Consider the following 144,179-nt stretch of genomic DNA (forward strand, 5'->3'; position numbering starts at 1 on the left):
CCACAGCAAGTGTGCTATCATGAATGCCCTGTCCTCAAGATTACCTCCTCACAAGTTACCATCACATGCAGCAATGGCCGTGACCCTCAGGTGCTTCCCTGACAAGTTTTCTACGCTCGAGTTTTGGTTTTGCACATGCAGGCCCGGCCTACTGTTCCTGAAAGGTCTGTATTTACCAAAGATTTTTTTGATAACTTTTATTTCTACTTAAAGGAACCAAAATTTGCCTGGCATTTGAAACTAAAACTCTGACTGAGCTATAACCAATGAAATGAATCTACCTTCACCATAAACAATGGGAATGCAGAAGCCATTGCCTTGGTTTCCCTCACCCTTTTCTCCCATGGTAGGCTCAGAAACTATCAGTCAGAACTCCTTTGGGTGCAAGTGACAGAAGCCCAAATCTAGTCTGAACCAGGGAATACCTCTCAACATCTCAGTACCAGGATGTCTCACGTTACTGTTTGCTTTGGGAACTGCCAGGCTCAGAGATCTAATGATTTTTAGCTTCTTGCATTTACTTTCTTAGCTCTGATCTCCCTGACCTCTCGTTCTTTCTGTTACCTACATGAATATCCCAGATCTTTTATCACTTGGTGATCAAATTTGATAGTAGTAAAGATACTACCATATCATATCATTAGGCTGACACCATCATTCTCATGGCAATTTGGAAAAGAAGAAGAGAGGAAGAAAGGAAGGAAGGGAGGGGGGAGGGAGGAAACAAAGAAAATAACTACCACAAATCCCTATCACCCACCATTCCTACTGAGCTAAACCAAACATCACTGACAGGATACATTTGAGGGCCTGGATTAGTTCAGAATCAATCATGTGCCTAGATAAAGAGAAATCCATGTAGCAAGAGGCGTAAAGAGTGTACACCTGTAGTGCAGGAAGTAATGATAGCCAGGTGATATTCGTAGAATGTCACAATGCATTTGGGAGTGACAGTACACCCAAGAACATGATAAAGAATTGATTACCAAAAAAGGGGAGCCCCTCCTTGGCGATGTTTAATAAATACCATAATGAAAACTCTCACTAATATTATTAGCTCCTCTCCTTTCCTCTCCTTTCCCTTTTTTCTCTCCTGCTCCTCTCTATCTCCAACACCACCCTCCTGTCTCATACATACTCACACTCATTCCCATACCCAAGAAAGAGGTTTCAAATAGTCCCTGGGGCCCATACTTTGAATAATGGCCCAGAGCATTGATCCCAGGCATTCTGGGGGAAAGAGAAGAAGTCTCTTATTACAGAAAGAGGAAACAAACAATTAACTGAGGCGTAAACTTCCTAATTGTGAAAGGCATGACTAGAAGGCAGTGAAAATATCATTCTCAAACAAACCTTAAGCTTCAGGAAGCAGTCAGTAAACAATGCATTATACTCTCATGGACGAAGTGAAGGTGGAATAAGCAGTGCTGAGATGGTAAAGACTGAAAGAGGAAAATATAACTCTGCTTCTTTGTGCTTCACCCATCAGCCTGTGACTTCTCCCAGCTTAAACTGAAATTGACCTGCCCTAATGAGATAAGTATCCTACTGCAAAAGACTCTGCAGACATTCCAGCCATTTCAGCCTTATTGAATTATTATGCAGTGCAGCCTTGGAAATAAAGCTATGAAGAAGCAGGAAATACATTGATTTCATTATCCCTTTTAGCCTTTACTTCAGCCTCTTTGATGAGTGGACTTACAACTTCAAACATTACACTCTGTTTTCCAGCAGCAATCGACAGTACACTAGACTAACATTTGATTCCTGCCTCTCCTCAGAAAGCCTTTCTTTCTAGTTGAGTTGCCCAGATGTTGTACAGAGCTTGAAGATAAGAACATCTTTGTCCTTTTGTTTGACATTTCTTGGTCTTTCAGGCAGTAGCTGGCCTCTCTTGCTTTTTCACTTCCATTCCCCTCAACCAGACACAAAGGGAAAAGAAATCATTCCCGTAGTTGGCAACAAACATCTGGATGACGTGCGAAGAGCCTGGATGACCTTGGACACAAAACCTGGTCCACTGTGGAAAGGCTGCACGTGCAAAAATGTTGAATTGATGGCAGCAGTAATAAAGACAGAAACTATTTGGTCACAGCAAGCCTATTTGCATGCTTGGACGACAGAACAGAATTAGGATCAGAAACTCTGGAGCCAGATGGCATAGGTTCAAATTCAGGCCACGCACTTCCAGATGGACCATTCTGAGCCTGTTTCTTCTCCTAGCTTCCCTTCCATCAGCAATATTGCTGCCCATCTCCAAGATCTACTGAGAAGTGGGTTCAAAAGGGGAAAAAAAAATAAGTGTAGAGGTCGATTCCAAAGTGTCACTCAGAGACAATGAAGAAGGGACATTCACTTAAATGACCTTGCTGGGAGACAAATTTTTTAGAGTCTATTCTTACCTTCTTCCTGTGAGAACACCTTTTCTTTGTCTTCCTCTCCCATATCCTAAAAGGCGTGTGGTGTGCACCATTTTTATTACTCTCCATATTTGCAAGGATCCCACTGTATCTGATCACAGACATCATGGGCACAACGACCTCTTGCCCACAGATGACCTTGGCTTGCATTCCCAAACTATAGGACACACAGATTCATTTAGATTGTCAGCTGACTAACATTGGACTTGTTGATACTTGGTTTTTGTAGTTGTTGTTTGGGTGAAAGCCAGGTGCATTCCAACTGGTTCTGGCCCATGTTTGCCTGGTTGAGCATATGTACCATTGTTATGTGTGAGGATAAAAACCTCACCATCGGTGTAAGGATCTACTTGTCTTGCTGCCACCCGGGTGGGGAAAGGGAGAGGGACTTCTATCCATAATTTGATAGTCATTTGCACTTTGTAAAAATCTGGATTAATCCACCTTTCTCTCTGGTCTCTCAACACTCCTCTGCCTTTGGCAGCTACTTCTGTTCACAGGGTTTTTCTAAATCAACACGTCATCAATCTCTTCTGAAATGTTAATGACTGGATGGCTTATCTGACAATAGCTTATTACATGATTCCTCTCAGGAGTACTTAGATTTATTTTATAGAGAATGAGACCCTAATTTCCCTGCTAACTGCCCAGAATTTCCTCCAGGGTCCAGCAAGACATGCCTACAATGCCGCCCTCTGAGCCTGTTCTATGTGATCACATGTAATAGTAAGCAGAGAGGAAGAAAAGAAAAACAAAGGGCAACTTAATGACTAGAACATACTGGGTGTCATGGGAAGGGAAGGAGATGGGAGGGAAAAGGGAAAGGGAGGAGGGAAGGGAAAAAAAGAGGGGATATAAGGGGAGGGGAGAGAGGAGAAAAAAAAAGAAAAGAAAGAAAATTAAAAGGAGGGGAAAGAAAGCCCAGTGCCTGAGGATAAGGTGTGGGGGGGGGAGGGGGCTGAGCCTTATGGTTTTTGAAACACGATAACAGGCTCCCATAAATAATCTGATTGATTGGTAAGTGATAGAATTCATGAATGCACATGTCTTCATTCACTCACAAAGAAAAAAATAAGTAAATGAAAGCGAATCTGCAGGGAACCCTGAGAAGCAGCCAACTATCATGGCAAGCTCCCTGGCTAATCCTTTTGACACCAGAATTGCCAACAAGCGCAACAAATAATTTCTTTTGACTGCCTACTTTGCGGAACATGATCAAAAAGGAGGAATGGGATCTTGAAGACAGCGAAGAGCATGGGCTTTGAAGTCTGCCATGTCTGACTTTCTACGTGATGTGAAATGACAAAACAATTCCAGGTTTTTACCTACCCACCCGTTACGCACACTGCTGCTGGAAAAACAAATTTCATTGTAGGACAAAATATATCATATAACTGTTTTCAGATATTATGCAAAAGGTAAAAGAGGATCATGAAAAAAAAAATATATATATATATATATATACAGGATCATGAGACTGAGTAAAAGGGGCACTCAATTGCTCCAAGCAAGAGCCTAGTCAGAGAAGGCAGCAGAGAGTCTACAACACCTAGATTTGGAGACATTGAGTACTAGAGAAGACGGCAGAAAAGAAAAGACTTCAAAAATCCACATTAGAGGCATTTTGGGTCTTGGGGTTCATACTAATTTGCACATAAAGGAATTGGGACAAAGAAAAGTAACATGAAAAAGTCACCATTGTATCAAATTTCAAACAATCATGTCAAAAGAATACGAATTATCAACAAAGAGGACATATATAAGTACATTGATGAAATCAAACAGGAATAAAAACAAATAGTTGAAATACTCAAACAATGGAATGAAATAATATGAAGGGGAAAAGTCAGTAAAGATATCAAAATCCTGGGGAAAGAACAGATTGAAATACTAGGAATAAAAGGCTCAATAATCTAGGGGCTGGGAACTTGGCTTGGTGCTAGAGTGCTTGCTTAACATGCATGAAGCCCTGGGTTTGATTCCTCCATACCACATTCATAGAAAAAGCCAGAAATGGTGCTATGGCTCAAGTGGTTGAGCTCTAGCCTTTAAAAAGCCCAACAACAGTGCTTAGGCCCTGAGTTCAAGCCCCAGGACTGGCAAAAAAATAAAGTTCAATAAACTAAACTAAATTCCAGATACTCTTGCTAATAAAATGGAACACGTTGAACATAAAGTAATAAAGGAATCTGTCAGTCAGAGAAGGATATGAACATGGAACATGAAAGGACTCTAGGATACAAACAAAAGATCCAACTTACATATCATAAGTACAAAAGAAGGAGAAGAAATCAAAGCGAAAGACATAGAAAGCATGCTCAAAAATAATATCAGAAAACAAAAGAGCATCTGGATACAGGAGATTGACAGGAAAGCAAAATGGCAAGATCAGAAAAGAAACATCGCTAGATATAGTATAGTTAAGATACAAAATATATATAAAAGAGAAAAAATATTGAAGAAGCAACAAGTCAGATACATATATAGGTAAAGCAGAATAACAGCAAGCTGTCAAAGTCATAGATATTTTCTAAATCTCAAAAGAAAGTAACTGTTATTGTAGATTAGTATAGCCTTCATAACTGAAAGTTTACAAATTCTTTTGAATATACTAAAACTGAAGGAATTCATGACCTTTCACCCAGCAATACAGAAAAGACTTAAAGAAATACTACACAAAAAAGAGGCAGACGAAATGCACTTAGGGACATACAGAAGATAAATATGTACCTGAGAACTAGCAAATGAGAATTAGAAAAGAAGTAAATACTACCAATAAAAGACAGGAAGTAAATATACTCTTAAATATACTTGGAGATATTCTAATCATGACTTTGACTCTCCAAACAAAGAGTTTTCAAGAAGACAATACACAGGCAGATGAAATGGGATCTTTCAGGTTGATGCCTAAGCTGATTAATTAGAAATGTTTAGATGATTTTCAAGCACAATCTGAACATCACTATTTCAATGCAACCCCTCCCTTTACCCAGAAGGGGAAAGCACTGGATTAAGATCACAAACAACAGAACTAAGACTTCCTAGCTCCCGTTCATCATAAGTATCTGTAGTGGACCACACACCCTGACTTCCTTTAGCTTGAAAGAATGATTCTCAATCACTTACTAGGCATTGCGTCAGATAAAAGAAGTTGTACCTCCTTGATTGAGGATACAGACAGATCCAAGAGTCCTGTTCAAGGTAAACCAGACTTGAAGAAGGAGTGTGAGGCTATACACAAAGGCAAACTCAGAGTTCAAGGGTCCAGAGAAGGTAGCATCGGTTTGGCAGGTGATAGGAGAGAGAGAAGAAACCAGAGCAGGAAGCTGAGCACTTGGGCTTCAAGCAATAAAGCTGGCAGGGCATGCAACAAGTCTGGATCCTGAGAACCATGTCCCAGAATGGGCAGGGGCGAAGACAGGAAGACCCACAAGGCAAACACCAACCAAAGCACAGATGTGCAACCGCGCTGGATGCTCTGGAGATCACTCGCCTTTTCAACCTGTTCTTTCGCTTTGAAACCCTCTTCACCAGCAGTCTCCGCGTCACCTGGTGGCAACATGAAGCCACCATTCTGAATTTGAGAAGGAGCTGATGTGTGGTTCTAAACTTTGGGGTTTTTCTCTTGTTGTTGTTTTCTAAAAGGAAGGGCAATGTCTTTCCAGCCCTCCATGTCTCTTGACTTCATTATCATGGTACCTAGTGACACGTTCAGGGCTCACTTCCAGGGGCCAGCTGTCCTTCACAGGGGTTGAACCTATATACAACCAGGACCTCTTTGGAGCAGACTGGCAGGGTTAGTTCTGAGGTCTGCATCTGGCTTTCTGCATTTGCACATATGCTTTCTCTGGACTCGAATGCTGGATGGCTGAAGCTTCTAGAATGCCCAAACCTCTGCTGAATCAGATGTTTTTCAGCTTTCAGTTGATTTACAAATCCCATCTTGCAGACTGTTCTCAGGCTAGCTGTATTTTTGGAGCCTTTTTCTCAAATAGCTTCTAAAACGAACCCTAGACCCACTTTCACCCCCCAATGAAGTGTTCTGTGGAAGTATGGCTTGGCATGATACCTATGCTCAGAGCTGGAAAACTTGGTGCTGCTCTTGGTTTTGGTGCAATGGAATTTGCTGTTCTAAGTACCTGAGGACTGGTGAATTCGTGCCGCCCAGCCTGACTTTCAGGCTTGCACAGTGTGCTCCAGGAAAGCTGAGATGAGCCAAGTTCCCGAGGCTGCGTTCAGCACAGTAAAGAACACATAGGGTCGTTTGGTGCACGTGTGTACACAGCTTTAAAGACATGGGACCTAGCTTCAGATACTCTAATCAGGAAAAGAAAACCTCTTCCATCCCACTCGATTCTCAAGAACTTCAACTTGAATCATTCTACTAATTCCATCTCTCTAGATTGAATCTTCTAGATAATTCATTCATTGTCTGGGGCCAGTGTCTTCCTTCTTGATCTCTTTTCAGCCCCCTGCAAAGGAAAATGCTATTTACATGAACTGAGGTGATGACAAGTTTGGACTTATAATCAAGGAGTGTGAGTTGCTGACAAACCACGGCAGGTGGCTCACTGAAAAATCAACAGCTTGAGGGCTGAAGTGGGTAAGCCAGACCCCTTATTTAGATCCAGCTCCTTATGTAATCGTTGGTGACTTGAATAGTGACTCACTGACTGTTCCTTCATCTAACAAAATGTATATAAGCAAGCATGAGGAGCATGAGATGTCATATATAAAAGGTCGTCAGATTGCTATGCTGCTTAAAAACACCAGGCATTACTTTTTTTTAAACTTTTTGTTGGGAGAGTCTTATGGAGAGCAAAAACCAAAAAAAAAAAAAATTAACTGTAGCAGAAAACATTGCTAAATGTCCCAATGAAATCATCCGATTCCTTTTGTTTTTCTTGTTAAGCGTTATTAATGCAAAGACTATGTATGTGTCAAGTTAGGGTGGGCACAGGGCACTGAGCTCTGGCCTTAGGTTAATGGACACTACATCCAGATCTTTTCAGATTCTGATTTTGTGCTTTCTCACTCGTTTACATACCCAGGACTGAAAGCCCTTAAGGCCAGAACCAGAGGATGCAACAAGATCAAATCCCTTCGTGTCTACTTAAAATTGCATGAAAGGAGATCTGCCCAGCCAATAATGGACTTAGTGCAAGGAAGAAATAGTTTCTTATACTGTGTCATTGACATTTCAAGGTTCACTTGTTACTTCAGCATTACATAGCCTATCCTGTTCAAACGAACTACTCAAAACTAAACAAAGCTGACAGAGACGTTGGACCAAGGGGTCCAGCCTTCCCTGACCCAAGAGAAAGGTAGAGAGGAAATTTTTCATCAGGAAGAAAGTAATGATCACACTCTTGAAACCAACTTCTTCTGATTTCTCACACATTTTCCTATTGGAAAGAGGTCGTTGTGCTCATGTGGGAGAGGCCTGACACTAAAACCTTCCAATCTGCATACAGCATTGTTGCCTTTCCACTTCCATGCCCCACGCTTCACATGCATCTGTAGATTAAAAACATCCTTTCCATTTCAATAAATTGGCAGTGAATATCTGCAGCGGAAACATCTTTTCATTTAAAATCTCACATCACAGCACAGTCTCGTCTGGGGACCACCTGTGGAGGGAAGCTGCCATTTGCAATTAAGGGCACACAGAGTCATGATTCACCAGAGCCAGTTGGTGTCAGAGTGTGGCCACATGTTTCACAAAACACCACACTCCCTGTATCATGGCTGTCCCATGCCAACGGGCCAGAATCAACCCTGTAACGCTGTCTCCAAGATCCCAGAGTCTGCAGATACCATTCCCCCTGTCTGAATGCTTACTCTTCCCACAGCTAGCTCTTTTCTTCCAATCTATGACCAAAGGCCATTTCCTCTGGGACACTTTCTCTGATGACTCCTACAGGAAGTAGACCTCCAGGCTCCTCCCTCTGCACCCTATCGAGTTCTCCTATAACACATTAATGCTGCATGTAACTTGGAAAGGTTTTATATTTACTTATTGTTCAGTTATTACAATAGCTCTAAATAACTATGAAACCTGGCTCTACCTTTAGAATTCCAGGTGTTTGAGCTCACGAAGTATCTGCAATGTTTAAGCCAGCCTCAGCTGAATTTTCTGACATTATAGCTGATTTTACTGCTAAAATCTTCTGAACAAACATATCTCCTTTCTAAATACAATATTACTGTCTTCATTGAGACGATCTACATAAATTTAGAATCTTCTGTACACCAGGCACTGTTAGGTATTTTACTTCATGTACTGTTCACATTTGGATTTATGCTATTATATACTTAAAGCTAAAAAAAAAATGTAACTGAGGCAACTTTTTGTCTGTTCTGAATCCTTTCTGGTATCTATACTCCCACACTGTGTTGTGATTCTGAAGCAATTGTCATTCAAGGAAACCACAAGGGTAGTCACATGGTCCAGTCAGACCAATCAGAGAAGATCTCTACTTCCACTCTGATTGAACCAGATGGAGTTACAAGACTCATGCAAAGCCAATCACAGTCCTTTATGATTACCTACATTCTAGGACAGTGAGAAGCATCCCGACTCTAGGATGCTTCTAGATACACTAGAAGGAACTCCTAACTCTGCTGCTGCCAGGACTTACCTTGTCTGTGGAGATATTCTACCTAGGAAAGAAGCCCAAATTCAGTGAAAATAAGTGGACAGAAACAAAAACAATAAGCTTTCTCAGCTGTACCTGGAAATTCTCAGTTCCATGAAGCAGTGAATTTTTCTTACAATTTAAGATGGTGTGAAAAAGTTTCTGCCACTTGTCACCAATTAAGAATGCAATGAAAATCATGTAGAAACACAATAAGTGTCATTTCTTCCAACTCTGCTCCTTTAAGGTGAGCATAGTCTGTTAGATCCAGTAAAAGTTGTCAACATATCAATCGGATCTGGATGCCAAATTGTGTCTTTCCAAAGTATCTATGTCTTTTTACTTTAACCCTTCTGCAAATGATTTCCCATTTGTTAATGACAACAGAGACTTCAGCAAGAATTAAGAGCCTACAGGCAAGTGAATTGCCAACAAAGATTCTCTCTTAATAGTCAACAGACATTGCCTTGTCAAGGGAGGCCCAGTGTTTCCCATTATACTTGGGGTAACATCATAGAAATTCTCTTATTTCTCCTTCACAGGCTTGTTAAGACATGGGCCAGATAGCAATTAATAGCGACCTTACGTAGTTGAGCAAATCAAGTCCCAAAGAGTTTTAGCAACTGAACTCAGTAACAATCACTGAGTCCAAACTGGAATTGGGGTTTGTTCTACTACACCCCACTTGATAAGAATTAATTTGCTCTAACCTGGCAGACCTCAACATTAGCATACATTCTCAACCTTTATGACACCAGACACCTGGTCTATTCAGCCCTTAGAAGTGCCAGCAGATTAGGTTGCCAGATAAAATATAGGATTCCCTGCTGAATTTAATGGATGATCCAAACAGTGCATAGGATTGACTTACACTGCCTTAGAATCTAACTGAGCATCCTGTAGTTTTGTTTGCTAACCAGGACAATGCAGCTGGATGCCAGAGGCACACACCTGTAATCCTAGCTATTCAGGAGACTGAGATCTAAAGGTGGCAGTTCAAAGCCAGCCTGAAGAAGGAAAGTCCAAGACTCTTATCTCCAACTAACCACTAAGAAGACAGATGTGGAGCTGTGGCTCAAGTGATAGAGCACCAGATTTGAGCAAAAAGCTAAGAGCAGTGCCCAGGTCTTGAGTGTATACACACACACACACACACACACACACACACACACACCATGGTAATACCACAGCCAAGCTTCTTCCAGTAGATGAGGAAAGGAGTAACTGCAATTTCTTTGGAGAGTCAGGCTTTTCTCGCTTGGATCTACTACTAGGTGAACAGTAGGACTTTAAAACCTGGTAATAGGACAGCATTTGGTGTCATTTAATAGTGAAAAGGAAGAACGTGGTATACAAGAAGAAACAGAAAAGAGAGCACCTAGTCCTCTAGAACCTCATGTCTCCAGCCATCTGTCCCAGTGTATCCCAAGCTGTGTCCACTTGAGAACGCAGAGTAAATGTGCCCTAGGTGCTCATAGCATCTTGAGTAAGTTTCTGTCCCCTACACCCATCCTGTCCCGTATGTGACTAACTTACATAACCAAATAAAGAAGCAAGGTCCCAGTTTTGTTCAGTTCACTGCAGTTTATTTAATTTAAAAATAGAAATAAACAAAAAAAAATCGGTTTCCAATAACGAACAAACACTTTGGGTAGTCATCCAGCTTTTTCTCCCCCTCCCCTGCCCCATTTCTCAACCCAATCAAATGAATGAAAAATCTATTTTGACTGGAGCCATAAAGCATGTTGCACCAATTAAATTATACCAATATATTATTATACCTTTGAAATGCCTTTCAGACCAATAAATTAAAAAAGACAAATTCAAATTAAAAAGTCAACTTTTTATTACCAAAAAATAGAAATTAAATAAAAGTCACAACATGGATTTAAAAAAAAAAAAAGAAATGTGCAGTCAAGTTTCTCTCTCTCCTTTTTTTTCTTTTTTTCTTTTTTTTCTCCTAGGAATGATCCCATGCCAGTAAATTCCCTACAGAACATTTTCCAGTTTGGCAACAAGCAGTCAGTCCATCATTCACATTTGTACTCAAGACAGCAGGCCTGGGCAAAACTCACTTGAATTTCACCCTGCAAAGCGCTCTGTTCAGCTGAGCAAGGAAGAGCACCTGCTAACAGGGATGAAAATTCAGAGATACTTAGCACTTTTCATTTCGCCTGAGGTCTTGAAGCACTTCCTGAAAACTGATCTTGCCTTGAAATTTACCTGTTTTTGAAGAAGAAGAAGAAGAAGAAGAAGAAGAAGAAGAAGAAGAAGAAGAAGAAGAAGAAGAAGAAGAAAAAGAAGAAAGAAGGAAGAAGGAAGAAGAAGAAGAAGAAGAAGAAGAAGAAGAAGAAGAAGAAGAAGAAGAAGAAGAAAGAAAGAAAGAAAGAAGAAGAAGAAGGAGGAGGAGGAGAAGAAGAAGGAGAAGAAGAAGTATAATTCCACCCCTTTGGCAGATATGTAAACTAAGAGCTGGAAGGGCCCCAGAGGCAAGGAAAGGACCAGAACACCAAGTCCTCAAGTGTCTCTCAATTTGTAATTCCATAGAAATTGATCAAGCATAAATTCTTTGGCTGGAGTTTGGCTGGTAGAGATGAGAGGACTTTAAGAAGCAATGGAGAAGTGGCTGCGAAGAGATTTTTTTTCCCCCATTCTAAGTTTTTTTTTTTCCTTGAAAGCAAAGTTAACATCACATCTAGAACAGAGCAGAACCTGGGTGACAAACCCATTCACCCCTCAGCCCTTGATTAAAAAGAAAAAAATCATCCGCTCTCTCCCACAGTCCCTCAGGTATCTGAAACCATCAGATGTTACAGCTGGCAGAGCTCAGCTCCGAGTCCTCTGGCAAGAAGAGATTATTTACCACCATCTGTGGTGAGAGCATCCTGATGTTGGCAGGGAAGGAGAAGAGAAAAAACGGTTTTCCTGAATCACGTTTTTGCCTAAAGTTCAGGAGGATGGAAAATACATACCAGATGTAATCACTTGGAAAACAGGGGGAAAAAATCACATCAGCTACTAGGTGAATGTTATACCTAAGTCATATTGGAAAGCTACTGATGAGGCCAGCAGCCATGCTCAGAGGCCAGCGGGGAAGCAGCAGGGACAATTCACGAAAAGCTGCATACAAAGAGGCAAGGAGATGGGAAATTTTAGAGGTTATGGGTTCACCTCCATGCACCCCACATCCCCAATTAGTATCTAGAGACTTTTCTCCCTTGTAGCCTCTGTTGGAGTTCAGGAAAGAGGTGGAGTTGAATAAATAAGCAGCTTCCCACAATGCACCATTCAGCTCAACCTGAAGGAATGCCACCAGAGGTAGCGGATAGGGAAGAAATAGAACCATCTCCATAAAGAAGGGGCAATGTCATTCTAGTGGCTGCTCTCAGTGCTATAAGGTAAATTCTAGGTTCTCCAATGGTATCCTAAGACCCATCTTCCTATGTTTCTAAGGTGCTACCTTGTAAAAACATTTTGATTTGCCTAAGCCCAAGGAATCTGAAGTAATCCCAGAGAGACCACTTAATTTCAAGCTCATTGTGGGAACATCATCCTTTATAATCTGGAAATTCAGAAATTATAGAAGTAGCTAAAAAAAAAAAACAACATTTAAGAGTTCGGTCACGCTTCTTTTTGACTCCTCCAGAGCCATCTAGATGACCCCCTCAGGCAATCCTCTCCCCTAAGCTTGTTCCTGACCTACTTTCTCCTTTCTCAATACTTTGTTCCCCCAAACAGGCAGAACATGCTTTTTCCCCAAAGTCCAGGAGCTCATGTAAATGTTTAAGACCACAATACAGAATACTTAGATTAGGGGAATGATGTACTTTCAACCTGACTTTCCTTTCTCACTGAAATAGCCACCTATACACCAACTCTAGATGCAAATTCATCTACCTCTGAGGATTCCACACTTTGTAGATGTGCTGTATTAGTGACCTGGAGGTCAAGGGTTGGGCCTGGTGCTTCCATGGAGACTGGGAGTTATCATATCACATCTATTCAGGCAGGTAAGAGCCCATGAGACAACATTCCAGTTCATATTGAGACATTAAAGAAAAATGTCAGCTTGCTCTTTACAGGTTGGCTCACCTTCCATCCAACTGTGAAATACCACAAAAGGTCTTGTGCTCTAAGCACACCTAATAGTTTCAGACTCTGGTAGACTGCCATCTTTTCTCCCTGTCCATTTTCAAGAAGTTACACTGAAGAACAAGGTAGACCTCAGGAAAGAGGAAGCAGACATCAAGGAATCAAAAATTTGCCATGGACTGGTTCTGTGTCCCTAAGAGAGCTTGTGCGTGCTTGTGCGCGCTCGCGCTCTCTCTCGCGCTCTCCCTCTCTCTCTCTCTCTCTCTCTCTCTCTCTCTCTCTCTCTCTCTCTCTCTCTCTCTCTCTCTCTCTCTCTCCCTCTCCCTCTCCCTCTCCCTCTCCCTCTCCCTCTCTCCCTCTCTCTACCTCTACCTCTACCTCTACCTCTACCTCTATCTCTCTATCTCTCTCACCAAGGCCCTGTTTCCCATTTAAGGTTGAGTACCAAATGAACAAATGGCATAAAAGAGTAAATATAGACCTCATAGCATAAAATGATTTAACTTGATTTCCAGGGCTTAGACAGATCAAAATGACAACTACCTAGCCTGATTGCTACTTTCCCAGGGCAGCCATTACTAACAATCACAGCACTCTCTGATGTGCCTGGGCTACTCAAATCAGCACATCCTGTAGACATCAGTAACTGATCACCGATTCAAGCTCAAATTGCTGAAATCCTGCCAACCCCATGCAGTCAGACCAAGCTTGCTTATGTGAGAAGAAGAAAAAAAAAAATCAAGCAAGCTCTTTGGGTTCATCCAAAGTAGGTCCCAATCTTTCTTATTCCTCCTCCAAAAGCATCTAAAAGGACTCTGGGAAATGTGACCTACCCCCCCCTCCGTCCTTTTCCTACTAAGTGCTAGCCAGTTGCACCTTCCCTTCCTGGGACAGCTGGTCTTCCACGAGGTGTCATAGGCAAATGCCAATTAGGATGCTTATTCAGACTGGCAGTTGGCAGAATTGGCAGAGAGCTTGCTTCTCCCTTTGAGGTGCTGGCTCAAGACTGAAAACCTGGCCAAGCCAGACGGCGCCAGTCCTTTTTCAGTCTGTGGTTGTGGCCAGCAAAGAGGTAACTAACCAGCCTGTTAGTTCAAGTCCTGCTCCCTTCTCCCCCCTCACCCACCCGCCCCATCCTGGGTGCCCTGGAGGGCTTAGTTGAGCTTGCTACAGATCTCCAGCGCTTTCTTGTAGACCTGAGTCACATCATCCATGTCCGTGAGGAGGGAGAAGCTACTGTCCGCCAGCCGGTTCCGGTACCTTTTCAGGTACTGGGGCCTGGGCCGATTGTGAAGCGTCTCAAAGTCCTGGAGCTGGAGAAAGTTTTCAGCGGAGACGCAGCTTCGGATGCGCTGGCAGGCGGGGCGATTCTCCTGCATATCCAACAAATCGAAGGAATCGCTGGACAGCACACTGTCATCGCTGATGACGCTGGAAGGACGGCTGTAGCTTCGTGGTAGGCCCTCGGTGGGGACCCCAGATTCCAGTGTGGGCATTTCGGGACCGGCAAGGGTCAGGTCTGTGGTGGCTGCTGAATATTTGCTGCTGTGTTTCAAGATGCCCTTCCTGCGGCAGGACAGGCTGTGGGAGGTCACCCTGGCTGGGTCTGGGAGGCTGGGGGAAGGAAGGCCGCTGCCCATTACGTCATTACTGTCCAGCAGCTCTGAGGATTCACTGCGTTCTGGTGATGAATAGTAACCTGATTCTCTCTGCTGGGTCTTTTTCAAGATTCCTTTCTTGGGCATGGTGGCAGACTGCTTGGGGCTCAGTTTCCCCTGCATGTCTGCCTCGGGAGAGGGAGGCAGGGGCATGCCAGTCCTACACAAATCCTGCTCCATCTTAAAAGGGGATGGTAAGGCAGGACTCACCACGCCCTCAATGAAGCCCGTGCTGTGAGACCGATGTTCACTGTTGCTTCGCTTCTTCAGGATGCCCTTGGGCCTCTTGGAGTTCAGTTTGGATGGACTTTCAGGTACCGAGTCCTGGACAGACTGGGCAAAGTCATTCTCCTTCTTGGACTTCTTGAGCGATCGCTGCCGCTCCAGCATGACCTCAGACGCCCCAGGCTTGGTCAGGCCCTTCATTTTGGCTTCAGCCTCAGCCTGCAGCCCCGTGGAACGATGGTGCCAGTCGATGATCCGGGCCAGAAGCGGGGACTCAGAGTCACACAGGGCATCACAGTCACAGACACTGCTCTTGTAGCCCCAGTTCACCCACCAGTGGTTGGCAATGTCCTCAATGGTGGCCCGGCGATCAGGGTTCACCATCAGCATCCACCGGATGAGTCCTCGAGCGTCTAGGGGAGGAGAGACAGAAAGATTCAGAAAGAGGCATGGGACCCTCAGGCTCTGGGGCAGAAGCACTTTAGGAAAAGGCCATGGGTCTAGACCTGTCTCACTATGGAGCAAGAAGCCAGACCCTTCCTTCAGACTGGACATCAAATGTATGAGGAAGGCAGCTACCCACCGGGCCAAGAAACTAGCACATCCTGCTTTTCCATGACAGGAAAAAAGAAAACAAACAAAAAAAATCATCCAGGAACTACCCACCTTGCTACCACCCCAGGCCTTCAGAAAGCACAGAAGGCCAGATCTAGTTAGGAGAGAATTCAGGCTCAACCTCACTATTTCTTCAGTGGTTATCACTTTCCCCACCCAGACAGCAGGTGGCCGAGCACCCTGGCGCCTCTTAACACTCAATGCTTCTAATCCCTGGAGAAGATCCCGGAGGCAGAGAGCAGAAAGGAGTTCAACAGTGCCAGGTGTGGTGCTTACTGACACACCTGGGCAAGGAAAGCAGCTGTCCCCATAGTTAGCCTCACCCCAAAGTCTTGGTCACGTTGTAAGAGCCACACCCAGTGAGCTTACCTCTTTCCCTTGAATACACCGGTATTCATTAAAATGTCATATTAGAGAATTGATCTGCATCTGCTACCTATCCTTCTGTCCACAGCCTGTCTCAAAAACATTCTCCTTGTACATCTCTTTGGCCAGAAAGCAAGATGATCAAGGATATTCCTAGCCAACAAAAGGAGCATTAGGTCACAGTATGCTCCTATACTTAGGGCTAAATTATATGTTGGGAAGCTGCCATTTTCCCCGGCCACCTAAGAAGGCTGCTGAGCAGCTGGCAAAAGTTTGGCAATGGGGACCAGGGAGTTGCACCCCTGAAAAGCAACAGGATGGCCCTCAGTCATTCAGTAAGCATTTCCTGAACTCCCACAATGTGCCAGGAGTTCTATCAGCACCAGCTAGCTTGTGAAACAAATAAGACCACCAAAGAAGTTATTCCAAAAATTTCCTAAAAGAACAGCTTAGCTTATTGAGGGGGAAAATAAATATATATATAGCTAGATATATGATACATGTACTTCTTCCTCCCCTCTGTCTCTGGAACTCTCCCTGTCTCATCTCAATATGTTTCTATACATATACACATACATATGTATGCATATAGATACACAAACACACATATAAGTGTACATATGTGCAAGTGTTACATGTATATACTATACAGACATTTATTTATTTATTTATTTTGGCCAGTCCTGGGCTTGAGCTCAAGGCCTGAGCACTGTCCTTGGACTTTCTCAAGGCTAGAGCTCTACCACTTGAGCCTCAGCACCACTTCCGGCTTTTTTTTCTATGTATGTGGTACCGAGGAATCGAACCCGGGTCTTCATGCATGCTAGGCAAGCACTTTAACCACTAGGCCAAACTCCCGGCCATATACAGACATTTATAAATGCATATCCAAGTCAGTCCTCATGATCCATGAATTCCGCACTTACAAATTCCCTTGCTGAAGGATGAGGCTAAATGAAAGGACCTCCAAGATATAGAAACAAGAGCCATATAATGTGTGACTGTTGTTCTTAATGTACTATGTTATTTCTCATCTCTTTTGTTGTCCCTTGGTTATCTCATATTATTACAGTATCTCACCTTGTTATCTGATATTATATATATATATATATTTGTTTATTTGAAATAAGATAGGAAAGGGGGAAAAACAAGTCCTGGGCTTGAGCTCAGGGCCTGAGCACGGTCCTTGGATTTTTCTCAAGGCTAGAGCTCTACCCCTTGAGCCTCAGCACCACTTCCAGCTTTTTTTCTATGTATGTGGTACCAAGGAATCAAACCCAGGTCTCCATGCATGCTAGGCAAGCACTCTACCACTAGGCCAAAGCTCCCAGCCCGGCTCCCAGCTCTTGTAGGCACTTCTGCACACTCAGATAGTAGTGAAATGTTTGAGTGGCCCCAAAGCCTATGTGTGCTGGCAGCTGGTTTCAGCTCTCAGCCAGGACACCAAGCATCCTTTTGTCAGTCCCCTTAAGGAAGTGTATTTTATATATGGGGACTTTCTGCTGTGATTCTGCTACTTAAGATGGCCCAAAGCAGAGTGCAGAAGTGATGCTTAACATCCCTAAGCACAGAAAGACCATGATGTGCCTTATAGAGACAATGTGCAGTAGACAAGCTTCAGGCCTGAGTTACACTGCTACTAATCACTGCTTTCAAGGTTACTTTGTCAATAACAGGTTTCTTTTCCTTTTTTTTTTGGCCAATCCTGAGGTTTGAACTCATGGGCTAGGGGCTGTCCTTTAGTGGCTTTTGCCCAAAGCTGTGGCTCTACCACTTGAGCCATAGTGGCACTTCTGGCTTTTTCTGAGTAGTTTATTGGAAATAAAAATCTCATGGACTTTCCTGCCCTGCCTGGATTTGAACCTCGATCCTCAGATCCTAACTTCCTGAGTAGCTAGTATCACAGGCATGAGTTACTGGTGAATGGCTAATAACATATACACAAGCTGTGCTTAATTATAAACACACAAACATCATTGAGTATTGATTGATAAACAACCCATTACTCCCCCTAGAAACAACGGATCCATATCCACTAATTCAGAGCTTGAAGCGACATCACAAAGTAGAACTCCAGCTAGCAGGCTGGGCTCTATGTGCATATCTTGGTTGGTGTGCACCTATCTCTGCTGTAGATAAGTGAAATGCCTGGGTGAAGTCTTTTCCTGATAGTCATCTGTTACACTCTCCCTGTGTATGTACATCATGCTCTCCCTGAAGAGACTGCCTCGTTGCTTTAACCACTAGAACCCACCAGAGGCAACAGTACCCAGCTCCCAAGTCAATAAGGACATCTACCAGCTTCTTTCCTTCTTAAGAATCCTGAGCTGATACGTAAGCAGTTCAAGCTCCATCCTAGAAAGAGAGGCCATATGTAGAAGGGCCTTCAAAGAGGCAATATACAGGAAAAGTGCTGAAGCAGGCAACAGTCAGCCTCAGCACAGTGCCCCCTGCTGGCTACAACTAGAGAAGATCTCACCCCTTCCTCCCCCACTCCCACCCCCACCAAGCAAGGCCAGAAAGCTGCTCAAACTAGAAGATGGACAGAGAAGATTACATGGTGGTTGTTTAAACCACTGAGTTGGTTTGGGGGTCAGAAAGATCAGATCCCAGGAATCTAACTTCAAGCTAAGGTACAGGGGTGAAAGGACAGAACAGTACCATCTCCTGGCATGTCAGTGGTCAGTGGAGGTAAGTGGAGGTCATCTGTCTCTATAGAGAAACTCAAGCCAGTAAGATGGAGTTGCCCAGATGTGTACAGGACACAACCTGCCTCCCCTCCCCCACACCGTCCCAGCTGCCATACAGAATATTTGCTTTGAAATTTCCACCTGTGATAGTTTAGATAAAGCAGTCTCACAAGCTGGCTTTGTCTAGGGAGACTTTTCTGCAAAGACAAATGAGGAAAAACAGAAGACTCCTTACATATGTATAGACTTACACAGGAAGGCGCATTGGCTCCCATCTCACTCCCTGGCCTGCCAGAGGACCCGTACCTGAGGGTTGCGTGGGCTCCCGGTATTCTCCACTGCTGATCTGGCGAATGAGGTTTTTGTGATCAAAACCATCAAAGGGCATGGTTCCATAGACGAGAGTGTAAAGCAGCACGCCCAGGGCCCAGCTGTCCACCTGGAGCAAGGGGGTAGAAGACATAGGAGCTGAGAGGCTGACTCCTGATATATCCTTCACACTGTCAGCATCACAGTCTGTGAGCAGCCACCACCAACGCCCCAGAAGCTGGATTTAGCACCTGGCAGACGGAGTAGACAGCCTGACAAATGACATCGATCCATGCAGTCTGGGTTATAACAGGCCCTGCCTCTTTTTTTTTTTTTTTTGGCTAGTCCTGGGGCTTAAACTCAGGGCCTGAGCACAGCACTTGGGCTGTCTCAAGGCTAGAGCTCTACCACTGGTGCCACAGCACTATTTCCAGCTTTTTTCTATGTACGTGGTACCAAGGAATCGAATCCGGGTCTTTGTGCATGCTAAACAAGCACTCTACCACTAGGCCAGACTTGCAGCCCTCAGCTCTTTTTGATAGATTAGAATACCGAGGCACAAGGCCACAACATGAGTTTTCCAGAGGCTCTCTCAAAGTGATGGGAGGTAAAATTAGGATGGGGGGGCTTTTCATTTCCAATTCAAGATTCAAATGCACTATGGGTTTACAAACTAAAATTACATAGGAGCCAGGCAGATGAAAAAAAAAAAGAAAAAGAAAAAAGAAGACACATAATATGGAAGTTTAGGGACAAAAACGAACTGTACAGTATATTCATCCATCCCAGTCAGGCAGCCTCTCTTTGACTAATTGCTACTATGTAGAAATACAGGACCCACACTGCTGGAGCCTCTAGTTTTTATAGAGAAATCAAAACCCAGACTTTTCTATGAAGTCTCTCAGTTATTAAGTATTTGTTGGATTTTTCTTACAAATACAAGTGTGGTCAAATAAAGCATGCTTGCCTGGCTAGATCATAGAATGCCAACTTTGCACCTCAGACAAAGACCTGAGCAGCACACATTAGCTATGATAAATTTACAATGTCAAGTTTCAACCATTATGTCAACTGAATCCCATGCCTCTTCCCTTCTCTGGTAAAAGCTCTTGGCATCCTTCTCCTCACTCCAAGCCCTGCCCTCTACACACTCTCAAACACATAAATATTTGTAAGAAGACATTTCCACATACTGAGCAGCTGCTATTTAAAGGATACTGAGTGGATTTTTCTGTAAAGAGAAACACCTTCCTAATGCAAAGCAATATTTTCATGTGTCTGTTATCTGCAAGCTTTAGACATGAAATGCTTTTCCTCTGAAAGAAAGATGTAATTAAAAAATGTATCTCTGGCAGGGCACTAGTGGCTCATTCTGTAATCTTAGCTCCTCGGGAGGCTGGGATCTGAGAATCATGTTGCAAAGCCAGCCCAGGCAAGAACGTCTCCACGAGACCCATCTCCAATTAACCACTCAAAAACTGAAAGTGGTGTTGTGGTAGAGTGCTAGAGTGCTAGACTTGAGCACCAAGAGGCTCAGGCCCTGAGTTCAAGCCTCACAATCAACAAAAAAGAAAAATAAAGTCTCTTGAATTAAATACATGTGCTGTCAAAAGTATGTGCAAAGAGTCAAATCACTGAAGAATCAAAGGTTTTCATCTTTGCTTGTTCTATTTATTTGGATAGAATAGGAAAAAATTAAATGTTTAAATCCAGGATATTCTTGAATATTCATACAAAAGACGTTATGGCTAGACAATGGTGTCTCACCCCTATAATCATAGCTACTCAGGAAGCTAAGATCTGAAGATTGTAGTTCACAGGACAGTCCATGAAACACTTTATGGCTCAAGTGGTAGAATGCTATCTTTGAGCAAGAAATCTCAGGAACAACACCCAAGACCTGTGTTCAATCTCAAGGACTAACACCAATAAATAAATAAAATTATGTGATCATTATAAATCACATTGGCAAAGGGCAAAGAGACAAGTTATATGTGTCACAGGAAGGAGACCTTGCCTTTTAGTAATATGACCTCAATTATTTTTAGGTGATCTCAAATATTTTTGAGATCTCAATTATTTCTGAAATACAGAGCTCTATCTTGGAAAAGTCTAAAAGAAGATTCTAATATATATATATATATATATGTATGTATGTATGTATGTATATGGTTTCTTCTGGGTGAAGAGTTGCTGATAACTTTATTTCTCCCTTAGGTTTTTCTGAATTTTCTCTCAGGTATGTATATAAATATTGCTTTTACAGTCAATATTATGATTGCAATTAAATCACAAGCTTTCTTTGCTTGCTTTTTTTGTTTTGTTTTGCTTATTTGCTCCTCCCTCTCCCCCCACCTCCTCCCTTCCCCTCCTCCTCCTTCTCCTCCTCCTCCCTCTACCTGGGATAGACACCAGGCAGCCTGCTTACCTCTGGCCCACGGTAGGGCCGCCCATTGACGATTTCAGGGGATGCGTAGAGTGGGCTCCCACAAAAAGTTTGCAAGAACTTGTCCTTCTGGTACAAGTTGGAAAGTCCAAAGTCTGCAATCTACAAAGAGAAGCGAGACACAAGAAGACTTGTTAAATTACTAGTGTCAGTAAACGATCAGATCTTCCGCACACAGAGCTGAAGTCTGGATGGGCCTCTTCTCGCCTATTCTGAGTCTCCCTCAAAGGATCAGCTGTCAGAGCTGGGACAGGCACTGACTCCCCACTGCAGGCCATCACATCTGTTTCCAGTTCTGCCCTATCTGTGGACTGCAGGCACTGTTACTCAAAATCACTATTCCCGTGAACCCGAGTCGAAACTTACAGAGAAATCATTCCTACAAAATCACTCAACTTAGCCAGGCACTGATGTCTCACTCTTACATTCCTAACAGCTCAGGAGCTGAGACCTGAGAGTCACAGGCAGATGGATCCATGAGATTCTTACCTCCAATTAACCAACAGAAAGTCAGGACTGGAGGCATGGTCATATGGTATAACTCCGGCCATGAGCAAAAAAGCCCAGCAAGAGCACAAGCTTGAAGTCAAAACCCCAGTACTGGTACACCACATGTGTGCAGTGCATGCGTGCACGCACACACACACACACACACACACACACACTCAACTCACTCTACATTCATCTACATGATGGTCTACGAAACACAAAAAGGTACAGAAACCTTTTTCATAGATGTGTTCCAAGACCCCCCATAAATGTGCTGCCTCCAATTTTGGAGTGCAATAGTGATGTGAAAGAAGAACTCACGCTGAGCACGGGTGACTCACACCTGTAATCCTAGCTACTCGGAGGGCTGAGATCTGAGGATCATGGTTCAAAGCTAGCTCAGGCAAAAAAGCTTCATCATTAACCAGTAGAAAATTGGAAGTGAAGCTGTGGCTCAAAGTGGAAGAGTACTATTGGTCAAAATTGCACAGGGACGGCACTTAGACCCTGTGTTCAAGATTCATGACTGACCAAAAAATTCTTATTTGGTCAACATAGAAATTGCTGTAGATACCTAAGTCCTACACACCCTATGGTTTTTAGGGGTTTTTTTCTTTTTCATATACATCCTATGTTTTTATATCTACATTCCTGATAAAGTTTAACTTATAAATTAAGTACAGCAAGAGATTGACAGTATCTAATCATTTAAAATAACAATTTAAATAATTTAAAATAAACAGTTTAACAATTTAAGCAATTTAAAATAACATCCTGTAATAAAAGTAACTGCCAATATAACCAGGCTTGCACTTTGGTGTCATAATTATGTGAACACAAGTACTGCATGACTTGCAAGCTTGAGACCAATGTCTCAAGCTGAACCTCGCTTCTGTGCTATTTCATACTCTTTGGCATAAATTTCCTCTTTGGTTACTTCAAGTATTCCTTTATTTCCTTGTATATGTGGATGTACCTTATGTCACATTTAAGCACAGACAGATCTGTACATTCTACACATATGCATGAATATTTATGCATATATATTTGTCTTCCCTCCCAGACTCTAAGTCTTGAGGCAGTTGGTAGAGTTGACATCTTCCCCATCACCATTTCTGTATCATTCCTTGCTGAGCCCACCCACAAACATTTGTCACAACAATAGCATTATCCATCCTGAAAAGCCCAAGACACCAACAGATAATGCAAAAGAATGGCAGTGGAACATAAACTTCATTACCAACTATTCAACAAAGTCCAATAAGCAGATACTGGTTGCATGCTTTACTCTCCTCCTATCAAAGACAATATGGATGTGATCATGTCAATAAACTTCATACCACTCAACTTTACCTATTTCCTGTCATGGATACTTGATCATGGTGTTTAAGAATGCATTACACTGATAAGGAAACAAGGGAGGGAAGGGAGACAAAGCTATTCCTGGATGGCATGTCACTAGTAAGCAATGACATAAATACCCAGAGCTCTAAGCCACAGAGCCCTAGACAATCTCTGCATTTCACTTCAGTGAAGCTAGCCCCACCCCTCACCTCCACAATCAACGCGGTCCCCCCCCCCCCCCCCCGCCGTGGATTCTGCCATACTCCAACCTGATTTCCATTTGCTGTTTATAAATAGGCTCAGAAGCCACAAGCCCAGCAAACAGCCCAGCCTGAATACCACCAGAGCCTCTGTTTTGAATGAAGCCCCTTGAAGCAGCCCATTCACTCAAAGTTATCCTTGAATGAGGAGAATGTCATTAGAAGCAGCTGGTGTACAACCGCCCTCAGAAAGCACATTCTCCGAGCTCAGATTGCACTTAATTGCCCTGAATTCCACGTTCTTATCAAGCGCCCTCCACCACCCTCGGTGCCCTCTATGCCCCTCCCCACACACACACACTGGCTTTCAGGAAGTTGGTTAGAAGCTTTACTACAAAGGAATGGAATGACTGCAGCTCTGAGGATCCCAGCCAGTCCCCAGGCTTAGAGGGCTCCAGCAGACTCAGCCATAGCTCAGCTCAGGAAAATCCATTCCCAGCAGTATGTGCGTTATCTGGGACACGCTGGAGCTTTCTTCACACACGTATGTGAGAGCCCCTGCTGTGTACACACGCCACCCGAGCTGGGCACCCTTGCTACACGAGGTGCCCAGCAGCCATTATGGAGAAGTGTGTTTATGTATGACCCTCTCCCATCCGCACAGACTGATATTTATCAGCCTCTCCCGTAAAGCTGTCATTGCTGAGGACCCAAGATTAATGGAAACCTAGATTAGCCTGTGTTCTTGGCACTTGAACAGAAAAGCAATATTAATCAAGACACACATAGAAAGAGAAAGAGAGAGACGGGGGTGGGGGGAGAGGAGAGAGAAAAGAGTGTGTATGTGCTGGGGTGGCAGGGGCAAGTTCTCAAATCCTAAACCTTTCAAACTTGGGCTTTGGGTCTTAGGATTTAATGCCAAAGAGAGCTTAGGTGTAACTGTTGGCTCTTTCTAGACCTCAGTTTACTCATCTGTAAAGTGGGGGGTGGTAGGAAGAGTCTCTACCCCCTACAGTGTTTTAGTGGCAAACAACAAAAGAAAAGATGCCTACAACAATAACAGACACACAGAAGGAGCTAAATCAATGTTTGCCTGCCACTTTTTCAATTCAGATAGATTTCCTGATAGCTGAGACAGATTTGATCTGAAGAACTAGAGAAGGCTGAGGTGCCAGTGAAAGAACCACACGGCTTTGAATCACAAAAGGAAGAACTCTTTTTTGTGTGACTTCTTTTTATAGTCCTTCCAAATAAACCCAGGAGGAATTCTTGGTTGGGTGGGGGAGGGGGATATGGAGGGGAGGAGTCTTTAGTATCTTTAGTATGTCAAAGAGAGAAGCTCTCCATCGAGCTAGAATTACAAAATTCCACTTGGTTCTACTTACTTTCTGTTATGTTTATTTTTGAGCTTATTTTGGGTTCACTACATTGGTTTTTAATTACAGGCAATTATTTAGAGTTTCTTTTCCTTAAAATTATTACTTTAGAAAAAAAAAGACTTGAAATAAATTGAAAATATTAAGCCAGCCTAGAAAAAGGCAAAATAATAACAATAATCCAGGATGAATGAAAGCTAAAGTGAAATTTGGGAGGTATTCAATTCAAACATAATAAGACAAAAATAATCACAATGTCAGAATTGATTTCCACATGAAAGAGACTTAAATAATGGTAATTCTGCCCTTTACTCTGGAAATGAAGCAGCTGAGGGGTCTGGGCATGAGAAGCTTTGCGGAAGGTTAGAGAAGAAGAGACTGAAGCCACAGGCCATTGGGTCTTACCCAGCTGTCCAGTTTCTTAGCAACAGAACATTGGCTGTATTCGGAGCTCATTCTTTTCCAGTGAAGAGGCCACCAGGCTTTGCTTTCAGAGTAGCACTTGGCTGCCACACCAGTAAGCTTTAGAGAAAGGAGCCTCACTGGTGTTGTGGCTGGTGCCAGGTTGTTCCCTGGCGCCATGTTTGTTCAGGTGCATGTTTGTTCTGTCTCTGCCCTGTACTGAGCAGCAGTTCAGCCTCTGCTTGTGCTCAGGTATGGAGATGGCGAGGCTCATTCCTTTATTTGGGGGGACGTGGGGAGTGGGGGACCTCTGATACCAGCAGTCCTTTATAGATATGTGCTCCGTTGAGCAGAAATCAGAATTCAAAAGATCAATGAGGAAGTTACCATTCACCTGTCAAAAGGATTAACCCTGCTATAACTCGAATGAACCTGGAAGACAGGGTGCGAAGTGAACAAATCCAGGCCCACTGTCTGATTCTATTTATGTGCAGTCCCTAGAATAGACCAATTCATAGAGACAGAAAGTAGAGCGGTGGCTTCATGGCGCTGAAGGTGGGAAAGCATGAACTGGAGCGCTTAATGGGAGTGGAGATGGGGGGGGGAAATGCCGGGAGAATGGGATATGCTGCGATGGTTGCAGAATAAGAGCATGTTTACTGTGCCTGTGCTGTGTGCAGCAATGCAGCCCACTGGATGCTACATTACACATATTAAAACATGTGTAATCATAAAAAAAAATCAGATTAAGCCTAGATCCCCGGAATAATGGGAAAGGAAGTATCAGCTTGTTGATACTAACACTAAAGGGGGAAGCTGATAAGAATCAACAGTAGTCTGGCATTCACTGGCAGTGTCTAAGAGGAAGTGGGAAGCACTAGACCCATCCAAGGTTCGCCTTGGTTTAAATCTCAACCTCCTCTCTTCCCAGCCTGAGGCATGTCAGTGCCATCCTATGCTAGAGTGGTCCATGGGCCAGCAGCGTCAACACCACTTGGGAAATCTTAGAGAGGAAACTGGGGTCTTTCCCCCCCTCCATCCAGTTCATAAACTGCATCTTAAAAAAAGACCTAAGGGCTCACATAAGATGTTAGCCTTGTGTTTCTTCATCTTCAAAGCAGAGCTGATGATGCCCAAGGAGCCCGGCGAGGCTACTATAAAACCAGGCAAACTGAACATGTAAACCGCTCGCACAAGAGGAAGCCTTCCATTAGTGTCGGCTATGACACAACACTGTTTGCTTCACTGTGAAGCTTTACAATAAGCAGGGCTATTGCTTTCTGGGGAAAGGTGACATCCAGGAAATGGGATTTCTGTGATTTGAGGAAGACCCAACCAGGAAAACATGCTTTATGGCTCTTTTCAGGCCTCAGAGTTGATCACTGTTGGCTTCATCTGACAGCCCCAGGCTTGGGCAGTGATGAAGAAAACACAGGGAGTAAAATGATGGGTAGAAGGGCTTTCCTCAAGAGATCAGAAAAGAGCAACACAGAGCAATCTGTGGAAGCTCTTAATGGAGGGGCATCCAAGGGCAGCCCTCCTGGGGATACAAAGGCCTGGCCATTGCTGGTTCGCTGCATATACCACGGTAGCCCCCTGCACGTCTGCTCTCACTGTGACCCACAGCAGTCTGGCTGTGGGCCACAGTCAGCGCTGGCAGATTCTCTCCCAGGGACAGTGTCTTCAAGCCTCCTGCACAAGAGATACGGCTGACAAAAGGGAGGACCAAAGAGGTCCTCAAATGATGTGCTCTGGAACCGAGGGCAACTTTGGGTTGTATGGTGGAGGGTAGAACCGAGAGTCAAATAACCACAGATTAGGAGCTATTAGCTAGCAGAGCCTCTTCATGCCTCAGACCCACCCTGATTAGAGACATCCTGAGGACCAAATGAGTGAGGCACATGGAAGATGTGACTGGGCTGGCCTCTGGCTCCTCGCAGTTCCCAGCCTTCTTCTTCACCCTTGATGGCAATCCTCCCTTTACTTGCTGTCCAATCCCTAACCTATCCTTCAAAATCTAAGTCTTTATACTTTGTGCCCAGACCCACAACAACTTTCTGGTTAGCATTTTCACACACATATGACATAGGCCATCTGCTCTTTCCCAAAGGATCAGAGAATGCTTCCTGGAAGAAGAGGCACTCGACAGAACCCCAAGGGAGGGGCCGGCCCAGGAGGAGTGAGACGGGCATTTCAGACAAAAGGAACCTGATATGCCCGAGAAAACATGGTGGATTAGCAGAGTTAAAATGCCAGGCAAGGGCCCGGCCCTGAGTACTCTGGCTCTCACAGCCTCACCTTGCTCTAGCTGGGCACTGTGCTTTTGTAGATAATTGTACCATGTAGTTCTCTCTGTATCGCTTCTATTCCTATCTAGAATTCCAAATCCATTAGAGAAGTGCCTTCTTCATGTATCTTCAGATCATATCTGTCATGTGGCTTATTATTGCTGCTAGATTCTGCATTCGCAATGACAAGACCCCTGGTCGTGTTATTCACTATCAAATCCCACAGTAACCAATACAGAAAAGAAACCTGGAAATCAATGTGGTCCATCACAGATGTTCAGTGGATGAATAAACAGTATCGATTATAAATGGAGGAAGAGATGAGTGGCAGCAGCATGCATGGGATAATACTAGAGTGACCTAAGAGACAGACACACATGCACACTCATACACACAATGGATAAATGAAGGAACACACGGAATTGATGAATGCCACAAATGCAGATACTCAAAGCCCAGAGGCCTGTGATTCCCAAGCCTGGGTCTTAGTAAAGCCCGGAGGTTTCTATCTCATCTTGTCCCTTGCCATTCAAAGCTTCTTTTCTTATCCCCAGCAGCTCCAATTCATTGTCACCAGGGGCAGCAGGCCATCTTCCTTCTGCCCCTCTACCCTGAGCCCTGGAAGCTCAGCAGATTCCCAGCACTCTTTGAGGGGGGGGTCAGCTGACCCTGGTAGCTGGCCCTCTGCTCCTGGGGAGGCGTTTGTTATAGGAGCTTTCTATGGGAATTGTCAGCATTCCATTCTCCCAGAGAGTGGGATGTGAAGCTGGCCCATTTTTTATTAATTGCGAATTAATGCTATGCTGGGTGCTATTTTCGTTCATGCTTCTACAGAGTACGCAATGCAACCCAGAGCAGCACATTGCTTTCATTCCTTCTGCTGACCGACTGCGCGAGTGCAAATATTTTTAGAAACCACACCCTCTCGCAGTGGCCAGATAAATAATTTCCAGCTGAGGGAGTAGCTCAGTCATAGAGTGATTGCCTAGCATGCACAAGGCCCTAGGTTCGATCCCAGCACAGCAGAATTATGAAACTAACAACAATAAGTTTCCATTGCCATATGTGCCTTTTTGTATAGCAACATCAAGCAGCGAAAAGTTACATAGCTCATACCAAAACTGAAGGGTTGGTCACAAGTTCAAACTAATAGCATATTTTTTCTTGTTTTGGTACCAGTCCTGGGGCTTGAACTCATGGCCTAGGCCCTGTCCCTAAGCTGGGGTGTTCAAGGCTAGTGCTCTACCACTTTTGAACCACAGGGCCATCTCTGGCTTTTTATTTTAAAGTAATTAACTGGAGATAAGAGTGTCATGGACTTTTCTGCCAGGGCTGGCTTTGAACCACAATCCTTAGATTTCAACCTCCTGGATTATTAGTGTGAACCACCAAAGCCTGGCCCAATAGTATTTTGTGTGTGTGTGCACTGATCCTTAGGCCTGAACTCAGGACCTCAAGCTCTCGCTTGGCTTTTTCTACTTGAGGGTGGCACCCTTCCCTTTGAGCCATACTTCCATTTTCAGCTTCTAGGCTGGTTATCTGGAGGTTAGAGTCCCATGAACTTTGATCCTCAGACCTCTGCCTCTTGAGGGGCTATAGTTATAGGTGTGAGTCACCAAGGCCCTGGTCTTCCACCCTTCAATGCAGAAGAGGGCACCACATTTGGGGTACTGCCTTGCTGCTTACATCCAACTGGAAGGCAGCTCATCTCTGCCCATGGACTGACTCTCAGCCCAGACAAAAATGGCCAGGGTTTTCTGTGCACAGAGAAGTCAGCTTGTGGCCATGTGTCTGCCTGCCTCTGTCAGCAAGTGCCTTTTCTAAATATGCTTCAGCAAAATGCTGAGTCAGGAAGAGCAGAGCCTATATGGCCGGAAGATAAATCAACACCAGCTGAAACACATTTTTTTTAAAACCCTGGAAGTCAGTTTTAGATGAAAAGACAACTTGCCCGGAAGTCAAACATGTGAGTTCTAATCCAGGCTCATCATCCCTTGGCTTCAAAATCAAATGGCTTTCAAGTGCCTACTGTGTGCCAGGCACTAGGTAACAAACTAGGGGAATCAGAGACAAGGACCTCAGACATTTCGCTTAGGACAAGCAAAACAAAGGGACTAAAAATCGTCGTCTAAGTTTCTCCGAGCTCTTTAGGATTCCTTGGATAGGTAGAGAAAGGAACACTAGATAATTGATAAAATTGGGAAGGTTTGATTTCTGTTTGGGGTGTGCGTGTGTGTGTGTGTGTGTGTGTGTGTGTGTGTGTGTGTGTGTGTGTGTATGTATGTGTGTCTATGTGTTTCCTACCTTGCCAGGGGCAGAGATTCTTAAGGAAAAAACAAAGAGAAATCTATGACCAAACTTTGCATTTATAATGCTATGTATATGTATGTGTATACGTTATTTGCCTGTATAATCTATAATAAGATCCCAGGCAGAAGGATCTGGTGACTGGGGAGCTGTGAGGCTGTAGCAAATGAACCATTCTTCCAGGCTCCGGCCCTATTGTCCCCTGCACAATTGCTTTCAGAATCCTCACCAGCCTCCTCCTCTATTGGGGAATTCTATGACTCTGCAGGAAGCTATGTGCCTTATCACTTCTGAAACAACATCATGGGACCAAGAGGTCACATTGTACCACAGAACCCAATCCCCGGGCCAGAGGCTCACATTCCAGGCCTTGTAAAGACTACATTTAGTTCTGAGGGTTCCAGGGGCAGGTGGCAGGCAGAATTGGGAGAGAAAGTCATCAAGGTCGATGACACAAACCTTTAGAAAGCCAGGACCCAATTTTCCAGTCAGGGCCTTCCTACCAAGCCTCAGAACCCCGCATCTTCACAGGGCAGTTGGCTTCTGGTTCAATTTTCTCTTCAGGGGGCCAGTGACTTGAACAGGCTCCTGGCATAGTAATAGCAATGTGCCATCTGCTTTGACTATAGTACTGTTGAAAGTCTGGCTACTCACAACCCAGGACTGGATATGAGGCACTGTCCACAGTCACTGCTCAGAAAATACTCACTGCTAATAGTAGTAGTAATAGTAATAGTAGTAACAAATCCTAGTACAGGAACTGGTACCCCTGGGAACTTGACATATGCAAAAACAAAGACTTGAGCCAGTTTATCCAAATCCTGCAATTAGTAAGAGACAGGATGGTAAAATAATCTCAGACTACCCAATTCAAGCAAAGTCATTACTCTTTCCCTTAAACAATCATTTGCCCACTGTGCTTACTGGCAGCTTGAAAAACCAAACATAAAGAAAACCTGATTTCACCCACAAAGCAAACCTTTTTCCAGTTGAGGAGAATGGGATCACATACCTTTCCCAATATCAAGTTAGCCACATGGCCCAGAGTTTTGGAACTCTATAACCAGTGCATCTTTCTAGAAAATTCTAGCCACTTTGCCAGAAAAGGAGAGACCCTACAACTTCACTTTTTGTTCCTCAGGAGAACTGCTTTGACCAACTATTTCCTCCTTACTTTATTATGGATGACACAGAAATATGTGACCAAGGTCAACTTCTCTGCATGAACAAGAGGTCATGGGGGTCACAGCTTCCACGGACCTTGCAAAGCATGATGGGGACAAACAGTGACTGCCTTGATCTACAAACATAATCCAAAGCCTAGAGTAACTGTATCCTTCCAAGAAAGAAAATAGTCCCATCACACACACACACACACACACACACACACACACACACACACACAGAGCAACAATATCACCAAAGGCGGGAGATGGTTCCCATGTTTTGTCCGGGGACCAGGGATAAGGCATTCACGTCACAAGTGTCCAATTGGAGAGTTCCTGCTGCTGCTATGAGTACTAAGGCCATTTCATAATGAAACCCATGCGGTGAGCTCCGTTTATTTTGAAACCATATTTGCTTATTTTGCAGACGTGATCAAAAGAACATCTAGAGTGCTTCCAGGGAGGCCCTTGAACCCTGATGTGCAGGAAAGCTTTCTCCAACTCCAGGAGCAGCTAGCAACAATAGTCCGTAAAAGTCAACTCTATCACTTGCCATTTCTCAATAGCAAGCATCACCACCAGCTCTTTGCAAGAGCTCTCACCAGTACCTCGGCTGGTTCAGAGGTGGGAGACTGGGAAGTAACCAACAAAGCAAAACAAAACAACAACAACAAAAATAAATAAATAAGAAACAGGAAAGGAACAATCCAGTAAACTTGAGTTTGTGAGTTGCAAATCTAAACTGTCCCTTTTACTTTACATTTGGTTACTGTGGATAGGTCCCTTGACTTTTCTGTGCCTCAGTTTCCATGTAAGTAAAATGATGTAAACAAACAGTGCCATCTCATACAGTGGTCCTCAAGACAGAATTGAAAAGAATAGTAAGCAAACAGGACACACAGAAAGTATTTGTAAGTTATATGCTATGGGAAAGATGGTTGCGTGTGAGCTTCCTGAGAACAGAAATCTTAATCACTTCTTTTTATCCCAGCAGGAAGAATAGAATCTGGCATGCCATCACAGATCAATTAATGCCAGTGGAATTTAACTTTGTGAACTGGACTGAGTGGAGTAAGCAGGAAGACTCTCCTGGAACCTGCTGTCAGCAGAGGAGGCCATTGCAACATTTCAGACTACAGCCTTGTAAGCGAAGCCCCCACTGGGCTGGAATACCCAGCCCCTGCCTATCAATCCATAAGGCTGGGGAGCTTTACCTTAATATTGCAGTTGTCATCAAGCAGTATATTTTCCAACTTCAAATCCCGATGGACCACGCCGTTCTGCAACAAGAAGACAGGAGAGCACTGAACTGGGAGCCACCAAAGGGATAACAGGAGAGAGGCGAGGAAGGAGGAAATGTCTGACAGATGAAAGAAATGCCCCAGCCCTGGTGGTCTTCACTTCCATCTTTCAGGGCTATGCTGGCTGTCAGGAAACTCCCCCGCCAGCGACCAGCGACAGGACAGCATTAGTCACTTGCTGTGTGGTTAAGGGAAAAATGACAGGAATCCTGGCTCCCCCAGAGCCTGTTTTGAGCAGCAGGGGGATGCTTTGTCGGGATGGGATTCTGCTGTGTAAAAGCAATTGCATCCCAGGCAGCCAGACCCTGTCTGTCTGAGAGACAGGATTCCCAGGCCAACAGCAGACTCCGGAGTGAGTAGCTCCCAGGCCTTGCTTGCTTCTGCCTGTCTGTTTTTCTGTCTGTACCTCCCATGCTGGGAAAGGGGGCCTGGACAAAATCTTCTCAGTCAAATGAAATGGACTCAAATCCATTCTGAGGGCAACCAAGGAACTTCCCCTTGAGCAGCTGGCGAGAAAGACTCTGAAAGTTCTTTTCTCACTCAGCATCAGGACTCAAGGCTGAGACTAAAACAGGTGACTGTGATACTATCGTGTGACCTTTACATTCAAACAAACCGTGGCAGGCTGAAGGCTAAACTGGTATCTTTTTCCACCTGTATTTCTACAACTCTCTTCCTCATCCACGTCCTTGTGATGAGCTTTGAATTCAGAAATGCACAGTCTTTCTAAAGGAGAGGTCTTAGCACAAGTAACCCAAGTTTAAACACGGGGTGCTGTTTGGTTCAGTTATGACACTCCTGAGTCTCTCTTTTGTGTGCTCATATGTACTAGGTTGGCACTTTGTCACTTAAGCACAGCTCCACTTCCAGTTTTTAGCTGGTTATTTGGAGCTGAGAGTCTCACAGACTTTTCTAAGCTCAGGCTGGCTTCAACCCATGATCCTAAGATCTCAACTTCCTGAGTAGCTAGAATGATCGATCTAAGACACCAGCACCTGGCTACATTCCTGGTTTTCATAATAAGGTACAATGAGTCTAAGAAAATATCATTCATCTGGAATCCACGTTTGCATGCTTTAAGTAATAAAAACACAGTCTGCAGCCCTTGATAATGACACCTGAGGATCAACTAGAACAAAGCGCGAGGTCTGAGTTATGGGGGTCCACAGAGAGGTCACATACTACTCACACGGGGTAAGCACTTGGGATTTGAACAATGGCGATTTTCTTCTTTGTAATTTATAAAAATCTCCACACATGCTACAAAGAACAGATTTCATTTTTCTGAAAGGAAAAGCATGGGTGTCCAGCAAACCAACTGTGGTGGGACCTGCAGACCGGGCACACGGTGGTACCTTGTGACAGTAATGCACGGCGGAGACGATCTGCCGGAAGAAGTGTCTGGTCTCCCTCTCGCTCAGGCGTCGCCGCTCACTGATGTAATCATACAGCTCCCCTTTGCTGGCATATTCCATGATGATCACGATCTTATCTTTGTTCTCAAACACTGGAGAGGTGGAGGGGGGGACAATCAACAAATACCCTGTTAGCCCAGCAAGTTCAACTTCGGATGGCAGGGTGCAGGGAAGATGATGGAGACGTCAAGAGTGGCCTAGGGGGTGGACAGCGTCACAGGTGGCTGTATTCCCCATCGTGACTTGGACACAGTCATCAGCAAGAAGGGCAATGTCAGCATCACTATGGTGACCGGAGGTCCCATTGAGGAAAATGTAGTTCTTTTCTGACTGCCTCTGCAACATCATTTCTCACCTCTGCCCATCAGTCCAACTCTCCTATGCATAAGATAGTGGGTAATAATCATATACGATGATCATTTATTGTCTATTTCCCCCACCTCTTTGGGGGGAAGGATTGAATTCAGAGCATCATGCTTCCTAGACAAGTGCTCTATCATGTGAACTACCACATCCCACCTCTGGTCCTTTTAGTTCAAGACAAGGTTGTCTGCTTTTGCTTGACTATGATCCTCCTACCTCTACCTCTTGAGTAGCTGGGATTACAAACATGAGCCATTAAGCCTAGCCATCTATGAAGCATCTGACTCAAAACTATCCAGACTTCCCCTCTCACTCAAAATAGAACCCATTGCTTATTAACATGGTCCGTCAAGTCCTGCACGCAATCCATGGGTCTCTCTTGGCCTGATTTCATTTCTATTCTGTGAATTCATTTACTGTGTCTCCCTGACTCAAATGTCAATTCGGGCTGGTCTATTACACCCACTGAATCATGCCCAGCATACAGAATTGTGTATGGCATACCGGAGGAGCTTAGTTAATATGAAATGAGGAAACTCAAACTCTACGAATTCCTATCAGACAATAATAAACCATCACATCGCACTTCTTATATACCAGGCTCCTCATACAAGGTGCAAACTCATCCAAATCTTACAGCAAACCACCAGGGAAGTATCTGTCATTGTACCACTTGAAAACAAAATGAGGAAACCAAGGCATGTGGAGATTCTGAGCTGCAGTGAAGCTCCAAAGTCCAAGTGCAAAACTACTGGCTGTGTCTTACAATCCCATACACACTCATGTGCACACTCATTCATACACACACACACACACACACACACACACACACACACACACACACAGAGAGCTATCTCTCACCTACCTGCTCTCCTCTCTCCTCTCATCTGCCTTCCCGTGACATGGAAACTCTAATTCACAGGTTGCACCTGACGACACTTCTATATCAACTGCCTGCTGCCTCTCACATACTAGTTAATACTTAAGTCACAAGGACTTCCTAATGGTGCCAACTTCTTTCCTGTATTATATGTCCACTCCCCCAGCCTGAACTGTGAACCGAGACAGGAAACCTTCATTTGTAAATCAAATATTCCTAACTAGGACTCCTAGCTCTGTCTCTTAATGGCTGTGTGATGTTGGTTTCCCTCTCTAAGCCTCAGTTTACACAACTATAAAAAGTGAATAGAGGGCCGGGAGTTTGGCCTAGTGGTTAAAGTGCTTGCCTAGCATGCGTAAAGACCCGGATTCGATTCCTTGGTCCCACATACATAGAAAAAAGCAAGAAGTGGAGCTGAGGCTCAAGTGGTAGAGTTCTAGCCTTGAGAAAGTCCAAGGACATTGCTCAGGCCCTGAGCTCAAGCCCAGGACTGGCGAAAAAAAAAAAAAGTGAACGGAATTCCTAGGTGCTTCTTAGAATGCCTGGGGGAATTATTGACAGCAGGAAAGGTAAGTGTTTACAGCGAAGCCAGACCATACTCAATAATGTTAACAATTACTGCTGCTGTCAGTATTATTGGACACACAATGGGATAGAAATAGGTACATGACACTCACTGGGATCTGGGACCTTCCCTAGGCCTGGGTCCCCTGGGTCCCAGACACTGTCACTAGCCACTAGAGCCTCAGCATCCACCCCACTCCCCGCCACACATATACGCACCCCTTCCTCCCCACTCCAGTTCCTTTTTGGCTCCTTCAAGTCCAGCCAAACCCTTCTGATAAAATGAAGGAGGGAAAGCAGGAAAGAGGAGGAGGAACTGCCAGATAAAATTGGCTGCCCCTGCGTCTGCTGCCCTGGATATACCCTGCCGCTCTGGCTCCCACCAGGATTTAGCCTGGTATGGACTTCGCATTAACAGCAAACTTTGGAAACTGGAAAGGCTGCCTCGGGAAGTGTGGCTCCTGCTCCAAACTTGATGGAGTGGTGCACTCTGGAGAAGCAGCAAGTTTTCTCATTTTAAATGAGGGTAGAACAAAGGCAGGGGTATAAACAAAGACCTCACACCCTCTGGTGTGAGGCTGCCCCATCCTTAAAAGGAACCCAGGCTGCTGACCTGTCAAGGGAGGTCTAGTCACTTGCCTGAGGTGGATACAAGGACTGTTCCAGTGATGGATTTTCCTCTTCTCAACTGGCTGACTTGGCACCATGGAGACAGGGCACGATTCAGTTCCATAATACCCAATACAACCAACAGTTCTCCATGCAGCTTCCATTAGGAAGGTCTAGTAGATTCTCCCTCTAAGGCACGTCCCAAGGCCATGCACTTGTGCCTCCCTCACAAGGCTGGCAAGTGGGTCTCCACCTTCCTCTCTCACCTCCATGCTCACTGTATAGTGTGAGGGCTCTGGACAGCACCCCAGGCTCATTCTCCAGAGTGTTCCCCACAAAACCATCCTGGGGAGAAAACATGCCATGACCAAGCACAGGTAGGATGCTTGGGAAATGCCCAGTTCTAAACATGTCTGCTCTTGTCCTTCACTCAGTTCTACAGGTAAACTGTGCCACATGCATATTCCTGTTGACACCAAGAACAGATCAGGACTCAGCCAGGGAAATCCTGGATGAATGAAAGGACATGTGAGTGACAAAATCACCTCTCCTTATCGTGGCTGAGCAGCCTGTCCAGTCAAGCCTGGCTCTGGGACACCATCTCTCACCCTCACAGGAAGCCACCAAGACTCATAACTATAGCCTTAAATACAACCTGACAGGAGCTACATGCGATTGCTCAGTTTTAGACCTGAAGCAAAATGACTCATCCTGGTGGCTATGTGGTGTTTAAAGTGTTTTTTAGCTGTCCCTCAACATCAGTAACATGTATTGTAGGCCTACTATGTGCCAGCACTGGGAGAAGAATCTGCCTGAGTGCAGCAAGTTCACAATACTTTCCATGGCCATAGAGGGAGAGGCCATGCCAGAACTGGGCTGACTGTAACTTCCAGCTCTCAGCTATTCTATTACCATTCCGTGTATAATAATCAACCCCTCACTTCATTCTCCTCCCCAGGCCAATGAGGCTGAAGCTTTCCACACACAGGGAGCACTCCATCCACACCATGCCTTGGCCAAGGTTCAATGCACAGAAGCTATTCCCCTTCCCATTCCTTCACCTGCCTCTGGGGCAAAACAAAATCCTTAAGAGTTCTTCTCCTTGCCAGCGAGTGTCCTTTAAAACATGCCACGCCTGTTGCGGAATCACAGCATTTTCAAGAAGGAAGTGATCACCTATTATTTTTTTTTTCCAGAATAACCAGACATGTTAGTGCATAAGAACAAAGCCTTGGGAGCCCACACTGAAGACTAACCAGTTTCTGCAACTTCAGCCCAGGGCCCCCCTGCCCATGGTTTAGGCCCACTGTTAGCCAGTGAGGTGGCAGGAACATTCTCAGCCATTCTTTTGGCAAAAAATGGGCCCCTTCCCCCGGGCACTTTTACAACTGGTTATTTATAAGCCCAGAAATCTTGTCTGTGTTTATGTTATTAGTCACTAAGCAAAACTTATTTTCCACCACTTGGGAAGGGTTTCCTTTCTGAAAAATGAAAGCTTGTGTCTCTTGGCCAGACGGTTTTACCCAGAAGGTCAGTGGCTCCAGAGTGGTAAGGAAAACTATGGCCCTTGACATGCCAGGCCTACCAGGAAACTGAATGCCATGAATAGAAACTTAGCTCAGCCTGGACTGCCTACAGCACTGGGCCAAGGCCATGTGGCCCAAATCCTTAAAAGCAACGAACTTTCATAAAGCACCTACTGTGTGGGTGCCATTGGGGATCATGAAAGAAGACTACCAGTGGGGAGAAGGAGAGAAGGAATAACAGAAGAACTTCCAGCCACTGCCAGAGGCCAAGGAATAAAAGAAGAACAAGAAGAGGACAATGAACGACACACCAAGGCCTTGAATTTCCCCCTAGGAGATACTGGACCATCAGACATGTGACCAAACATTCCCAAGAATAATCGAAAAGATAAAAAAGCAAGAGCCAGGGTGGTACCCAAGATCCTGTGCCTGTTCAGGGTTTGCATTTCCCCAAGAGACTTCCCATTTCCCCAAGAGACTTCCCATTTCCCCAAGAGACTTCCCAGATTGAATGTAAGCCTGTAACATTGTTGAATTTTGCCATTTCGGAAGTAAAAAAGAAACAGAACATACAGTATCTACTCTTGTGACTGGCTCTAACAGTCCAATGTAATGTTTGTGAGACTAATCCATCCAGCCATGCCTAGTTTAAGACGGCCCGTTATCACAGCTGTAGAGTATTCCATTGTGTGATGCTATCTCGATTTGTTCATCCATTGGACTGCTGATTTGATATTAGTGGTCTGCATTTGAAGTATCAGTATGAAGAGTATTGCCATGGGCAATACGCAGGCCTGCCCCTCCCTCCCCCCCCCCCCTCTCTCTCTCTCTCTGCTGTTGCTGGGGGTTTTAGTGTGGCATAGTCATCAATGTCTGTAATCCCAGCTACTCTGTTCTGAGGTCAGCGAGGTCAAAAAAAGAAAAAAAAAGCACTCACCAGCACCTGTTTTCCCTCCTTGCCCTGTCCTATGTAAAGGTTTTCCGTCTCTAAATGGAGACCCCTCATGGCCTTCTCTGAAAATGCCTTTGTACCAGCCTCTTTGAAGCTTTGAGCATTTTGCTAGGTGTCAAGCAAATACAAGGGCAGCAGAAGACACAGTTTTCTCTTTCAAGGAGTTCTTGGTTGGAAATGACTAGGAGTTATACATTAATCCAAGAGCTAACCTGTATAATCCAGACTTCCAGTACCTACATGAGACAAGCCTCCATGTCCTGGAAAAGATTCCTAGAGAAAGTGGACCATCCCAGATATCTTACATTTGGATTGAATAAGCTAAATTTACCATTATTTCTGCATATCCCAAACTGCCAAACTCTGACCCTTTTCCCTCTACCAAACTCTCAAGCTTTTTCTTCCTCATTCTTCCCAACTTGAATTATTTTTCTGGATTTGTTTGTTTTCCATTTCAAAGGGACAGTGGGGACTGGTTGCTATAGCAATGGCTACTTCTCCAAATTAATCCTGAATTTCATCAGATGTTTGCTCTGATGGTCTAGTTCTGCCTCTGATTGTCTGACTTTCCCAACCACACTAATTACCCATCTCCTAATAATTCCCTCCTGCTGTCCTCAAGGTTAACAGCACAACTTGTACAACATGACAGAATGTGCATTATAAAAACAAGGCTCTGGCCTGGGAGAAATGAGAGACCACTCTGCAGCCTAATTAAATAATTTAGCCAATACAGGATTTATTCTTCAAAAGTATCCTCTCCAGAACTAAACATCAAATACTTCAGGGGCTTCCAGCTTCTGTTTTCTGGAGTCTAGAAGCCCTGTGCAGTGAGGGTGAGAAAATTCAACCAGACTGGCAGTGAGGTGGTCAGAGATGAATCATTCTTTGTGTTTCCTGGTTTGGACAATACCAAATTTCTTAGTTCACCCATTGTCTTCATAAACCAAAACATTCTATTGGATGCTGGTTGGCATACCATGAAGAACCATAGCCAGCCTCGCCACCCACAACCAGCAGTGGGCTTCAAAAGTACAGAAGAAATGGAAAGTGTGAACACAACCTTTGGAAGTTGGGTGTCAAAGGCCCACTAAAAATTGCTCACTCAATTTCTAATACTAATGGAGGATTTAACGGATATTGAGTCCTAGGAAGGAAGTGGGCAAATCCAAGACAGAGGTGCAAGTCCTAGGAAGGCTGGAGAAGAAAAACAAAACAAAACAAAACAAAAAAAACCAGGACGGAGAGAGGAGCTATAAGAAAGAAGTTCAAGGACACTAAATTACAAGCCGTTGAACTCCATCCTGCTTCTACCATTACCACAATGTTTTCAGGGGACCCAGTCATAACTCTTAAGATGAAATGGGCGCCATGGAGCATCATGACATACTCACCATCTGTACCTTACAGTCTCCCTGGTCATCCCCCTCTACTTCCATCTCCATCTTCCTGTCTCATACATACATAAACCTGAACCTGAGTCTCAGTAACTGATCAGAACCTCTCACACCTACCTGCCCCCCACACACGGCTGCAGCAATGGTTCTTGAACTTGATGCAGGGAACTGAAAAAAAATGGATGTCAGAGATGTACAGCTCTTGTCTAGCAGGTACAAGGCCCAGATTTCTATCCTTAGCACTGCATGAAAAGATGAGTTAAAATTTTAAAAAAAAAAAAAATATATATATATATATGCTCTCCCAATTCCAAGAGCAGTAGCGTCGAAATCCTTGTAGGCACACAACTTGGTTTCTCTGAGAGCTCTGCTGTTAGCTCAGCCACCTGGCCAAGCTGGGAAGCCAGGCCTAGCAGTGACCACTGCCTGACCCATCAAGGATTGTTGACCCAATTCTGAAGACCAATTCTCACCTGCCTCATGGGGCATCAAAGAGCTCTTGGAGTCAGGCTCTCCTCAGGTGTAATCTAGGCTGTGCCACTTTGGCAAGAGAATTAGCCTTTCTGTGCCTAAGTGTCTTCACCTGCTAAAACAAAACCTCTACCTGTCTCCCACTATGCAACACATAGCAGCAATAAGAATGTGAAGAGGAGCTGGCTGTGACAACCCGGCAGCAGGTCTTAATGTAAGAAAGGGGTCAAGACTTGGGATCTGAATTCACAGAATCCACACCAGGACCAACACTTACCTCTTCAAGATATGTGTTATGCATGGTGGAAAGAGGTGGGAGAATGGTAAAGATGGTGAACTAACATGGGCCCTTGCATAGTCCAAGCAAGAGCCGAGCCAACAGCAACCTGGCTCCCTTTACCACGGTCTCCACTTCAGGTCAATCCCAAGGCCCCAGTGCATGGATCAACCAACTAGAGGAGCCTACTACTGACAGAGACTGTAGCATGAAGCAGCACAAATTCCCCGAGCAGATTCTGCAGGTTAAAGTGACAGCTCATCCAGGCCCCCTTCCATGTCTACATCTCTCTGTTGGACAAGATTATCAGAGAAACCCTCTTCCATATTCTCTGAGCCCTCCTAAACAGACACAATGACTGCCTTAATCAGGCAAGCCATCTCAGTCCCTTCTCAATAGGCCCTACATTAAATGCAGTACAGTTCTTTTTTTTTTCTCTTTAAAAAAAATTTGCTTCAAGTACAAGTGGTATTATTTAAGGCACTGAAAAATATTGAATTCCAGGAAACCCAAGAGGGTGAGGCAGGACAGCCAGGAGTAGCATTCATTTTTTTAGTTGTTTTATTTCTAATCTCTGGCCTCTAGAAGAAGAAGAAAGAAAAAACACGACTTGGGTGTAATCAAATAAAAACAATGAAAATTATACACATGAAGGTCAAATAGCTAACTTCATAGCAAACTCATTAGAAATGCGGCTGGACAAACTCACAGGCAAAGAGCTTGTTACTGTAATTAAAAGGGAAGAGAATTCTGGGCCTGGCTTATAAATGAGGTGAGTCCCCTTTCATTTAGGTCCAGTCTTGAGCGACTTTGTAGGGAACTTGTGAATCTAGCAGCAAGAAGTATCTGTTTAAAGGTTCTGCAATTTGCCCTGGGTTCAGCGGAGTAAACAGAAGGATAATATCCTTCATTGCCAAGTTCAACAAACAGGCCCTAGGTCTCTGGGGAGGGCATAAACCAAATGGCTAATGATGTCGACCCAAGGTGTCACCCACTGCCCCTCATGACTGCTGCCAGACACATATTCTGGAATCCACTGATAACAATCCGATCCAGACAAACCCCACAGCAAGGTTCTCACACTCTTAGTCCAAGAAGTATGAAAGTCAGTCCATGCTTCTTAGCCTGATCAACACATTAGAATTCTCAACGGTGACACTCCAGCATAACCATGCTTTAGAAATTCCTCATGAGAGTCCAGTGTGGACCTAGCATTTAAAACTCACAGATCTGAAAGCTAAGGCTCCAGTTATTTCTCCTATAACTTCCTGATAGAACTTTCTGCTCAAGAGCTGGATGCTGGTGGCTCATGCCTGTATAATCCTAACTATTCAGGCAGCTGCGACCTGAAGATTGTGGTTCAAAGCTAGCTCTGGTGGGAAAATCTGTGAAACTCTTTGTCTCCAATAAAACTGTGCAGAAAAAAATCCAGAAGTGGTGCTATGGCTCAAATGGAAAAGCACTAGCCTTGAGCAGAAACTCAGGGACAACACCCCAGCAGCCCTGAATTCAAGCTCCAAGACTGGCACAAAAAATAAATAAATAAATAATAAAAGTCTCTACTCCAGCCAGAAAAGACTGCTTTCTCATTCCTAAATATTACATCAAGAATAGTCAATATCAGCCAGGTGCTCAAGCCTGTAATCCTAGCTACTCAGGAGGCTGAGATCTGAGGATCGAAGTTCAAAGCCAGCCCCGGCACTAAAGAACCTCAAGAACTTCACAAAACAAAAAACAAAAAACAACAACAACAAAAAAAGAGCCTTACAATCTTTAGGGGCTTTAATTCAACATGCTAGGTTTATTTATTTTTTACTAGTCTTGGGCTTGAACTCGGCCTGAGTATTGCCCTTTGAGCCCCTTTGTGCTCAAGGCTAGCACTCTGCCACGTAAGCCACAGTACCACTTCCGGATTTTTCCATAATTAATTGAAGATAAGAGCGTCACAGACTTTCCTGCCCAGAATGGTTTCAAACCATGATCCTCAGATCTCTACCTCTTCAGTGGCTAGGATTATAAGCATGAGCCACCGATCCTCAGATCTCTACCTCTTCAGTGGCTAGGATTACAAGCATGAGCCACCAGAGCCGGTGCAGCATACTGTTTTTGATCAATGTCACCTCTTCTAATCATCCTCCTCTCCAAACCCCACCACTCCCCTCCAGGTACCTGGGTCCATTTTCACACATGTACATGGAATAATATGACTATATTTGCCCATCCTTCTTCTCTCCATGAGTCTTCCCCTCCGCTTGATCTCTCTCTCACACATACAACATATATAGTGTTCAATATATTTTTTTTTCCAAAACAACTGATAATGAATGAATGAACAAACAAGCAAATACTGAAAACTGTAGGTATTACTAATGAGCATGGATCTTGTTAGATGTCAGCTATTCTGATCATAGTAAATTTTGCTGATTGAGAACCCTGGATTAGCCCACTACAGGCAAAGAGATAGAAATGGCTGCCGCTATCTCTAAAAAATGTATGCAGGAAATGTGGTGCCACTTTGGTTTCTACCTTGCTACAGAAGAGTTTCTCTAACACCATGGTTCTCACGCTTGAGTGTACAGCCACTGGATCCCAACAATGCTGGTTCTGCTCATCCTGGGTCTCCCTTTGAGAACCCACTGCCCAGATGTATCATTCAGGAAGCTGGAAGTCTTGCCATTCTATTTCCCAAGGGCAGAGGGTGGAATAGTCAAACTCTGATTCCTAGATCCACTACTGGACTCTGCAGAAACATCTTCCACAGCCCACAGCTCTGGCCACAGTATGGAAGACAGGCTTTTCCACAGACACCCCTGACTTGATTTCTCCTCTGTTCTGGATTTTTAAAGACCCTGACTTGATGTCTCCTCTTTCACCTTCAGGTCTTGCCAGACTGGGGGTTGGGGGACAGGCTGAGGTTTTCCTAGCATGCTGTGTAACAAAAGTGGGTAGTCCTTGAATTTTGTTAGGTTGGAGCTCCTAAGCTTTCAAAGAGGGAAGGGGGGGTTGAGAAAATTTGCTTTTGATGTTTGAACTCAGCCTGAAATCAAAACCTCAGGCAAACCTTTTTATCTCTTCCATCCCAGGCAACCAAGTTGAAAGCTTCCAGCAGGCACTTCCTTCTCAGCGTATTCCTCCCCACCCCCCCCCCCATATTGCCAATTACCTCCCTGCTGAGTGAATGGAATTCTTTTGAGGGATCACACCTCTGAGATGCTGTGGGAGATTTCTGTCTGCTCTCCTGATTGGGTTACCCTAGAATTTCACACAACACAGCCTGTGTCTGGCCCCTTATTGACTTTGCCTTAGAAGTCAATGATGGCTTGCCTCTAACTTTGAGTTGACAAATTTGAGAGTAAATCACCTTCACCCCATGGGTCACTCAGACAGAGAACCCCGAGCTCTTGAATCCAGAAAGACACATTTGAAAGAAATTATATTTGAGATCTGGTAAGGATCAGAGGTGAAGTTACAATTTTATGGGCCCACTGGCATTGTGAATGATCTATAAATAACTTCTATTTTCACAGTGCTGTGTGCACTTTAGAAAACACTTGATCTGTGTGTGAGGTTGTGAGATATAAGGCCTCAAGATTTCTTCCTGGGATATGAACAGAAAGATTCCCTACAATCCTACAGAAATGGGCGAATTCACATTCCCAGACACGTAAGATGCCAGAATCTCTGAATTGTGGCATCTAGGAAAATACTTGCCTTTAGCAAGAACTGGATGCCAAAGACCCGGTCAGTGTGAGAACCTGAGCAAACCACTGCCGAAATTGCAAAGTCCAATTCACCACTTACTAATTGATATAACTTTAGAAAAGAAATTCTGTCTGTAAGTCAACTTTCTTTCCCCATATAACAGAAGTGTTAGTAGTTCAGATTCCATAAGGGTTTAAGTGAGGTAATACTGCATGCTTCCTAGTACTGAGGCAGCACCATGTAACTCCAAGCCATCATTAGTATTCTTACATACATTATAAATTATATAGAGGAATATATACATACTATATGCAAATGTAACTGCGTTTAAGTAGTAATCTAACAATACTACTTCCTCCTGAAAATCTCCCAGTAGCTCTCCATCATTCCTGATCTTGGATCCACATCCCTTCTTCTAGCTAGTGTGGTCCAGACCTGGCTCTTTCCGAAGTCCTGTCTCCTTACCTTTCATCAACTCTCCCTTTCTCTGTCATTCCTGCCAACATAAACTCTTCCTTCCTCTGACCATCTGTACATGCTGTTCCTTTTGCCTAGAAGGCCCAGCTTAGACATTGTTTCCTTCAGAACTTGCCTCAGTTAGTTGCTCAAGCCAGACACTCTAGTAAACCTAGCCATTCAGTAGGTAGAGGCAGAAAGAGTTCCGGGCCAGTCCAGGCAAAGTGAACAAGACTTGGTCACAGAAGCAAGCACGCAAACAAGGGAGCAAGGGAGGGAGGGCTAAAGGGAAGGAGGGGGAGCTGGAAGCTTGGAAGCATGACTAAGCAGTAGTAGAGAGGCTTTTCTGGGAGAAGTAGAAGAAAGCAATTGTTCAAAAATCACTCAGCTCGATTCACAATAGAACAAAATCTAGATACATAAGGCCATATAGAATGACGCTAAATGTAAGGACCTCCAGGATATAGAAACAAAAGCCATATAATGAGTGATTGTTGTCCTTAATGTACTGTGTTATCTCCCATCTCTTTTGCTGTCCCTTGGTTATTTCATATTGTTATAAAATTTCACTTTGTTATCTGATATATTTTATATATGCTTAATTGTTTATTTGAAATAGGATAGGGAAGGGGGGAAATTAAGATGAGTGGGGGGAGGGGGAGGGAAATGGGGACCATGACATGAGAAAGGGTATCAATATATGTGAAGTAATGCACCTTCTATCTGGTGAATGTAATGTAACCCTTCTATTAATTACAATAAAAAATATATGAAGAGAAAAAAAATCACACAGCTCACTAAGACCTCCCTGACCACCTCACATGCTTATATTGTTGACTTTCTTAAAGGTCAACCCCCAGAAAGATGGCACTGACTTTGTCCTTATATTTCTACCGCTTAAACAGGGCCTTGTACACTGTAGGTAGTAAGTTCATGTATTTAATACGTGAATTCTTTCTTTCCCAGACTAATATCCCCACTTAGCGTGGAAGCAGATGGTACCTACGCCTCATGAAGACCCCAGTTCCTAAGCCCGTGGGGTTAGAAAAGCCATTGCATTGTCATATTGCAGCTGCTGCTGCATGTATACCAATCATAAAGGCTCTTCCTGAAGAAGCAATTGCAATGTTCTTTAGGAGCTTCTATTCACCTGGCTAATAGCCAAATAGCCTCTTAGGTGCCCAGCATTAAGTTTCCAGTAAGCAAGCAAATGCATTTCCATACTCAGTGTTGGCAATATCACCACTGATCTGCTTCCAGAAAAACAGAATGGTTCCCTCCATTCTGTGAATGGCTGAAGACCAGCACAAACACCCACAGGCCCTGCCACTATTGCTCTACCACCCTTGCCCCTATGCTATGGCTACACACAGGCTGCAAGGTCAAGACAGAAAAGGTCACTCGAAGGTGGCAACAGAGCCAGCAAAGCAAGAGCCAAGGTCAGAAAGCAAAGTCAAGGAATGAGGGGCTGGGGAAGACAACGGGTGTAGGGGGTCACCAGCTAGATGTAACATCAAACGTGATGGATGGAATTATGTTCTCCTTCCTTACGACTCCTGTGGAAGTCTTCCCACCCACTACGCAAGAGGTGACTCTGAAGACAGCGTTTTCACAGATTATTGGTTACAATGAGTTCGTTAGCACAGACCCTAATCCAGTTTGACTTGTGGATTTTGTGGAAGGAGGACTAATACAAAGATGACATTGAGGACCCAGTGATGAGATGGTCTACAAGCCCAGGAGAAACACCAAGAATGGCTGCTTCCCTCCTTCCCTCCTGACCACTTGTATTCACCTTGTTCTCCAACTTCAGCCTCCAGAGCGGAGAGAAAATAAGCTCTTCATCTCCAGTGCTGTGTTCTGGCAGTTCCCAGCCAACTAGAATGGCAACTGTGAGCCTTCTAGACAGCCCAAATTTCCACAGCTGCAAAATGGAAATACCTAGCCTTACTACCTCCTAGGTTTGCTGCAGGGATCCAGTAAGTCTAGGTGTGGAAGACCTTTGGAAACCATTAAGAGTTCCAACAAAGACATTCCTAACTTCACTGGATCATGGGATGCTGGGCAATAAAGCACATAAAATCATGGAACCAGGAGGTTGTGGGGTGATGATCAGAGGTGAAAAAGCTGAACCAGAGTTGTGGCAAGCTCCTTCTTCTGACCCTCAAGAAAAGAAAGGAGCTGCCATCTTCCATAGTAATTTAGTGGATATGGGAGAAACAATGTATACGGAAGAAGGGAAAGAGAACAGAACAGAAGCCGGAGAACTGTAAGAAATTAAAAGCAAAAAAAAAATCAACCACATGCAAATCTCTAGAAGTTTTCTGGATAAAGATAATACCTTTTATGTGGATGATACTGGTAGACCCCGAACACTTCAAGGAAGTTATGTGCTTTGTCCCCACAGAGAAAAAATTTACACACAAATGACACATAAAACATTATATATCAACATTGCCCAAAAGAACATTCTACAATATTGAAAATATTCTAGATCTATCCTGTCCTGGTGGTTACGGATGAAGTATGATACTTAAAGTATCCTTATAACAATTACTTTCTGGAGTGGGTAGGTATCTAAAACCATTTAATTCTATTTATAGCCCTAGAAGAAAGGTAGCTACTCAGGAAGCTGAGAGCTGAGGATCACAGTTCAAAGCCAGCTCAGGAAGGAAAATCTGACTCTTATATCCAATTAATCACCAAAAATCCAGAGTAGAGCTGTGGCTCACGTTGCTGAGTGCTAGACAGAGAGAGAGAGAGAGAGAGAGAGAGAGAGAGAGAGAGAGAGAGAGAGAGAGAGAGAGAGAGAGAGAGAGAGAGAGACAGAGAGACACAGACAGAGAGAGACAGACAGAGAGAGACAGACAGACAGACAGACAGACAGACAGACAGACAGACAAAGAGAAAGACAGAGAGACAGACAGACAGGCAGAGACAGAGACAGAGACAGACAGACAGACAGAGACAGAGACAGAGAGACAGAGAGAGACAGAGACTTAGGACCAGTGCCCAGGCCTGCATTTAAATAAATAAAAAGGCTTGCACCAGAGCCAAGAAGCCCACAGACACAGCAGTACTCAGAGAGCACAGGACCCATGCTGGCCACACAGGGAGGGCCATCTGAATTGTTTTGTCAACACAGAATTCTACTTTTACCAAATCTTTCCTAAAATTCTCCTTCAAGGTTCAGCCAAGATATCAGACACCTACATAAAACTTTTAATACCCAAATCTCACAGTGCCAGAATATATTGCTCACATGTCTCCATAATACTTAAAAAAAAAAAATCAAACCCAGGGCCTTACATATGCTAAGCAATTGGTCTACCACCAAACTACCATGTGAACTTACACTCATTTCCCATACTGCCTTGTATTGTGCCAGAATTATGGGATGTATATCTGTTCATCTTTTTTTGTGTGTCTGTCTTGGGACTTGAACTCTTGTCCTGGGCACCATTCCTGAGCTCTTCAGCTCGAGGTGACCGCCCTATCCCTGGAGCCAGATCGCCATTTCCAAGTTTTCTACTGGTTAACTGGAGATAAGAGTCTCACAGACCTTAGTACCGCACGCAACTGGCTTTGAACCATGATCCTCAGATCTCAGCCTCCTGAGTCGCAAGGATTACAGACGTGAGCCACCATGCCTGGCTATCCCTGTTCATCTTTAGTTACTTCACCTAACAGAAAGCTCAACAAGAAATAAGACACTAAGAAGAACAATAGTGCTCAAGCTTGTTAAAGCAGACTGCCAGTACTATCTCCAGAATTTCCTGTTCATGGTCCCCAGAAAGGCCTGCAAGAATGCATTTCTATCATCCCGTGATGATGAACTACTGGCCCAAAGCCTGCAAAACTGAGAAACAATGGAAGATGTGTGTGGCGTGAACACATACTTGAATGAATGAATGAAAAATTCCCTTTAAAGTATCACCAAAAGTAAGCTTCAGAAAGATCAGGATCAATGATAGGACCAGCCTGCACTTCTAGATAAGAAGTAAAAATAGATACAGCCAAGAGAGGGGAAAAATGGATTAAAGATCAGGGAACAAGATGAAGGAAAACTAGAAGTAAAATATTTTAAGACCATGGTCTTGTTTCCTTTTGGACCTACCTGATAATTTATGATCAGGTCAGAAATTTAAAAGAGGTCCTTTTTACTGACTCAGCCACATCTTTAAAAAAATATTCTGGGCAAACACTTTGACTCAGTAAGTCCAAAACTAGGACATTTTCATAAGAAATTAATCAGAAATGAATGTCAAAAATGATGTACAAGAAGAGTCAATAAAATGTTTATAATAAGCAGAAATTTGGAACAACTTACATGTTTGGCAAAAAGGAATTAGATTCAATAAACTATGGTATGTCCATAAATGGAATATTATAACGTCTTTTAAAATGTCTTTACAGGGAATATTTATTGACATAGGAAGAGATACTTGATATAACAAAAAAATTTTTAAAGCAAGCTAAAAAGCAGCATAAATGTTATAATCTTATTCTGGATAAAAACCACATTGAGACACAGAGAAATAGATTGGAAATACAGATAACACAGATATTTAACAAACTGAGAGATGTCATGTCTTTCAATTGTTTCTATAATAAACACAAATTGCTTGTGTGATTCTTTACAGGATATTAAAAAAATTATAGGCTGTGGGAGGTTTATATAGTTTTTTTATTTCTTCCCATGATGGACCAGAATTGAACTGAAGCATAAGCATTTTTATAAGCCTTTCCACAGTCTGCGCTTTTATAAACACCAACTATAATCTGGACTTCAGCTAGAAGCATCTGCAGCACTAACCCTCTTTCAAGATTCTTTCTGGACCTGTTTCAAACTTCATTCCAAACTCAGAGAGCCTCACCTTCCTTCCTCCTACCAGCAAAGTGATCGGCTTCAGGGAATGGTACAAGCAATGTTTCTACTGCTGCTGGCCACCCAGCAAGCTGCCATTTTTCAGAGGTCAGTAGCCACCTCAACCACTGGCTGCTTTCAATAATGCATGCTGTTTAGTAACCAACAAGGAACTAGGGAGAGGGGAAAAAAGACAGTGGTTGTTTTACGACGCAAGTGAACTGTCCTATGTGTGTCTGGTTGCATTCAAGGTAACCAAAGAGATAACACCAGTCTATTTTTGCATCATGAGGCAAAACATTTGGCTCCTTCCCAGAAGAGCAATTACCTAAAAGTTTTGGCAGGGCCCTATGGTATGAAAAATGGTAACTAATACAAGAGTGGGGGGAAAAAAAAAACACTGACCTTCATAAATACTGATGATATGAGGATGGCTGAGGGATGACATGATCTCAATCTCTCGTCTGATGTGAACCATGTCTTGTTCATCCTTAATTTTGTCCTTACGGATGGATTTTATAGCAACCTATAAAGTCAGGAAATGAAATGTTACTTGGAGAACTAAACAGATGCAAATCAGCTATTGAAAGGGTTTGGAAAATAAATACAGATGTTACTTGTTGGCAGAATGGACAATCATCAAAACAAAGCTTCAAAATACCCTCCTTGTCATGTCTTTTATTTGTAGTAAAAACACCCTTCACTTGCAATGGAAGACATCAGGTTTTAACAGTCTTAGGGTTGGGCTCCTGGATTTTGTTTACTATTTTTCCTTTTCATAAAGTAGAGGCTGTTTAACTTAGCAAGATTCACTTACCCTAGGAATTCTTATCTTTTGGTGTGGGGGAGAGGGCGGGGGGGGGGGGCGAGAAAATAGTGAATTCCATTTATAGGATTGTTGATGACTAAATGTTGAAACATTGTCAGGTGCAATCTGGACCACTCAGTTCCACGATGCAGCCTGCTACAATGATGACTTAAAAAAAAAAAATCACACTGGATCTGAGCACTGGTGGCTCAGGCCTGTAATCCTACCTACTCAGGAGGCTGAGACCAGAAGACTCAGTTCAAAGCTGGCCCATGCAGAAAAGTTCATAAGACTCTTATCTACAATAAACCAGCAAAAACAAAAACAAAAAACAGAAGTGGGAGCATGACTCAAGTAATAGAGTACCATCATTGAGAGGAAAAAAAAAAAAAAAGCTAAGAGAGAATGAGAGGTCCTGAGTTCAAGCCCCAGTACTACCACAGACATCACCTTAGGCAACTTTACCAGCCTAGGATGTGTATATACAACTGCTCAGGAGCCAGACTGTCCCTCCCCTCCCAGGTACCTTCAACAGAACATGCCGTGACAAACAGGCTTTTCCAGAGACAAACCAGGATAAAACAAAAGGAATGCCAGCTCAGCTCCACTCTGCGCCTAGCCCAGTAGATTCCAAAAGCTCCCTGCCAATGGAGTCTGCAAATCTAAACGAGAGAACTGCTAGGCCAGCACAGTGATTACTCAAGAGCAACTCTATAAATAAAAGGGCATTAAGTGACAACAGGAATCTAACAAGGAAAGACACATTTGCCAATGGAGTCATCTTTGCTCATAAACAAGTTTAGTTGGTAATTTCATCTGCCTTGGCTCTACCAGGGGCAAAAAGTGCATGGGGGTGGGGAAGTCACCCAGAGGCAACAAGAAAATCAACCAAGCCATCTACTCACGCTCCCTCCCCACTCACGTGACTGCTGTGCTCACCTGTACCACTCCTCCTAGATGAAAGGCAGCTGGCTTCTGCTTCTGGATGGTACAATTCTGCACTGAACTTACCATCGGCTGAAAGCAAGTCCTTGATGTCAGCAGGCTCCAGCTACACCTTCACTAGCACTGGGCTTACTACAGCTAGCCATAGCAGAAAAGGATTCACCAGCCGCAACTTCTGACTAGCCGGGTAAACCATAAGCATTCCTCAAATACAGTCCTTCCATCCCGGATTCAACAGGACAGGGAAGGAGTGGTTCCTGATTTTGCTCCCAGAAAGCAGGTTAAATCCACCCCAGTTAGGTCCACTCTTGGATCTCTCCTGCTCACTCAGTCTTTTTTCCTAATCTATGGTTTCATCCAGACTCAGGGCTGTACCTGGCTCTATAATCTGTACTGAGGATCTTATTCACTGCTCTGGCTCCAGCTCTTACCCTCATGCTTGGCCCCTGGTCCATCTCAGCAAACATTCAGTTTAGGCAGGCAACAGATGGAGAGAAAGACCAAGAGAAGAAAGGGGGTGCAGAGGAGGGAGGGAGAGAGGGAAGCAAAAGGCAAATCTCAAAAGACAAGAAGGGGTGGGTAGTATGAGGATAATAGGAGCCCAAGACAAAGAAATAGTGTAGAAATTCAGGCAGAAGGGACCACCCAACTAAATAATACTGACAACAAAAAGTACACTAGCAAAACATGATCTTTCATTGTTCCAACATCTCCCAGACAGTCAAAAGATGGAGAAAGCAGATATGAGATATTTGGATACATAAAGATTGTGGACCCCAGAGAGGCATCAATCATCCATCCTCCCTCAGAGGGGAGGGAGGACCCAGGCTGGACCTGTGGCTGATTATGAGTCTTCCAGCTCAAAGGCCCCCATTCACCATGGTGCCAGGCTCCGAGTTGCCTAGACCCTCACCATAGTCCCATTGAATGGGCACCAAGAGAATTTTTCCTCTAGGCTGATGTCAGAAGTCAGCCACACTGTGAGTAGAAGACGTCACGCTGCCTGAGTCAGGCCTGTATCCTGGGAGTCTGTTTTGAGAGGAAGCAGACAGTGAACACACACACACAAGACATGGAAGATGTGGGTGGCTGTTGGACCTACTCCTACATTCCTCCATAAACTAAAGATGAACTACCCCCCCCTCCCTTTCATTTATGCAGCAAGCTGAACTTGGCCTTAAGAAGGCCCTATTGTCAACTTACTGTAGGAATACATTCTTTCACCATCCTGGGTCAGTGACATTCTAGCATTAAAAAAAAAAAAAAATGGGTCCACTGTCATCCATCACCCCCCAACAGTCAAACAACAGACTGATGGTCACAGCACAATTGCCAGGGCACTGCTTCTGGATCCCCGGAAAAGGGAAGTGCCCACATTCTTATCAGACTCCACTCAGTGCTCTGGAAACTCAAAAGAGCTTCACAAATGTTAATGACGAAGCTAGCTGTCCCTCCCCAAAAGCTGCCCTCTGCTTGCAATGAATCTTCCTCTGCAAATGCCAGAGGGCTCCTTGCGCTCCTGTTTCAAAGGGATGGTTGGAAAGCAAAAGCAGACAAATGCTAGATACCACTAAGACCCATGAGGGCACCTAGGCTAGGAAGACCAAGAAAACAATGGCAGTGATCCTAAAGCCATTGGTGTTTTATCCTTGTCAAGCTTCAACTCCAGGCCACTCCCTCCCAACCCCACCCAGACTCTTCCAATTGACAAAGCCACACTTTCTCTTACACCCTTCCCGATTATTTTAAGTCATCACTTCACACCAAGCTGTATTATCTTTCATTTTTGTGTGTGACTTGTTTCCTGCTCACTGGACCTGTTTTTGTAGGACCCAAAAGAGTTAGGAATTGTTGGGACATTTTGTTTGTTTGTTTTTGTATTTATTGTGCCAGTCCTAGGACTTGAACTTAGGGCATTGTCCTAAACTTTTTTTTTTCTCAAAATTAACACTCTACCACTTAAATCGCACCTCCACTTCCAGCTTTTTTTTTCTGGGGTGGGGTGGGGGGTAGCTAATTGTAGAAAAGAGTCTCATAGCCATTCCTGCCCAGGCTGGCTTCAAACCATGATCCTCAGATCTCAGCCTCCTGAGTAGCTAGGATTATAGGTGTGAGCCACTGACTTTCAGCATTAGTTGGAGAGTTTCTCAAAAAAGGAAATCTGTAAACATAGCTCTTACATGAGTACCTTGGGACCTGAAGCTGGACGATAAAATGAACTATCAGCATATTCTATCAGATAGAATTGCATAATTATTGGGCACATGGCTTTGAATCCTGGCTATAGCCATTCTCTAGCTGTGTAATCTAAGTTTCCTCATTTGGGTTGTGAATAACAGTACCTGCCTCACAGACTCTTGCAAAGATGACATGTCTGGTACTCAAGAACATGCCTGGGCATATAACTGCTCAGTAAACATCTGCCACTTTCTTCTTCCTCCTCTTCCTCTTCCTCCTCCTCTTCCGCCTCCTCCTCCTCCTCTTCTTCTTCTTCTGCTTCTGCTTCTTCTGCTTCTTCTTGTCAGTCCTGGGGCTTGAACTCAGGGCCTGAACACTGTCCGTGGGCTTTCTCAAGGCTAGTGCTCTACCACTTGAACCACAGCACCACTTTCAGCTTTTTCTATGTATGTGGTACCAAGGAATTGAAGCCAGGTCTTCATGCATTCTAGGCAAGCACCCTACCACTAGGCCAAACTCCCGGGCCCAGCATTTGCCCCTTTCACCCAGAGTAAGTAGCCAGTCAGTAAAATCCTTCCTTTCTTCCTCAGAGCAAGCTTAAATTCCTCTTGGTTCCTTAAGAGACAGGAAGTAAACATTCTGAGCATTGGAGCCACCTTTATTTCCAAAATGAATACAGGATAAGAAATTTCCATCCTGAGCATTTAAATGGTGAGCTCAATTGAATAAAAAAGAAGAAGAAGCCATGACATCTGTGTCCAAAACCAAGTAAGAAGGTAAACAGCCTCAAAAGCAACCCCAGAGTCACTCTGCCAGGTGCCAGTGGCTTCTACCTGTAATCCTAACTACTCAGGAAGCGGAAATGTGAAGACTGAAATGTAAAAGCCAGCCCGGGCAGGAATACCTGCAAGACTCTTATTTCCAATTAAATACCCAAAAGCAAGACGTAGAACTATGAGTCAAGTGGTAGCTTTGGGGAAAAACAAACAAACAAAGTCTCAAGCCCTAAGTTCAAGTGTGGAGGCCATCACAAAAGAAAGAGGAGGAGGAGGAGGGAAAGGAGGAATTAATAATAATAACAATAACAACACACTTCGTACTGTGGACCTATTCTTTTAAGCACCTGCCATGGACCAGTCCATACAGCAGCAGAGAGCATGATTCCAATTCAGCGTGGAAGTTGGAGGTGAACCAGTACGAAACATTACACCAATAATGAGAGAGTTCCTCCAATGTCCAGGGCTACCATTGTGTGCCACAACACAGAGAAGCTCTGTCTCCAGTCTTCCCTGACTCTCACATCTACACAGGAAAATGGAGGTAGGAAAAGGGGTCAGCAGGAAAAGATTACTCAATGTCTGCAATCACGCACTCTCCATCCCCCCAGAGGAGGTAAGAATTACTTCTCTCCTACACAGTCAGAAGGCAAGGCTGAGACAGAGTGCACAGGTGTCTGAGCCCAACTCAGAACAGCCACCGTCATAAATGTTTCCAAGTCTAGACAGCACTATGCGCCTTATAAAACAGCCAGCTCTTAAATCTGGCCACCCTATAGTTTAATGTTGAAACCTTATGCAGCAGCAGACTTGGCTGTGGCCCTCTCATCTAGTCCTGTGATGGCTGACAAGGTAAGAGGCCCACACAGCCCAATCAACCCCCTCTCTTGCTTAGTCTAACAGGCCTGGCTCCCTTCTTTTGGAGGGTAGGGCAATTTTCCCTCTCTTTGAATAATGACCTAAAGCCACCTGCTCTGAAGCCTTTGGGACAGACTCATCCCTAACAGCTGCTGGGAAGGCCGAGGGGCTGGTAACTGAGGCAATGAAGGAGGGAGGAGACAGGCCAACAGAATGTTTTGATTTTTTTTTCCTGGATGGGAGGCAGCCCTCAGTCTCCACATCTGTAAATGGGGTTACCAAGGGCTGCTTCCTGGGGCTGTGGTGAGAAGTGGGGATCATAGAAGTAAAGTACCGGCATCCTGTCGACATCCCCTCAAACTGCAATTACAAACGTAGCTTGTGCAAGGGACACTGAGATACAGGTCCCGGTCCACGCTTAAGGAACAAGAAGCCCATAGCACATCATATTCCAGGCCTCCCCACCCATAACCCCCACCTTCTCCCTCACCCTTCCTTGTACAGTGGCAAATGCAGATTAAAATGATAAGCCAGGGGCCGGGAGTTTGGCCTAATGGTTAAAGTGTTTGCCTAGCATGCATGAAGACCCGGGTTCGATTCCTCGGTACCACATACATAGAAAAAAAAGCCGGAAGTGGTGCTGAGGCTCAAGTGGTAGAGCTCTAGCCTTGAGAAAGTCCAAGGACAGTGCTCAGGCCCTGAGCTCAAGCCCAGGACTGGCAAAAAAAAAAAATGATAAGCCAATCACCCCCCAGAAGAGTGATTGGGAGGCCCTGTTGTAGCCAGGGAAGGGCAGACTGGGAGACTGGGCAGGCTATGTGCACACAAGGTTCTAATCGACACTCTCCGGGTCTTCTTCTACCCCCAGACGCCCTTGTGAACTCTCATTCATTGACACATGTCACCCTGCAGGGGGCGTCTCTTAAGCAGGAGTCACTGGACATTTTGTTCAAGTGCATGGTTCTGGATTGGGGCCTGGGATTGGAGATGTCTGCCATAGTCCTGATCCTGGGATGTCTCACAAACTCCCAGGTGGGCCTGGGGACTCGTCTGAGAATCCCACTGATCCCTGGACAGCTTTGTCTTCAGAGCTAACATTTGGCGGACATCTCAGATGCATTGACTAGACACAGGCAGATGACTATACTAAACGTCATTTTACAGATAGGATCAATATTGTCCCCAGTCAAAACAAACAGCTGGAACTCCATGGAGGCCAGATGCTCAGAGCACTCCTGAGGCTGTGAGCAGAGGAGGCAGAAGAGCCACCTAGCAGGTGACAGACAGACTCCCTAGGATGCCTAACATGCCTCCAGCCATGAAGGAAGGCAAGAGGGAGTGAGCAGAGTGGAGGAAGCAGCAGCGTTAGAATCACTTAGTGAGTACAAGCAAGCTCCTAATCCCGGGAGCAGGAGCTAGCACCCTCCTGGCCATTCACAAGGTGTGAGCTCACCCCTGCCACAGCCACTGAAAGGGCTGCAGGATGCTGAGTCAGAACACCTTTCCTTTCCTTGAGGTCTATGGCCATATCAAGTGGTACCAGTGTCCAGGGACAGCTTTGTGGGGACCACCCCAGGCTACAGGGTCTCCAGGGCCCCACCTGGCTTTTACTCAGAAAGCTTCTGTTTGAAATCACCTCAGTGGTGCCACCCAGAAGGCCATGTTGCAACCCAAGCCCCAAATTACATCATTGACCTTCAGCTATTTGTGGGGGAACCCAGCCAAAGCAGCAAGTTGCCAGGATATAACAGTCCCTCCCACCCACCCTGGGGAGGGGGGGAAGAGGCCAAGCCAGCTCCGCCTCAAGGCACACATCTCTTTCTCCCTTCCTCTTTGGCCTGTTCATTCATGCTATGTGAGGTTTACTTAGGCAGAAACAGGTAGAAGCCAAGAGCTGTATGGATTTGGCGTAGAGATGCCCCAAGGCCAGAAGGCAACTTATCCTTCTGAGAAGAACACCCCATTGTTGTAAGACAGCCTGAAAAATACCCTCTGGAACTTGCTTCTTAGTCCTCTATTTCCCAAAACTCTCATGAGAGATGAAGATACCTTAGATGATGGTGAGTTGTCTCTTGCTATGGAAAGATGAGTTCTATTTCCAGAATTTAACTAGCAAAGCCCATTTGTATTTGAACAAGCCAGGACCTGTGCAAGGACACAGACAGGGACACCTCCAGTCCTGTGAATTGTCACTGTTGGCTCTGTGTCCCTCTTCCACCTTGCCCCCTTCAAGGACTGTACCAGAAATGAAAGGAGCAATACCTGAGAACTCTCTGAACCAATTTCTACTCTCTGTATAGCCCTGGGGTTCATCAATACAAGATGAGATCATGGCTGACCAGGCAAGAGCCAAATGAGAGGAGAATGGAACTGGAAAGTTAACCATGAGTGACTGTGCCAACCACAAGCCAGTTTCTAGCCAAGAAGGACAGGCAGATTCTCTGAGCCAGTGTTCTACCCAAGGGTGAGTTGTGAGCAAATACAGCCCCCAGAGACCCCCTTCGTGGAAACCTGGAGTAGACCCAGCGTCACACAGAGCTTACGATAGCCCAGGTGATTTTACTACACTCTGTGAGGTTTGAAAACTACCATCCTGAACCAGACTCAGTGTGAACCTAGCTGGCTCAAATTATTCTAGAAACTTCAGTATGATGCAGTTATATTACGTACCAGATGACAGATGAATGTAATGAGCTGCCTGTGTATAAAAAGGTCAATTAAAAACAAGCTGCTTCTGGAGGAGGCTCTAGTGACCTGGATAATTTAGCCCTAGCAAATGGAAAGCTTGCTCCTAGCAAATATTTCCCTCATCTGAGTCTGAGGCAGGCTGGGAGTGAGGAAGACCTAAGGCAGGCCAGGGTTATCTCCCGGTCTGAACATAACCTGGAACACACAAAGGCCCTGGGGACACAAGAGAGGTTAACACAGACAATGCTGGACTCATGGAAAGATTCAAAATACAAGGCCTGGAAGTTGGGACTAGAATTGCTGCCAAACGGTCATTTATTTTTCACCTTGCCCATTTCCAAAGGCCAAAGCCATCACTAGAACAGAAAGCTGAAATCCAAACACTGTCTTTCCTCAAGGTTACAAACATCCTGAAGAGGAAGAGAAAAGAGACGAGCCGGAAGCTTGAGACTCTTCTGAGTTGGATAGCCTCCTCCAGTGACCTTTGACCCTGTGGATGCTGCTGTCCTTAGCACAGTTTAGGTAGGAAGCCCGAGACTGGGTAACTTTCCTTATAAAACCTAGCAGAGTGTCAGCCCCACTGCTGAGAACCCAGTATGCGCACATGGGTTTTCTCAGTATCCCCAGGACTCTCTTCTAGGGAGAGGTTCTCTGGGACATCAAGCCACGGGCTTAGTCTCTCCCTAGTTGCAAAGGAAGATGAAATCAGCATGGACCCCAAGGGATGATGGAGGGATCAGATTGAATTGCAGAAGGCCAAGATAGTCAAGTCACCACATTGCTGTCATCCATCAAGACCTTCCAGTGTTTCAAGCTACTCCCTCCCGCTTGGGACAGGTGAGCTACTGTTCAGACCCAAGTAGTTCACAAGGTGAACCTGCAAGAGGAAGAGTCCTGGCTGCCTTCTCCTCCAGGACAGCAAGCAGCAGGGCTAAACCTGCCACACAAAGGCTTATTAACATTCATCTCCCAGACAGGCTCCCCGGGCCCCAAGGCCCAGGCTGTTGCATTATTAATAACTTGAGATGGGGGAGTGACAGATACCTCTAAGTGTGCGAGCAAATTATAACTCGCTTCACAGCCTGGCACATGATTTCACCACCATCTAATGCCAGGGAAGGCTGTCTGCTCACGTGGCTGACGGAAAGACACTGCGTGCAGTCCCGTTCAGTCCAAACCTTGCTCTAATTGTTGGAGCCTGACTTCAGAATAAGCATGCACCCGAGGTTTACCTCCGTGACTTACTCCTTCATGCATGGCAAATATTGCTTTTAAATATTAACAGCAGGCCATTACTAGCCTTGGTAACAACAAGCACAGGATTCAAAAATCAACAAAAACAAAACAAAACAAAACAAAAAAACCCTAAGAGGTTCAATCAGGTTTCCAAAAAAAAAAAAAAGGAAATGAGTCCATTGCATTTAGCTGGTCTAGGGAGGCAGAACGAAGAAAACAACATTTCTGATTTCTTAAGATGGGAAACATTTGAACAGGCAACAAAACAAAGGCACAGGCCTTTACATTTTTATATTTTAACTGACGCTGATGTCACTAAGAAAGAATTACAGATTATTTTTATTCTAACCAAGGCCTCTGATTCATAATCATTCAGGTATGTGTAGGAAACTCAAGGTGGGGGGGTGTGAATGTCACCAGCTGCAGTCCGCTGGTCCCCTCAGCCCTCTAGAGAGGGCCCACGTGCCTCTAGGCTCATTTCTCACCTTTCCACAAGCAGCAGCATGTTTTGCTTGCTTCTTGCAAGAGGAACTTGAATAACTCATTATTCAGAGTTAATAGACTGGTCCACTCCATAGCCCCACTGCAGAATCTATCTGGATGTTTGTCAGCTCCACAAACCTGCCCCAGGGTTCGCATGGCAGCTCTACCCCTGACTATAACTGGGCAACCCCAAACAATAACAATTTTACCACCACCCCCAAATAATGTGTACTCTGGGGAAGCATTTCCTGCTGCACCCGAGGCACCAAGACTCATCCAGTTCTCAGTCCCTATTTGTGACTCTTGAGATGCAGGAAGGGATCTGCAGTCATCCGTGGAACCAAAGGAGTAACCTGAGTATGGGGTGTGAGCTGGGGCCCAGGACATTTGCACCTGGCATTTTCTCTGCCAAGATCCTTCCATACACTATGACCTGCAATGAACTCTGATAGCTGGCCAACCCCTCCACATCCTTCCCCCAAGACATAGACCACCCCTGTCACAGCTCCCACCATGCACAGCTTGGTCCACTCTTCCCAGTCTGTTCAACATTATCTGCAAACTCCATCTGCACCAAGACATCTCGACTTTATTCACTATAGCTGGTGCAGGGCATGCAGGCCCTAAGGCACTGTCTATAACAAAAGAAGCTATGGCTCTTAAAATGCACCCCAATAGTAGCAAGGACTGTTAAAAATTATAAAATTCTAGCCAGCCATCTTATTCCAGCCAGTCTACCCACCACGCTGCAGCTGAGTCTTCCTTCACTTGCTCATCTCTCAAGCACTGACTCCCCACTTGTTCCCCAAATCACTGAACATGAACTTCCTGTCTTTCAAGTGGACATCAAAATTAAGGCCATTGCAGGGGAATTGGAGAATGACTCACAATGATAGAAAACAGCAATACTAATCATTACCAGTTAGCAAGCGATACTATGTGCCAGGCACTGTGGGTACCATTTTTTTTTGTCATAGGTGTTTGGGGCTTTGGGATTTGGGGGGTTTTTGTCCTCTAAATCTCTCAACCTCTCCCTCATTAGGTCCCTTGCATAAACAGCATTATGGCTGCTGTGTCAGTGAATATAAATGACGTGTGAGGGAGATGAAGCAGCATGCCCTTCTGCACACAACTAATAAAGAGAAGAGCTGGGTCTCACTGAGGTCAGAGACCACACTGTGTTTGTCTTACATTTTGAATTAGCATACAAGGGTTTTTGTTTTTTTAAGTGCACAGACTCTCTGTGCCACACCAGCAGTGAGGTCAGCACACAGTGCCCAGCACACACTATCGTACTGATAAACATGAGATGAGCTGAATTGGGATTCATATACATGAAGACCCCATTCAAAGTCTCTTCACTTTAAACACCTACGTAAACACGCCCATCTTCACAGCATAGCCACTGGTGCCACACATGTTCTTTGCCATGCCCTCCAAGGCATAAGTGGTAAAGAACCAAACTAAATTTAAAAAAAAAAAAAAAACAAGCTAAGCAAGAGTGCAAAGCCCTGAGTTCAAGTCCCAGTACTGAATTGATTGAAAAAAGAAAAAAGAAATGATCCATTTTTATAAACCCACTCATCAAAACCAACTTGGCCAGCCCAGAAAGTCTAAGTTGCTGTAGGTCAGACAACCCTCCCAGATTCCCAGGAGATCCAGGCAGCTTCTGTACTCAAAGACAAGATTGAAAACTACACCGTATAAAAGACCTCATACTATGTAACACAATGCCACCCCTCTTGATTCTATGCCTCTATTATCCCACGAGACAGGCTTTTTACTCTTCAGGAAAGGAAAACTAAACCCCAAAGAAATCCTTGAAGTTCTAAAGTTCATAAAGGCAATGCCTTCATTTCAACCCATCTGTGATGAGCCCTGCTTTTCCACTGCACCAAACCTGTTCCTAAATTCTGTCAAATTTGTGGCACCACCTGGTGAAGAAGAAAATGTTTCCTTTTTCTGGAGACTTAGCCTTGGGGAAAACTAGCTTGGCTTATCAGACTGTTCAACTGTTGTGGAAGATCTGGTCAGGGAGCTAATCAGAACAATTTGAGCGTGCAGTTCAACAAAGACCCTCCGTCCTGGATCAAGTATAGCCCTGATGGCAATACTTTATAAGAACCGTTGCCTTACAACGAAACTGTCAAACCCAGCAACCACAGGCCAGAAACATCTCAGCAGAACCCCGCCAAGCTGCTTTCTGATGTACCGTACCAATATTCCCCAGATGTTCTCCATGTAAAACATTTGGTTTGAGACACAGCTCTTCTTTCCGCAAACTCTTACATTTGTTTAATGGACTCATATAGTTCAGCTAAAACATCCTGGAGCAGACATCTGAGGCCAGTCTGCCTCTATTGCGAACACCCCATCTGCAGAAAAGACGAAGAAGTAAATAAGACAGCCTTTCCCAAGATTTATGCTCCTTGCATCTTTAAGTAGATCATAAAATGTAAGCTATGTACAGATAATAATCCAAGATGCTTTCAAGTGTGTCTCTGAGTCCATCTCACTATTAATTTAAGACCGATGTTCCAACAGAAAACTGGGTTCTGGCATGCTTAAGAAGGGACTAAAATAAACTCTGCCTCTTATTCCATGGAAACTGAAGTTCAAAAATCTGCCATTTGAGCAACCTAGATGGATCAAGGTAAAAGACCAGATTTTTTTTTTCTGGTTTCAACTGTCTAATCACAGGTATAGCTTCTTTATTCCCAAACCACTTACCCTTTCAAAAATCTACAATCTAAAACACACACAACAGGTCACAATATGGGAAATGTACTTGACCTGGAGTCAGGGGACCAAATCACAACTATGTAGGAACAATGGGGGACTGGAGAAGGGGGAACTCCTCTCCCCTCCTACTTCCCTCCCCCTCCCCCGCCAGCCTAGGCCCCAAAAAGGCTGCCTATCTTCTTTACTCAAGAAAACAAAACTTATCTGGATTTATGCTAAGGGCTCATTCAGCCTTATAGAGTGCTCAAAGGAGGGAAATAACTGCTGGGAAGGCTAACCCTCTAAAATGCCAATGCATCCAGCTCACTGAGTCCCTGTATATGATCACTCACAGTTATGTCCTGCTAAAACCATTCCAGCAGCCTTAGTCACAGTAAATCTGTAGGGAAGCTGAAAAAAAAAATGGAACTGACCAAACCAGGACAAGACAACCAGTTTTCCTATACCCTTTAGCTTTTCTGTACTGTGAAGATTCAACATGGACCATTACATTTACTATAGGAAATGAAGAGAACTGTCTTCCAAAAAGATCATGAAGGGCCAGGAGTTTGGCCTAGTGGTAGAGTGCTTGCCTAGCATGCACAAAGACCAGGGTTCGATTCCTCAGTACCACATACAAAGAAAAAGCTGGAAGTAGTGCTGTGGCTCAAGTTGTATAGCTCTAGCCTTGAGAAAGTCCGAGGACAGTGCTCAGGCCCTGAGTTCAAGCTCCAGGAGTGGCCAAAAAAATCATGAAAAGAAATGATGCACAAACTATAAATAATTATGTATTCTTAATTTATACATAATAAGAGAATCCCAAATACCATATTAAGAAAAAATTAAAGTTATCTAATATCAAGGAAAGTCTTTAACCTATCTTCAAGGTATTTTGTATTAACTAGACAAAAAAAACCCAAAAACGTATACATTTACCTGAAGAAGATTTTCTAAAGAAATGTCTACAGGTTTGAAAGGGATATGGCTCATAAAATGAGTGAACTTAGATAACTAGAGGGAAAATCATATTTAGAATCCTCTCCCTTATATAACATCAGCATTTTTATTTACTCAAAGCTTCAAGTTAGTCAGGGTTCTCCACTGCCTTGTCTAACATGGAAGGGTAAACAGTACAGTTGCTGTTAGGCCTCTCTGCTTTTCTCACATCCTTCTACACAGACAGCAAACAACCCAATTTCAGCTCAGCCATGTCAAGTGTTTCCAATATGGCGTCCTCTCCCTATGTCACAGAACACTGCATTCTCCAACAAGGCTAAGAAATGGTGGCATCACCATAATTTCCACCCTTTCCCTTTGTATACAGAAAAATCTGGCTTTGAACTTATGTCAGCTGCTATCCTTTCAAGAGAAAGCAATGCAATAACATGTAGAGAATGCCTAATATGGCATCTAACCTGCAGCACCATGTGTGATCAACTGGCTAACTGTTCTCATCACAGTTATCCTAGTTGTTAACAAGCAGAGTTGTGTACAGACATGTGTGGAACAGCACAACCATGGAGCCTTCAAACTCTTAGGCAGGGAGGAGGACACTATCGGGGGTAGAGGAAGAAGGGGCTAGAGAAGGGAAGCAGCTGTTGCTTTTTTTTTTCTTTAGAGGCCATTTCAGGCCACTCCACAACAAGAAGTGCGTCTAAATGTACTTCTATAGCCCCTGGGGAATCAAGTTTGCAGGACGGAATTATTTCCTTGAAATAAACAAACACACAAAGGTCACCACAACTGGGGCCTAAAAAGAAAACAAGCCAGCTACCGATTTATAGGCAGCCTATGATGCAACAGAGCAGAAGGTCCCAGGCCCAGGCCCGATGGGATGTCTTAATGGATAATAAGGCCTCTGTGAAGAAAATGTACTGGGAGCAAAGATGGAAGAGGCAAGACCTCCAGTTTGACCAGGCCAGTATGTAGACATCAACAGGGGTACAGAATCTAGACCCCTACCATGGGTCTGCGGCAGCCAGTGGTATTCAATTCTAGCATTTGTATTCCAGTGAACTAGAACTCTATTCATAAACTGCTTTGGTAAATGGCAACTCCTTTGTATAACTACTTAGAGATAATAAGAAAAAGAAAAATTCAAGCAAATGCAATAGATAAAGACAGATAGATACATGCAAACATACATACATACATATATGTAGTCTATAATACCTATCCGAATCCCTTTCCTTCTCTTCATTGGCTCATGTGACTCATGAGTTCTGGAAAGTTTTTGAATCTAAGGAATTTCCTGCCTAAGTGGTTTAAAGAAAGGGGGTTGGGGAAGAGGAAAGAAGGTGATAGCTTTCTGGAGAAGCAAGCCTGAATAAGAGTGCTGACAAAATGAGTTGCCCAAGCTCTAGTAGGCAAGCAAGAGGTGCACGTGAACAAAAGAAACTCTGGTGAATGAAACATCCAAAACTACATTTTTAAAGAGATCATACTCAGCAAAATAAGGGGACAATTACTTTTTAGACTTGCTTGGCTTTCTCTGCGTAAAAAAGAAAGTCTGTTTTCAGTGAGATATTTGTGCAGAAAGTCTTTATCAAGACAGGCACAGTGTGAATGAATGGACAAGTGTACACCGTAAGTCCATGTGTATTCATCTCCTAAACAGAGCTTTCATGAATATTCTGAACCTTTGACTCCAAGGAACTGGCCCAAAAGACCCACGTGGCATTGGAGAATCAGCTAAGCCAAGTTCAGCGCTATGAATGGCAGGTATTGCCGAAGTCCAGAGTTTGGAGTAGTGTAAATGCAGACAAGGGATTTCATTTTCTGTGCCTTGGTTTATCCACCTGTCAAATGCTAGCACTAACTGTGTACACCTCACGGTTATCCGTGAGTATGGACTGAGGGTAGTGACTTCACATACTTGAACCCACTTACTGCTATGGACTCATCCGTATTATTATTATCCACGACAGGATAGCAAGGAAAGAGCTCAAGCTGCTAGCTCAGGATAAGAACCCAGAGTCTTAGAATCCTACAAAGGACTGAAGAGAGTGGCCTTCTATGTCCTAGCTAAATGCGGCTTCCAGTTTTCCACTCTCTTAGGGTTCTCAAGACCATGGTCATGTCCCCATCATTTACCTGAGGCACTTGGTAACCTGCAGAAGGTTCCAGGTATCCTGTGGTCGCACCACAGTCCTGCTGAATCAAACCAGGAGACACGATGCCAGTAAACAAGCACACCCAAAGATTCACTTGTACTGATACATGCAAAGACCAGAATCTGACTAGATCAGCTCATCCACTGAGAAATCTACATCTGTCTTTTACCACCAATCCCTTGAACTTTGCCTGACACATAGTACACACTCAGCAAATATCAAAAGAGTTACTTGGTGACCATTCTAAACATCTTCATTCATTTATTCATTCATTCTCTCACACATTCATTTAATAGGTGTGTTCTACTTCCCAAGTACATTCTACACTCTAGAGATACAACAAAAATTATGTGTGATGATGCCTAGAAATACTTACAGATAAGAACTAGGGTTACAGACTTGCTAACAGCAAGGTAAGGGGAGCTGCCTCTCCCAGCTCTCCTTAAACTCAAGTGTCTATAGAAGACTAGTTCCACATTATCTACTGGTAGCCCAGGGCTATGGGCAATATGGCTAGTACCACCAGGAAACAGAATTTTTCCCATTGTATTTAATTATGATCAATTTTAATAGCCACATGAGTCCCTTAGTAGACAGTGCAGGTCTAGGGGTAAAGGGAAAGATGGGAACTGATCACCAGAACCCAGGGTAGTATGTGCTATGAGCGTACAGAGTGCATGCGCCATCCGAACCCCATCACCCAGTGACCCAGATGCTCTAATGTTCTCTGGCTCTGGGAACTGGAAGGTCAAGGATAGGTATGAGGCATTGTGTTTGGGCTGGAATTTTTTAAGCCAATGATCAGTTGGAATTGGTATGCAGCAGGGGCCAAACCCCAGGGACTGTGAATCCAGAACATACCATTGTCCACAAAGCCTGGCCCCAGCTGCTAAAGAGCTCTCCTTTTCCCCATCATTCTGCTGATGGCCATTTTGTCCTTGGCTAGAACATCCCACTGGGATAGAGACACCGTACAGATTTTTATGGGCTTGCTTCGCTTCAAGCCTAAGTACAAACACAAGCCTCCTAAATTCCACCAGAAAATTGGTGGCTAATGCAAACATTTCATAAAATTAGAACTCATTGTGAACTAAAAGGAATTCAGATTATGCTGCCACCAGAGAAATGCTAAATATTTGTCATGATCTTTTCTTTTTTCCTTTCCCCTTCAAGAAGCAAGTGCTGTTTCTACTTGAAGCCAAGTGATGGGGGTAGGAAGAGTTGGTGTGGTTTGGTTCTGCTTGTGGTTTACAGAAAAGCATCACCAGGTAAAGAAGCAAGGAGCACTTCCTGACTCCAGTGTCCTGACACCTTCTTGTTCTCAGGGGCATCCTGACTTACACACTGATGTTTCCCCTGAAAGATGGGGCTTTCCCTCTTTCTTCTTCTTACTCCTCCTCTTCCTCTTCGTCTTCCTCCTCCTTCTGTCAGTTTTAGACTTAAACTCAGGGCTTGGGTGCTGTCCCTGAGCTCTTTTGCTCAAGGCTAGCAGTCTACCACTTTGAGTCACAGCACCACTTCTGATTTTATGGCAGTTAACTGGAGATAAAAAGTCTCATGGGGGCCGGGAGTTTGGCCTAGTGGTAGAGTGCTTGCCTAGCATGCACGAAGACCCCGGTTCAATTCCTCGGTACCACATACATAGAAAAGGCTCTGTGGCTCAACTGGTAGAACACCAACCTTGAGGAAAGCCCAAGGATAGTGCTCAGGCCCTGAGTTCAGTCCCCAGGACTGGCAAAAAAAAGTCTCATAGACTTTCCTTCCCAAGACTAGCTTTGAACTGAGATCCTTAGATCTCAGCCTCTGAGTAGCTAGGATGGCATGAGCCAACAACACCTGGCTTCACTTTCTTCTTGAATTTCATGTAGCGCTAGAATTTTTGCATCCTAGCCTTTCATTAGAAAAGTGATTATCAGCTGGGCACTGGTAGCTCATGCCTGTAACCAACAAGCTGAAATCTAAGGTTTAAAGTCAGCCCTGGCAGAAATCTCTATGAGATTCTTATCTCCCATTAACCAGTAAAAAGATGGAAATGTGGCACAAGTGGTAGAGCAACAGCCTTGATCAGCAAAGACAAGCAAGAGCTACAGACCCTGAATTGAAGCCCCAATATCAGCACAGAGCGGGGCAGGGGAGGGGGGTGCTCATGCTTGCATAGCATTTGGGAAGTGACACAAACTCTTACCCTATAGGAACTGGAAGAACTGCCAAGGACCTAGCTTCTGCCACTTTGAAACAAAACGAGGATAAGACAAGAAGATACATTCATCCCTAAGATGCAGCTGGTGGAAGAAGTCAGAACATAAATAATAAAACAAAAAGTCTTCTGCTACAATTATGCTAGTGCAAACACTCCATAAAGGCCTGGTGGGAATGTCACAGGCCTGCAGTAGAAACCATATGTCAGATTCTGAATCTCATTCTCAAGGTAGCCATGTGAGAGTCTCTCTCGAGATACTGGGTATTGGCACAGAGCTGCAGGTGTTCGCCAGCTCTGGGATCACACATGGAAATCCATCCTTAAAGTGTTCAGGGTGACTATCATGCTTGGTAGACCAGATGTATTAAATGTATCTACCACTTAAGCTATCAAGATAAAAGACTATAAGATGTAAGTTCTACCATGAGTTGAGAAAGACCTCTAGTTGTTGACTAACTAATTCTAAAACTAGAATCTGTCCCAAAGCACTCATGTAACAACCAAAGAAATGGTTGAAGCCACTGAAGAAGCCAACAGGAACAGCACCTTTGTTTCCTGACCAGATTCCCAGAACTCCACAGCTATTCCACAAACATCTGTTGCCTTCCTCTTGTGTGGCAGATCTGGCTTACATGGCCAGAGGAGGACAGGAGGAAGACCCAGAATGACTGAGACCATGAACCTCACTACTTCCCAAGAGCTATTTACAGAAGCATAGAAATGGCTTCTCTGAGCTGCTGGAGTCAGGGATCGTGAGATATACTTATCAACCTTAGAAAGCATGGAGCCAGAGTTCTGATCACAAACCCCAGTCCTAGTTTGTGACTGTGGGCCAATCACTGGTCTCCTCAAAGCTTCACTTCCTGGTCTGCAAAAATGACTGCAACGATCACAAAGGTCAAACATGAGAAGTAGTCAAAAGCTGGGGACCTAGCTCAGCGGTAGAGAAATTGCCTAGCATGCAAAGGGAGGGAAAAGGAGAGGAAGGGTGGTGAGGAGGGGACAAGGGAAGGTTATGAAGTGCTGGCATACACACAGGTAAATGCTTCCTGCTGTTAAGATTGTTGGAGAAGCTGGACATCTATGGGTCAATGCCTGTAATCTTAGCTACTCAGAAGGCTGAGATCTAAGGATCAAAGTTTGAAGCCAAACCAAAGCAGGATTATCTGTGATACTTTATCTCTAACCATCAAAAAGCTGGAAGTAGAGCTAAAGTGGCTCAAATGGTGAAGCATCAACTTTGAGTGGCAAAGCCAAGTGAGAGCTCAAGGGTCTGAGTTCAAGCCTAGTACTAGCACCAAAGTGGGAGGTAGGGGCAAATTCCCTCACACTCAGATTTCCATTTAAGTCCTGTCCAGAACATCTGCTCCTGGCTGGGTGTACATCCGTTCACTCCATCATTTAATCATTTGTTCCTGAAAGCACAACTTGTTTCTGCCTGGGATACAGATCTCTACTAAGCTTGCACCAGAGGCTCTATCTGGACCACATGACCTTCCTGTGAGAAGCCATTCACACGCCTGGCTCTGAGCTTACCCAATAGACTATTAGCCTCTTCCCACCCACTACTTCTAAAAGCTAAAGATAATTTTGCTTTTTGGATCTAGGAAGAAGCACACACGAGGTAATTAGGCTGCACTGGGGACCACTGGAAGCTTCTCAAAGTTAGTCTGCATCCCTTCTAATTGATATGGAGGAAGACACAGCTTGCATAATGGATCTTTAATGTAAAATGATGAAACTGAAAGATTAAAGGAGAAAAAAGCCAACAGGGAATGATCTCCTTAAATGAACTAGCAAGAAGGATTGGTGTGGACCACAAATGGTAGGAGTTAGACAGGGAAAGGGTTAACTTGATTGACAGTCTAGAATCAAGAACTAACTTGGAGCTGGGCGAGGTGGCTCACACCTATAATCCTAGCTACTCAGGAGGCTGAGATCTGAGGATCAAGGTTCAAAGCCAGCATGAGCACTAAAGTTCGTGAGACTCTTATCTCCAATTAACCACTTTAGAAAACCAGAAGTGGCAATGTGGCTCAAGGGGTAGGGTGGTAGCCTTGAGCTGAAGAGCTCAGGGACAGTGCTCAGACCCCATGACCGACAAAGAAAAAAAAAAGAATTCATTTGGTGAACTCTTTGGGATGGTGGCCATATCTTTTCTTCTGTAGATGACCCAGAGCCCATTACAGAGCCTGACACATAAAAAGGACCCAACAAATATATATGAATAATTTTTTACCTGCCCCCCAGAAGAGACAGGAGGAATCATTTCCACAAGGAAACATAAGAGAAATACTTATATTCCTCTTAGGAAGTAATTGGGGTAATCTGTTTGTTCAGAGTTCATGCATTATCTCCATCATCCCCAAGATAAAAAACATCCTGGCCCTGGGCCTCAGGGCCTGGGCCTCAGGGACCTCTGTGGAAAACACTGTGCAGACAGTGACTGGGTCAATGTCTCAGGACTGTTCTGAGCATATACAAGGGTGTGCCTGATGTTCTTAGCACCTGGCAAATGGGACCTGCTCAGTAAAGGCTACTAGCATCATTGCTTATCTTTCAAGACAGAATAGCCATGAGCACATGAGTGAAATCTTCCCTTTAAGTGTAACTTCCAGAAACATACCTTGATCGGGGACAAGGGCCTGCCTCCTTCATCTTCTCAGTCCAGAGTCTCACCTCCTATATCTCCTGTCTTATCCCAGAGACCATGGTGCTCAGTTTTCCCTGGGTGCTGAATGCTTCCCCTCCTGCCCTGTCCAGTCAAGGGAGAAGAAATGGGGTCTGCAGGGAGATGCTAATGTACAGCCCAGAGCAGAGGCCACTAGCCTCACTAGAACCAAACACTCAGCCACACACATCCCATTTACCCTTGTGGATGTTCCCATTTCACAGATGGAAAAACTGAGTCATAGCTGACTATCAACAGTGTTTATAAGGAGCTCTGCCCAGACAGGAGAGACAAGCTGTTGAAGAGGCTATCTTTTCTAAACTGAAAATCTTCCCTTCACCCAAAAAGATGAACCACTGAACCCCACCACAAACCTACGACAGCCTCCTGTTGGCGCTTTCACCCGAGATCTCTCACACAAGTCAACGAAATAGAATTCTTTCCTCCAGTTTAAAAGGCAAATCACGATGGTGTTTTTTTCCAGGCATACATTAATAAGGCCCGCACTCCAGCCAGTTTACAGTTCTTAAAGTGCTTGATTTATGACCCCAGGAAGAGGTGTTTTGGAAACCCTACAGACGCCATTTGTATCTAGTGCCTGCACAGGCTGCAAAGCTGAGAACCAGGGCTGCCCCCAGCAGAGCATGGGAGAAGGAGGTGGATCTGAAATCCAGAGGAAGACAAGCCAGGATAGGAACAATCCCCACTGAGAAGGGGTCACAGAGCTCCCCAAAACCACAGAAAAGGCTAGGTCTCCCCCTCTCCCCAGACTCAATATGGAGTGTGATGGAAAGCCACAGGCATCTCCACCCGGTGGGCAGTGGTGAGGACAGAGGGAGCCCGCCAAAAGACAGCGCAGCCCCAGGGATCCTTCCTTTGTCTCTGCCTTCCGCACTCTCTCCTCCCAGGACTTCAGGTTCACTCGTTCCTTCTTACTGAGCATCCATGGAAGGCTCTGCATTGCGCTGCGGACCAGGACTTGGAGCCAGTAAGACGGACAGTAGCCTGATTCCTTTCTAACAGGGAGAAAATACAGGAAATAGGCACATATATAATCCAAGCAGCATGCCAGAGGGAATCTGGCCCAGTGCCAGGGAAGAAGAAAAAGGAGTTTGCGAAGGCAGGCTTTAGTCCCCATGTAACCCACAGAAGGATTTTAACAGGAAGGATCAGGGTTCAAAAGATCCTCAGGCTTTCCATGCTAGGACTTCACCCTGAAATAATAATACTAGCTCTAGTTTTTGAGAGCCTACTATGAATTTGAGTGTGATGGTGTATGCCTGTAATTCCAGCTACTGGGGAAGGAGAAGCGGGAGGTTTGCAAGTTCAAGGCCAGCCTGGTAACGTTTGGGAGACTTTATCTGACAAAACAACATATAAGCTGGGTGTAAACAGTGGCTCATGCCTCTAATCCTAGCTACTCAGGGACTGAGAGCTGAGGATTGTGATTTAAAGCTAGCCTGGGCAGGGAAGTTTGAGACTTTCATCCAATTTATATCCAGTAAACTACTAAATTGCCAGAAGTAGAGCTGTGGTACAGCATTAGCCTTCAGCAAAAGAGGCTCAAGAGCCAGGCACACTTGTAACTCTAACTACTCAGGATGCTGAGATTTGAGGAGCACAGTTTAAAGCCAGCCTGTGCAATAAAGTCTGTGAGACTCTTATCTCCAATTAACCACCAGGAAACCAGAAGTGGCGCTGTGGTTTAAAGTGGTAGGTGTACCAGCCTGGAATGAAAAACCTAATCCAGACCCAGAGACAGACACAGAGACAGAGAAAATGAGTGATTATATTATTCTGAGCCCCAGAGGTTAAAAGTTAGTAATGAGTTGCCACATAATAGGATTGGCATCTTGAAGACCTGAGAGATACGGGTTGTCATTCTCTTCCCCTCCCTTTCTTGTACCCCATTTTTAAGGTGATGTCAACATCATCACAATTGAAAACATGTTCATGACCCCAGGAAGGAATCTCAAGCCCATTAGTACTTACTGTCTCTTGATTACCACCTTGTACCCCAACTCTGACTACCACTAACCTCTCTGCCCCTCTAGGCTGGCCCATTTTGGACATTTCAGATGAATGGAATTGTACATTGCACGTGCCACCAGATTCCCAGCTTCGTGGATGTTGTCGTGGCTCTGAACTGCACTCATCTGCTGCTATGTGTGCACATTAACTACCTCACTTCTTTTTCCTGCTAAGTTACATGCCATACGTAGTCCAAAAGCGAAATGATGTCATTGGTCTTAAATCATACTCCTTAAATCAAGTGAACATAACATATTTTATATCCCCATTCATTAGCTGACGGACATTTAGGGGGGAGGGAAGTTTTCACTTTGAGCCTCTTATAAATGAGATGGTACTGAATTATTTGGGCACTTTTCTATGTGTCTGTGTGTATATATGTTTGCATTTCTCCTAGACAAAACTACCAAGCAGAATTGCCCGGCCCTTTTTTTTTGTTATTGTTGTACATGCAGTTAAAAAGTTTACCGAAGAGTCTCACCATGAAGCCAACATCTGGCTGTTCCTGGGCTGTTTCCAGGGAATTTTATCAATTCAGCCAGACTCCACTCACGGATGGGTCATATGCCCAGCCCCCTCCTCCCATCCCGGGGCCTGAGATCTTCTCATTCTTGTACTCACCAGTGTTTGTCTGAGCCAGCAGGATGATAAATGCAATGTGCTTTAAAGCAGATACTTCACAAATCATAACTTACAGATGCTCTCCAAGACTTTCATGTGGGAAAGACAAATGAGACTTCTGCTGTCTGACTCCAGAGCCACTGAGGACAGGAAGCCATGAGCCAGGAACCCGACAAACCCTGGATCTCCTATGACGTCTCTCCCTAACAAATGTATGAGTGAATGGAACCCAGAGAGACTCTGTGCCAGGAGGGGTCCGCCGGCCTCTGCAGACTTCATTGTGGAGCCATCCATTCATTTCCAGCCATGTCTTTTCTGGCCAACCAATCAAAATGCTTCTGGAGGTCAGGGATGATAACCTACAGTTTCTCTACTTCCCCATCCCACCCGTACCCTTCCCCTGCTTGATTTATTCCCCCCAGTTCCATCCCACAAGCCTTTGCAGATAGCCTGCACTCAGCAAGGCTTCCACAGCAAGCATGAGGGTAGGTTGGATGCAAGGCAGATGAAGCAGCACTCAAACAAGAGACCTTAACTCCACCCTTCTCTTCCACAGCCTGCTAAGAAGAGGATCAACACATCTTGGCACAGAGTAGCTGCTGTTCTGTCTGCAGGCAGGGAAGTGAACTCGAGCATCCACTGAGGCCCTCCAGGGATTCCAGGGTCTGGGCTCCTTGAAGAATAAAGAGCTTTGTGGGAGGGGGGAGCCGAAGGAAGGATAATTCCCTTACCTGAATCATTCTTATATGTTCAGGGGTCCAACAAGCTCAGGTCAGGCAGCCCCCCATAAGCAGGCCCCTCCCATACCCCCAAATTTGCTTCTGATCCTTATCTTCTCCCACCACAACTCCTGGAAAACTCTCCCAATCCCATGCCAGGCCACCCCATTCCCAGAGGCACACATGACAGACCAGCACAGTCCACCTTCAGAAGGCTACAGGACTTGCACTCACAAGACTGGGTCCAACACCTGGCTAAGCTGCTGTGTGTGATTTTGGACACACTGGCTAACCTCTCTGTGACTCCATTTCTTCATATTAAAAAACAAACAACAACAAAAACAAAAAATGGAATATCCGGGCACCAGTGGCTCATGCCTATAATCCTAGCTATTTAGGAGGCTGAGATCTGAAAATCGTAGTTCAAAGCCAGCCTAGGCAGGAAAGTTTGTAAGACTCTTATCTCTAATTAACCACCAGAAAACTGGAAGTGGCACTGTGGCTCAAAGTGGAAGAGCCCTAGCCTTCAGCAGAAGAGCTCAGGGACAGAGCTCAGGCCCAGAGTTCAAGCCCTGAGACCAACCAAAAACAAATTAAAAAATAAAAAAATCTCAGCCCAGGATGGACTCCAATGGACTAAACTTCACACTCACCAGAAATAACTGTGCCCTCTCTGTAGAGGGACTGGTGGCCTAGAACATGTGTGGATGGTCTCTCATGGCTGTGTCTCTATAGTTTCCAAGCTGACTGGCATATGGCAGATAGGATCTAAATCTACCTCACACTGAACAAAATGAGTTCTGTATTTATAGGTCCAACTCGTCAGTGCTATTAGACTCTTTAAGTTCTTTCAGAGTGATGGCTAGGCTGTGTGTCATGCTAATGAAGATGCAGGAAATGAGAGAAAAAATTCCAAACCAAGAAGCAGGTTGCTTCCACTCAGTTCGCTCATACCAGCTGTGCAAACCTGGAGAAAGTCACTTTACATTTCTGAGGCTTCTTCCCCTCCACCCCACCTCAGGAATGAGAAGTTTGGATGACAGATTTACACTCATCCAATCTGGTTAGGGCCTGACCTGCAACAGGGTGCCAAAGCCATATTGGACATAGACAAACAGAAGACACACACACACACACACACACACACACACACACACACACACACACGCACCCCACTCCGCCTGCTAACTGAGGAGGCCCTGAAGCAAGCTAGTGCTCAAATGGCAAGGGACACCATGGCAGACCTATAGCCTTGTCATCCCCACCCCAAACTCCCCCAGGAGACACTCTCCCTGCTCAGCATACACCACCTTACTGGCATAAACCAAAGAAACCTGATACGGATACAATGTGGCCTTCAGCATGGGGGTCCTAACATTAATTGAGTGGTTCGATTTGTTGCCAGTATTGGGGCTTGAACTCAAAGCCTGATTGGTGTCCTTTAGCTTATGTGCTCAACGTTAGCACTCTAGCCCTTCAGCCACACCTCTACTTCCAGCTTTTTGGTGGTTAATTGCAGATAAAGGTCTCATAGACTTTCCTGTCTGGGTTGGCTTCAAATCAGGACTCTCAGATCTCAGCCTCCTGAATAGCTAGGATTACAGGCATGAGTCACCAATGCCTGGCTAACACTGAGTTTTGATTTGAGTTGTTGTTGTTGTTGTTGGCAATGCTTTGTAGAGCCTGAAGGTCCAAGGAATTTGGCACAAAGGGAGCACGCACATGGTATTATGATCCAGAGGCTCACCCCAGCAATCTGCCCACAACTATATCCAAAGGTTGTGCAACAGATGAAGCCTGAATTGGAGACTTTAGAAACATATTCAGATCCTGTCTAGCCTGATTGTCTCGCCTTCCTATGCATGTACCTACCTAATTAATCTAGCATTTTAATTCAATTTAATTACCCAAAAGAGTTGATTATTTCCCCTACCTCTCTCTGTACAACCTAAGGTTAATTGCCCAGTGCATCTAAATAAAACCAGCTGGGTGCAGATAGCTTATGCCTGCAATCCTAGCTATACAAGAAGCTGAAATCTGAGGGATCACAGTTCAAAGCCAGCCTGGACAGGAATGAGACTCTTATTTCCAATTAACCAGCAAGGCGGAGGGGAAGGGGAGGAGGAACCAGAATTAGAGCTGCTGTGGCTTGAGTGCTAGAGTGCTAGCCTTGAATGAAAAAGTTAAGGGACAGAACACTTATCCTGAGTTCAAGCCTCGTGGCAGGCACAAAGAAAGAAAATCTAAATAAAATCCTAAGTAATGTAAGAAAGAAAATCTGAGCTGGAAACAGTGGTTCACGCCTTAATCCTAGTACTCAGGAGGCTGAGATCTGAGGATTGTGGTTCAAAGCCAGCCCTGGCACTAAAGTCCCTGAGACTCTAATCTCCAATTAAGTACCAGAAAACCAGAAGTAGAGCTATGGCTCAAGGGTGGTAGCCTTGAGCTGTCCCTTGAGCTGAGGGACAGCTCCCAGGCCCAGAGTTCAAGCCCCATGGATGAGAAAGAGAGAGAGGGGGGAGGGGGAAGTGTCAGTCTGTCTTCTGGAAAAGGGAAACTAAAATGGCAATTTCCACTTCAGGGTATTTACATGGATAATTTTATTCACCTCTTGTAAGTCCAAGAAGCTGGCACTATTGGTATTCCATTTTACAGATGAGGAAACTGAGGATTTAACACTATATCACTGGCTAAAGTCACAGAGCAGCTAACACATTACAAAGGATGTGACTACAAGCCAGGGCTCTTAGCTTGACAATCTCCAGAGACTTGGAGTCCCTGTGTCATGGACATGCTTAAGCAGTAGTGATGAGATCTTGCTCAGAGATGAAGAGAGAAGCCTAGAGTACACAGAGGTCTGACCAGCTGGCTCACAGCTCTGGCCTCTACAACTGTCCTTACAACTGTACTTTATGGAACAACAAAGGTGACGCCATACACAGTACGGGGCTGGCTGACTAAGGAGGAAGCCTGTTTCCAGATGTCCAGCTCCAAGCCTCAGCATTCTCATCTCCAAAGAGAAGGAGTCTCTTCAGAATGAGAAGAAACTCTCCCTGCTTTCAACAGGGACGTAACCTTCCCAACATTTCAGGCAGCACCTGGTTTACACTGGCAAAGCAGAGTAGAACCCTCTGTGCCTCCTGAGAGATGCTCAAAGGACTGGTACCAATATAAGCACTGAACCATCACAGCCAAAGTCTACCCCAAGATGGAGCAGGTAGGATGGAGATGTTACTCAATGGTGGAGTCTCATGGATCACTGGAACCAAAAGAAAACTCCATGCTTAGACTTTAGATGAAAAAATATATACTGTTGTTGTTGTTGTTGTTCTTATTATTATTATTATTATTATTATTATTATTATTTGGGCTTCTCTTGACAGTCTGAGTCACCAGGCACTGAACAGGCAGGAATAACTTGCTGACCCATGGTGTTGTTGTTGTTGTTTCATTTGTGTGTGTGTGTGTGTGTGTGTGTGTGTTATTTTCTATTCAGCCAGACACAAGGAATTTTCCATCTGACAATTCCTGTTTTTCACTTAAGTTTCTCTACCATCTGTGAGCAGTGTGCTCAGCAAGGGAGGACTCAGAGCCAAGGAGGACGGACGCCCCTCTTCTAAACCTCAGTTCCCCATCTGTTAAATGCAAGGTGTTCAATGGAGAGGGAATCCTGCTAGCAGGGTAAGATTAACTATTAAGGAGAAAATAATCAGTCAGGCAAGTGAAGCCTTCTGGGGAGAGCTGGTTTCAGGGCTTGGATCTGCTTCCAGTTTCAAAATCTTTACGCAATTTTTAAACATATTCTTTAGTAAAATGAGAGATCTAGCTGAAATCAATAAATAGCACAATGGAAGAGTGGAAAGGGGCAAAAACAGCTGTAGCTGAGCCCAGCTGAGAATGGAGTCTCTAGCGTTCTCCGCGCGCCCCCTAGTGGCAGCAGGAATAAATCCTGGAGGAATGTTCACCATGTCTACAAATAAAGAGCCAGACACCCACCAAAAAGAAAGGCAGGCTCCTGCCTACTGATGCAAGCCTTTCCGTCTAACCCAGCCTGTGGACCAGACAGCTAGAAGGACGCCTGACAGGAAGCCCCAGAGAAGCTCAGGAAGTCGGCTACCATTCAAACACAGTCTCCTCCTTCCAGTCTGCTCCCAGCTTTTTTCTTAGATATCGGGGTCCCTCCACACAGATACCAGACACACCCTTTCCACCCAACCGCTCATGCTCTCACATCCTCAACCTGCTCCTCAAAAAAAAAAATCCCACATCTGTTTTTCATTATCCAGCTTTCCAACTTGCCAGCGCGATTCTTCAACAGCTATTAAGACACTGTGAGCAAGGAGCTCAGATTCGTTTCTGCTTATTCAACATCCAGCCTGGGTTGTCTCATCTCTGAAAAAAAGATTGAATGAAGCGCGCATTTCCCAGCCACTTCCACAAACCCCAAAGCAAGCCTACTTCATGAAAGGGCATCCTCTTTCTAGGATGTTTAACCTGTAAAACTGGCACCTGTGCAGTGAATTTCTCAATGTGTGTGCCACCAAGTTTGTTTACTACAGAGGAAGTGAAAACTAATAACAATAATAACATACAAAGCCCCTAGATTTCCAAGGAGTTAAGAACATTTCTCAGTTATAGAGATAAAATTTGGCCTGGCCCCTGGAAAATAAGAATGAGAAATGGAGGAGGGAGATCCAGTTCCTGGATAATTGGGGGGTTGAGCTTTGTTGACTGGTACCCATTCTGATCCATAGAACTGTCCCTGCACAAACGCAAAAGAACAAAGTAAACACCTGCATTACATTTGACAGTTCATTCTGCCTTTCCCTGTGGCCATGCATCGGCAGTCCTGGACTCTGAAACACACACCACACACACACATACACACACACACACACACACACACACACACACACACACACACACACACACAAAGTTCACATAAGGAGCTTCATAAGGAGTTTCTGACTTTGGCCCTACATCTATTAAAATACATCTGATCTGCTTTAAATCAAAGAACCATGTTAATTTTCTGCCACACACCACACAAAATGTTTCTGCAAGTCAGTCACTTTGAACCAAACTCTCTAGCCACAAGCAGTGTGGATTTCAAGGGCCTGTTCTGCAGAAAAGAAAATGACAACAAATCAAGCCTGGGACAATACAGACCCCAAAGGCCTTCTCTGGAGCTGTGCGGCATTTTCACTGTCACAGAGGCAGCTGGCCAGAGCCCTTAAACAATTTAGTAGCCTTGCAGCAGCCAGGACCCAAAAGACCAAGGGCCTGCTGCAGCTCAGAGCTGTGCATGCCCAGCCACCCAGGTCAGTCTTCTCAGAAGCCACCCTGCAAACTGTCACTATCCGCAGACAAGCAGGGGTAGCTATAGAATGTGCTCCCTAACCCTCGGTCTTCAAAACAGGCAGAAGTCTAGCCCAACCATGCAGGAAAAGAGTCAGCAGCATGGGAAGATGCAGAGAGAGGCTCTGACAGCCAGAGAATGGGAAAGAAGTGGGGAGTGGGGGTGATCACTGAGAGCCAGAGGATGTGCACAGCCAGACATTTCTCAATGTGTGCCCGTGGGGGAGCAAATCCTAATACTACTTTACCTCCAGGATAAAAGATGAGGGGGGAGCCCCCAAAATATGTGCAGACAGGATGTAACAAGTGTTTCAGGAGACATGCCTGAGTCACGGGGTGTTATGGGGGGCAGTGGGGCGTCTTGGAGGGGGGAGGGGGCTCCCGGGAACCTCCTCGCCATCAAGAGAGACCCAAGGCGCATGGATTGCCCGGGTCCCACACGCCCTGGGTCCCTAATTCCGCTAGCCGGTGTCCCCGCCACCACCCAGCACCCCTCCCGGGGAAACTTCCCCACTTACCACTCGGCCCGAAAACCTCTCGGTGGCCCTTTTGACTTTGCCGTAGGTGCCTTTGCCCAGGGTCTCCTGCAGCTCATAGCGGTGTTTCAAATTGTGCTTGTGATGGTGTCGCTTCACCCCGTGTGGCTTCCTGGGTTCCGCCGTCACCACCGCCGCCGCCGCCGCCGCCGCCGCCGCCGCCGCCGCCGCCGGAGCTGCAGTTGCCCCGGCCATCGCCTCCGGTGGAGAGCCCGACGCCCCCAGCCCCAAGTCGGGGCCGTCGGCTGCCGTGGGCGCAGCAGCGTCCCCTTCCATGTCCAAACGTGGGGCGAGCCGGGCTGGGAAGGGCTGGAACGGGCGCCGGGCTGGGGGTGCCGGAATCCCCGCGGAGGGACGCGGAGGCGCTCACAGTCTCCCCCGCCGCATCGGTCACTGGCGGCCTCGGACACCGCGCATCTGGCGTCCCGGGCGCGCGAGATCGGCGTACCGCCCCCGGCCCGGCGAGTGCAGAGCGTCGGGCTGGGCGCAGCGGCGGTGGCGGCCGGGGAGGCGGCGGAGTTTGCCAGAGGGAGGGGAGAGGGTGGCTCCGAGCGCAGGAGGGGGAGTGTTTTGTGGGGCGCCGCGCCCCTCCTCGCCCGCCCACCACCCCTCCCGCGGAGGCGGGCGCGGGGCGGGCGCGCGGCGGGCGGGGCGATCGCGGGGTCCCCGGCCGGTGGGGGGGGTGGCGGGCGAGGGGCGCGGCCAGGGCCTCCCCACCTCCCTCCTCCCACCTCCTCCCCGCCGCGGGCCGCCCACCCGGAGCTGGGACGGAGTGGGAGGGGGTGGGCGCTGCGCGTCGCCCCTGCGCCTTTGTGCAGCTCGGGGTAGGCCTCGGCCGCCACGACCCCAGGGCTTTGTCCCCGGCCGGGCCTTGCTGGCGTGGGGGGGGGCGAGGGACCCCGCCCGGGCGCCCCCTCCCAGGGCGCTCACCCGCCTCCGCCGCTACCGCGGGCCGCGGCTGCCGCCGCCGCCGCCCCCAGCTCCCGCGTCTCGGCCTCGGTTCCTGCTCGCGCCGGGGCGGTGACAGCCGAGTCTGGAGCCCCGCAGCCCCCGAGCCCAGAGCGCACCCAGCCCGGGACGGCCGCCGGGGTCCGCGATCGGCCCCGGGGTCTGCAGGAACCCCGACGCCCTTTCATTTTCTGGTTGGTGCGGCGCGGCCTGGAGGCCCCGCCGGAGCCGGGGTGGGGGGGCGGGGAGAGGAGGCCGCACGGTGTTGGGTTACAGGCTGTGAGTCAACGGCCCCCCCACACCCCGGCCATCCGAGCCTGGTGCCCCCGCCCGGGCCCGCGAGCCCCCACCTCCGGCTGGAGAAGGACTGAGCGGTTCTGGGGTACGGTACCGACAGGCCCTGCAGAACCCCAGGAGGGGCGCCTGGCCCCGGGGAAGGGGACTCAGGGAGGCCTGGAAGCCGGACTGTGGAGGAGACAGCAGGGAAGGTGGGGTACACAGAAGACAGGAGGGTGCAGAAGATTGGGGGTGAGGGGGAGGGAGCCCCCAGCGGCTCAGCGGCCTCCCATCCAGGCAGCCGGGGTAGATCCGGGCCCCAGGCCTCGGGGCAGCCCCTAGGCCACACAAGGGGCCTCTTATTCCAGGTTGTGTCCTGGGAGCTTTCATAGAACTAGTTGCTACCTCACCAGCTGAGGGGTCAAGCAAGAAGGGCCTCTGTAAAAAGAGGACTTGGGGTTTTGTTTAGTTTTTTAATGTAAAAGGGCAAGGTACCAGACTGGATAGGAAGAGGCAAGTGGGAAGCGCCCGGTGTGTTCCAGGTTTCTTCCCCCCCGTGGAGGCCCTGGGGCGTCCTCTGGCTCTTGGGTTTGTTGTCCCCAGCATTCTGGCTGTCTTCACTCGTGTCCACCCTTATCTCCTTACCCTGGGCTCTAGCAGCCATCTCCTCCTTACCCCCTATCTACCCAGAGGACAGATCAGAGAGTCCAGTCCAGTCCTCCTGCATGGCTTTCTGCTACACTCTAGCTTGGTTTTCCCGGTTTGTTAATGTCTTACTCTTTCTCTTGCCATAGCCCCTCTGCCCCCTTCCTGCATTCTCTAAAAGCAATTCGAGAAGACAAAGTCAAAGGCCTTGTTTATTCCAATCTACTCTGTCTACCACCCTTGCAGGCCTTCCCCACCCCCATCCTGAGGCTGCATTGTGCCTTCTACACAGTCTGGAGACTTGTGTTTGCAGAACAGTCAGATGAGTGGGGATGCAACTTGCATCCCGTCGTTAGCTGTAGGACTTAACCTCTCTGAGTTTCCATTTCCTCTTCTTCAAGTAGGGTTTCACAGATGTGTGTGAAGGGAGACTTTTTTTTATCTAGAGTAGTCATTAAAACTGCTCACCGCATGTTCTCTGGCTCTCATCCTCCCCTGGGATGTGGCAGAAATCTCCAACCCCACTGGCTCAAGGCTAGATGTAGGACTTGCTTAGGGCAATGAGATGATAGCAGAAGTGATACATGTCTCTTCTTCTCCATGTGGAAACTTTGAACAGCAAGTGAGCAAATTGCTGGGCCCTGTTTTTCACATCTTAACCATCAAGGCAGAGAGTTCAGAGCCAGGCCCAACCAGATCTCTAGGTCAAAGTAGAGAGAACACTTTCAAGCTACCCTCCCAAGGTAGCTTCTCCAGGAAACAAGTGTGTATCCACTGCTAAGCTTTTAATCGTGTTAATCCAACAAGGTGATGGATGGGTATTGTTACAGCAGCATAACCCAACTTATTCTAGCTACTTGTATTGTTCCCAAATGCATAGGACTTAATCCCGCTCTATTGCTTGGAGAGTAAATGTTGGAAGCCTTTTTTTTTTTTATGCTGCCAGTCGTGTGCCTTGAACTCAGGGCCTGAGCACTATACTTGGGTTTTCTCAAGACTAGAGCTCTACCACTTGAGCCATAGCATCACTTCCAGCTTTTTCTAAGTGTGTGGTACCGAGGAATCGAACTGGGGTCTTTGTGCATGCTAGGCAAGCACTCTACCTACCACTAGGCCAAATTCCCGGCCCTGGAAGCCATTTTTTATTAAAAAATTTATTAACATTAATTTTTACATCATATTTCAAATGACAAGTTTAACAAACAAGTGTTCAAGAAGGGAATCTCTATTTACAATCACTGGGACTTAGTTTTTAGAACTTAATCCAAATTAGGCTAAGTGTTTGTATGTCATAGAAACATATTAATTTATGAAATAAAACATTAAGTCTATAAAGCATAGGTTTTTATGTCTATATAGTTATAATTATATTCCCATTACCATGTCCATAGCAATGGGTATGCAAATATTGAGTCCTCGCTCTTGTACTCTTTGGATTTAATAGCCACATATTAAGGATACCATGCGCCTTTTGTTCCTCAGGTCTTGACTTGTCTCACTCAACATGATTCGCTCTAGATTCATCCACTTCCCTGCGAATGTCATATTTTATCTTGTCTGTTGGCTATGCAGAATTCCATTGTGTATATATATATATATATATCACATTTTCTGTAACCTGGAAGCCATTTTTTAACAACAAACTTTTTCTTGTAAGGTAGCCATGATTACCTCTATCTCCAACTGAGGAAACTGTATCAGAAAGGTTAGGTTCTTTATCTGAGATTACCTAGCTTGTAAACAGCACCAGGATTTAAACCAAAGCACCTGCTCTCCTCACGTGCCATACAGACTCTCCTTAAATGGATAGGATGCAAAACACAGTTCAAAGCCTGGCACACAGCCATGCCCAACTCCAGGAAGTACCTGCTGTACCTGCAGCCTGAATTCCTATAGCATTTATAACTTGAGCCACCCATCGGCACAATGGGGTGTGTGTATGTGTGTGTGTGTGTGTGTGTGTGTGCTTGCAAGGAAAGAGCCAAGGCTCCTTGGCTTAAGAGTGAGTTCCAGAGTCAGACAAACAGGGCTCAAGTGCGTGTTCTATCATTTACCATGACTCTTTCAGGCAATTCTTTTCCCTTCCATCTTCCTGGGTTCTTAAGTCCAAGGCAATAGTCTTGGTGTATGTCCCACAAGGTTGGTGTGAGGCTTAAGACACCTTAAGAGAAACTCGGTAAGTCACAGCCATCAATATAGCACTTCTTGTTGTACCCTGGCTTCTGGGATTGGGAGTCATTTTAATCTGTTTAATGACACAGTGTACTTAGCCTCGGAGACTCCTGGTTTTGTGCAGGACACTGAGCAGGAGGTAGGGCACAGAAGCATGGCTTCTCACGCTTAAGGGCCCACGAGTTCAGTACTATAATTTATCATACTTGGGATTTTTCCAAGCAACTTCAAGGATAGAAGACATGTTCTTTCTAGAGAAATCTTGGTTCCAATGACCATACATCTACTATCTCCATAGAAGAACCCTAACCATCATGAAGCTACAAAGTGGGTGTTGCCATCCCCATTTCTCCACTGCCTCTCTACAGGATAAGTAAGATGCCTCTTATTGGGCCACAGCAATGTCCAAGTTAAGATTTGAACCTTTGCACCTGACCCCAAGGCCTGACTGACCTTTCCTTCAAGCTGCCTGTATGCTCAGCACAGCTGAGCCTATGCAGTGATGATGCCGTTCACTGAGTTGGCTGGAGGAGGTCTGAAATGAGCTCTTAGGTGTTGACATTCCTAACTCTGGACATGTTTGATGGACTTTAAACCACAACTTAAGAACATGTATATTCTTTGCCATGTGAGAAAACAGCTAGTTATCTACCAAAAGTACATCTTCCTCTGCCCATAGAAGAGCTGGCAAGAGTGCAGATTGACTTGAATGTATTTCCCAGCCTCCTTTGCAGCCCAGTCACATGACTAGTTTTCTCTGAGGGAATGCTAATGTAAGCCTGAGTCTCATGGTCTACAGGTAGGGTGTTTTAAGAAGTATAGTGAATCCTTGAAGTCACTACAGTTTAGACATTACAGCAGCTAGAAGTACCCTAAATAATGCATACTCTTCATACTAAGTATATTTACACACACACAAAATGAAAAATCGGTAACAACTACATGATCATTAGCACCAAGAAAATAGTAAGATTTTCATGTTCTCTATCTGCTTGTTTGAAGAAAACAGCAGGAGCTGAGTTTGGTTGTACATGCCTCTGAATTCCAGCACTCCAAAGGCCAAGGAAGGAGGGTTGTGAGTTCAAGACCAGCCTAGGCTATATAAATAGGTATTGGATTCAAGAACAGTATCTAAAGATATGTATTAGAAGGAAGAAAAGGAGGGAGGGAAGTGGGAAGGAGAAGAAAGGCTACAGAATGTCTTTTTCTTATGTTTTAAATTGTTACATGTATCCAAAATCAAATAAGAATCTCAACTGCTTTATTGAAACAGAATGAAACAAGAGTATTCACCCAGCAATATTAGCTTCCTAATACACTCCAGGCATGAGGTCTGAGGACAAGGCAGGGCAATGCCAGTCTGCTCCGCCTCGGGGGTACCAGTGTTCCTCTGACTTCCAGAGAACCCAGGCTACAAATTGATACAAATTAAACTTTATTCCCACATCAAGACTGTGTTTTTTCCCCAGATACATGGCTAGAAGACAGTAAGAATAATGACTGAGAACATACATTCCAGAATCCAAAACAACCAAATCAAATCCCTGCTCTACCACCATCTGGCTCTGTGGTGTTGGAAAGCTTACTTTGTTTCCCAGTTTTCTCCATTTTAAATGGGAACATCAATAATCCCTACTCCAGCAAGTAGTTTCTGTTGTTATTTTTGTTGTTCTGTTACTTGATGCCCATTCCCTGGTTTCTGGGCTTGAACTCAGGCCCTCAGGCCCTGGGCTGTGTCTCTGAGCTTTTTTTTTTTTTTTGCTCAAGGCTAGTGCTCTACTTCTTGAACCACGGCCCCACTTCCAGATTTTTTTTTTCTTTTTGGTAGTTGGAGATAAGAGCCTCATGGACTTTTCTATCTAGGCTGGCTTCAAACCAAGTTCTCAGATCACAGCTTCCAGAGTAGCTAGGATTATAGGTATGAGCCATTGGCACCCTGCAACCCTTTCTCCTTATAACTTGATTATGTCACTTGCTTGTTACAATATCAGAACACGAACTAACAGATGAGAGAAGAAGAAAAAAAAAACTCACATATTTATACAAAATTATGGGCATGTATAAATTAAGCCAACTTCAGCCTATACACACACAATGCACAGGACATGTAAATGAATTTCGAGTTTAGAGTTGAGTAACATGACCAAGTTGTGTCCTCATGTATACAGAAATATTCCAAATCTGATTTTTTTAAATTGCATCAAAACCACCATGGAAGCATTTTTGATAATAAGATACTCTGCCTGTACAGTAGAATCAGTAGGTAATTCAGAATTCAAGACATCACCTGGACTGAACATTCCTTTCTCATTCCTCTGAGCATCTGTCATTGAGAGGCAGAGAACAACCACCAGGACAGGAGAGGACTCCCATGCCCGCCAGCACTGACCTTCCAGATTCCCTGGGAATTCTCACCTTTTCTTCCCTTCTCTGCGCATGTGTGAAGGAGGTGTCCCATCTGCCTTTTCTCCATCCTCAACTTCAGACTGAAAAAAAGGTGGTTTCTTCCAAGGGAAGATGCAGCAAAGGTTCTTAAGAAGGTTCTGTTATTGGAGAGGAGGGAGAGGGGAGATGAAAATGAAATGTGATCTTTTCTCCTCACTGTATATATGATTATTTGTTTATTTGAAATAGGAAAGGGAAGGGGGAAACAAGATGAGGGGAGGGAGAGGGACAAAAACCTGAGAAGGGTGTGAAGTAATGTACCTTCTATCTAATGAATATAACTGTAACCCCTCTATACATTATAATAAGAGAGAGAGAGAGAGAGAGAGAGAGAGAGAGAGAGAGAGAGAGAGCGCGCATGATAATTGTCAGGACTCCAGAGTAGGAAACAATGCTGCTCTGCAAAGAATGACCCCAGAACATGGAGAGAGAGCGAATTCACATCATGTATGGTTGCCCTATGGAAGAAAAACTCTGGATTGGCTGCAGCAGGAGAGGCTTAGGGTTTATTGAGGCTAAATGCCTGGATCTGGGCGGCATGGAAATAAACAAGGTTTCTTTACATTTTGTTCCTTGGACTGGACTAATACCTTCAATGACATAAGCTAAGGCCTCATCACCTGCAGCCTGATGCTAGGTACTGGAGATAGAGAAGTAATCCCAAAACTTCCCTTTCTCTAGGGTTATGGGAGGCAGTAGCCATAGAAAAACAGTTACATTCAGCATTAGCTAACAGCAGGGACCAGTAGGAAAGATAATGCTATGTAGGGGATCCAAGAGGGGAGAAGTGGAAGGGGGGCTCTCTTGAGGAGGTGGCTTAAACACAAATCCCAATGAAGTGAGTGAACAATCCGGAAAGTTAGAAGACAATCTGGATATCCAGGGAAAGCACCTTCCAGGCAGAGGGGCTGGTATGTGCAAAGGCCCAGAGGCAGGAATGTTCTCATCCTGTTCAAGTAACACATTGTCTGAGTAAGACTGAAAAAATCACTGGCCAGATCTGATTAAAGCAATGACCTAATCAGACTAGGGTTTGAAAAGCTTCCCTCTAGCCACTGAATTGAAAATAAACTCAGAGAGATAAGGAAGGGACAATGTGACCTCAAGACCAGTGCTGGTAGCTCACATCTGTAATCTTAGTTTACTCAGGAAGCTGAGATCTGAGGATCCTAGTTTGAAACAGACAAATCCAAGAGACCCTTATCTCCAATTAACCAGCTGAAAGCCAGAAGTAGAGTTGTGGCTCGAGTGGTAAAGTACAAGCTTTGAACAAAAGGCTAAGGGACAGTGCCCTGAGCCCGACTTCAAGACCTAGCACAGGCACCAGAAACAAAACAAATAGAAAAGGAACAGTATTTCAATCTTTCCGGTACCATGTCTCGTCTTCTACACGGCTCCCACACTCCAATCCTAAAATACTCACTCATATCCTTTGGCCTGAGCCTGGCACAGAGGCAGCCAGACAGGCCAACAAGAACATTGATAGGAGCAGCAGAAACAGTCAGATTCCAGGCCTGACTTTCATGGTCTCCAGCTCGGTGACTTTGTCTAAATCATTCAACTTCTCTGATGGTTTGTTCTCTCTCCTTATGGACCTGGATATTGTGACCTGCATGGCAGCTCCCTTTGTCTGTCTTGTTTCCTGCTGTATCATTCTGGACCAGAACCTGAACAATGGTTGTATCCCATAGTAAGTACTCAGCAGATATGTGTGGAGCGCAGGCAGGAGCAGGCTTCAGGCGTGATGGCTAGTACGCAGAAGCCAAGCAATGTTCCTTTTCCTCCCTGAGTAGTTTTGCCCTTCTCTTCCCCTCTGGGGGCCCAGAACAGAGCTCTCCCGATGAGTTTCTACACCCCTTCCCTCCTGCGCGAAGCACCCTGCATTCTAGGCCACTTCTCGGTGTTCTTAGCCTCTTGGCCTTTGCATGTGCTAAGTCCAGTGCCTGGACTTCTAAATGACAAATCCCTACTCATCTCAGAAACGGAGATGTCACCTCGGATCCTCCCCTGGACAAACTGAAGTCTCTGTCCCCAGAGCATTCAGTTCCTGAGTCAGTTACAGCAGTTACCTCATGGCATTACAATGACTCCATTGTGTGCCCAGCTTCTCTGAGCTGCCGAGACATAGCTGGACTCGGAATGGCCAGGTCCAGCATGCCAATGCCCAATAGAAATAAAATGTTAGCCGCATACACAATTTAAACTTTTTCCAGAAGCCACATTTGAAACGAGAATCAAAAGACCTGCTAAGAGTGGTAGCACATACCTGTAATCTCAGAACTTGGGAAGCTGGCACAGGAAGACTGACACTTTGAGACTGTTTAGCAAGTTGCAGGCCAGCCTGAACTATGTAGTAAAATCCTGCCTACACACACACACACACACACACACACACACACACACACACACACAGAGAGAGAGAGAGTAAAAAAAAAAGTGAAAAGGATTCATTTCAATAATTTTACCAGATATATGAAAACATTATAATTGCAATATTCAATAAATATAGCTTACATTCATTTATGCTACATTTTATGCTGTCTACCAAATCCATGGTGGAGTTTACACTAATATATCTAATAGGACTAAATTTTCAATTGTTAAACTAAAATGAAATATCAACAAAGCCATAAAATTTCATTTAACAGGTTTGTTAAAATTTAAATGTAAAGCTTTAGTACATAACATTTTTAGTTCTCATGTTACATAGTCAGATGTTAAATGGCCAACAACCACACGTAGCTAGTATACATGATACCCAAAAGTAGATATATTTCAGATTTTTTTTTTTTGCTGTCATGGGGCTTGAACTCTGGGCCTGGGCATTGTCCCTGAGCTCCTCAGTTCAAGGTTAGAGCTCTACCACTTGAGCCACAGCACCACTTCTGATTTTCTGATGGTTAATTGGAGATAAGAGTCTTATGATCTTTTGTGCCTGGGCTGGCTTTGAACCATGATCCTCAGATCTCAGCCTCCTGAGTAGCTAAGATTACATGCATGAGCCACCACCACCCAGCCTAGATTTTATTCTTCTAATATAAGTATAGGTTGAGATTATAATGAGTGCCTTACATACATTGGACAGATGGATGAATGCATGGTGGGTGAGTGGGTGGATAGATGGAAGGATGGATGAATGGATGGTGGGTGGATAGATGGAAGGATGGATGAATGGATGGGCTGACAGATGAATAAATGGATGGATAGATGAGTAAATGGATGCATGGATAGATGGATAGATAGATAGATAGGTGGATGAATTTCTTTTACCTGTTCCTTAGTTTACAGATATATCTTATTTCTAATCCTGGAAATGCCCAGGGTGAAAAGAGTAAAGATTGCAGATAATTGGAAGAAAAAGATAAATCCTTAGACATCTTCTCTAAACTCCAATTTGCTTGTTTACCCCACTGGAGAAAGTTCAAGGACAAAAGGATATACTTCCCTACCCATGTGGCTCAGAAACTCAGTAGCTTCTGCTCTTCATTCGGATGCCAACTTGTCCATGGTGTCTTTTTAGACTTTCCTGTTTAAACCACAGCCCACCCTCTTGTGGCCATCTCCTTCCACTACCTTCCTCCCTTTGACACTTTATTCTCCACTATTTCATTTACTATCATGTAGTATAGCATGAAATTGACTTGTTGTGTTTACACAGAGCAAGGATTTGCATCTATAGTGTTCACATGTAAATCTATTGGAGACAGGTGGTCAGTAATTATTTTTGCCATGAATGAATGAATGAATGAATGGTTTAAGCTCTGCCTTTTTCATCTGCCACCTTTCTGATTTTAGAAAGTAACAGTCCCCCTCCAAATCCCTTAGCTGTAAAATAGTGATGTGACATAATCCTACAGCATTCATTCTTCCCTTGTGAGCTTGATGAAGATAATGTTTACAAAGTTCTTAGCCTCACACCTAAATTAGCATACGTTAGACACAGAAAAAAAATGGTAGCTGACACTATTACTATTACTGTTTAGTAAGGTTAGTATTAGATTTGTTTTTATACTAGGTCTATAGCAACTGTGTGAGGCAATCGCAATTTTCCAAGTAATTCTATCCCAAACAGCAGCGCAAAAATAAATAAGTAAAACTAGGTCAGGGGGGAAAAAAACAAACTCAGATTTTACTCCTATATTTACCTGTGCTGTTTTTATTTGTGTTTTTTTAACCATGGGAGACAGCTCCCTCAGTGCCACCTTGCCAAGGCCCAGGGCAGATCCATATCAGCTACTACAGCCCTTCTGTTTATCATCACTAGGGACTAAGACTCTAAAAGCAAGCACGAGAGGGAGGACATTACAGGCAGGTCATTACTTGGCTCAGGACAGACAGTAAAGCTCTGGGCCACCTGCTCTGGGGCAGTCATACAGACCTAAGATGGCCTGGGCCTAGCAACTGGGCCAAAGTGGAACCAGTGTGCCAGGCAGCCAGCTGGCTAGGAAGGTGCTAGCTGTCCTCCTGGCACAGGAGGTGTGAGCCCCAGATTCTTCCCAGGGGCCTGTTTCTCTGGCTCCCTCTCTCAGGTCATCCTTTGAAGTCCTGCATTTATCAGGCAGATTTCCAAGCTTCCCCGCTCCCAGGCACGGTTCTCTGCAGCCACCTGCTTGTTCCTTCATTCAACATTCATGAACTCGGTGTCTGTGATGATGCAGTCTGTGACGTGAGGCCTAGACTGGAGGAGAAAGGACCAGAACATGGTTCTCAGCCCTCAAGGGGTTTCTAAGACCGCCTCTGCAGAGGATGCTTTACAGTTTATGTGATTACAAGCCACTTTGAGCACAGTCTCTTTCAATCCTCTTAAGGATACTTAAGTAAAGTAAACCCAAGTAGGGCTTAGATATTTTGATTTTTCCTCCTTTTTCATAAGATACCCTAAGAGAGTAAGAGTCTCCATCAGAGGTCTCACTACTGATCAACAAGGAGTCAGGTATCAGTTATATATTGCAGTTTGTGTCCAAACATCCCATCTAACCAACAGTCCTTATAGAACAGTCCCCCCCGCCCAAATAAGAGTCATTTTCTGCAAGATAAAGGCCATTAGGTTGGATACTTGGTGATTCTAAAAAGAAACTGCATGTTAGAGCTGGTGGGCTGAAGGACAGGTCCACTCCAGGACAGACAGGATGACTTGGAAATATCCATGAGCCCATCACCAGGTCTGTCCAGCTTTCCTTCCAGGCTAATATAAACACCACCTTCAAGAGTCCTGACACACCTTGACTCACCACTGACTGCCCTGATTAACACTGTGTGGAGTAAATGCTGAAGAGACATGGCTGTTATGAATGACATCTCCCCCGCCCTCCCACCCCCTCCCTGTCCCCACCCTTCCAGCACCATTTCTGCTGACTCTACCTTAAAACTCCAATTTCTCCACCAGGAGAAATAGCCAGGTGATTGTCTCAGGAAAAATAATAATAATTCCCACAGCACCACCAAGTGGCTGAATGCCTGCCCACTGAAAACTCCAAAAAGCAGGAAGGAGAGCTCTAGTTCTGTTTGTGAGCAACTATTAGGATTGAGAACAAGGAATAAAGGAAGAGGGATGGAAATCCTGGGGGAAACAGAGAGACGGGAAACCAGAGAGAAGACTTTAACAGATAAGAAGACTGAGATGTAGGGAAAGTTCCACCTGATAGTCTGAGAGGAGGATAAGAATGGATTCTGGATAATGTCATTGAGTCCCTATACATCTAAGACAAAAATATTACTACTCCCTAAATCTATAGAGAAAGGGGCCAGTGTTATGGCACAGCACCTATTCTGGTGCCTCGGTGTTCTCATTTGTAAGTGGTTGGGGGGGAATCAAATTAAGAATAATATTTCCTGCCAGATATTGTTAGTTCATGCCTGTAATTCTAGCTACTTAAGAAGCTGAAATTTGAAGATTTGGGCAGAAAAGCCCAAGAGATTGTAATCTCCAATTGACAAGCATAAAGGTGAAGATGGTGGTTCAAGTAGTCGAACACCAGCCCTGAGCAGACAAAGCTCCAGAAGAACAAAAAGCCCTGAGTCCAAGCCCCTGTACTGACACTAACAACATTATTTTGTGATACATGAAGATCACATGCAATAAAGAGTTCAATGACCTAATAAAGATTTATTAAAACACGGTCTTGCCAAATTTCTCTAGTACAGATGCCTACTTTTTGTTGTTGTTGGTGGTGGTGGTCATGGAACTTGAGCTCTGGGCCTGGGTGTTGTCCCTGAGCTCTTCAACTCAAGGCTACTGCCCTACCCATTGAGCCACAATCCTACTTCTGGTTTTCTGGTGATTAATTGGAGTTAAGAGTCTCACAGACTTTTTAGTGCCTGGGCTGGCTTTGAACCTTAATCCTCAAATCTCAGCCTCCTAAGTAACGAGCATTAGAGACATGAGCCACCATACCCAGCTTAGATACCCACTTTTGAGCTAAAGGAGTAGAATCATTTAGTTTCAACACAGATTGTATGTGCAGTCATCAAAAACTACAGTATTTACTATCTGCATCCTCACAGAAAAGTCTCCAACTTCCTGGATAAAAGTTCAAAGGAAATATGGAGCTAGGGAGAAATGATGTGATGAAAAAGAAAAACAGCATAATATCCTCTGCTGGTGGCTCTCGCTTATAATTTTAACTACTCAGGAGGCTGAAATCTGAGGATCACAGTTCAAAGCCAACCTGGGAGTAAAGAAGTCTATGAGACTAACCTCCAATTATCCAGCAGAATGCTGGAAGTAAAGATGTGACTCAAGAGATAAAGTGTCTACCTTGAGCACAAAAAAAAAAAAAAACAAGCAAGAGCAAAAGCCTACCACCAGAATAGAATATGAAGGGGAAAGGTGAATGGATCACAAAGTTAGATCGATGAAAAATCTTCTTTGTCAGCTGTAAAAGACCACAGGTGCGGTCCCTATTGTTATTTATTAGGTTAGAACCAGATTGTATCAAGATCCCCCAACACTTCCCATCACACACAATTTGTCTGAGCCTCCATTTTTGCCATCAGTAAAATAAGGTGGCCATTTAGCTATCATCAAAATGAAAAGGACCAGGGCTTGTGAAAAGCTACTTGTAAAATGCTTGCTATGCTTCTAATTCCAGGATCTCTTTGTCACTTTGAAATTGAAATGAAATGCAAGGAGCAGGCTCCAGTTTAAAGTAAGAAAAAGGACAGTAGAGAGACAAAGGTGCCCACATGTTTCAAAACACCAACAACCTCTATTGTTCCTTGTCCTCATTTTTATTTTATTTTTTTTTTTGGCCAGTCCTGGGCTTAAGCTCAGGGCCTGAGCACTGTCCTTGGACTTTCTCAAGGCTAGAGCTCTACCCTTGAGCCTCAGCACCATTTTTGGCTTTTTTTCTATGTATGTGGTACCAAGGAATCGAACCCGGGTCTTCGTGCATGCTAGGCAAACACTCTACCACTAGGCCAAACTCCCGGCCCCTCCTTGTCCTCATTTTTAATGTTTATACCCATCCTAGGGCTTGAATTCAAGACCTGGGCACTGTCCCTGAGCTTTTTTGCATCAGGCTAGAGCTGTACCACTCGTTACAGCTCCATTCCCAGCTTTTTGGTTGCTATTGGAGATGAGTTTCGTGGATTTTCCTGTCCTGGCTGGCTTCAAACCACCATTCTGAGTTCCCTCTTTTGTCTACCCTTAATGCTTTTGTTCTGCCCTCTAGACTATGAGCTCCTTGAAGGCAGTATCTAGGTGTCTTCTTTATTGTGTATGCCTGGGGGCTATATAAATATTGCATGAAGCAGAATTCAAGCCAGAAGTGTAATTAGGAGGGGGAAGAAGGGAGGGGAAAGGAGACAAGAAGAGAGGAGAAACTGAGGGGAGGGGAGGGGATTAAAGAAGAGGGGAAGAGGGCCGGGAGTTTGGCCTAGTGGTTAAAGTGCTTGCCTAGCATGCATGAAGACCCGGGTTCGATTCCTCAGTACCACATACATAGAAAAAAGCCGGAAGTGGTGCTGAGGCTCAAGTGGTAGAGCTCTAGCCTTGAGAAAGTCCAAGGACAGTGCTCAGGCCCTGAGCTCAAGCCCAGGACTGGCAAAAAAAAAAAAAAAAAAAAAAAAAAAAAAAAAAAAAAGAAGAGGGGAAGAAAGAGGGGAGGAATTTTAACTCTTCAGAACCCATAAACCCTACCCACAAATAAATAGTGTGTATTTCAAAGTAGCCACCATAAAAGGGGATGGTAGCTTTGATAGCTCCAGGGAACACGAGTTTTCTTTTTATTGGTTTCTTCCTTCTCTGTTGCATTTTTATACCCATCAAGTCAACAGGCACCTGGTATTTCTCTGGTCTAAGTAGGACATAGACAGCCTTTTCTTTGTCATGCACACATTGCAAATATTGTAGTAAGCCCAGTGACAGGACTGAAAGAAACAGCGCCTGGTTTCTAGAGAAGGAGACATAGAGAAGGAAATGAGCAATGGAAGAGAAATCCCCCCCAAATGACTATGGTTTTGTTTTCTTAAGGTGTTGAGATTTGTTTCCTTTATGTCTTTAGTGTTCATGTATTGAGATCCTGGCACTGGGCCAGAGAAAAAATAATTTTAATCAATAGGATTTACTTACAAAATGATAATAGTGATTGCTGTTCCACTGTTATTAACTTCCTTGATTTGGTCTGGGTTTTGCTTTCCGGCAGTAAAAGAGACAAAAACATTGCCATCCTAATCATTTTTAGATGTACAGTCTACTGACTGGTTATTCATATTGTCATATAATCATCACTGTCCATCTTCCCAAGTGAAAGTCTATCAGTTAAAATCCCCAGGCCTTGTGGGATACATGTATACCTAACAGTTGATATCATATGGTAATGCTACCTTTAGGGTTTTTTGTTTATTTGCTTTTGAGGAGACACATACATACTGTTTTCTACAATGGCCACATTTTACATTTCCACCAAACTTACTCTAATTGAGTTAGAACCAAGGTTCTAATTTCTCCACCTTTTTGTCAACACTTGTTAGCTTCCTCCTTTTCCTTTTAAACAAGACAATGTCATCTGGGCTGGGAGCATGGCCTAGTAGTAGAGTGCTTGCCTAACATGCACAAAGCCCTGAGTTTGACTCCTTGGTACCACATACACAGAAAAAGCTGAAAGTGGCACTGTGGCACAAGTGGTAGAATGTTAGCCTTGAGAAAGCCCAAGGATGGTACCTAGGCCTTGAGTTGAAGCCCCAGGACTGGGGAAAAAAATCATCCTACCTGGAAAAAAAATCACGTTAAAAGAAATAAACAAGGGATACCAAAGACACGTTTTTTCTCGTATATGGAAACTAGATTGAATTTATAAATATACAAATAAATACAAATTAATTAGCCAAAATATGGTATTTTCCAGGGAGAATTCAGTTGGCATAATTCCTTAGAAAAACTAACTCACAGTCCAACCAAATGAACACTGGGAAACTGATGGGGGGGATGATTAAGAGGAGAAGGATGGATTTAATGAAGAGGAGGGAAGAATGCAGTCACAATATCCAGTATTTCATAGAACACATTGAGGAACACTGGAACATACATTGGAACATTGAGGGGAAGGGTTAGGAAGGATGGTGAAGAATGATGAGGCGGATAATGTTGATCAAGATGCATTATACTTATCAACTGATTCTTGAGTGGTAACCTCTCTGTTCAACAACTTAAGATAATAAAAGTAGAATTTTAAAAATTAGTGTAATCCTAGTACATTTGAAGTGACTACACATTGAGGTTTGATTTTAATTTGTCAAGTGACTAATGGGATTGGGCATATTTTTATGTGCTTATAGGTCATGTGTACATCTTCTGTGGAGAACTATCTATTTGAGTCTTGCTTTGATTTATGATGAGCATACACACACACACACACACACACACACACACACACACACACACCCCTTTCATGTTTGGTACCAGGTACCCTGGCAACCCCACAGATGCCTCATCCATTTATACTTCCTGGAAGCACATAGTAGATTATTATGCCCATGTTACAAGTAAGGAAATTGATACTCTTTGGTGAACTTTCCCCAAGGCACACCAAGAAGGCAGGGAGAAGGAACTGAGGCAAGACTGAATGACCCCACAAAGTCACATCGCAGTGCAGGCAGCAGGAACTTGTGGAAAGGAAGCCAGGAAGGGAGCCGGCATGCGCATACCCACACCCCCAAACCCCCAAGCAGCTGGCATACAGTGTGTGCATACAGTATTCCCTTTGGTCCCTTTGCTGCATTCCCTCTTCTTTCTTCTCTCCTTCTCTGCTGCTTCTCATGTTCGGTCTGACCAGAGTAAAAGTCTCCTTCTCGCTGGCCAGAATCTGGTCAATGCTTAGCACCACAGTGAGAACCACTCCCTCTTAGGAAGATTTTCCTTTCCAAAGGCTGAACCAGAAAGAGAAAGTGCCCTGGGGCCACCTCTGGAACTGGGGGTGGGAGTGCTGAATCTAACCTGGGGTGAGCCAACTGAACCTAATCTGGGGTGAGAAGTAGGTGACTGGAGATCTGAGAGCCACCTCCAGGACCCAAGTTGGCTCTTTTCTCAGCCAGGAAGTATCACCCAAGCATTCACTAGTTCTTAAGGAGATGAAGTGTTTCTCTAGTTTCCTGTTTGTGCCCGGTGCTTTTTTTCTTTAGATAGCCACTCATCTAAGACCAGTGCCAATTGTCCTTGATCTCATTGCAACAAGAGGAAATGGAGGTAAATTAACAAATGAAACTCACACAGATTACAGGGCAGGATGGATACCTGTAATCACAGAGGACAAAAGCAGGAGGATCATAAGTTTGAAGACAGAAAGTCTGCCTCAAAAAATGAGTCTAAAGGAAATAGGGGTGAAGACATTGGGCAAAACTCAAATGGTAGAAGGGAGGGAGGAGGGGAAGGAGGGGAAGAATGAGAAAAAGAAAAAAGAGAAAGAAAAAGAAAAAGGGGGAAAGAGAAGAGGAAAGGAAAGGCAAGAAGGAAAGAAGGTGGGAAGGAAGGGAGGGAGGGAGGGAAAGAGGGAAGGAGGGAAGGAAGAAGGGAGGGAGGGAATGAGGAGGGAGAAAGAGAAAAAGGAAGGAAGCAAGGAAGGAAGGAAGAGGAGAGAAAGAAAAGAAAGGAGAGAAGGAGGAAGGGAAGGGAAGGAAAAGAGAGGGATATGTGAGTTGCATTTTCAAAATTTGTTTTACCTTGGCAAGAGGATGGAGGCAATGGTAGTGAGTAGTACATTTAGGGATAGGGGATATTTCCTCTCTTTTACCCTGAAGCCATGTCAGAAACAGGGGCCCTCTGCTTTTACAATAGTCCCTCCCCAATACCTGCACCCCTCCACTGTGGCTGCTGCTAAGCCTAAAGAAATGAGATCAAGACAAAGCCAGCACTGACCTCAATGCAGTCATGAGGTCTTTCAAGCTGCAGCAAGCCCAAGGCTCCCATGTGGTCAACTGTGGTGTCTTAGAGAATGCAAGATCTTCTCTTCCCAGGTTAACGAAAGGCTCAGACCTGTATAAAAGGCTTGTACCAGGCCCAGCCAACCAGGCACAGCCAGTGGAGTTATTCAACCAGCCTCCAGGATTAGCCCAGGTTCCTTGCTGGCTCTCTGGTTTCAAAACAAAGAAAAATTTGGAAGACAGTGGTATGCAATGGAAACTCACACCCCCTTGGCCTCCCAACAAGGGCCCTGGCGGTATTTGGGGAGCACCATCTGTCAAGCATCAGCTCATACAACCTATGACCGAAACCACCTTTTAGTGTCATCACCAATCATGTGAATGGCACCAGTGTGTTTAGGCAATGCGCCTGACCTTTCCAGGGCCTCATCTGGCCTCTATTTGGCCTCCAGTGACTTTCTGAAGTCGGCAAGACAAGGGACTTCCAAATAAAATAACGATTTTATTTTACAGATAAGGAAACTGGAGCCTCAGAAAAAAATAATAAATCACAGAGCCAAGAAGTAGAACTAAATCCCTTCATCATAGCTCAGACCTACCCTCTCTACTACTAGATGTCCTAAGAGCCAGCTGCAGGTAGAAGCTCAACTGCCACAACTAACCCAGCCATGTTTCTCACATCTTTCATACAACTCCCAAACAAGTATTTCTTAGTGATGGTCAGAGACACTTGGGGAAGGTCATTAAGCTGTGTTGATAGGATCTAGAGATCTGGAATCGCCAGTCTAGATCTAAAAAGAGCATTAGAGTCTTCCTATCCCACTCAGAAAACAAAATATCATCCCTCACAGCTTCCAGCAAGTTCTCAGGGCATTAGCTTTCATGCCAGGCCAGACCAGAAACAGCAGCAGCTAGATTGGAGAAGTTTCTTTCTGGTCTTCATCTCTGTCCAGGGCTAAGTAGAGGACTGACAAGTCATTCTGTTGTGTTACGGGCATAGCACTCCTCTCTGCGTTGGCTTCTTTACGAGATTTTGCGCTTCAGCCATTCTTCAGGAAGCTGCTCCAACATGGTGAGATTGGCAGGCAGGAAGCTTCATAAAGACTGCTCTCAAGATCTGCCTCAGTGGCAGAGGACACAAAACTCAGCTAAGCAGAGACGGAAGAGCTAGTTGGGCTGTGAGGAGGTCACAGCCAGGGCCCCAGTCAATCCCTGAAGAAACCTGAAGCTGTGGTGATCTTTTAGGGCTGACCAAATCAAGATAAAGGACTGGAATCTTTCTTCACACAGACAAAGGACTGTCTGACCCCTGGAAGGAGTGTGACTTTGGAGCCAAAGAATTCTTAGACACAGCATCAGGGCAAAGTCACCCAGCCCCTGAAAGGCAATCTAGGGAGCAAGTGGCAGCATCTTCTGTCAGGCTACTAGGAATTGTATTGAGCCCCACCCACATTTCATAGATGAAACCCTAGCTTCTGGGTCCTTGGAACAAAGCTTTACTTGGAAATGATCACAGATGTAATTACGTTTTGATGGGCTCATACGATAGTAGAGGAGCCCTTAATCACCTATGGCTGGAGTATACACAAGAAAGGGAAAGTTGGGCCCTGATTCATCTGGAAGGAAGATGCTATGAAGGTGCAAGAAGATGGACACCTGCCTAGAAAAACTCAGATAGCTCCTTTCCTCACCACTTTCAGATCAACTTTGCCAACCCTCTGTCAACACCTCGAGAACCATGAGATAATTGTGATCTGTCATTTAAGTCCCCCCAGGCTTGGACATGGAAGAAGCAACAAACAAGTACAAAGGTTTTGCCTTCCTGTCTGTGGTCAAGATGGCTGACCACTTATGTGCCTCCCAGGTGATGGGAGTTGAAGGGGAAGGCAGACAGACTCTCCCTCCATCAGGACACAGAAGATTCCTGTGTCATTTCTGTCCAGTGTCTAATTCAGCAGCAGGGACACAGGAGCTGCAGGGGAGGAAAATCAGCACAGACTTTACTATGGATAATCATTTTTCCAGGTTGAAAAAAAAAATCAAACAAGCACTGGTGGCTCACACCTATAAGGGCTACTCAGAAGGCTGAGATCTGAGATCACGGTTCAAAGCCAGCCTGGGCATGAAGATCTGTGAGACTCTTATCACACCCAATTAACCACCAGAAAACCATAAGTGGTGCTGTGGCTCAAGTGGTAGAGTGCTAGCCTTGAGCTGAAGAGGTCAGGGACATGACCCAGGCCCAGAGTTCAAGCCCCATGACCAACCAAAAAAAAACAACAAAAAAACTTTATACTAAAGACTGGGATCTCCACCAGGAGTTCTCCTAGAAAGGAAAAACGGTGGATTCTGGTACACACAGAAGAAATTTGGTCCTACTCTGACTTGACAACTAGGCAATTTTACTGGAGATGATGACCTACAAGCCAGGCCCCCACCATGTGACCCCATCCTGCCACCCAATCATTCCATATGCCCATTCTACCAAGTGGGATAAAGAAGACGTCTCCTTTACCTTCTAAAGATGTCAGATAAAATATAGTATGTAAATGTTCTTTGGAAGTACAAAGCATTGGAAAAGCCAGGTACCAGTAACTCAGCACCCGTCATCCTAACTCAGGAAGCGGAGATCTAAGAATCACAGTTCAAATCTCCAAAAACAGCAAAAAGCCCAAACTGGAGCTGTAGCTCAAGTGGTAGACTTCTAGCTTTGAGCAAAAGAAGCTCAGGAACAGCACCAAGGCCCTGAGTTCAAGACCCAGGATGGGCATACATACACACACACACACACACACACACACACACACACACATACACAACCACGGGAAAAATCTACTATCCATAAAAAGTTCACACAAGGGCCGGGAGTTTGACCTAGTGGTAGAATGCTTGCCTGGCATGCACGAAGACCCAGGTTCGATTCCTCAGTACCACATACATAGAAAAAAGCCAGAAGTGGTGCTGAAGCTCAAGTGGTAGAGCTCTAGCCTTGAGAAAGTCCAAGGACAGTGCTCAGACCCTAAGCTCAAGCCCAGGACTGGCACAAAAAAGTTCACACAAATCCATATATCTTTGCCCATCTAAGAAGTTTTTGAAGTTGAAAATCGAATAAGTATGAAATTACCCCATTTTATTGGATTGTTACCCCCCCAAAAAAACCTGGAAGTTTGCCGGTGGTTTGAAAATGTTAAGCAATTGAAAACTGAGAAATAGTTTGTTACTTTTCTGAGAATGCAGATTTCATACACAGAGTAAGTATTCTAAGAAGCTGCTTGCCAGATATTCTTTGAAAAGATTATTGGATAGAATTTGGAGTGATTAACATACAAATCATTTATGAGTAACGTTTCTTAAAGTTGCTATTAAAAAATACAACTGAATAGCATGTGTTTTTCCATCCTCTGGAATTCAAGAAATAATAGAGCTGTTTTTACTCAAACTTTTCCCAAACAAATCACCTTTTGTGATGGAAAAAGTTTCCCTAAGGAGATAAATTTTCAGAAAAAAACTTGTAAGTGAAAGAAAACAGAGAGCCAAATAACACATCCTTATTATTAATGAGAACAAGAGCCTTGGGCTGCAAGCCTGAGGCTGCTGGGTGCCTGGGTTGCTGAATTCAGTTCTCTCTGCTCTCATGAACTGGAGTCTGGGTTCAAATCCAGCTCTCTCTTGATTTTGGCTGTCTAAACCCCTTCTCTAAGTCTCAGTTTTGCCATCAGCAGAATGGAAGTGAAATATCTTCCTCACAGGCATCTGGGAAAATTAAATGTGATCACACATGAAATTTCCAGGAAATTCTGTGTGAGTGTGTGTGTGTGTGTGTGTGTGTGTGTGTGTGTGTGTGTGTGTGTGTGTGTGTGTGTGTGCTGGTACTCAGGCTAGAACTCAGGCCCTTTTACTTGGCTTTTGTTGTTCAAGGCTCCTGCTCTATCACTTGAGCCACACTTCCGGCTTTGTGGTGGTTTGTTAAAGTTAAGAATTTCACACTCTCCTGCCCAGGCTGGAGTCAAACAAACCATAATCCTCAGATCTCAGCCTCCTGAGTAGCTAAGATTACAAGTGTGAGCCATCAGCAACCAGACCCAGGAAGCTTTAAACACCGAAGATATAGCCATCCCTCAGTATCTGAAAGGGATTCATTTTGGATCATTTCACCTCCTGTGAATACCAAAAGTTATAGCTGTTCAAATTCATTAAATAAATTAGGTCAATACTTAGACACAACCCATGTACAGACTTCTCTATCTTTTAAATCATCTCTAGATCATCTGTAACACCCAAGGTAAGGTAAATACCATATCAGCAGTTGTGACAGTGTAGTGTCTAGGAAATAATAACAAGAAATAAAGAGCCTGTACACAGGTGCTGCCATTTTCTTTGGGCAGTGGTGGGATCTGAACTCAGAATTGTACTTGTTAGGCAGATACTCTACTGCCCAAAGCATACCTTCAGCCTATAGATGATATTTTTCCCCAAGCATTTTCAATTTGAAGGTGGTTGAATCCAGAGATGTAAAAGTCATAGATGTAGAGAGCCAGTGTCTAGTTGGGTTTTTTTTTTTGCTATAATCCATATGTAGAACCCCATTGGATACATACATACATACATACATACACATACATACATACATACATACATACATTGCCCTATAAGGCATCCCTGACAGTGCTAAGAATTACTATCATCCTGGTGAGGCTTTCTGGAAAGTTCTAGTCCTAAAAAGTGAAATATATAGGTCTCTCATTCTAACAGGTAACAAAAGAGAAACTGTGATTATAAAAAAAGTAAAATTATGGCCGGGAGTTTGGCCTAGTGGTAGAGTGCTTGCCTAGCATGCCTGAAGACCTGGGTTCAATTCCTCAGTACCACATACATAGAAAAAAAAAGCCAGAAGTGGTGCTGAGGCTCAAGTGGTAGAGCTCTTGCCTTGAGGAAAGCCAAGGACAGTGCTCAGGCCATGAGTTCAAGCCCCAGGACTGGCAAAAAAAAAAAAGGAAAATTATTTTCTTATTTTCATGTTACCTATTGATTAAAATAGCATTGTCAAGTGTGATAGAGAGATGAGAAGAAAAATCAATCCCTGCACATTCATTCAGTCCCATGGAGCATCCTGTAGCATGTGAGGCAGCGAGAAGGAGGCAGGCAGAAGGCTGAGAAGTGTAACTCTGTCTTCACATCTTATGTGACTTTCACATGGAAAGAGTTGAAACAAATAACAGCCATCCAAGGTGGAGAGCACATGTCCATTCTTTATGCCTCTGCATCTTTCAATATCAAAATGATTTTCAACTCAATGAATTATTAATTGCCACACAATCATACATTGTTTCCTGGAAAGAATGTTACCAGAATCCTGAGTAACATAACAAGGGGTGACATTTATGTCTTTATTTATGGATATAACTTTTTTTATGAAGAGCATAACATATATTCCACTCCTGCTTGGCTAGGGGAAGTTATAATGGCGGCCCCAAGGCACATTTGTTGGACAGTGTGTTTGACTTACGAAATGACACAGAAACAAGTTCGTTCACATTACAAACAGTCTGGCTTCTATGGTCTCAAGTCCAGGTAGCTGCAGGGTTTGGGGGCATGTTGTTTTTACCAACCTGCTCCTGGAGTTTGTAAGCTGTCTGTCATGGCATCCTATCCTTTTCATTTAGCTCTTCAGCTAGTTATTTCCTCATATTTATTAGGCACATTTATGCACCAGGTCCTGTGCTAGGTCAGAGAAAACTGAGTGAGTCCAAGAATCTGTCATCCTGCTATACAAGTCCTCTAGACTTCTCTCACTATGATAAACAAAGGAGAGAAGGTTGCTGGAAGCGAGGGGCTCAAACATGTAATCCTAGCCATTAAGGAGTCTAAGATGACCTGAGGGTCGCAGTTTGAAGCCAGCTCAGGCAGGGAAGTCTGTGAGACTCTTGTCTCCAATTAACCACCAGAAAACTGGTGAGCACTTAGGCTCAAAGTGGTAGAATGCTAGCTAGCATTGAGCAAAAGAAACTGAGACAGCATTCAGGCTCTGAGTTCAAGCAGCAGGGCTAGCATAAAATAAAAATAAAAGAGCTCAGGGACAGTGCCAAGCCCCACAATCAATGAGAGAGAGAGAGAAGGGGGAGGGGGAAGAAGGGGAAAGAGGAGGAGAAGGAGAGGAGGAGAGAGGGAGAGAGAGGGATGGGAAAGAGAAAGAGGGGGGAGAGGTTAATTTTGGCTAATGGCTTCATATGTTTTACTCCACTGTCACATGGCTCTGTTGCTTTAGGGTCTGTGGTAACACAGAAAATCATGGCAAGACGTATAGTGAAGGGGAGTGAAGGGGGGTTGTTTGCCTCATGGCAGTTGGGAAGCAAAGAGAACAAGAGAAAGGGGTCCCCATATCCCCTTCAGAAGAAGTTCCCCATGACCTAAATTCTTTCCACCAGGCCCACCCCTGAACATTCCATTGTTTCCCAGGAGCCCCATAGGCTGTTAGAGAAGGGCTTTTATGCCTGGGCATTTGGAGAGTCTTTCAAAATCCAAACTCTTAGCCACCTCTGATATCTGCAGCTTTTCTTTTCACAGGTTCAGTGATGCAGTGGTCAATCACTGCCAGAAAATATCACAAGGACATTTCCAGATATAAATTATGTATATGTTTCAAATTGTACCACCTTCTGAGTCATGAGATGGAATCTCACAGCATCCCTTCTGCTCTGCTCACCATGTGTGAACCACCCACCCCTTGGTCGAGGGTGTCTGAAACACATATACTCCTCACCAGTTAGTCACCCAGGAACCATCTTGATTTGATAATATTCATGGCTTGGGGCATCCAGTGGGAACCTTGGCATGGCCCTCTCGTGGATAAAGGGAACCACCATAACTCATGGATAAATGGGAAAATCTGACAGGGGAGTCATGTGAAGAGGTTCAGTGAGATGGTGGAAAGAGAGAGGGGATGGACAGAGACAAATCATCTGGGTGAAGTAACAGAAGAAAGTTGAAAGAAGGTAAGAGCTCGCTATCACTTAACTTAGGAGGTTACTTCATGTTCTTAAAGCCAGATGTTTTGGCTTATTTACAAAAAAAGATGGGACTTTCCCAAATAACAACAACAACAAACCCTATTTTAAAAAGAAAAAAGAAAAAAGAGCAATGAGCTGGATGCTGGTGGCTGACATCTGTCATCCTAACTACTTACGAAGCAAAGATCTAAGGATCATGGTTCAAAGCCAACCTGAGCAGGAAAACAAGGAGACTCTTATCGCCAATTAACTACCAAAAAAATCCAAGTGGAGCTGTGGCTCAAGGGGTAGAGCACTAGCCTGAAGCACAAAAGCCTGGAGGCAATGCACAAGCCCTGAACTCAAATCTCAGTACCACCCCCCCACACACACCCCAAACCAAAAAAAAACAAAACAAAACAAGCAATGTTGGGGTATCACAATTCTGAACTTAAAATTATACTATACAGCCATAGTAACAAAAATAGCAAAGTACTTGCACTAAAACTAGAAAACCAATGTATCAGAATAGAAGGCCCCAAAAGAAAATACACAACTATAACACCTGAATTTGGATGAAGAAGTTTTAAAAAAAAATGAAAAAGGCCTGGCACAGTGGCTCACGCCTGTAATCCGAGCTACCCAGGAGGCTGAGATCTGGGGATCACAGTTCAAAGTCAGTCCAGCACTAAAGTCTGTGAGACTCTTCCTCCAATCAATTACTAGAAAACCGGAAGTAGTGCTGTGGTTCAAGGAGTAGGACGGTATCCTTGAGCTGAGAGCTCAGGCCCAGAGTTCAAGCCCCACAACTGACAAAAAAAAAAATAAGTTAAAAAAGAATATATGTTGAAGAAAAGACATTCTATTCAATAAATACTGCTGACAAAACTGGTTATGTACTTTGCAGAAGACTGAAACTAGATCTCTATCTTGCTCTGTACAAACATGAGCTCCAAATGGATCAAAGACTTTAATGTAAGATCTGAGACTTTGAAAGCACTATGGGAAATCCAGGGGAAAACCCAGCAAGATATAGCCACAGGTAATGATTTTGTGATTAGGATTCAAGTAGCTCAGAAAATAAAGAGTAAGAACTGACACATGGGACTTCATCAAATTAAAAAATTTCTGTACATCAAAAGCAACAATTACTAGGACCAACACATAATCCACAGAATGATAGAAAATCTTCACTACCTACTCAACAGATAAAGATTAATATCCAGAATATACAAAGAGCCCAAAAATTCAATAGTAAAGGAACAAGTAACCCCATTAATAGACAAACAAACTGAACAGTTCTCACAAGAAGAAATACAAACATCTAATAGATATATGAAGAAATGTCTAACATCCTTGAAAATGAAGGAAAAAACAAAAACTTTCATTACTTCAATTGACAAATTTTAAAGTAACTGATTTTTCCAGACATGGTGGAGTTTACCTGTATTCACAGATACTTGGAAAGCAGAGGTAGAAAAATCATGAGCTTTTATTAACATGCAAAGTTAATAAGACATTGTCTGAAAAAAAATTCAAATCAAAGAATTGGGATATTGATCCAAGTAAGGCCAACTCCAATTCTTTGTATTTAAAAAAAATAAAAAGGTAAGACAGGGGCCTGTGGCTCATGCCTGTAATCCTAGCTAGTCAGGAGGCTGAGATCTGAGAATCATATTCAAAGCCAGCCACGGCAGAAAAGTATGTGAGACTCTTACCTCCATTAAACTACCAAAAAAGTAGGAAGTGGAGCTGTGTCTCGGGTGATAGAGCACTAGTCTAGAGCAAAAGAAGCTCAGGGACAGAGCCAAAGACCTGAGTTCAAGGGCACCCCCCCCCAAAAAAATAGACTTGTTTGGAGCCATCTCAGAAATGGAAAACACCTGAGTATTGACTGGCACCAGAGTTCCTGTCTATCACCTGTGCCTAGAAGAGTTCCTTCCAGACTGAATCACCCTTTAAAACTACTGGGTCATCTTGAGGTAAAAGCAGATGCCCTGAAAACTTTACAAGAAGGAATAGGAGATACACTAGGACTTCTTGGCACAGCCAAACTTTCTTAATAAAGACCTAGAAACACAACAAATTAAAGAAAGTTTGTACCAATGGGACTGCATTAAACTGCATAGCTTCTGCATGGCAAAGGACATAGCTAGCAAGTTAAATAGAAAGCCCATAGAGTGGGAGAAATCTTCACTAATCATACGACAAGGGCCTCATACCTAAAATAACCTACAACTCAAAACATTGAATCTCTCAAAAACAAATCCTCAAAAGAAACAACCATCCCATTAAAAGGTGGTCTAAAGACTTAAAGAGAGACTTCTCTGAAGAGGAAATAAAAATGGCCTATAGACACATGAACAAATGTTCGACGTCTCTGGTCATAAAAGAAATGCAAATCAAAACAACTTTGAGATTCTACCTTACTCCAGTTAGAATGGCCATTATCAAGAAATCTAATAACAACAGATGCTGGGGGGATGAGGCCAGAAGGGATCACTACTACACTGTTGGTGGGAGTGTAAACCTGTTCAACCACTGTGGAAAGCAATATGGCGGTTCCTCAAAAGACTAAACATAGAGCTCCCCTATGAACCAGAAAGCCCACTCCTTGGCATTTACCCAAACATCCAGAAACAAGGGCATACTAAACTTTTATGTTCACTGCAGCATTATTTACCATAGCGAAGATATGGAACCAACCCAGAGGCCCCTCGGTAGATGAATGGATCAAGAAAATGTGGTATTTATTCACAGTGGAATTCTATCCTGCCATTGAAAAGAATGACATCACTCCATTCATAAGGAAATAGAAAGACTCAGAAAAAAATCTTACGTGAAATAAGCCAGACCCAAAGGAGCATAAGCTCCATGGCTTCCTTCATTTGTAATAATTAGTGCACATTTAGGACTCTCTGAGCAGAGGATCACAGTAACTCAAAAGCTATGTACATATTATACATGTGTACATATAGGATGAGACTAAACAAAATGAACTCTAGGATATGGAAACAATAGGTTTATCTTTGTGATTATTGTTCTCAGTGCTCTATGTACAGTTATTTCTTTTCTCTTTTTTCCCCTTTACAGTTAATCTCATGTGGTTAAGTATCTGACTTTGTTACCTGGTATATTGTATATATGTTTATTTGTTTATTTGAAATAAGGAAGAGAAGGGGGAAAAACAAGATGATTGGACAGGGAGAAGGGGAGGGGGAAAATCATAAGAAAGGGTATCAATGTTCTAGAAATAATGCACCCACTATCTGACAAATATAACTGTAACCCTTCTATACATTACCCCAACAATAACATTTTTTAAAAGTTGATTTAAAAAAAACAGAACTAGTGAGTTACATGATCTCAGTAAGCGTCATAGGTAATCCTAGTATTTTATTGTGTATTTACTTATCTCATACATGCTCAAGAAGCTTTTCATTATGGAATATTATAGTCAGAAGACATTAATCTTATAGAGGACCTCGTTTAACACCTTTATTTGATAAATGAAGAAACTAACAAACAGAGAGTTAAGAAAACTTGCCCCTAATTTCACAAAGCTAGGTAGTGCCTCAAATTTTACTATGTTCTCACCAGAACCCAAAAGGCTTGCCTGCCAGACCTTCCCCACATCCCCCGCCCCTTTTCATTTAATTCCCCTAAGTATCATGTCATTTTCCCTATAAAAAAGAATCATGGAATTTTTTGTCTCCAAAGGATTATATTTCCAATATGCAAAGGATTATTATAAATGACAATAAGTAATATAAAGTCATTAAAACTGCACAGTGCAAAAATGAAACTCATTTCTCAGAAACTGGTTTCAAAGTCATTTTCTTTTTCAGAAATTAAAGAAAAATTAAGCATGGACCAGGAAAATCACAGTAGATCCAAAGTGAACACATGTCAGGTCCAGATGCAGCCAAAGGAAGCAGAAATAGCTAATTTCTTTCAATTACCCCCATTTTCCATCCCATAATCTAGATGCAGTCTGTCATTTTATTGGCTTGTGAACCTTAGAAAAACTTGACCCTATTCTTCATTTGTTCAATTATCTCTCCAGTCCTAGCACTCTAGCCAAAGAGAAACACAGGGCCCAGCTAAAGTCATACTTTCCTTCCCTCTGGGGCTCAGTCTGTTTGCATTTCTTTACTCCAAAACCTTCTCATGTCTCCATTTGATTTCTTTTCATTTTCCAATATCCATATATTCTATGTTCCACCCACTGCTCAAGGAGCACTGCTCAAGGACTTCAGAGCCAGCCTAAAGTCAATTTAAGCCCATCTAGGCTGAAAACTACCTGGACTGCCTTGGATATTTCTGCTCCCTGAGCCTCAGTTTCCCTATCTATAAAAATTGAGATATGAAAGTTACACATGACTTATGCATGACAGAAATAAGATCAAGTGTGTAAAATAACCACATAATAGGCTCTTATTTTATCTTGAATGACACGTATATCATTACTTTCACTTAGGCGCCTTATCAATTAGCATTCGAAGTACTGCAAGAGTCCAAGTACTTCAAGACATAGAAAATAGAAAGCACAAAAAAAGAAAAAGAAAACACAAAGAGGAAAGTGATTATCAAAAAATATACAAGTCAAGCCACGTGTGGTGGCTCATGCCTATAATCCTAGCTACTCAGAAGGCTGAGATCTGAGGATCATGGTTCAAAGTCAGCCCAGCACTAAAGAACATGAGACTCTTATCTCCAATTAACCACTAGAAAATGGGAAGTGGGGCTGTGACTCAAGGGGTAGGGTGGTAGCCTTGAGCTGAAGAGCTCAGTGGCAGCTCCAGGGCCCAGAGTTCAAGCCCCATAATGCCCCCCGCAAAATACACACACACACACACACATCAGCAGGCTGGGAGCATGGATGGCATAGTAGTAGAGTGCTTGCCTAGCATGCACGAAGCCCTGGGTTCAATTCCTTGGTACTACATACATAGAAAAAAGCCGGAAGTGGTGCTGAGGCTCAAGTGGTAGAGCTCTAGCCTTGAGAAAGTCCAAGGACAGTGCTTAGGCCCTGAACTCAAGCCCAGGACTGGGAAAAAAAAAATATATATATATATATACAAGTCAGGCATCAGAACCTCACACCTATAATCCTAGTTATTCAAATGCTAAAACTTGAGATTCAAAGACAGAAATGGGGCAGCGTGGGGGGGGAGGAAAGGGAGGGGACAAAGAGGGACTTGCAAAGTATGTGAAAGGATACCATCCTGCCTGACCTCAAATTTTCACAGCTGGATATGCTCCTGATGGCCAATTAAACCATACAAGGTCAGGGACAGCAACTAGAGCAACAGAGTCTATTCATAGACACCTGATACCCTCCTGTCCCTGATCCTCGGGGCCTTGGGGCTACTATGAGGAGCATAACCCTAAAGGCTCCACAAAGGTCTGAGATGCCCAGATCTACCCCATTGGGGTAGTGTGCCAGGACTCAGAACAAAGCTACAGGTAGGGCAAGGACAGGGTGGGCAGTGCTGGAGTTCCCACCAGGAGCAGCATCTGGGTGAGGACTGTGAGTGGACATTGTGGAGGAGAGCTGTTGAGCACACACATGGCTCCTGCACAGTGGCACCAACTGCTGGCCCATGGACAAGATATATGGCTTGTCTGTCCCTCGCTTTCTTCCCCTGAGATAGGACAGAACTAGCTAGGTGCTGGTTGCTCATAATCTATAATTGTAGCTACTCAGGAGGCTGAGATTCAGGGGATGTCAGTTCAAAGCCAGTCCAGGCAGAAGTCTGCAATACTCCATTTCCAAAATAACCAGCAAAAAGGCTTGGCTAGAGGTATGGGTCAAATAGTAGAGTAGCAACCAAGCAAACACACTGAGTAAGCATGAGGACTTGAGTGCAAATGCTAGTATTTCAGAGACAGAGAGACAGAGACAGAAATAGAGCCTTGTTCATGGAGCCTTGGCCTGTGGATAGTTTTGTTTGATACATTACTGGCACAAGATGAGATCAGAGTGAGACTGCATAGGCGTTGGTGGCCTGGAAATAATGCTTGCCTTTATCATAGCAGCAGCAGAAAAGCTAATGGTTTTAAACACTGAGGTCAAAGAGTCACTAGGACCAATGTGGAATTCACAACTCCCTAAAGGCTACTGCAGCCTCTGCTCTACACCATCCAGGCACCAGAGCATAAAGTGATGGACACAGCCAGACCTGCAGATTTATCAAAAGGCTAGAATTCAGATTTATTTAATGCAAAGTTTTTTTTTTTAACATTTAATAGGCCTCTCATCCTTAAAGTTTCACATAGCCTGAAGGACTAGGACATCTGGTCTACCCCTAAGCCAGCAGCTCTCAACCTCAACAAACCAAAGCCTGTAACTGAAGTAATATCACCTGATAAGCCAAGTGTTTTCAAAAAGAAACCAACAGGTTGTCTGCTATTAAAGTAGCAAATCACAAGATCACTAAATTAAATTCCTAACCGAAATCTTTTTTTTCTTTTTTTTATATTTTTTATTGTAATTAATAAATGGGTTACATGATATTTGCCAGGTAGAAGGTGCATTAATTCACATGCATTCATACATTGATACCCTTTCACATGTCTTGGTACCCATTACCCTCCCCCCCACCAACCCCCCACCCCCTGTCTTGGTTTTCCCCCCTTCCCTATCAAATTTCAAATAACCAAATACAAATAAATTCAATATATCAGATAAGAAAGTGAGATACTCTAACAATATGAGATACCCACGGGACAGCAAAGGAGATGAGAGATAACATAGTACATTAAGGACAACAATCATTCATTATATGGCTTTTGTTTCAATATCCTGGAGATCCTTCCAATTAGCTTCATACTATATGGCCGTATGTATCAAGGTTTTGCTCTATTGCAGATCTCTGCTAGTAGAGCCCAAGCTAACTGAAATCTTTATAAAGAAACATCTATACTGTTGCATCCATCCATTGTCTTTTCCCATATAGTAGCATAAGGTATAACAGAGAATGAACAGTGAAGGCAAAATCCTTCTTCACTTCTTCCTGAACCTGAATCTCTGATCCCAAAGCGAAGTTCAAGACCATACCATTATGACTACTGCATTAGTATCACTTTATCAGCAGATTTTAGTTATCTAGTTCAAAAATATTAAATGGAAAATTCTAGAAACATTTACATAACTTTGATTGTAATATATGATCAATATTATTATAGTATATAAAAAATCAAATTATCATTGTAATATATTTCAATATATTATTACTGATGATATGGTTGTTAATCTCTTACTGTGTTAAGTATATACATTAAATTTTATCATAGATATGTACATATATGAAAAAATAGAATCTAGAGTAAGTAGAACTGTTTTAAGTATTAGGGGGTATTGGTATAATCCTCTATAGATAATTAGGGGCTGTAGTTGAAGAAAGTAGAAAAATGCTACTCCCCTCAATGGTCCTCACCTTAACTCTGTCTCTCTTCCATCACAATTTGTCTTTCTTCACCATTGCTCCCTGGGGATATCTCTACAGAAATCGTTTTATTAACTGTACAGTAACCCACCAACTTCAAGATAGTGCGGACATGAGGGATCAGAATTATGTCCTCTGTCATTCAGATGAGGAAGCAAAGCTCAGACAGGAAGCTGATCTGTGTTGGCATCTGTCAGACCCAGATGCTGAAATTCTTTCTGTGGCCAACATTGTAGAGGACGTACCATCACCAACTCCCACATAAAACTGCTAAGGGTGAACAAGACCCAGTCTTTATGTAGCTCATTTGAAATCCACATAATACATATTGTTTGAGACTGGGCTGTCCTAATGTATAATGTGCAGGCAAACGTAGGCAAATTCCCATGCAGCTACAGGTTCAACTGGCAAAACTTTACCATAGGCAGGGGGTAGGTGAAAACAGAGAAAGTTCTTTCTACAACTTGCCTTCTATTGGTTTGTGACAGACTTTGAAATAAGTGTCGCCAATTCCACTCTCTCCAATTCCAGTTTTCCCCTTGATAGCTCATTATAAAATCAGGAACCTGTCAAAGGGTTGGGATTCATTAGTCTTTGGCGATGACAGAGAAATATACTTGAGCTGTGCCTGGGTCCAAGACCCATTTTCTCTCCCATCCAAGAAATCAGGAAGTGTGTTTGCAGCTCACAGATGGTTCCAGAGAGCCCCAGAGATGGCTCTGCAGTCAATTACTGATGGTGAGTAAAAATGAGGTCAACTGCATGACAGTAAGGCCTGCAAGAGGCATCAAAATACCACAGAACCTCCATTCTATGTGGCCCCAAGGACACACATCTAAAAATAGATATACAATACCACTTGGATCTGCCATTGATTTCACAACTGCTGGCCTAGCACAAAATGTTTGGCTTTAGCCAAGTCAAGACGCAAATGAAAACCAGCCAGAAAGCTGAGCATGACCAAGGTCATCCATCTCCAGGACAAGAGCCATCCCCTGAAGGGCGGACACCTACTGCCTCCAAGTCCTTGTTTGACTCACCTTGCAATTTATAGGAAGTTTTCTTGCATGCGAGAAGCTTTTGTAAGAAGGCAGGGGTAGTTCCTATGGAATTTTGCCTGGAGAGCTGGAAAATTAGTAAGCAACAGCCATAGTTCCAGTATAAGGAGAAACATACTACAAGTATGGGATGTGGGTGAGATGGGATAAGAAAACATTTTAAAGAGGGAATAATTACAAACACATGAGAGGGAGAAAGAGCATGGCCCAGGCTAGAAATATGTAAGAAAATGAAATAAAATGACAACCAAAAGGACTGAGCGTTCTATTTGTGGCTTTAAAACCCATTCTGAAGTTGAGATTCTAATCTACTGAGCAAATATCTGTTGTTGTAATTTATGGGTTTATGACTTACTGAGTAGGTAGCATGTGTTAGAAGCTATTCTCAGCCTTTACACATTTTATCTCATCTAAATCTGACACAAACCTTATGGGTGAACTACTAAGATTATTTCCATTTTTCAATTAAGGAAAGTAATGTGGACCCTTTAAGCTTGTACAGACCTTAACAATCACCTTAAACAATAGTTCCTAACCTGATTTGTATCTAGAAAATTCTAAAATCCTGGACATCCCAGACCCAGTAATCTGTATTTACAAAGCTTCCCAAGTGATTTGCATGGAGGAGATTTTTATTTTTTAGAATCCACTTGCCAATACAACTGACTGTTTTCTGGATCTGAATGCTAATGCCCAGAAAGTTCTAGTGGCAAGCATAAGGTAACTTAGTCTATTGCCAGCAGAGACCAGATGAGAGCCCAGAGCTTACAGGATACTGTTCATACATCCCTCACTGGAATCCCAAACCACTAGACTTCACATCCCATTTGCTCAACATTTACACAAACCCCTCAACTCAATTCAGTTCAATTAACAAAGTTTACTGAGTATCTACAGTGATTTATACATATACGTGGGTGGTGCTAGTAATTCCATGATGAATGTGGTTAAAATAGTTTCCTGCCTTCATAGAACTCACAATCCAGTGAAAAAGAACAATTGTGTGTGTGTGTGTGTGTGTGTGTGTGTGCGTGTGTGTGTTGCTCAGGACCTAGACATTGTTCCTGCGCTTTTGGGTTCAAGGCCTGTACAAGATCTGGTTCTTTCTCTTTGGAAATAAACACAAAGAATCCAATGCTCCCTAAGAGTATCTGACTCAGGACTAAGTATGCACTCCTAATGTTTTGTTTTTAAATTTTTAATTGTTATTAGAGAGGTAATGTACAGAGAGGTTACAGTTACATAAGTCAGGTAAAGAGGACATTCTTCTTTGACAATGTCACCCTTTCCCTTGCTTTCTTTCTTTTCTTTTCCTTTTTTTTTTTTTTTTTTGTCACGGGGCTTAAACTCTGATCCTGGGCGAACTCTTCAACTCAAGGCTAGCATTCTGCCACATGAGCAATAGTGCTACTTTCAGTTTTCTGATGGTTAATTGAAGATCTCACAGTCCTTTGTTCCCAGACTGGTTTTGAACCCTTATCCTCAGATCTCAGCCTCCTGGGTAGTTAGGATTACAGGTGTGAGCCACCACGCCCAGCTTACTTTTTGCTTTTAAAGGACTGGAGACAGGGGTGACAGCTGCCATATCTTTCACCTCCCACCAGCACCAAGACCAAGTAGTAACTGCCCAAGAACATACCATGGCAATTGTCCTAAGCTGGGCAGGCAAGATCAGAACTGCTACTATTGTCTCCATGGTTTGTTTGCCAGTCTAGCATGGCTGTGAACAATTATAGCTGTGTTCCTAAAGTTCTGAGGAAAGAGCAGAAGCTTCATCTTCCACCCCAACACGTTTTTTTCAGCAATTAGGACAGCTGTCAATCAAATCTTCCACTCCCTCTCCAGTTTCTCCAGCTGCAAAGTTAATGAGACGAGTCTACTAGGCCACAGGGAACCAAGTGAGTGAATGAAGACAGGACTGAGTGTCCATTCTATGAAGTCCATTCTAGTGTTTTCCTCCAAGTTAGACTCGGGGGTGAGCCTAGAGGCAGGCTAAATGTCATTTAAAAAACAAAACAAAACAGAGAGCATTCTCAAGCATGACTTCAATAAAATAATGTGATGACTGGAAAGAATAACTGCTTTCCACACCATTACTTATGAACCCCTGGGCCATCCTAGAAGCTTTGGTGCACCGAGATGTCTCTTGAGACTAAAAAGGACTGTCAATACAGAGACACATGGAACCCTACTTGGCTCTCTTGATGCAATCTTCTATTTTTGTTTCATTTTTTATTGTTTGCTTGTGGTTGGTCATGAGACTTGAACTCAGGGCCTGGACTTTTTCATTGGAGGTTAGCAGTCTACTTACTTTGAGCCATAGCTTCATTTCTGGCTTTCTGGTGGTTAATTAGAGATATGAGTCTCACGGTCTCTCCTGCCTGGGCCAGCTTTGAATCCATGATCCTCAGATCCCAGCCTCTTAAGTAGCTAGGATCACAGGTGTGAGCCACCAGCACTTGAATCTCTCCTGGTTTTGTTGGCGCTCTTGTCCCAGATGTCATGGCAGCCCACTTTTCCCAACATAACTTTAATTGACCACTTGAGATCTCAGCAATAACTTTTTACCTACCAGGTGTGCTGCTAAAGCAGGAATATGGAGAACAAAGAGGCCCAGAGGAAAAAAAAATATTGAAGTATGCCATTTGGGTTTAATTTGAAATTAAATATTATAGGTTATTGCACCTGAGTTCCATATATATGTCATACATATATGTAATACACATATATACACATATATATTGGGGGACAACCTAAATCCTGGCATTAGATGAAATGTTCCATAAGAATAAGTTCCTCTCAATGGCCCTAACAGAAGCATTCGCTTGGCTTGCCTATTTCCACAATATGCTTCATTTACTGCTCAGGAAGGCATACAAGAGGTTCAGCTACTGCATTCACTGTCCTGAGCAGAGTTAATGTTTTTCAGGATGCCCAGTAAGGCTGCAGCCATGGTTCCCAGTACATGTCTGTTTCAACTGGATGATATGAAATATGAAATATTTTGAATAGCACATCTGGTTCCATAGTCATGTATTTCATCTGTATATATAGAGGGTCAGCAATATGCGAGATGTCTAAATGAAGACAACTATGGTGATGCATGCTTCTGATCCCTGCACTGTGGAGGCTGAGATAGGAAGATCACAGAGGTCTGAGGGAAGCCTAGGCTACAAATAAACCCCTTTTCCCTTTCTGTCTCGCAAAAGCAAGCCATATTAAATGGAAAGAAAAAATTCCAATGGGGAAACAACATGAAGTACTACAATATGCAGCTGTCTCCGTGGTGACAAATGCAATGGAAAACATAAAGGAAGAAAGGCACAGCGAATCAAGGAATATTTGAACTTTTCAGTGACTTACCATACACACAAGGAATAATCCGTAACTATAAAATCTTGGCTTAACATAGTCTCTCGAAGTGAACATACAGAACTTGGTGATACAGAACATGCCCAAGATCTGTGAGGTTCCATTTTCAATAGGGCATCTCTCCAGCCAACTCTCCAGAGATTGACAGGCCTTCACCCCTGAGGCGATTAGATCAAGTAAAATACTGTGTCCTTATAAAAGAGACCCAAGGGAGCTCTATCACCCCTTTCACCTGTGAGGACACAACAAGAAGGTACCAGCTGGGAATGAGGAATCGGCCCTTCACTAGAGACTAAATCTCCTCTTGCCTTGATCGTGGCCTACCCAGACTTCAAAGCTAGGAAATAAATGTCTCTCATTTGTAAGCTCCCTAGGGGTGGCACTCGGTTAACAGCAGCCTACATGGACTTCCATTGTATCTTGGGCTAGAATCTCCTTGACATAGGATTTGAATATAAGTGGTCCCTTTCTGAGTTGATTACAAAAGCAAGGAGTAGAGTGTGGGGACACCTAATACAGCAGGAAGCCACTGTGGGAGGCTCATTGATGACTGAGTTATTTTACTGTTATGAGCAGCAGGAGCTTAATTCCTACAAGGGGCCATCTCAGAGTTCACAGAATTCAGTCTCTCTCTTCCTCCCATATATATGTAGATTATATCTATATAATCTATCTATATAATCTACATATCTATATAATCTACATATATATATATCCACACACACGTGTGTGTGTGTGTGTGTGTGTGTGTGTGTGTGTAGTTTCATGCCCACGAATCATCTAACTTGTATTTTTTTTTTTTGACCATTCCTGAGGTTTGAACTCAGGGCCTGGGCTCTGTCTCTGAGCCTCTCTGTGCTCAAGGCTAGCACCTTACCACTTGAGCCACTGTGCCACTTCCAGTCTTTTCTAAGTAGTCTGTTGAAGATAAGGGTCTCACTGACTTTCTTGCCCGGCTGTCTTCAAACTGTGATCCTCAGATCTCTGTCTCCTGAGTAGCTAAGGTTACAGGCATGAGTCACTGGCACCCCGCTCATACAATTTAAAAGGAAATTATAAAGTTTTCTTCTTATCTGTGGCATACTTTTGCTATCATTTTTAAATCAGCATTTCCAACACACTCTGGGCTTGGGCTCTTGCTCTACTTCACTGATATGAACAACATTATCAACATCCCCAACCACCCTCAAAAGCTCACCCTTAAATCCTAGGACAGTAGGAAAACAGAGGATCCTAAGCCAGATTCCAATGCTTCCATATGTCCCAGATGGCTCTACAATTCAGAGGAAGTCCACTCAGGTTTTCTGTCCTTGGGATCTCATCCTGTGACTAATGAGGCCCATGGTAGATTGGATATTTACCTCCCTCACCACCCCCAGAAGTCTGGGAAGTTATTAGATGCCAAAAAGGACTCAACAAGTGTGATTAAGTTGAAGATCTCAGGAGTCTGTTACCAAATGGGCCCAGGTGTACTCACAAGGAATCAGATAAGGAGATGCAAAGAGGGAAACAGGATCAAAGGGACATCATGTGGAATCAAAGATGCTGCAGTGCCAGCCTTGAAGGGGCTATAAGCCAAGGAATGTAGGTGGCTTATAAAAGCTGGAGAAGGCAAAGAAACAGATTCTCTGCTTGAACTCCCCAAAGGAACATGCAAGTCTGGCAATGCCTTGACTTTAGCTCAATGAGACAAGTCTTCCACCAGAATTATAAGAAAATAGATCTGCATTGGGTTATTTTTCCCCCTTTGTTTTTGTTGGTCATGGGTCTTCAACTCTGGGCGTGGGCACAGTCCCTGAGCTCTTCTGCTCAAGGCTAGTGCTCTACCATTTTGAGACACAGCTCCACTTTTGATCTTCTAGTGGTTCATTGGAGATAACAGTCTCCTGGACTTTCTGGCCTGGGCTGGCTTTGAACTGCCATCCTCAGGTCTCAGACTCCTGAATAGCTAGCACCCAGCAAATTTGTATTGCTTTAGGCATTAAGTATGTGGTAATTAGTCGCAGCCACCATAAGAAACTGAGGCAAGGCTACTCTAATGATAAAGTTCTTTAAAATAGTCACTTGAGGCCCACTTGTCTTCTTTGGCTCACGTGAAGGCCGCTGCCGAGATCTAAGGTGAGTGGCTTACTGGACAGGTCAATTGGTAACCCAAGCTAAAGCCAAGGTGAGAAATAGAAACACTAGATCTAGCGTTTAATTACTCAGAGGTCAAAGGTCCCTAAATATCATTAGTTGAGAACCAGATGGCACAGACGCCAAGACCCAGTGCCTGGAGAAGGTCAAGGACTTTGTGATCTTTTTCCAACAAACACTATTTATGCTTTTTCACCCTTAGTCAGAATCAAAAGATTCTTATCCCAACCAGACACATCCTGGCAAAAACAGGGCCATCCACAGGAATTTAAGTATAGTTGTGGGGGTTTTTGCCCTCACCACAAAAAACATTAAGGAAAAAAACAATAACTTTCTTCCAGTCACAGCCGGCAGGGCTTTTCCTCCTTCCTCTGTAATTGCCCTGGCTTACTAGTGGCTTCTTGTGTCTCCCCCACCTCATCCCACTCCTGCTCTCCCCCTCCCCCACCAAGCAACTCCATTTGCCTTTGCTTTGGAGAAACAGGAAAGGAAATGATGTATCTGATACCTGTAGTTTCAAACTGCTAGACTTCAGATTGTTTTCAGAAGCAGAGCTGTAGAAACAGAGTACCACATGAAGACCTCTTGCCTGACATCAGAGGGGTGCTGTTTTTTGGCAGCCAGATGGGTCACCATAGGTACACTTGCTAATGGCCAAGCCTCCCCCCGTCCCACCCCTGCTGTAGCAGGGGAGAGAAATGAGCCTTGGCAGGTGTGCAGAGTAGGAATAAACTGGGAGGGGGGGGGTAGGTCTTAATGAGATGCACCTGCTGGAAATGGCCGTTGAAGCAGCTGGGCCTTTTATTCTAAGAGCATCTGCTATTAAAGAGCAGATCAAGGAGTAGGGATGGGGGGAGGTGGGAGCTAGAATGGATGGAACCAGGTAGAAGACAAAGAAATAGGGAAGAAAATAGGGAAGGAAAGGATAGGACAAAAGGAAGGACCAGGAAGAGAGAGAAACCAAGGATGCTGAGACTTGATAGACTGGTTTTACTTTGTTCTTTCAAGAACTTTTGGCTGGTACACACACACACACACACACACACACACACACACACACACACGCACACGCACGCACACGCACACACGCCCTGATATTTCCTGAGAGACCAATGTTGTGTGTACTCGCTGTAGTTAGTCCAAAGCCACCTCTTGTCTAGGAACCTTGAGATGGAGAGAAAGGAGGGAGCCGCCCTCTGGTCTCCAGGTTGTTGAGGGTTCCTCCTTAGTCTCCTGCTTCTTCTAGCAGGGCCTGCTGCAGGTGGAATCCAGGGAAGTAATGACATGGAGGGCAAAAACCAAGGACTGAACAACCCAATTGTGCAGACTGGAAATGCTCACTCCACCACCGCTAGGAAAGTGCTCTGCCTACATCTGCAAAGAGAGTTTGAACTTCAGCTAAGCTGTGGAAGCCGGGGAAAGATGTAGGAAAGGAACATTTTAGAGAAATGGAACTGGGTGGTTGAGAGAGAGAGAGAGAGAGAGAGAGAGAGAGAGAGAGAGAGAGAGAGAGAGAGAGAGGGAGAGGGAGAGGGAGAGAGAGAAAGGAAAAGGTATGAAAAATGCAAATGGAATTTTCCGTAAGAAGAGGGAAAGGGCTGGGTGCAGTGGCTCATGCTTCTCAAGAGGCTGAGATCTGAGGATCAAGGTTCAAAGCCAGCCCAGGCACAAAAGGACTTGAGACTCTTATCTTAAACTAACCCCTAGAAAACTGGAAGTGGGGCTTGGCTCAAGGGTAGGATGGTAGCCTTGAGCTGAAGAGCTGAAGAGCTCAGGGACAGCACCCAGGCCCAGGGGTAGGGCGGTAGCCTTGAGCTGAAGAGCTCAGGGACAGTGCGCAGGCTAAGTTCAAACCCTATGACCCACCACCACCAACAACAACAAAAAAAAGAAGATGAAGAAGAAGAAGGAGGAGGAGGAGGAGGAGGAAGAGGAAAGGAAAGTAAAAGGAAACACATGCCAGACAGATAGGGAGCCTTTGTAAGGGCTAAAATAAATAAATAAATACATTTTAAATAATAACAGCTTGGAGGCTTTTCTTTTCATCCTGGAAAACATACAGAAAGGGATAATGAGAAAAATCAGTGATCCATAATCCTACCATCAAGAGATCTTTTTTTTCACAGACTGATTGAAGTATGACTGGAACAGGATAAAGGGCATATATTCAAAGTGTGCATCATGAGAATCTAATGATCACATTCCTCACTCTCCAATTTCCTCCTATACTTTTGGAAGCCCCACTTTCTGTCCCTTCCCATTTCACCTCCTCTGTTTGCTAATTAACTACAATATATAACACTTTGTTTGATGGATGATTAGACTACCTTTAAATATATAACATATGAGCAACCTCACATATTAGATAATATACAGGATATATTATTATATAATGTATAATTGATGTCTAATATCTCTATATAATAGATATTATATAGGTATATACGGCTATATTATATAATATACAGAATTATATAATATAGTATATTACATACTGTGTACTACATTATAGCATGTAACAATAATATAATGCATTATATATTATATACTATATTATAATAATATAAGGTTAAATATATACTACTATAACATTATATTATATATACCATTATCATATATTATACATATATATGTCATATATAATATATCTGATATATTGTATTATCATGTAATATATGTGCTACCTCATATATTACATAAGAATCTTACAACAGCACCTTCTATGTCATCCTTCATTTTGTGCCATTGTGAGTCAACATTTTTCTTCTACACAATCTACAGGAGTACTGTCAGTCTGTCATCCAGGTGTCCACACATCTGCTGCACTTGGGGAAGGTCACCTGTTAGGAGGTAATTATGAGGCTAGGCTAGATATTGTGATAGTTGGGACAAGAGTCATGGTCTTAAGAGACCAAGAAAATTTCTCAGGAAAATACTTATCAATAGGACTTTGTTTAAGAGCTGCTTCTGATGTGAGAAGCAATGGAGGAAAAAGCTCTTTGCTCTACATGTTTCACTGGAAAAAAGATTTCAGAGAAATAAACCATGAGCTCATTTGAAGTTTGATGATTTTGACAAGCTTACACTATCCATGGGTCCTGGCTGACAAAGACAGTACAGTGGGAGGCAGGAGGACACCCCAGCCTGTTTACAGGTGTGGAAGTGAGGTAAAAAACATTTAAGTACCTTTTCCAAGTCACACATTCAGCTAGAGCCTGTGCTCTAACCGTTAAGCTATCCTGTTCCCACTAGCACAAAGGACAAGTTCTGTATAAATAAACTGGGTTATGCTCCAGATTTTGAAATTTATGACTAATTCTAGAAAGCATAGTCTTCTTGGTGGGGGGGGCAGTCATGAGACTTGAACTCAGGGACTGGGAGCTGTTCGTAAGCCCTCAGCTTTTCTGCTCAAGGTTAGTTAGTGCTCTGCCATTTTGAGCCACAGCTCCACTTGGTTTTCTGGTGGCTAAGTGGAGATTAGAGTCCCACAGGCTTTCCTGCCTATACTGGCTTCAAACCATGAATCTCAGATCTCAGATCAGTAGTTAGGGTTACAGGCAAGAACCACCAGGGCCCTTGACTCTTGGCATCAGGTGTCACCTTGTCCTCTGCACTACACTGCCCTCTCCTGGCAGTAGAGGAAACATGCTTTGAGGCATCTGATCTTCAGGACTGTCTCCTGGACTGTCTGGCCTGCTGACACCTTCCAAGTACAGACTTTGCCTGATTAGGGGCTCTACGAGGTTGTCTCTAGGCTGTGTCTCTCTTCAGTATCTCACTCTGTACTACACCCCTTCTGATCTCTGAGGATTCCAGCTCTTTCCCCTGAAGGATGGAGTAAGTAAGGAAGATGGGTCAGGGTTGTGCTAAGGAGAGACTTTCCCTGATCTTTACTGCTTGCCTAGAAGACTCTCTGTTCTTGGCAGAGGAAACCATAACCCACAACATGAAGAGCTGTTTGATGTACAAAGCCATGACATCATAAGCCTTAAAGGAAATCCACAAAGATCTCAAGGTTTCCATTTTCCAGAGTGACAATTTCCATTTATTCATCTCAGACATTGCAAGGATCAAAATTCCAAATGCTTTCATGAACTTGATAAGAGACCTACGTAGACTGGGAAACAGAGGTAAGTGACCCACTTAACTGGCTGCCATGGGCAAGTCCTGTGTGATTTTTATCCCAGTGGTTTAGTGCATGGAGAACAAGTAGAGACAGATCAGAGTCTGAATTTTGCTTCTGCCTCATGCTAAGTAATCTCAAGAAAAAAAAGGAATGAAGCTGAGTCAACTGTAATGATCTGTCTTACTGTCTAGTACAGGTACCAGGATGACATGAGATAACTCATGCCTTCAATCTAAGACATGGCATGGAAACACAGATTCACAGTTACGGGTATTATTATTATATTAGCAAAGCACCCAACAGTTGACCTGATTTAAGAGCTATTGTCTGTCCTTCTGTGCTAGTTGGACACAGGAAGGATAAAGTTGAACACAGGAAGGATAAAGGTCCTTAGGACTAAATATCCCAGGAAAAGTTAAGATGAATGAAACTCTTTATTACTGAAGTTTCAGAAAGGCCCAAGTAGGGGGACTGTACACATAGCACAAAAATGTTTATGTCATAGCTTTTGTCCTTGTTTTGTTTTGGTCATGGGGCTTGAACTCAGAACCTGGGTGCTGTCCCTGAGTTTTTTTGCTCAAGGATAGCGCTCTACCACTTTGAGCCACAGAGCCACTTCTAGTTTTCTGATGGTTCAGTGGAGATAAGAATCTCATGGAATTTCCTGCCTGGGCTGGTTTGGAACCTGGATCCTTAGATCTCAGCCTCCTATTAGCTAGGAGGCCAGGCATGAGCCTGGCTATTCAGAGCCTTTTACTCTTTGTTTGGGGGGACAGCATCTCACTATGTATCTCAGAGCAGCCTTAAGCAACTCAAAATCTTCCTGCCATTTTCAAATGCTAGGGATCAAAAGTATGCACTACAACACCTTGATCATAAATCTTTTTAAAAGTGGACTTTCCTGGGATTTTTAATGGTACAACGAGACCTTTCTAGAACAAGGGCTGAAAATAGCTAGCACTGCTGTAATCCCCAATTGAGACGCTAGATGGTGATAGATTCTCACATCCACTGCCTGGGTTTCTGCAGCCGCTCATAGGGCTGATAACAGCTTTAAACTACCTTGGATTTCTTTTACTAGTACATCAGGCAACTTCTGAAACTGAACAGATTTGAGATAGGTTCTGTAAAATGTTATCCTAGCCTATTATTCCCCGCTTTACACCAATAAGTGGGAAATAATTTACCAAGGACTTACTATGTGCCAGCTTTTCATAGGAATAAAATCTTGGTTAAAGCAGAAACCACTCTTAGTCCTCCTACACCCTAGGAATTGGTTGACAATCTACCTTACCTCCTAAGCCTCTTGCTACCTACAGGAAGCTCCAGAAGAATCCTAGCAGATGACAAGTCAAGGTGAGTATGTAGCTGGGAGAAAGCATGGCTTGCCCAAGTGGGAAAACTGATGCAGGCCCAGAACAAAGTGTATTATCCAAGCTGGGCACTCGTGGCTCATGCCTGTAATCCTAGCTACTCAGGAAACTAAGATCTGAGGATTGCAGTTTGAAGCCAGCCCAAGGCAGGAAAGTCTGTGGGACTCCTATCTCCAATAAACTACTCAGAAAAAGCTGGAAGTAGCACTGTGGCTCGTATGGTAGAGAACTCACCTCAAGCACAAAGAGCAATGCCTAAGCCTTGAGTTAAAGCCTCAGGACAGGCCAAAAACAAACAAAAAAGGGAGCATTATCTAAGGCAATACAGCCTGGCGGACCAGAATCACAACCAGCTCCTGTCCCAAGGACCTTATACTTGAGACCTCTAGGAGAAAGCTAACTGGAATCATGCCAGCAAATGGGAAAAAAGGACCTAGAATTCTGTGTCTAAGGATAACTCTAGGAAGACACAGCCAAGCAACCAGGAAGCTGCATCCCATGGGTAACATGTTTCAACAGAACATTGCCAGGTATTTAAACACAGATTGGCCCATTACCCTGCAGGCTTTGTTGGTGGGCATCCAAGACAAGCATGTTCAACCAGCACAGAAGAGCCCAGGTGCCTGGTCCAGTCCCAGCAAGAACATGTTTTCAGCCACGTGGCAGCTCTGTGTTCTGCTTGCTTCTGGGCATATGAGTCGTAGGTTAAGCTGGAGTGCAGCCAAATAATCAGGAAGAAGCAAAAGGACGGAGGCTCTGTCTCCCCACCTGATGGGTTGGTGAGTTCGGGTGAACAATTTCTGCTCTGAAAGGCTCCATCTACTCATCTGGAAAATTAGGCAGTTAGGTTAGATTTTCAGTGTTGGCTTTAGAAGGCCTGTGGCATGCCTGTGTAGCTGTCCATATTATGTAAAGCAATTCATTAGGTGGAAGTACAGTACCTCATGCAATGCATAAAGTCATCTTCTGTCTTCTGATCTGTGCTATTTTAAGTATTAACGGTCACCTTTCTCCTTGCTTTTTCTCTCTGAAAACCATTTTCCCTCCAACTGGGTACTGGTGGCTCACGTCTGTAATCTTAGCTATTTGGGAGGCTGAGATCTGAGGATGGCAGTTCAAAGCTAACCCCGGGCATTAAAGTCCCCATGAGACTTTTAATCTCAATTTAACATTCAAAAATGGAAATAGAGCAATAGCCTTGAGCTCAAAGAGGCTCAAGAAGAGCGTCCAGGTCACAACTCCAAGCCTCACAACCAACAACAACAACAACGACGACGACGACAACAACAACAACAAATTCCCCTTTCTTCTTTCTTCTTTTTTTTTTTTTTTTTTTTTTTGCCAGTCCTGGGTTTGAACTCAGGGCCTGAGCACTGTCCTTGGGTTTTCTCAAGGCTAGAGCTCTACCACTTGAAACATAGCACCACTTCTGGCTTTTTTCTATGTGGTACATGAGGAATTGAATCCTGGTCTTTATTCATGCTAGGCAAGTACTCTACCACTAGACCAAACTCCCAGCCCCTTTCTTTCCTTCCTTTCTTTCTCTTTCTTTCTTTCTTCCTTTCTTTTCTTTCTTATTGGTCTTAGAGCTGGAATTCAGGGCTTCATACTTGCTCAGCTTTCTTGCTCATGGCTGGTGCTCTACCATTTGAACCATGCTTATAGTCTGGCTTCCTGATGCTTAATTAAAGATCGTGTTTCATGGGCTTTTCTGCTCAGATTGGCATTGAACATCGATCCTCTGTATCTCAGCCTCCTAAGAAGCTAGAATTACAGGTGGGAGCCGCCAGCATCCAGCTACCTACTTATAAAATCTGAAACTAAAAAACATTCCTGACATAGATAATAGGGCAATATGTGGTAAATAAACCTAGCAAAATGTTAAGCATAGTGTCTAAACAGTATGTAAATGAATGGGAAGTTTCGATTTGCTAATTTGAAATTTCATAATAAAAGATTGAAAGGAGAAAAAAGATATTAAGAATAATGTAATGTGCTGGCATTGGATCCACAACTATGTGAATATAAAAGTCACTGCGTCATACATCGTAAGTGGGTGAATTGTGTGGTATGTGGATTATATCTCAAAACTTTTAAAAATTAGAATAATGCAATAAGCCAGGAGTGGGTGGCTCGTGCCTGTAATCCTAGCTACTCAGGAGGCTGATCTGAAGATTGTAGTTTAAAGCCAGTTTGGACAGGAAAGTCCATGAGACTCCAATTAACCACCATAAAGCTAGAAGTAGAGTTGTGGTAAGGTAAGCACAAAAGCTCAGGGACAGAGCACAGACCCTGAGTTCAAGCTCCAGAACCAGGAAAAAAAAAGGAAGAGGAAGAGGAGAAAGAGGAGGAGAAAAAGAGCAGGAAGAGGTAATAAATACCTGTATAGGCTCCATCAAGTCTAAGAAATCAGACCACTTGAATTCTGTTGTCACATGGCCATCTTTTTACTACCATACACATGTACACAACTCATAACAGGTGTTCCAGATAAACCCATCATTAAACTGAAAACACTGTTAAATCAAAAATGCAATTACCACACCTCACCTGCCAATCATGGCGCAGCCTAGTTTACTTTTTTCTTCTTTTTTACATTTTGAGATAGGGTCTTTCTATAAATTACAGGCAAGCATGGAACTCAAGATCCTCCCATCTCAGCCTGTCAAGCACAGGAATTAAGACATGCAGTCTTACAGGCAATTACAGTAGCCTCCTACATTCGGGAAAATCAGCTAACATAAAACCTATTGTATAACGAAGTGTTGGATATTCTGTGTTGTTTATTGAGCATTAGAGTGGACGTAACAAAAACAGCACTATTTGTTAGTCATGAAATCCTTTTCAGTTGGAAGCTAACCGATAGTATAATTTCTCATGGTAAAATTTCTCAAACTTTTTTTTTAACACTTTTTCTTACAATATCACTATGTAGACCAGACTAGCCTTGAACTTCCATTCCTCCCGCCTTAGTCTCCTGAAGTTTTTAACTTTATACACAAGTTTCCGCACTGTGTCATTTTCTTTTCTGCACCTTTATTCTTTTCTTACTATTTATATATATTTATATAGACACGTATATGTGTGTATATACATGTTACTTAGTACTTTAAGTAGTTGTACCAAGGGATTACCATTCAAGATATCAGTTTATGAGTACAATACGTCTTGCTTAATCATTCCCTTTCATGGTTCTCACCCATCCCTCCAACCCCACCCATCCCCTCACTTTTCCTGGTTTCCTAAGATATGCACGGGGTCTTCCGGCTGCCTTCTCCTGGCCTCCTCTCTTGGCCTCCTTCCCCCCCCCATCCCACCCCTCCTCCATGTCTCAAGTGCCAGCTTCCTAGGATTCGTTTTGTTAGACTGTGTCACTTAGCATTTTTCAGTTATGAGATCTGTCACTCATGGTTTCAGGTAATCACCATCTCTTGGTTCTGCTTTCTTCTATGTTGACCTCATTGTCAGAGGTCTCTCTGCACATGTACTGGCAGTCCCTTCTCAGCTCTGGACTTAATATCTCCAGTTGACAGATGGCATCCTTTTCCAGAAAGTACCATTGGTCATCAGTGGACCCGATGGCAACGCTGTTCATCCAGAACAGATCAAACTAGATCTCTCATTGGCCCAACCGGGGACATACACTCATCCAAGTCTATCTCATGAAAACCAAGTGGACTGGCAGTGGGGAAGGGAAGATATCCTGAAGAAAAATGGGAGGAACTGTTACCAAATAAAGCAAGGCTGGCGGCTGAGCTGGCATCAACCAATGTTTAGGAGCTCACCACTGCCATATATTCAGGAAGAACTCTGCACGTGCCACACTGTGGTAGCATTCACAGATCTGCGTCCCCAGTTTGTCTGAGACTCTTCTCCCATCTCATCTTCCCAAAGCAGATGCAGCTCAGAGCTCCAACAGCAACCCGTGGTCTCCATCTCTGGTCCAAACACAACCAGAAGAGAGGAAGTGCAGTTTAGCTCCTCCCTAGTCTGCAGTCTTAGCTCCGCCCACTTGAACCCAGCCAGAGATGTAAAAGGAAATCACTCCACAATGCTCTCAATGGCTGAATTGCCTAAGTCAAAAGCCCATCTGCATTTATACAGCTGCTGTTTCTTTGAATACCTACTATGTGCCAACATCCTATTACAAGTGTCAAGGCCAAGATTCATCTAGACAGGGAATGCCTTCAGACTTCCTAAATAAAGGCAATTGTACACTTCAAATGGGGTGAATTTTGTGATAATTTTTCAAAAGGGATACGGGTCTTCTGTGATATGATTCCATTTATATGAAGCACTCTGAAACCAAAAAAGAGATGGCTGGGGAGGGGGCAATTCAGGTCTTGGTGGGAAAATGGTGCAGTGGGGTCATAGGTGAGTTGTAAGCAAGGCACAGAGATAAGAAAATTAATACTGCACAGGTGGCAAACAATAGGAATGCATAGACAAGAAAAGAAGTCTAGCAAATGAGTTCATCATTCTTTCCTTTATGCTGAAGTATTTAATCATAGTGAGAAAGCAAGAAGGGATTCCTAGATCCATCTTTTCCCTCTGGCGTGCTGGTGGCACCTGCATGGGTCACAGAGGTCTTATGGCTAAGCATCCCGAGCAAGCCTCTCCACCATCTCCAGTAGCACCATGTACAGTGACTTGCCCTTGGTTACGTGGTATCTGATAGAGCAGCTTCTCCACCACAATCACTTTATCCTACTGACCTACAGCTTCAGCCACATTTTCAGAAATGTGGGCCTGTTCTTCATTCAGAGAACTAGACATCTGTAATTTCTTATGCCAGTTACCAACTTACAGGACTGCCATACTGAGCTGTAGGTCTGGGGTGTGTCTTAAGCATTTGGGGGGTGGGGGTAATGGGGCTTGAACTAGGCCTGGGCGCTGTCCCTGAGCTCTTCAGCTCAAGGCTACTTACTGCCCTACCCTTGAGCCAAGCCCCACTTCTCATTTTCTAGAAGTTAATTGAAGAGTCTCGGGTCCTTTGTGCCATGCCCGGGCTGGCTTTGAACCTTGATCTTCAGATCTCAGCCTCCTGAGTAGCTAGGATTACAGGTGTGAGCCACTGAGTCTGGCTCTTTAATTATCTTTTAATTCACTGATGTTTAACAAAAGTATCTGAATATGGCCCCAATAAATATATTTAATGGGTAAATAAAAGGAGCTCACATCAGCAGCACACTGGCGCTTCAGGCCTATAATCCTAATCTCTCAGGAGGATGAGATGTAAGGATCAAGATTCAGAACGTTTATACACAGTGAGATCAAAGGAGGATACTCTCAGGGGAGGGATACAAAGGTACAATGCCTCTGATCATATAAAACAACACTGAAATGAATTGCCTGAAGTAGAAACAAGAAGTGATAACTAAAAAAAAGATTCAAAGGTAGACCAGGCAGAAGTCTGTGAGACTCTTACCTCCAAGTAACCAGCAAAAAGTCAGAAGCAGAGCTGTGGCTCATGTGGTAGAGCACCAGTCTTGAGTAAGAGAGCTCAGGGAGCATACTGAGGCCAGGAATATTACCAAGTCCCATTACCAGCACATCAAGACGGAATTGTAATTGTTCGGGGTTAGACCTACCTCTAAACTGCTCCACCTTCAGGAACAGGTGGATTCACAATGCATTCCTTTTGCTTCCCAGGAAACTGTTCATCTGACATATGGATGTTTGCCACCATTTTAAATGGGAATCTATTAAAGTTCCCCACAGAAAGAGATCACTTGCTGCTGCCCCAGTGGAATGGGGAACGATCTGCCTGCCTCAGGGAATGCCAGAAGGGAACAACAAAGGCCTATGCAGTGCTCAGTACGGAGTACACAGGCACCTATTAGGAGATGGTGGTAGCCCAGGTAATGATTGGGTCCAAGATGGCTAAGATGGTCTATGGGGCATCTCCATCCAGCTGCTGGTTAAGAACCAGTGAGGGTACCTTTCAAATATGAGCCCCAACTCAACATTAGTCCTTTTTTTTCATTCTCTCCAGAAGATTCCAACAGGTTAACACTGCTAAAGCTAAGAGAGCTGACAATGAGCAATGCCTGGGAGGCCTATCCACCAGGGAGGTCCATCTCCAGGCTCAGGAATAAGACCATCTCAGTTTTCCAGTGGGTGCTGGTGGCTCACACTTGTCATCTTAGCTACTCGGGAAGCTGAGATCTGAAGATCTTGGTTTGAAGCCAGCCTGAGTAGGAAAGTCTGTGTGACTTTTATCTCCATTTAACCACCAAAAAGCTGGAAAATGATACTGTAGCTCAATGGTAAAGTGGTAGCCTTGAGCAAAAGAAGCTCAGGAACAGTACCCAGGCCCTCAGTGCAAGGTCCAAACCAGCACCAAAACAAACGGTAAGTCTTAAAACTGAAAACTTAAATCTTTTCTGAGCCTACCTACTGCATACTAATAAAATATACATCCCTAAGTACACAGAAAGGTAATCACGCTGGAAAGTTGTAACAAAGCTCAAGTGTTTATTAAGAATTAAAAATACTGTAAATAAGCCATACCGTTCATTTCACAGTAACCTAAACAAATGTCTTGGTTTTTTTTTTCTTCTTTTTCTTTTTGGCTTTTTTTTTTTTTCATTTTTTTTTTTTTTGGAAGGGTAAGAAGGCCATGAAAGAATACAGCTCAAAGGGAAGGGATACAGCAATCAATCAAAGAGACACAGTGTACAGATCCTGACAGGTGCGGGGGAGGGGCCCACAGCAGACCCCTTCACCCACACAGAGTTAAAAGATTCAGCCTACATTTCTTTCCCAGGAGGGCACCCCATTCTTCTGTGGACAGATCTTAACCATCTCTCAAAAGCCCAAAGGTTCTCTTTTCTGGGATGCTAAACCTACATATCATTGGGCAGTCTTCCTAAGAGTTGACCCAGATTGGGGTACTGGGACTCTTAATGCCTTCCTTTCCCACTCACGACCATCTGGACTCTTGTGGAGTTACCTCTGACATCACGAGATGATTCAGGAATGGAATTTGTATCTTGGGGGGACCGCTAAGTAGCTGATTCTTTTAAAATAAGCTGGGGAGGGGGAGCTTTCCCTTCCCCATGCAGAGCTGACACTATGAACTTGAACCAATTTTAAGTGGAAGACAACGAGTGAAAGATATTTCATAAAAACTTCAGCTAAGAATATAAAAAAATATGTAAAATCAATTTTCCTTAAAGACGATTAGAAAACAAAAAGTGCCCCCTATTTTTTTTTTGTTTGTTTAAACTTGAAATCTGTCTGCCAGACAGGATTTTTTTTTTTTAAGGTTAATCTGCTTCTGTTAATCTTCAGTTGAAGCCGCTGTCACTTTTCTGACAGGACACATGTCCTTTTTAAAAAGCCACCTCTGACACAGGCAAGGCTGGGACTTCTGGAAGTCAACCCAAAGCAGAAGCAGAGACCTTAAGAAACCAACCATGTGTGATAATTACAAATAAATTAATGGGGCACAGAATACAATGGCTTGGTGCTCGGATGGCGTCTTTTGTTCTTCCAGGGGAGACAAGAAATGGGACAGGGCGTGTGGGAAGAAACCACTTTTTCCTTTGTCACGTGAAACTGGACTTGGAACTGGGGCCACACCTTGCGCACAGTTCATTTAGATCTTCTCGTGAATCTTTTCGACTTTTACAAACAACCGATCTAGATCATTCCTCAGGTCATCTAGCAAACCCTTGGCTGATTCTAGGTTGTTCTCGTTGGTTTCAATCTTGACCGAGTAAGCGACCAAGCTGTCCACAGCAGTCCTGAGCATCTTCAAGTCTGACTCCACTTGACTCACTGAGGATTTCAGGTTGTCTAGAGAAGCAAGCTTGTCTAGGAAGTCCTGAGGAGGCGGATGGGTGGCATGGGCCTGGTCCTGGCCAAGCAGCGTGTGCACTTGTGCCTGTACTTTCTGCAGTGATTCCACGGTGCTAGGCAGCTCGCCCACACTTCTCTTCAGGTCCTCCACGTCACTGTAGAGGGCCAGCTGGGCCTCTCCTAGGCTCCTCACTGTGCTGGCCAGGGCATCCTTGTCTGCCTCGGGGGAGGACCCCAGGCTTTCTAGGCGCCCCTGGAGCATAGCCAAGCGCTGTTCATACTCCTGGCTCTTAGACAGGAGCAATTCTAGGCTCTCGGTCTGGCGCGCAGAGGCCACCTGAACGGAATGGACTCCGTCCTCCACACTCTGGAGCCTGGAGTCCAGTCCCTCGTTCTTCTTCTGGAGTGCATCTAAGGCAGCAAAGCTTCTGAAATCACCATCTTCCTGGGGCCTCTGGGCCTCGGCCTTCAGCTGGTGTAGCTCTTCTTCCAGCCTCCTGATCTCCTGGGGGAGGCGGGCAGTGGACTCCTCGGATTGGAGGAGTTTCTCAGAAAGGGCCTGCAGGGCAGCGCGCTCTGTGTCCGCCACCTCCTTGAACGCCTGCTGCTCCTGTTTGAGACTCACCAGTTCCCGCACCTCTGTGTAGATGTCAGACTCCATGGTCTGCAGCGAGCTCCTCAGAGCCTCCATGTCCCTGTCCCTGGATGTCACAGAGACCTGTAGCTCCTCCACCTCTTCCTTTAGGGCCTTCAGGTCCTGCTTGTACCCCTTGGATTCTTCCAGGGCGGCGACCTTTGCCTTGACGTCATTAATTTCCTTCTGGCTCCTCTTCTGGACTTCAGTGAAGATGGCGATGTTGTCGTTGATGGACTTGGTGAGCTCTGTCAGCCGCTCCTCCACTGTGTTCTCCAGTGATGTGAAGTCCCGCTCGCGGGCATCCTTCACCACGTGGATCCCGTCTGAGAGGTCTTTGAGGATCTCATTCTGCAGCTTCTGCAGCACTTCACTGATGCGGTTGATCTCACTCTCCCCTTGCTTTACCACCTTCTCCGTGAGGTCCTGCTTATGCTGGGAGCTTCTCAAGATGGACTCGAAGGTCCCAAAGGTCGTCTGCAGGGACTGCACCTGAAACCCAAACCCAGACGTGAGCCGCAGAAAAGGGTTGGTAATACATGATACCACTGTTTTCTTCTCTTTCTCCCCCAACCCCCGCTGCCGCTCTCTCTCTCTCTGCCCAGAATCCAGGCTTCTTCTCTTCTACAATGACACAATTTTCTTTTTTTCTTTTTGGCCAGTCCTGGGACTTAAAACTCAGGGCCTGGTCACTGTCCTTGGGCTTTCTCAAGGCTAACTCTCTACCACTTGAGCCACAGCACCATTTCTGACTTCTATATATGTGGTACCAAGGAACTGAACCCAAGGATTCATGCATGCTAGGCAAGCATTCTACCACCAGGCCATGCTCCTGGCCATGACACATTTAGTCCCTGTGATTTCGGGGACCAACTCCAAGGGCTCCCCCAACCCCACTCCCCACCCGGGCTGCTAGCTGACCAATCCGGGAACAGGGCCACAGCACACAAGCAGGCTAACAAGACAAGTCAGGACTGCAGGAGAAGGAACGTCTCTTACTGGGATTGCTGGCTATAGGAGGAGCTAGACTTGGAGCGCAGACCAGCACACAGGAAATGTTCACTTCCTTGGAGAGCAAAGCAGCACAGATGACAGGATCAAGTTCCCCAGACATCATCCAAGTCACCAGAGACAGCCAGAGAGCATCTGAAGGAATCTATTCTTTCATATTTTAGCTTGAACCAATCAACTCTCTTTCCCTCTTTCTAAGACAATCCAGACTGGATTTCTAGCTCTGTGTCTCTTAAATTTTCATAGGAAAGAAACCGAAGTACGTGGAAACATGGGGCTGAGAATCAAGAGACAAAGGTCCAGGTCTCAGGTCTCTGCTCTCTAGAATTCTTGATCTTTCTTGCTATCACATGCTCGCTCCATCTACACGAATCCTATCAGAAAACAATATTGATCTGAGAACTATCCTAGGAGCTCGTCTAATTGACTATACAGAGGATAAATTCAGGCCTCATTCTGGTATGATAATGATGTTACCTACAATGCTTAACTGCAGAAATTATTTTTTTAAGGGAGAGAAGGAAGAAAAATCTACCTGGGTGTCCCTGCTTTGAGGTCTAACCACCATGTCCTAAACTCATGTAAGCCAGAAGCATGCTGTGATACCATGGGAATACCGTCAGCCAAACCCACAATGTGAAAAAGTCACAGGAGAAATGACCCTTGCCAATACGACTGGCAAATGACTGGCGTGTTGAAAGTGGAGAAAATGGAACGTATTGATGGAGTTTAAGCCAGGTGGCTCACACTCCTAGCTCCTCAGGAGGCTGAGAACTTGAAGGCTGAAGTTCAGGCCAGTGTAGACAGAAAAGTCTGTGAATCTAAATTTTCAAAATAGCTAGCAAAAAGGTGGGCTGGAGGTATAATTCAAGTTATAGAGTGTCAGTTGAGTAAACAAGCTGAGCATGTGCAAGGTCTTAAGTTCAGTCTGGGAACTGACTTATAAAATAAGGGGGTGGAGGGATTTTCAATCAAATACAATGTGTAGATTCTGATCAAGTGAAACTGTAGGAGGACAATGTGGGGAAGAAGTCAGGAGATCTGACTATTAAATGATATTCAAGAATCATTAACTTTGCCAGATGTCCTGTATGTCTTTTGTTAAAGGAAATAAAGACGGTGTCACACACCTGTAATCCCAACCACTCAGAAGGGATAGGAGGGAGGTATATGAGATCGGGGCCAGGTGGAACAAGACTATAAGATCTTTATTTCAAAAACACAAGCAAACAATAAGGACAAAAAAAAATAACGCTGGCTATGGTGGCACATGCCTTTAATTCCAACTATGAAGGAGGCAGAGATGGTAGCTGAAGGGCAGGCTTGTGGCAGGGTGAAGGATGGAGGTCAATGAGACACTATCTCAAAGAATAAGCTAGGGCTAGAAGTATGACAAGCACTTAAGCAGTACAGCCCTTGCCTAGCAAGCATGGATCCCTGGTCCTTGGAGTTCAAACCTCATGACCTCCCAAAGTGGGGGAGGAAAGAGAACAAGCCAGGTGTGATGGTATGTGCTTGTAGTTATCCAGGAGGTACAGATAGAAGGATAGTGATCTAAGGCTGGCTTGGGGCAAAAGCATGAGACTCCAAGTCAAAAGTACAAGTGCACAAAGAACTAGGGACTGACTCATGTGGTAGAGAGCCAGCCTGGCAAGTGCACAGCCCCAAGTTCAAATCCTAGAAACACACAAGGACACAGACAGACACATACACACAGTAGAAAGAAGAAAAAAACTAATTAGCTCCATGACCCCCCTCCCCACCCTACCCCCGTTCTACCTGACTTTGGTCCACCAGGGTAAACACAGGAGACTCTGAGGGCCTAGAAGTGAACCACCAACATGTTCTGAAGCCCTGGACCCACATGCCCCTGGGCAATCTTCACAGTAAGGGCAGGCTGCTCTACTCTTCTGATCAGGGCTACTTCTCAAGAGCAGCTGGAGAACAAGAGCACGTAACAGATGCAGAAGGGTTCTGGGTCATACTACTCTAAATCTAGCCAGAAGAGGGGAGGGGGGACTAGGGATGGAATCAAACAAGCATGGTAAAATATTGACAATTATTCAGAGGAGAGTTTAATATATTGTTCTCTTGTTTATCATTGAACAATGACCTAATGTTTAAAAAAAAAAATCCCCTGGGCTCTGGAATCAACTGCCTAGGCTCAAATCCTAGCTCTGGCATTTTCAGGCTGGGGTGATCCTGGGCAAGCTATTCAGCTTTGGTTTGTTCAGCTTCATAACAGGGACAAAAATAGTACCTGACTCATAGGACTGTAACTGTGAGAATCAGGTGAATTCATATATGCAAACTGCATGACTGCCTAATGCACAATGGATGCTCAATCCATGGTGGCTGTGGTCTTTCGCCACTATTGTCTTTCTCGAGGTCTGGCTGTTTCCTATTATTCTGAAGTACCTCAGAAGCCTAGCACCATCACTACCCTCAAGACCAAAGGGCAGAATCTGCAAAACCCAATGTGAAATAGGGCAGCTGCACTCTACTTCCAGCCAAATCAACAGCCATTTGGTGAGCTCAAAGAAGTCACAGGCATTGTCCACGTCCAGTTCCTTGTCTACTAGCAAACAGAACACTCATGACCCTTCCACCCACTTTTTCTGTTATAAAGGGACCCTTTGAGCTGATTCCTAAAACTAGGCTACAAAATCACAGTCTGTCCTACCATTATGCTCAAAACAGAAACGGGAATGGGTGAGCAGGTGTGCAACCAGTGCATTTTCAACCAACGAAAAAATGAAAAGAATTCAGAGCAAATCCGAATAATGAAAACTAAGAAAGTCTGTTTCCCACCCAATCGCAAGCTACTCTGCCTAATCTGGGCTAATACATTACAACTGGCTTAAAAGGTGATTCTGTCCAGAATTAGAGATGGAACCGAACCAACCAACCCTCAATGCTCTTTTAACAACAAAAACACACAGTGCCCCCAAAGTTGTTTATCAATATGTGGCTTCCCTAACCATCTGTATGTATGGGATATTGTCTACTCCCCCAGCACCTCTGAAATGCCTAATATGAGGACAGTGCCAGGTGAGATGCTAGTTCCAAAGTATGTCTAGAACAGGATCCCTGCCCTCCAGAAGCCTGGCTGGGGTGGTGGGTGGAAAAAAAAAAAAAAGGAAGAAAATGGGCACTGGTGGCTCACACCTGTAATTCTACTCAGGAGGCTGAGATCTGAGAATCCAAGTTAGAAGTTTAGTTCAGGCAAGAAAGTTCATAAAACTTTTATCTCCAATTAACCACCAAAAAAGACAGGGGTGGAGCTGTGGCTCAAGTGGTAGAGCACCAGCCTCAAGTAAAAAGAAAGCTAAGGGATAGTGCCCAGGTCCTAAATCCAAGCCCCAGTACTGGCACACACACAAAAAAGAAGTGTCATTGTTAGAGCAGAGCCTCAAAATCCCAGGAGATGCTGAATTCAGAACCTGAACACTTACACCTTCCACACTGACTTGTGTCTGCATGCCAAGCTCTGACAGGGTCAGATGAAAGCACATTCTAAGTACACAGAGGACCTACAAGAGGGGCTGCCACCACCTAGAGCCCAATCAAGGCTAGTAGTCAAAGAGACACAACCAGCGAAGTCACTCTCCCCGCTAAACATAAACTGCCCTTACCAGCCTAAGCTGTGCTATGTAGTTCATCTATGCCGCCCAAGGCTGACCAGGGTAGTATCGGCTGACAGTGTAGTTGGGGATTACAGTTGAAGCCACTGACTCCCTGATACCCGAGTCCTCTGGGTAAGGAGAGGCCAGGTGGTTCCAATCAGGATCATTCCCCAGTGAGAGTACTTGGAAAACAAGAGATGCCACAAGGACACCCAGCTCCTACTCCAATCCCAGCTCTACCACTTATAGTCTGTAACTTTCAGTGAGTGTCATCACTACTCCAGCTCAGCTCCCCTATCTGTGCCATGACAAGAGCTAGTACCTGCCTCTGAGGGTGGCTGTGAAGCACTTAATTGAATGTCCAGCCCATGGTGAATACTGAGTATGCATTAAGACACTGCTAAGGACAGAATCTCATTTCCAGCCAATTATGCCAGAGTTCAAAGCTATGTTATCAGCAAACCAATCATGACTGGCTCCTTGGTACGAAATAACACACAGCAGCAACCTGGATTAGGCAGAAGTGACCAGACACTCTGCCAGATCCTAACTCTGCTCTGGGCAGGCTGAGATTCCAAGTCAAACACTTAATTGAACACCTACAATGTACTAGAGGAAAATAATAAAATAAATAACAAAGTGGTTAAGAGGTAGGTAGTTCCACCGAAGTTTGAGGCCTAACTCTGCTTCTCACTGTGTCTCCATGTAGTTCCAAGGCTTCTTCGCATTCCTCCTCTGGGAAATGGACTAGCAAGAGCACTTAAGTCTCAGAGTACTTCTCAGAGTCAAAAGAGACATTGCGCTTGCAAGTATTTAGCCTAGTGCCTCCCACATAGGAAATGCACAATAAACAAAAGACACCGAATTTGATTGTTTGGTTGTACTAATTAAAAGAAAGGTAGTCCGATGACTACTTCAACAGCTGTAGAGCCATGATAATTCTTAAAAAACTGGATAATGGCTGGGCATGTGGCTTAGTAGTAGAGTGCTTGCCTAGCATTCATGGAGCCCTGAGTTAGATTACTAAGTACCATAGAAACAGAAAAAGGCCCTGAAGTAGTGCTGTGGCTCAAGTGGTAGAACACTAGCCTTGAGCAAAAAACAGCTTAGGACAGTGTCCAGGTCCTGAGTTCATGCCCTAGGATTGGCAAAAAAGAATTTTTTTTAGATATCACCTTTCTCTTGTATGTGGATTGGAAACTGAGTCCAGGAGACCAAACTGAGCTTCACACAGCTGTAAAGAATGGGGAAGAGTGACAAAGGAGAGACTCACAGAAAGACAGTGGAGAGCCAGCACCTAATTTCAACTTAGATTCGACTTCAACGTCTAACTTCCCCCTCACAATTTCCTAAACGTTCTTCTACATGGCAAGGTAGCCACCTTCTGTCCCTCAAAGAAAGATCTCACCCCTACCTGTACTTCACATTCCTTATGGACCAACTAAATGGAGATTCAGGCCCATGGAAATTCCATGCCCCCCCCCACCTCTCCTCCATCTGCAAGGGGGAAGAGGGGTTACCCCTATTTACATTTACGCCACAAGTATGATGTGTCCCCGTGCTCCCCCAAACCCACCACTGGGCCTACGCAGAGTCTTACGACTAACAGCCTTCAATAAATACTATGATTGATTAGCAAAGTAGATGGATGAAAGAGAGGAAGTGGGTTAGTGATTAGACTTCAGTGGGATGTCTTTTTCTAAGGAGGCTTTGACAGTTTGGGATAGGCAAAGCCTACTGAATTCCCTTAGAAAAGTCACCTCCCTTGCCCCGCAGCACTTTCAGGCTGGCTGAGTCATTCTGGTTGTTCTACCAGTCCTGAGAGGAAATTCCTAATGCTGCACACTCCACAGGAGCAGAGAGACTTGGCAAGACCAGCAGCATGCTGGGAAAAGGGAGACAGCAGTTCCGGGCTCAGAAGTGGCGGGATTTTTTGTTTCAGTCCTCTGACTTTCATTGAGTGGTGACGTGGATGAAGGATAGAGGGAGAAATGTGAAGGAAAGGGCTACAGTTGGCCTGGTGAAAGGACAGAAAGGTTTTTACTGTTATATCTTGTGAGCTGGATCCAGTCACCCCCTGGAATAGGACCAGGGGGACACCCTTACTGGGCAGTGGGCCAGATGTTCTCATGGGATCTGCCGGACATCAATAGGGAGGGAGGAGAGAGGAGGACTTTTAATCAATTCACCAACTCTCTCTAAACCTCAACTTTCTAGTCTGGAAAATGGGAGTCAAAGCTGCCTTCTCTTCCCAGAATGGCTCTGGGGATTAGATAATTCATGAGTAAGCTCTGCAAACCCCAGTTAATGGGTATACCAGTACTCCTTCCTATGTGACCTAATATTGTTGGCCTTTCCATTCCAGCAAAGCTGAGGGAGGCTACTTCCAAGGTCCACATGGACACAACCGATCTAGAAAAGGTCCGAGGGACCTAAAGATAGAAGGTATTTCCTCTGAACTTAGCAAATGACTAAGAACAGGAGCTTTCCCTTCCCCACACTCTGACGTGATGAAAAGCTGGCAGGGCCCAGGGATGCTCTGGTTTCCCTTCCAACCTCCTTTTCAGACAACTCTGCTCATTCAGCGGTTCCTAATCCAAAAAGAGATGAGCTCCCCAGGCCTGCCGGCTTCCTCATAGGTCACTGCTAATGTCTGGTGACAGACCCTTGGCCCACCCTGCCTGGATGGCCTGGGCACCCACCAGGTCCATCCCCGGGGCCCCTTCTCCACGCCCACTGACCAAAGAGGACCCGGGACCGGCTTGGGGACCAAGGGGCGGGTGTGAGGGGGGGAATGAGGGGTGGATGGGGGGACCCGGGCTGGACACCCTCTCCCTCCCCCCCGAAGACAGGCAGGGGGATCCGACCCCTGGGCCTGGGCAGGCCGGGCAGGGGCCCAGCCAAGAGGCCATGAGGAGGTCGGGAGGTGGTGGCGGACGGGCGGGATTCGGGGATGGGGGGGAGGATCGGGATAGTGGGGTGCGGGGGGAGGTGAACCCACCTTCTGCTCGACGCCTTGCAAGCCCTGGCCCAGCTCCTCCCGCTGCCGGGAGAAGTCCTGGTGGCTGCGCCGGACCTGCTGGATCTCCTCCAGGACGTGGTGGACGCACCAGCCGGAGAAGGCGGCGGCGGCCACCAGGGCGAGGTAGAAGAGGACGTGGAGCGCCCGGCCGAGGCGGCGGGGGCCGGCGGAGGACGCGGAGGACGCGGCTGCCGAGCGGGGGCCCCCCCGGTGGCCGCCCCGGCCGTGCGCGGGGGTCTGCGGGTGCTGCTGCGGGTGCGGCGCGGCCGGCGGCGGCTGCGGCTGCGGCGCCGGCGGCGGCTTCCTCGCCACGTCATCCGCGCCGCCCGACGGGTGGGCGCCCTTCTCCGAGGGGCTCGCGGCGCCGTGGCCGCCCTTGGAGCCCCTTTGTTTGGCCGAGGGCATGGCGGCGGCGGGGCCCGCGGCTCCGAGGCGAGCGGCGCGGGGCGCGGGCGGGTTCGGACTCCCCCGGGGCCGGGCGACGAGCACGCGGGGCGGGAGCGCGGCCGAGGCGGTGGCAGTGGCGGCGGCGGCGGCGGCGGCGGGGCGTCGGAGCGGCCGGGAGCGCGGGCGGCGGGCGGGGCAGGAGGCCTCGGAGGGAGGGAAGGGGGAGGGGGCCGCGCCGACCCCGCCTCCCGGGAAGGGAGAGCCTGCCACGCACGCGGCCGGCCCGCGGCCCCGCCCCCGCCGCCGACCCCACCGAGGGTGGGCGGGAGGCGGACGTGGGAGGTGGGAGCGGGGCCCGCCCGGGGCGGAGGTGGGTGGGGACTAGGGGCGGGACCCCTGGCAGCCTGGGGAGGGGGGGTTGGCCCGGGGAGAAGTCCTGCGCCGTGGCCCAGCAGTTAGTTGCCCCCCTTCCTTCCAGATCTGTATGTGGGAGGGAGCCTGCTTCCGGGGTGGGAATGGGGGGGGCTGGAGAGGTGGAAGGGGTGGGGGGCTAAGGAGCTATCACCCCCCCCCCGCCCCCCGCGATCTAGACAGACTCTGCGTGGAGTGGTCCCGAGGGGTGGCCCAGAAGCCCCCTTTTCTCTCTAGATCTGTGGGAGAGGAGGAGGAGGGGCTCCCGGAGTGGTGCACACATCCCCTACTCTTCCAGGTGCAGAGATGGAGCTGGGCTGGGGCGGGGGGGGGGGGGGGAGGCGGTGGTCGCTGGGGAGCTGCCCCTAGGTCACCCCACCACGAGGTGGGCCTGTCTCTGCCCCAGGATTTGAAGGCAGCAGTCTTAACTGCCCCCTGAGAAAAAAAGGGCCTGGCGGGGTGGCTCACGCCTGTAATCCTAGCTACTCAGGAGGCTGAGATCTGAGGATCAAGGTCCATAGCCAGCCTGGGCACAAAAGGACCTGAGTCTCTTATCTCCAGTTCACCTCCAGAAAATGGGAAGTGGGGCTTGGCTCAAGGATAAGGCAGTAGCCTTGAGCTGAAGAGCTCAAGTTCAAGCCTCGTGACCCACAATAAAAGAGAGCAGAGGGTCTTGGACTGCAGTAAGTCTGTCCAGTATGCAGTACCTGTTAGCCCAGCTAATGGACAGCTCTTCTCCTGACTCAGTGTTCATTTAGAGAAGAGGGAAACCCCGTGGTGGCCCACAGCTCCTGCTCTAGACCGGCTACCCAGCTCTATGCCCAGAAGCACTGAGCAGCTACACCCATCACTGCTGACTTTTGGAGAAGGAAATAGATAATCATGTCACACGTCTGGTGCTTTAACAATTTGTATGTGTTCTTAAAATCCTGAAACGAATTATCTTACCATTTTAAAGGAGAAAAACTGAGGCTAAGTCTCCATTATCCTTCCATGCCCAACTGATTGGCTCAAGGTCACACACAGCTATAGTTTGAACCTAGATGTGCTTCTACCAAAGCCTGTGTGGCTTCATCACCTCGGAATGGGAAGGAAATCAGGACCCAAGAAGTGAAGCAAGTTGTCCACTCTTGCTCAAGGTCGTCACTTCCCTGCCAAGGGCAGGACTCCACTGCTTTTCCTCCTGCACCTAGTCTCTGGCCTGTGTGTGGCATGTACAGTAGGAATGAATGCTGTCTGTATCTTCTTCCCAATCTATGTAAGGCAGTTTCAAGGCCAAGTTCAAATGACAGAGTTTCATACTTTTCCTCTAGTAACACTAAACACCTTTTACAAGACTTAGCAAATAATGCAATATGAGGTGTTATGTAAGTTAATTCACTATAGCAAAGCTTTGTTGAAGCCCCACTATGTACTAGACATGTGTGTAAACTACCAATCTCCCCTGAGAAAAGAAAGAAGCTATTGCTTATACTCCCCCTTTATATATCACCTCATAAAATGCTTTATAAACAAATCTAGCGAATGAACATGTTTGTGCTTGCCCTCAAGTGCATTTGGAGAAATAAGCAGGCATGCGTTCAGGACTTGACATCTAAGAGTTGAGAACATACAGATAAAGAGAAACTTGGGAAGCAAACCTCGGACCGTACAGAGGACATAGAATGAATGATTTGAAGAATAGATTTGCATAGGAAGAGATCAGGGAGGTTATTTCTGGGGCAGAAATGGGGTGAACTCAGGACACCTGTTTTGCACAAAGGGCGTGTGCATCCAGAGATGGGTGGAGTAGATTCAGATTACAGGGGCCAGACAGGCAGGCTGAAGACTCATCATTAGTGTGGCGGTCTGAATGGAACACAGCACGTTCTAGTTCAACATAATCATCTGCCCCAACTATTCTGGAACAACCTAATATCAGCCAACATCAGGAGTGCAAGAAGAAGCCTTCTGCTCTAACAGGGCAGAGGAGTTTGGATCTGCAGGGTGGCAGATGGCAAAGGTAAACAGAAGACTAGTTCATCAGAAGATGCTCAGAAAAGCCTTGTTCAGCTAAGTATGAATTGCATTTAAAATCTCTAACGCACAAAAAGAGATCACCCTCCTTCAAGCAGCCTTTTCTGTTAAAGTAGAGGAGTGATGACACAAAACTGGAGCCCAGCCATGCTCTAACCTGGGAGGCAGGAGTCCTGCCTGCTTTTTGACCCAAGGCTCTGCCAACTGAATACTATGATCTATGTGCTTAACACCCCCCATTTTCTATTTCAAGGTCATCCCTTCTATAAATTGAGCCCCTAAAACTCTTTCTTGCAGGTAGTTCACACCTGTAATTCTATCTACTTAGGATGCCGAGATCTGAGGATCATGGTTTGAAGCCAGCCCCAACACAAAAGTCTGTGAGACTGTTATCTCCAGTAAACTTCCAAAAAGCCAGAAATAGAGTTATGGCTTAAAGAATCGAACACTAACCTTAAAAACAAAGGCTCAAGGACAGTATCCAGGCCGTGAGTTCAAGCCCCAAGGATCAACATAAGAAAGAGAAGGGAGGGCCAGGAACTTGGCCTAGTGGTTAAAGCGCTTGCCTAGAAAGCACGAAGACCTGGGTTCGATTCCTTGGTACCACATATATAGAAAAAGCTGGAAGTGGTGCTGAGGCTCAAGTGGTAGAGTTCTAGCCTTGAGAAAGTCCAAGGATAGTGCTCAGGCCCTGAGCTCAAGCCCAGGACTGGCAAAAAAAAAAAAAGAAAGAGAAGGGAACAGGAGGGGAGGACAGAGGTGGGAAAAGAAAGGAAAGGAAGGGGAAAGAAAACAAGAACAAAAAACCATCTTTTTCAGTACATTTCTTTTTATTGGTATATCTCTTAGGAAAAACGATAATCTATTATTGAATCTAGTTCACTGATACATACACATACACACACACACACACACACACACACACACACACACACAATTTATATTTGCTAGTACTCTGGGGCTTGACATCAGAGCCTTGCCCTCTCACTTGGCTATTTCACTCAAGGCTGTTGTTGTCCTACCATTTGAGCTGTATCTCCATTTCTGGCTTTGTCCTTTGGATTTGTTTGCCTAGGCTAGTTTCAAGATTTTAGCCTCTGGAGTAGCTAGGATTCTAGGCGTGAACCATGGGTGCCTATATGATAATATAATTTTAAACTTAATGAA

At 44.7% G+C, this 144,179-nt stretch overlaps 2 protein-coding genes across 2 annotated transcripts; both read right to left on the reverse strand.

The window, feature by feature from the left end:
• Nucleotides 1-13,396: 13,396 nt before the first annotated feature.
• Nuak1 (NUAK family kinase 1) lies at nt 13,397-80,137 on the reverse strand. The gene is made up of 7 exons (XM_090328557.1): nt 79,736-80,137; nt 50,217-50,337; nt 33,688-33,839; nt 32,246-32,311; nt 21,442-21,561; nt 19,011-19,143; nt 13,397-15,446 (listed from the first exon to the last, which is right to left on the reverse strand). Exons 1-7 carry the CDS (start codon nt 80,027-80,029, stop codon nt 14,305-14,307), a joined length of 2,028 nt encoding a protein of 675 aa, XP_090184683.1. The 5' UTR covers nt 80,030-80,137; the 3' UTR covers nt 13,397-14,304.
• A 50,400-nt stretch (nt 80,138-130,537) lies between these two features.
• Nucleotides 130,538-140,725, reverse strand: Ckap4 (cytoskeleton associated protein 4). The gene is made up of 2 exons (XM_090328558.1): nt 140,178-140,725; nt 130,538-133,031 (listed from the first exon to the last, which is right to left on the reverse strand). Exons 1-2 carry the CDS (start codon nt 140,601-140,603, stop codon nt 131,703-131,705), a joined length of 1,755 nt encoding a protein of 584 aa, XP_090184684.1. The 5' UTR covers nt 140,604-140,725; the 3' UTR covers nt 130,538-131,702.
• Between the last annotated feature and the right edge of the window lie 3,454 nt (nt 140,726-144,179).

Source organism: Megascapheus bottae, chromosome 2 (assembly GCF_031878675.1).
Source record: "Megascapheus bottae isolate mThoBot1 chromosome 2, mThoBot2.hap1, whole genome shotgun sequence".
Classification (NCBI taxonomy): domain Eukaryota; kingdom Metazoa; phylum Chordata; class Mammalia; order Rodentia; family Geomyidae; genus Megascapheus; species Megascapheus bottae.

Bases quoted from the DNA above. Each gene is read 5' to 3' on its own strand.
- Nuak1 (XM_090328557.1), bottom strand. From the start codon at position 80,029: ATGGAAGGGGACGCTGCTGCGCCCACGGCAGCCGACGGCCCCGACTTG. The intron at 33,840-50,216 runs GTCAGTGTTTTT...CCACCTCTCCAG, and splicing joins TATCATCAGTATTTATGAAG to TGTTTGAGAACAAAGATAAG. The intron at 32,312-33,687 runs GTACCACCGTGT...TTCTTGTTGCAG, and splicing joins CCGTGCATTACTGTCACAAG to AACGGCGTGGTCCATCGGGA.
- Ckap4 (XM_090328558.1), bottom strand. From the start codon at position 140,603: ATGCCCTCGGCCAAACAAAGGGGCTCCAAGGGCGGCCACGGCGCCGCG. The intron at 133,032-140,177 runs GTGGGTTCACCT...TTTGGGTTTCAG, and splicing joins TGCAAGGCGTCGAGCAGAAG to GTGCAGTCCCTGCAGACGAC.